The following is a 144179-nucleotide window of genomic DNA, read 5'->3' on the forward strand; positions in this document are numbered from 1 at the left end:
CATCGCATCACCTCAGAGGGAGCGGTTCCTTTACCTTCGAAAGTAGAGGCGGTGACATCCTTTCCACGCCCGCAGAACGTAAAAGCCCTGCAGGAATTCCTAGGCATGGTAAACTTTTACCACCGTTTTGTGCCTAAGGCGGCACTACTCATGCAGCCCTTGTAGGAGGCCCTCAAGGGCAAGACTGGCAAGAACCCGGTAGACTGGATGGATGACATGACCTGAGCGTTCGCCGACACCAAAGGCACCTTAGCCAACGCGACAATGCTGGTGCACCCGCTGCCAGGAGCCACCATTGCCCTCACCACCGACGCATTGGACTACGCAGTCGGTGCCGTGCAACAGCAGTGGGTGAACAGGACGTGGCAGCCGTTGGCATTCTTCAGCCGTCCACTACGGCAGAACGAGAGAGCATACAGCACGTTCGACGGGGAGTTGCTCTTTCTTTTTCTGGCCATCCGCCATTTTCGGTTCCTACTGGAAGGACGTCCTTTCACTGTCTTTGTGGACCATAAGCCACTAACTTTTGCAATGGCCAAGACCGCCGAACCGTGGTCAGCCCGACAGCAGCGTCAACTGACCTACATATCCGAATTCACCACGGATATACAGCACGTGGCCAGTAAGGACGACCTGGTGGCAGACTGCCTCTCCCGTGCGATCGTCAATACGGTTCATTTGGGCATCGACTACGCCCTCATGGCAGCAGACCAAGCCTCAGACCCGGAAGTCCAAGCTTACAGAACGGCCATCACGGGCCTCCAGTTGGTCGACGTCAAGTTCCATTCGGCAGGTACCATGCTGTTTTGTGACGTCTCCGTACAGGATCCTCGCCCTGTCGTGCCGGTCATCTGGCGCTGCAAAGTGTTCGACGCCATACATGGGTTGTCACACCCAGGAATGAAGGCCTCTCAGAAACTGATGTCAGCGAAATTTGTGTGGCATGGCATGCATAAAGATGTCCGCGACTGGGCCAAAACCTGCGTGGTCTGCCAAAAGGCCATGGTACAGCCCCACATCAAAGCTCCGTTGGCCACCTTCACAGTTCCAGAGCGACGTTTTGACCATGTCAACGTGGACCTGGTAGGACCACTCCCACCCTCCCATGGGTTTTCACACATCCTGACCATGGTTGATCGCGCCACCAGATGGCCGGAGGCGGTCCCCCTGTCATCCACTACTTCAGCGGACGTGGCCAGGGTGTTCATTTCCTCCTGGATCGCCTGTTTTGGAGTGCCCGCAGATATTTCGTCAGACAGGGGACCGCAGTTTTCCTCCGAACTCTGGAATGCAGTGGCCCAAGGACTCGGTGTCAAATTGCACTGCACCACAGCCTACCGCCCACAGGTGAATGCCCTTTGCGAATGCTTCCACCGGTCAATGAAAGCCACCCTGATGGCCAGCCTCCAGTACGCTGGATGGGCAGACAAGCTACCGTGGGTCTTGTTGGGCTTTCGCACGGCCCCCAAAGAAGACCTTCACTCGTCATCAGCGGAGCTTGTGTATGGTCAGCCGCTGCGAGTCCCGGGGGACTTCCTACCAACATCGACGGAGCCATGGTCCGCATCTGCCCAGCTTGCTAGTCACCAAGAGGCGGCCAGATGTTTTGCACCGGTGCCCACTTTGCACCATGGGCTGCAGAGGTCACACGTTCCCACGGAGTTTCACAAGGCTGAATACGTTTTTATTCGCCATGACGCACATAGGGATCCGCTCAAGGCCCCATATACCGGTCCCTTCCACGTGTTGGAAGCAGGGGACAAAACCTTCACGGTAGATGTCGGTGGTAAACAGGACCACATTTCGGTCGACCGCTTAAAGCCTGCACATTTAGACCTCGACCGCCCCGTCGAGACAGCACAACCGCCGAGACGGGGTCGGCCACCCATCGTCGTTACGGCAGACCAAGTGCGACCACCCGCCAGACCACCAGCCAACCAGCAGCCTCTGCTTCGAGAGTACAGGAGTCGTTCTGACAGGCTCATCAGACCCCCTCACCATTTGACTTTGTCCATTAAAGCGAATTCTGGCGGGGCGCATGTGGCAGAACCACTGAATGACCCTGGCTAACTGTATATAATTCTCTTAACGATGTTCTAACACCAGCCTAAACCTGTACCATTGTTTTAGGCATTACTGTGTTTTGTATATAGAGTTTGCATGTACAGGGCGTGGCCCCTTTAAGAGCGCGGGACAATGCGGGTAAACGTGATGACGTCATGTCGCAAACCACGGGGCTGCCCAGGCAGTCCTCGTGGCATCTCCGTTGAGTAAAGACCTGTTTAATTGTTCTCTTGCGTCGATCTCCGTTATTCGTAGGAATTCGTTAATTCCTACACCCTCCCCTTTAAGAACTGGATGGCGCCAGTCTGTCTGGCTTCCATGGTAACTGACATTGCCTGAGCTTCGGTAGCGTTCTGAGGTAGCACCTCGCTCCCCGACATTAGCGCTTTAAGAGAGGTGCGTAGCGCCTGATTTAGCTCTCAAATCACCTCCAGGGGCGATAGAGGCGAATTTTGCATTCGGAGGCGATAATTAGCGCCGGGCTCTAAACTTTGCGCCCGGCCGATATTAACGCCCCAAAATGGGCGATACCCAATTTTTCCCCCTATGATTCTATGATCTCTCTCATAACCGCATTGGGCCATGTTCTCTTTCACTCTCTTTCTACGTCTTCTCCCTGCTTCCAGCTCTTGTGGAGAGGAGACACCGCACGGCACTGAGTTTCCTGTCAGCCTCACTTTACTTTTAAATGCCAGCCTTTTCAGCGCCGCCCACATTCCGAGAATGAATAAAAAGCACTGCAGCTCGAGTTTCAAAGTGTTGTGGTGAGAACTGTGATCAGAGATCAGTCCGAGCTCAGCCTGCAACAGGAAGTTTCATGAGTTGAAGCAGGGAAGAGTGAACATGAAGCAAAGACTGCACGGTGAGTGTCAGCTTCAGTTCTGGGGCGCTGAGTTTAACGCTCATTCTGTTACATTCTGATGATATTCCAGGGATTGGAATGAAACAGTTGAGGTTACCCAGTGTAATATTTATCTCCAGGGCATTGGGAGCCTCTGTGTACTTTTGCGAGACTTGCTTGTTGAGCACAAGCAGTCATGGGGGATTGTCCAGCGACGGGCGGTGAGTTTGGCCAGGCTGATGAAGAGTCACTTTATTGCATCTTTCCCTTTGGAATCTCACTGCGCTGAGTGAGCTTTGACAGGTGGTTTGTCCCGTGTCAGGTAACACATCAAATTCCCAGTCACAAGATTATTAGGTGCTGTGTCTTCAGGAACGTTGCAGTAAGCGTGACTCTGTGTAAATTAAAACATTTTCCTGCTTTGTGTAGAAATACAAGGGGCCAGATCTGGCTGTAAAAATAACGTGTTTAACGACGCTCACCATTATTAATGTGCAAATCGGCCAGCAAGTTCAGGGGGTGAAGAGATGTGCCATGAATCTGAAATATGTCATACTCACAGAATCATACCTATCAGCCAAAATCCCACACTCCCTGGGTATGTCCCGTCCCACCGGCAGGACAGACCCACCAGGGGTGGCGGCACAGTGATACACAGAGTGCCCCTGGAAGTCCTCAACATTGACTCCGGACCCCATGAAGTCTCATGGCTTCAGGTCAAACATGGGCAAGGAAACCTTCTGCTGATTACCACTGACCGCCCTCCCTCAGCTGATGAATCAGTACTCCTCCATGTTGAACACCACTTGGAAGAAGCACTGAGAGTAGCAAGGGCACAGAATGCACTCTGGGTGGGGGACTTCAATGTTCATCACCAATGGTGGCTCGGTAGCACCACTACTGACCGAGCTGGCCGAGTCCTGAAGGATATAGCTGCCAGTCTGGGCCTGCGACAGGTGGTGAGTGAACCAACACGAGGGAAAAACCTACTTGACCTCATCCTCACCAATCTACCTGTTGCAGCTGCATCTGTCCATGACAGTATTGATAGTAGTGACCACCGCAGATTCAGAACAGATCTAGCAGCTCAGGACTGGACATCCATGAGACACTGTTTCTCTTCCTGTACTTGATTTGACTCTAATTCACCCTATTTCCTTCTCCGTCGTTCCTCTGTTTCTTTCTCAATCGTTAAATCTCATTGGTTAAAGATAGAGGCCTGGAAATTCAGTTGTTTGCGCCAGCCGTTAGCGCCAGAAAAGGGTATATTTCCGGCGCTAGCCACTTAGCGCCCGGGCGCCGCCGGATCTGCGCCTACGCCGAAATTCAGTTGGGATTTAGCGCCGGCGCAAAGTGTTAGCGCCCGCTCAGCTGCGCGCGCATCTTATGACGTCATTTGGGTGTGCAACGCCGTTTGTGCGCCCCAAACCGGAAATTCAGTGGCGCCCGCCCAATGTGGGCGTGGCGCTGTTAAGAACTGTGAAGTGGAACTCAACAGAGGCCCTGTGGGATTCGGGGAGCGCTAATTAAAGGGCACATCCACTCACCCATAAAGGCCAGCCATTTCGCTGCAATGACTTTACTGCTTTGGATTTCTGGACAGAGAGCAAGGCACAGAGATTTCTGATTTCGGACAACATAGGAGAGGTATTTTTGGCTTCTAGCCAGTGCTTTGACATTTGCATCCTTGTGATTTGGCTGTTTGGAACTTTATAATGGGGGCTGTATGGGGTGCCAAACCTCAGTTGCAGCATTTTGTGCGAAGGGCTCACAGACGCTGTGACAGAGGGCCAGCCATGCCTAGATGCAGAGGGGCCATCAGGCGTCGCCAACGTAGGCCTTACCCAGTCAGGCAATACCGGCATCAGGTGTCCTATCTCACCATGACTGCAGCGCATTGTGTGAAGAGGCTGCGCTTCAGGAGGGAGGTGGTTGCAGAGATCTGCCAGCTGCTTCACGCAGATTTGCAGCCACAGCTCATGTGCAGGACATCTCTCTCGGTGGAAGTGAAGGTCACGGTGGCTCTCAGCTTTTATGCAAGCGGCTCGTTCCAAGCCGCTGCTGCGGACATAGCGAACATCTCCCAGTTCGCCGCGCATCGCTGCATCCGGCAGGTCACCGATGCACTTTACGCGAGGAGACACCAATTCATCTCCTTCCCCATGACCCAACACAAGCAGGAGCAGCGTGCAGTCAGATTTGGCAGGATCGCGGGCTTCCCCATGGTGCAGAGCGCCATTGACTGCATGCATGTGGCTATGCGGACACCTATCCACAATGCCGAGCATTACCGCAACCGCAAGGGCTACCATTCCCTAAATGTGCAGCTGGTGTGTGACCACAGGCAGCGCATCCTAGCTGTCAATGCCCGCTTCCCAGGAAGCAGCCACGATGCATTTATCCTGCGCCAGACTACTGTGGCTGACATGTTCGAGGCACAGCCTCCACCAAGGGGATGGCTTATCGGGGACAAGGGCTACCCTTTGTGTACATGGCTCATGACCCCGCTCCGTGCGCCCACGACCCCAGCGGAGGTGGCATACAACGAAAGCCATCAAGCCACAAGGAACCTAATAGAGCAAATGATAGGCATCCTCAAGCAACGGTTCCGCTGCCTGGATCATTCCGGAGGAGCTCTTCAGTATTCACCGGATAGAGTCTCCCAGTTCGTCGTCGTGTGCTGCATGCTCCACAACCTGGTGATCCGCAGGACTCAGGCACTGCCACCTGACATTGCCCCACCACCTCAGGAGGATGAGCTGGAGGACCATGAGGAGGAGGAGGAGGAGGAGCAGCCTAGGAGGGAGCGACAAGGTCCAAGGGCCGTCCGCCGGTGGCTTATTGTTTGACACTTCTAGGCCCCCTGTCAGGGAATGGCCTGGGCCAATGAACGCTGCTGAAGGCAGCCGCTCCGCAAGCCCTCAGCCGCTTAAGTCAGCAACCAGTTGAAACATGACACCTGCACATGGTGAAAAAATAAAAATCTTTATTTCACAAACTCAGGGCCCTTCCCACATGGAACAGCAAAACAGAGAAGACCTCCAAAAAACAGTCGAAAACTTCTGTCACTCCCAAAACCTGGGGAGGACTAACAAAACTTCCACATGCAAATGGCCTTCCTCACCGGCCTAACAAAAAAACGCCCCCCCCCAACACAAACACCCCCATAAAAACAAACAAGATAATGCCACCCAGAACAGAAGCCCCCGCATGACCAAAACCCGTGCTCGCCACACTCTACTCGGCGTGCCGAGAGGGCGAGTCCTTAGAGAGCGTTCTCTTGCCCCGGCCCGACCTGCAGCTGCGCCTCAAGCTGGGCCCTGAGGCTGGGGCAAGGCTGGGGGAAGGCTCATCAGGGCGACAATGCATCTCGCCAGAGGCCCTTGGGGGTCGCCCTACACGAGGGCCGGCCCGGGAGGGGCCGGCTGGTGGCTGCTGCAGCTGTGGGTGGCCATCTTCAGTTCCTGCAGCAGCTCGTCGCACCCTGGCTGGGGGAGTGGCAGTGTCGCCTGCACCAATGGGGACAAGCTGGCTGATGGCAGGCGCGCGCTGCTCGCCAGAGACACTGGCACTCGGCCGGCCTGGCAGGGGAGCAAGCGCACCAATGTGTTGGCCGCCAGACCGCTGTGCTGCAGCAGGGTGGCGGCTCGCCTGGCGACGCCTCCGCGCCAGTGCGAGGGTGGCAGAAGTTAGTGCCCCAATTGCCCTGGCATGTGCCCGCAGCTGCTGTGCCAGTGTCTGCCCAGCACCTCTCATGTGGCGACTGGCGTGCTGCGCTGCGGCGAGTTGCTGCACCCCCCTGTCGTGCGCTGCCACAAGTAGGTCCACCCCCCTGTCGTGCGCTGCCACAAGTAGGTCCACCCCCCTGTCGTGCGCTGCCACAAGTAGGTCCACCCCCCTGGCGTGCGCTGCCGCGAATTGTTCCAGGCCCCTGGCCTGTGATTCGGCGAAAGCCACCACACTATGTGCCAGGCTCTCCATGGCGCGAGGCATCTGCTCCACCACCTGCATAAACTCCACGTGGCGCCGCTCCGACGCCGCCGACATGTCATGCAGGAGGCGCACCTCCTGGGCGATGTCCGACTCCGGACTGGAGGGCGGACTCGCCCTCTGGGCAGAAGGCTGGCGTGGCGCCGGACCCTTGCCGCGTTCGGCCACCCTACTGGGACCAGGTTCTCCCCTCCCCTCCACCACCTGCCCCCTCTGGGCAGAAGGGCGGCGTGGTGCCGGACCCTTCCCGCGTGCGTCGACGCCACTGGTACCAGGTTCTGGCCTCCCCTCCACCGCCTCCCCCCTCTGGCCAGAAGGCTGCCCTGCTGACGGGCCCTTGCCGCGTGCGTCCACGCCACTGGTACCAGGTTCTGACCTCCCCTCCACCGCCTCCCCCCAGCTCTCCTGCATGCCAGATGTCTCCCCTCCATTGCCATCTGCTGGCGCGGAGGAGGGTTCCCCGGAGGTGCCGCCTTCCTCCTGGTCCTCCACGTCCTCCTCCTCCGAGGGCCTGGCTCTCTGTGCTTCAGGGAGCACCTCCTCCTCAGCAGCTGAAAGCAGGAAGGCACAAGTGTAGCTTTAGAGTGAGGACAGGCCGACAGCCAGGGAGGCCGCAGTGGTGCATTATGCGCATTTTGCGGTCAGTGGGGAAGGATGTACATCTGATGCGCGAGGGCAAGGAGAGAGGTGCACCCGGTCATGTCCTTACCAGTGGGTTCCAGTACAGGGTCCGCATCGCCGATCGCGACAGGGCCTGTCACCCGGGCACGCAGGAGTCGTGCCACCCTCTCCTCCAGATCAGTCAGCTTCTGGTAGTCGGGACGCCCTCCACCAGTCGCTACCTGGCTCCTGGCATTCCTCGCCAGCTTGGCCTGCAAGAGAAAGGAGGGCCTCTAAGTACAGTGTGGTGCCCTGCTGCTGTGTGTGAGGCTTCCCATGGTTGAATAGCTTGGACAGTGTGCTGCCCTGTTGCTGTGTGGGAGCCCTCCCATGGCTGAATAGCTTGGACAGTGTGCTGCCCTGTTGCTGTGTGGGAGCCCTCCCATGGCTGAATAGCTTGGACAGTGTGATAAGTGCAGAAAGAGCTTTGATTAACATGCAAGTGCCATTGCAGCGGGAGGAGGGCTGGGCATTAGGCCTTTGATGTCCCTTTGGCCCTAATGGGAGGTGCACATGCAAGGATGAGGGGGACAGTGGAAAGGGTACTCACCTTCACCATCCGACTGAGGTCATTGAATTTCTTGCAGCACTGGTCCGCACTCCTGGGAACATCGCAGTTGGATGAGACCCTTCGGGCAATTCTGCTCCAGGCGTTCCTGAACTGGCTCCTGGGAGCCTTCCTGCCACTAGCCGGGCACACAATCCGCCTTTTCTTGTGTACCCCATGGATGAGCACACTCAGCGCATGCTCAGAGAAGCGCTGTGCTCTGTCACGGGCCCTCTCCATTCCTCCAGGCGCTGTTTTGGCACACCACCAGTGCTGAGGCCTAGTTGCAGCGCTACAGCATGCAGGGCATGGCAGCAGTCAAAGTTGACCCTTCCCCTTTTAAGAGCTGGCCGGCGTCAGGGTGTCTGCTGACACTCAACACATGACCGCACCTGCGCTGCGCCCGGAATCGGCGATATCAAGCCGCATCGCCGGATTAGCGCCTGAAGACAGCATTGCAGCGCCAGTTTCAGCGCTCGGCCAGAATCTGGTCCAACTTCACTGAATTTCGGCGAGTTGGCCTGCAGTTTCCGGCGGGCGCTAAATTTACCGAGCGCCCGACTTTAGCGCCCCAAAACTGTGCAAACTGAATTTCTAGGCCATAGACTGTTGGTCCCGTCATTTACAGAGGTCCCAGATGCCCTGTTGTGCCGTGGTCAGCTGGCACCTCCAGCAGTTTACGGGGCATAACAACTCTGAGTTGAAGGATGCAAGAAAAAGTGTAACAAACAGAGCACACGGTGAGATGCCCTGCTCCAGCAAGATCAGGCGCAGTGTGTGAAGGTTTGTCTGCCAGTGGAGGATGCGTGGTCCACACAGGGCCACAGCCCAAGCTTCTGAATCACCCCCCAAGGGCCCTGTGTGTAAAGGCCGTGTCGAACCATAAGCTCCCAGCACCGATTCTCAGTCTAGGCTGAGGCAGTTCATCTCTGGAGGCTACAGTTTCTGTGCTGCAATTAGGCGTCAGAGCCCCCTGTGTGTGGGGGGGGGGAAACACCAGCCAGGGGCCCTACTCCTGGTGGCTGCCCCAGTGACTTAAGACTAGAAGTACACGGAGGAAGGGAATCGGGCACGTCGTGATGACTCACATGCTAGAATGGCCTGTCGCCACGCACCGCCTAGGTTCCCAGGCGAAGAATGATGAAGTGAGTGTAGCTGGCACCTGCTGAACTGTATCCCAGCAAGCGATCTCAAGTCATGTAGCACTGCAACCTGGTGAGACAGCACTGCGTTGATACTGCCTGTTTTAGTTGCAACTTTCAGAGCAGGGACGGTGGGTGGCAGAACTGGACATATCCTGAGCTGACGTTATTCTCTCTCTCTACCCTGAGCTGCTGTTATTCTCTCTCTCTATCCTGAGCTGACATTATTCTCTCTCTCTACCCTGAGCTGCTGTTATTCTCTCTCTCTATCCTGAGATGCTGTTATTCTCTCTCTCTATCCTGAGCTGACGTTATTCTCTCTCTCTACCCTGAGCTGCTGTTATTCTCTCCCTATCCTGAGCTGACGTTATTCTCTCTCTCTATCCTGAGATAACGTTATTCTCTCTCTCTATCCTGAGCTGACATTATTCTCTCTCTCTCTCTCGAGCTGACGTTATTCTCTCTCTCTATCTCGAGCTGACGTTATTCTCTCTCTATCTCGAGCTGATGTTAATCTCTCTCTCTCTATCTCGAGCTGATGATATTTTCTATCTCTATCTCGAGCTGACGTTATTCTCTCTCTATCTCGAGCTGACGTTATTCTCTCTCTCTATCTCGAGCTGACGTTATTCTCTCTCTCTATCCAGAGCTGATGTTATTCTCTCTCTCTATCCTGAGCTGACGTTATTCTCTCTCTCTATCCTGAGCTGACGTTATTCTCTCTCTCTATCCTGAGCTGATGCTATTCTCTCTCTCTATCCTGAGCTGACGTTATTCTCTCTCTCTATCTCGCGCTGACGTTATTTTCTCTCTCAATCCTGAGCTGACGTTATTCTCTCTCTCTATGCTGCGCTGACGTTATTCTCTCTCTCTATCCTGAGCTGGCGTTATTCTCTCTCTCTATCCTGAGCTGAAGTTATTCTCTCTCTCTATCTCGAGCTGACGTTATTCCCTCTCTCTATCGTGAGCTGATGTTATTCACTCTCTCTATCTCGAGCTGACGTTATTCTCTCTCTCTATGCTGAGCTGACGTTATTTTCTCTCTCTATCCTGAGCTGACGTTATTCTCTCTCTCTATCCTGAGCTGACGTTATTCTCTCTCTCTATCCTGAGCTGAAAGTATTCTCTCTCTCTATACTGAGCTGACGTTATTCTCTCTCTCTATCCTGAGCTGACGTTATTCTCTCTCTCTATCCTGAACAGACATTATTCTCTCTCTCTATATTGAGCTGACGTTATTCTCTCTCTCTATCCTGAGCTGACATTATTCTCTCTCTATCCTGAGCTGATATTATTCTCTCTATCTACACTGAGATGACGTTATTCTCTCTCTCTATCTCGAGCTGACGTTATTCTCACTCTCTACCCTGAGCTGCTGTTATTCTCCCTCTCTATCTCAATCTGACGTTATTCTCTCTCTCTAGCTTGAGCTGGTGTTATTCTCTCTCTCTATCCTGAGCTGACGTTATTCTCTCTCTCTATCCTGAGCTGACGTTATTCTCTCTCTCTATCCTGAGCTGACGTTATTCTCTCTCTCTATCCTGAGCTGACGTTATTCTCTCTCTATATCCTGAGCTGACGTTATTATCTCTCTCTATCCCGAGCAGAAGTTATTCTCTCTCTCTATCTCGAGCAGATGTTATTCTGTCTCTCTATTCGGAGATGACTTTATTCTCTCTCTCTCTTCTGAGCTGACATTATTATCTCTCTCTATCTCGAGCTGACGTTATTTTCTCTCTCTATCCTGAGCTGACGTTATTCTCTCTCTCTATCTCGAGCTGACGTTATTCTCTCTCTCGTTCTCGAGCTGACGTTATTCCCTCTCTCTATCTCGAGCTGAGGTTATTCTCTCTCTCTATCCTGAGCTGACGTTATTCTCTCTCTCGATCCTGAACTGACGTTATTCTCTCTCAATATCCTGAGCTGACGTTATTCTCTCTCTCTATACCGAGCAGAAGTTATTCTCTCTCTCTATCTCGAGCTGACGTTATTCTCTCTCTCTATTCGGAGATGACGTTATTCTCTCTCTCTATCCTGAGCTGACGTTATTCTCTCTCTCTCTATCTCGAGCTGATGTTATTCTCTCTCTCTCTTCTGAGCTGACGTTAATCTCTCTCTCTATCCAGAGCTGACGTTATTCTCTCTCTCTATCTCGAGCTGATGTTATTCTCTCTCTCTATCCTGAGCTGGCGTTATTCTCTCTTGCTATCCTGAGCTGACGTTATTCTCTCTCTCTATCCTGAGCTGACGTTATTCATTCTCTGCATCCTGAGCTGAAGTTATTCTCTCTCTCTATCCCGAGCTGACATTATTTTCTCTCTCTATCCTGAGCTGATTTAATTGTCTCTCTCTCTAACCTGAGCTGATATTATTCTCTCTATCTCGAGCTGACGTTATTTTCTCTCTCTATCCTGAGCTGACTTTTTTCTCATTCTCTATCCAGAGCTGACGTTAATCTCTCTCTCTATCCTGAGCTGACGTTATTCTCTCTCTCTATCCCGAGCTGACGTTATTCTCCCTCTCTATCCTGAGCTGACGTTATTCTCTCTCTCTATCCTGAGTTGACGTTATTCTCTCTCTCTATCCTGAGCAGACGTTATTCTCTCTCTCTATCCTGAGCTGATGTTATTCTCTCTCTCTATCTGGAGCTGACGTTATTCGCCCTCTCTATCCTGAGCTGACGTTATTCTCTCTCTCTATCCCGAGCTGACGTTATTCTCTCTCTCTATCTTGAGATGACGTTATTCTCTCTCTCTATTTCAAGCTGACGTTATTCTCTCTCTCTATCTCGAGCTGACATTGTTCTCTCTCTCTATCCTGAGCTGAAGTTATTCTCTCTCCCTATCCTGAGCTGACGTTATTCTCTCTCTCTATCTCGAGCTGACATTGTTCTCTCTCTCTATCCTGAGCTGAAGTTATTCTCTCTCTCTATCCTGAGCTGACGTTAATCTCTCTCTCTATCTCGAGTTGACATTATTCTCTCTCTCTATCCTGAGCTGACGTTATTCTATCTCTCTATCCTGAGCTGACATTATTCTCTCTCTCTATCTCGAGCTGACGTTATTCCCTCTCTCTATCTCGAGCTGACATTGTTCTCTCTCTCTATCCTGAGCTGACGTTATTCTCTCTCTCTATCTTGAGCTGACCTTATTCTCTCTCTCTATTTCAAGCTGACGTTATTCTCTCTCTCTATCTCGAGCTGACGTTGTTCTCTCTCTCTTTCCTGAGCTGACGTTATTCTCTATCTCTATCTCGAGCTGACGTTATTCTCTCTTTCTATCCTGAGCTGATGTTATTCTATCTCTCTATCCTGAGCTGACGTTATTCTCTCTCTCTATCTCGATCTGACGTTATTCTCTCTCCCTATCTCGAGCTGACGTTATTCTCTCTCGCAATCCTGAGCTGACGTTATTCTCTCCCTCTATCCGGAGCTGACATTATTCTCTCTCTCTATCCTGAGCTGACGTTATTCTCTCTCTCTATCCAGAGCTGACGTTACTCTCTCTCTCTATCCTGAGCTGACGTTATTCTCTCTCTCTATCTTGAGCTGACGTTATTCTCTCTCTCTATCCTGAGCTGACATTGCTCTCTCTCTCTACCCTGAGCTGACATTATTCTATCTCTCTATCTCGAGGTGACGTTATTCTCTCTCTCTATCCTGAGCTGACGTTATTCTCTCTCTCTATCTAGAGCTGATGTTATTCTCCCTCTCTATCCTGAGCTGACGTTATTCTCTCTCTCTATCCGGAGCTGACGTTATTCTCTCTACCTATCTCGAGCTGACGTTATTCACTCTCTCTATCCGGAGCTGATGTTATTCTCTCTCTCTTTCCGGAGCTAACGTTATTCTCTCTCTCTGTCCTGAGCTGACGTTATTCTCTCACTCTATCTCGAGCTGACGTTATTCTCTCTCTCTATCCCGAGCTGACGTTATTCTCTCTCTCTATCTCGAGCTGATGTTATTCTCTCTCTCTATCCTGAGCTGAAGTTAATCTCTCTCTCTATCACAAGCTGACGTTATTCACAATCCCTATCTCGAGCTGACGATATTCTCTCTCTCTATCTCGAGCTAATGTTATTCACTCTCTCTATCCTGAGCTGACGTTATTCTCTCTCTCTATTCTGAGCTGACGTTATTCTCTCTCTCTATACTGAGCTGATATTATTCTCTCTCTCTATCTCGAGCTGATGTTATTCTCTCTCTCTATCTCGATGTGATGTTATTCTCTCTCTCTATCCTGAGCTGACCTTATTCTCTCTCTCTATCCTGAGCTGATGTTATTCTCTCTCTCTAGCCTGAGCTGACATTATTCTCTCTCTCTATCTCGAGCTGATGTTATTCTCTCTCTCCATCCCGAGCAGGCGTTATTCTCTCTCTCTATCCTGAGCTGGCGCTATTCTCTCTCTCTACCCGGAGCTGACGTTATTCTCTCTCTCTATCCTGAGCTGACGTTATTCTCTCTCTCGATTCTGAGCTGATGTTATTCTGTCTCTCTATTCTGAGCTGACATTATTCTCTCTCTCTATCTTGAGCTGACGTTATTCTCTCTCTCTATCCCGAGCTGACGTTATTCTCTCTCTCTGTCCTGAGCTGACGTTATTCTCTCTCTATCTCGAGCTGACGTTATTCTCTCTCTCTATCTCGAGCTGACGTTATTCTCTCTCTCTATCCCGAACTGATGTTATTCTCTCTCTATCCTGAGCTGATGTTATTCTCTCTCTATCCTGAGCTGACGTTATTCTCTCTCTCTATCCTGAGCTGACGTTATTCTCTCTCTGTATCCTGAGCTGACGTTATTCTCTCTCTCTATCCTGAGCTGACGTTAATCGCTCTCTCTATCTGGAGCTGACGTTATTCTCTCTCATTATCCTGAGCTGACGTTATTCTCTCTCTCTATCCAGGGCTGACGTTATTCTCTCTCTCTATCCTGAGCTGACGTTATTCTCTCTCTATCTTGAGCTGATGTTATTCCCTCTCTCTATCCTGAGCTGACGTTGTTCTCTCTCTCTATCCTGAGCTCACGTTATTCTCTCTCTCTATCCTGAGCTGACGTTATTCTCTCTCTCTATCTCGATCTGATGTTATTCTCTCTCTCTATCTCGAGCTGACGTTATTCTCTCCCTGTATCCTGAGCTGACGTTATTCTCCCTATCATGTGCTGATGTTATTCTCTCTCGTTATCCTGAGCTGACGTTATTCTCTCTCTCTATCCAGAGCTGACGTTATTCTCTCACTCTATCCTGAGCTGACGTTATTCTCTATCTCTATCTCGAGCTGACGTTATTCTCTCTCCCTATCTCGAGCTGACGTTATTCTCTCTCGCTATCCTGAGCTGACGTTATTCTCTCCCTCTATCCGGAGCTGACATTATTCTCTCTCTCTATCCTGAGCTGATGTTATTCTCTCTCTCTATCCAGAGCTGACGTTATTCTCTCTCTCTATCCTGAGCTGACGTTATTCTCTCTCTCTATCTTGAGCTGACGTTATTCTCTCTCTCTATCCTGAGCTGACATTGCTCTCTCTCTCTACCCTGAGCTGACATTATTCTATCTCTCTATCTCGAGGTGACGTTATTCTCTCTCTCTATCCTGAGCTGACGTTATTCTCTCTCTCTATCTAGAGCAGATGTTATTCTCCCTCTCTATCCTGAGCTGACGTTATTCTCTCTCTCTATCCGGAGCTGACGTTATTCTCTCTACGTATCTCGAGCTGACGTTATTCACTCTCTCTATCCGGAGCTGATGTTATTCTCTCTCTCTTTCCGGAGCTAACGTTATTCTCTCTCTCTGTCCTGAGCTGACGTTATTCTCTCACTCTATCTCGAGCTGACGTTATTCTCTCTCTCTATCCCGAGCTGACGTTATTCTCTCTCTCGATCTCGAGCTGATGTTATTCTCTCTCTCTATCCTGAGCTGAAGTTAATCTCTCTCTCTATCACAAGCTGACGTTATTCACAATCCCTATCTCGAGCTGACGATATTCTCTCTCTCTATCTCGAACTGATGTTATTCACTCTCTCTATCCTGAGCTGACGTTATTCTCTCTCTCTATACTGAGCTGACATTATTCTCTCTCTCTATCTCGAGCTGATGTTATTCTCTCTCTCTATCTCGAGGTGACGTTGTTCTCTCTCTCTATCCTGAGCTGACGTTATTCTCTCTCTCTATCTAGAGCTGATGTTATTCTCCCTCTCTATCCTGAGCTGACGTTATTCACTCTCTCTATCCGGAGCTGATGTTATTCTCTCTCTCTTTCCGGAGCTAACGTTATTCTCTCTCTCTATTCTGAGCTGACATTATTCTCTCTCTCTATCTCGAGCTGACGTTATTCTCTCACTCTATCTCGAGCTGACGTTATTCTCTCTCTCTATCCCGAGCTGACGTTATTCTCTCTCTCGATCTCGAGCTGATGTTATTCTCTCTCTCTATCCTGAGCTGAAGTTAATCTCTCTCTCTATCACAAGCTGACGTTATTCACAATCCCTATCTCGAGCTGACGATATTCTCTCTCTCTATCTCGAACTGATGTTATTCACTCTCTCTATCCTGAGCTGATGTTATTCTCTCTCTATCCTGAGCTGACGTTATTCTCTCTCTCTATCCTGAGCTGACGTTATTCTCTCTCTCTATCCAGAGCTGGTGTTATTCTCTCTCTCTATCCAGAGCTAACGTTATTCTCTCTCTCTATCTCGAGCTGACATTATACTCTCTCTCCATCCTGAGCTGACGTTATTCTCTCTATCCTGAGCTGATGTTATTTTCTCTCTCTATTCTGAGCTGACGTTATTCGCTCTCTCTATCCGGAGCTGACGTTATTCTCTCTCTCTATCCTGAGCTGGCGTTATTCTCTCTCTCTATCCTGAGCTGACGTTATTCTCTCTCTCTATCTCGAGCTGACGTTATTCTCTCCCTGTAGCCTGAGCTGACGTTATTCTCTCTATCATGTGCTGATGTTATTCTCTCTCGCTATCCTGAGCTGGCGTTATTCCCTCTCTCTATCCTGAGCTGACGTTATTCTCTCTCTCTATCCAGAGCTGACGTTATTCTCTCTCTCTATCCTGAGCTGACGTTATTCTCTCTCTCTATCCTGAGCTGACGTTATTCTCTCTCTCTATCTTGAGCTGACGTTATTCTCTCTCTCTATCCTGAGCTGACGTTGCTCTCTCTCTCTATCCTGAGCTGAATTTATTCTCTCTCTCTATCCTGAGCTGACGTTATTCTATCTCTCTATCCTGAGCTGACGTTATTCTATCTCTCTATCTTGAGGTGATGTTATTCTCTCTCTATCCTGAGCTGACGTTATTCTCTCTATCTTTCCTGAGCTGACGTTATTCTATCTCTCTATCCTGAGCTGACGTTATTCTCTCTCTCTATCTCGAGCTGACGTTATTCTCTCTCTCTATCCTGAGCTGACGTTATTCTCTCTCTCTATTGTGAGCTGATGTTATTCTCCCTCTCTATCCTGAGCTGACGTTATTCTCTCTCTCTATCCGGAGCTGATGTTTTCTCTCTCTCTATCTCGAGCGGACGTTATTCTCTCTCTCTATCCGGAGCTGACGTTATTCTCTCTCTCTATCCGGAGCTGACGTTATTCTCTCTCTCTGACCTGAGCTGACGTTATTCTCTCTCTCTATCTCGAGCTGACGTTATTCTCTCTCTCTATCCCGAGCTGACGTTATTCTCTCTCTCTATCTCGAGCTGATGTTATTCTCTCTCTCTATCATGAGCTGACGTTAATCTCTCTCTCTATCCTGAGCTGACGTTATTCTCAATCTCTATCTCGAGCGGACGATATTCTCTCTCTCTATCTCGAGCTGACGTTATTCTCGCTCTCTATCCTGAGCTGACATTATTCTCTCTCTCTATCCTGAGCTGATGTTATTCTCTCTCTCTATCCTGAGCTGACGTTATTCTCTCTCTCTATCCTGAGCTGACGTGCTTCTCACTGTCTATCCTGAACTGTCGTTATTCTCTCTCTCTATCCTGAGCTGACGTTATTCTCTCTCTCTATCTCGTGCTGAGGTTATTCTCTCTCTCTATCCTGAGCTGACGTTATTCTCTCTCTCAATCTCGAGCTGATGTAATTCTCTCTCTCTATCTCGATGTGATGTTATTTTCTCTCTCTCTATCCTGAGCTGACGTGATTCTCTCTCTCTATCCTGAGCTGACGTTATTCTCTCTCTCTATCCTGAGCTGACGTTATTCTCTCTCTCTATCCTGAGCTGACGTTAATCGTTCTCTCTATCTGGAGCTGACGTTATTCTCTCTCTGTATCCTGAGCTGACGTTATTCTCTCTCCCTATCCTGAGCTGACGTTATTCTCTCTCTCTATCCTGAGCTGACGTTAATCGCTCTCTCTATCTGGAGCTGACGTTATTCTATCTCTCTATCCTGAGCTGACGTTATTCTATCTCTCTATCTTGAGGTGACGTTATTCTCTCTCTATCCTGAGCTGACGTTATTCTCTCTATCTTTCCTGAGCTGACATTATTCTATCTCTCTATCCTGAGCTGACGTTATTCTCTCTCTCTATCTCGAGCTGTCGTTATTCTCTCTCTCTATCCTGAGCTGACGTTATTCTCTCTCTCTATTGTGAGCTGATGTTATTCTCCCTCTCTATCCTGAGCTGACGTTATTCTCTCTCTCTATCCGGAGCTGATGTTATTCTCTCTCTCTATCTCGAGCTAACGTTATTCTCTCTCTCTATCTCGAGCTGACGTTATTCTCTCTCTCTATCCCGAGCTGACGTTATTCTCTCTCTCTATCTCGAGCTGATGTTATTCTCTCTCTCTATCATGAGCTGACGTTAATCTCTCTCTCTATCCTGAGCTGACGTTATTCTCAATCTCTATCTCGAGCGGACGATATTCTCTCTCTCTATCTCGAGCTGACGTTATTCTCTCTCTCTATCCTGAGCTGACATTATTCTCTCTCTCTATCCTGAGCTGATGTTATTCTCTCTCTCTATCCTGAGCTGACGTTATTCTCTCTCTCTATCCTGAGCTGACGTGATTCTCACTCTCTATCCTGAACTGTCGTTATTCTCTCTCTCTATCCTGAGCTGACGTTATTCTCTCTCTCTATCTCGTGCTGAGGTTATTCTCTCTCTCTATCCTGAGCTGACGTTATTCTCTCTCTCTATCCTGAGCTGACGTTATTCTCTCTCTCTATCCTGAGCTGACGTTATTCTCTCTCTCAATCTCGAGCTGATGTAATTCTCTCTCTCTATCTCGATGTGATGTTATTTTCTCTCTCTCTATCCTGAGCTGACGTTATTCTCTCTCTCTATCCTGAGCTGACGTTATTCTCTCTCTCTATCCTGAGCTGACGTTATTCTCTCTCTCTATCCTGAGCTGACGTTAACCGCTCTCTCTATCTGGAGCTGACGTTATTCTCTCTCTGTATCCTGAGCTGACGTTATTCTCTCTCTCTATCCAGGGCTGACGTTATTCTCTCTCTCTATCCTGAGCTGACGTTATTCTCTCTCTCTATCCTGAGCTGATGTTATTCTCTCTCTATCTTGAGCTGATGTTATTCCCTCTCTCTATCCTGAGCTGACGTTGTTCTCTCTCTCTATCCTGAGCTCACGTTATTCTCTCTCTCTATCCTGAGCTGACGTTATTCTCTCTCTCTATCTCGATCTGATGTTATTCTCTCTCTCTATCTCGAGCTGACGTTATTCTCTCTCTGTATCCTGAGCTGACGTTATTCTCCCTATCATGTGCTGATGTTATTCTCTCTCTTTATCCTGAGCTGACGTTATTCTCTCTCTCTATCCAGAGCTGACGTTATTCTCTCTCTCTATCCTGAGCTGACGTAATTCTCTCTCTCTATCCTGAGCTGATGTTATTCTCTCTCTCTATCTTGAGCTGAGGTTATTCTCTCTCTCTATCCTGAGCTGACGTTGCTCTCTCTCTCTCTCCTGAGCTGACGTTATTCTCTCTCTCTATCCTGAGCTGACGTTATTCTATCTCTCTATCCTGAGCTGACGTTATTCTATCTCTCTATCTTGAGGTGATGTTATTCTCTCTCTATCCTAAGCTGACGTTATTCTCTCTATCTTTCCTGAGCTGACGTTATTCTATCTCTCTATCCTGAGCTGATGTTATTCTATCTCTCTATCTTGAGGTGACGTTATTCTCTCTCTCTATCCTGAGCTGACGTTTTTCTCTCTCTGTATCTCGAGCTGACGTTATTCTCTCTCTCTATCCGGAGCTGACGTTATTCTCTCTCTCTGTCCTGAGCTGACGTTATTCTCTCTCTCTATCTCGAGCTGACGTTATTCTCTCTCTCTATCCCGAGCTGACGTTATTCTCTCTCTCTATCTCGAGCTGATGTTATTCTCTCTCTCTATCCTAAGCTGACGTTATTCTCTCTCTCTATCCTGAGCTGACGTTAATCTCTCTCCCTATCCTGAGCTGACGTTCTTCTCTCTCTCTATCCTGAGCTGACGTTAATCTCTCTCCCTATCCTGAGCTGACGTTATTCTCTCTCTCTATCCTGAGCTGACATTATTCTCTCTCTTTATCTCGAGCTGACGTTATTCTCTCTCTATCCTCAGCTGACGTTATTCTCTCTCTCTATCCTGAGCTGACGTTATTCTCTCTCTCTATCTCGAGCTGATTTTATTCTCTCTCTCTATCCTGAGCTGACGTTTTTCTCTTTCTCTATCCTGAGCTGACGTTATTCTCTCTCTCTATCCTGAGCTGACGTTATTCTCTCTCTCTATCTCAAGCTGACGTTATTCTCTCTCTCTATCCTGAGCTGATGTTTTTCTCTCCCTCTATCCTGAGCTGACGTTATTCTCTCTCTCTATCCTGAGCTGATGTTATTCTCTCTCTCTATCTCGAGCTGACGTTATTCTCTCTCTCTATCTCGAGCTGACGATATTCTCTCTCTCTATTCTGAGCTGACGTTATACTCTCTCTCTATCCTGAGCTGATTTTATTCTCTCTCTCTATCTCGAGCTGACGTTATTCGCTCGCTCTATCCTGAGCTGACGTTATTCTCTCCCTCTATCCCGAGCTAACGTTATTCTCTCTCTCTATCCCGAGCTGACGTTATTCTCTCTATCTATCTCGAGCTGACGTTATTCTCTCTCTCTATCCTGAGCTGACGTTATTCGCCCTCTCTATCCTGAGCTGATGTTATTCTCTCTCTCTATCCCGAGCTGATGTTATTCTCTCTCTCTATCGCGAGCTGACGTTATTCTCTCTATCTATCTCAAGCTGATGTTATTCTCTCGCTCTATCCTGAGCTGACGTTATTCTCTGTCTCTATCCTGAGCTGATGTTATTCTCTCTCTCTATCTTGAGCTGACGTTATTCTCTCTCTCTATCCTGAGCTGGCATTTTTCTCTCTCTCTGTCCTGAGCTGACGTTATTCTCTCTCTCTATCCTGAGCCGACGTTATTCTATCTCTCTATCCTGAGCTGACGTTATTCTCTCTCTCTATCCTGAGCTGACGTTATTCTCTCTCTCTGTCCTGAGCTGACGTTATTCTCTCTCTCTATCTCGAGCTGACGTTAATCTCTCTCTCTATCTCGAGCTGACGTTATTCTCTCTCTCTATCCTGAGCTGACTTTATTCTCTCTCTCTATCTTGAGCTGACGTTATTCTCTCTCTCTATCCTTAGCTGACGTTGTTCTCTCTCTCTATCCTGAGCTGACGTTATTCTCTCTCTCTATCCTGAGCTGACGTCATTCTATCTCTCTATCCTGAGCTGACATTGTTCTCTCTCTCTATCTCGAGTTGACGTTATTCTCACTCTCTATCCTGAGCTGACGTTATTCTCTCTCTCTATCTTGAGCTGACATTATTCTCTCTCTCTATCCTGCGCTGATGTTGTTCTCTCTCTCTATCCTGAGCTGACGTTATTCTCTCTCTCTATCCTGAGCTGACGTTATTCTATCTCTCTATCCTGAGCTGACGTTATTCTCTCTCTCTATTTCGAGGTGACGTTATTCTCTCTCTCTATCCTGGGCTGACGTTATTCTCTCTATCCTGAGCTGACGTTATTCTCTCTCTCTATCCTGAGCTGATGTTATTCTCTCTCTCTATCTCGAGCTGACGTTATTCTCTCTCTCTATCCTGAGCTGACGTTTTTCTCTCCCTCTATCCTGAGCTGACGTTATTCTCTCTATCCTGAGCTGATGTTATTCTCTCTCTCTATCTCGAGCTGATGTTATTCTCTCTCTCTATCCTGAGCTGATGTTATTCTCTCTCTCTATCTCGAGCTGACGTTATTCTCTCTCTCTATCTCGAGCTGACGATATTCTCTCTCTCTTTTCTGAGCTGACGTTATTCTCTCTCTCTATCCTGAGCTGATTTTATTCTCTCTCTCTATCTCGAGCTGACGTTATTCGCTCGCTCTATCCTGAGCTGACGTTTTTCTCTCCCTCTATCCTGAGCTGACATTATTCTCTCTCTCTGTCCTGAGCTGACGTTATTCTCTCTCTCTATCCTGAGCTGACGTTATTCTCTCTCTCTATCCTGAGCTGACGTTATTCTCTCTCTCTATCCTGAGCTGACGTTATTCTCTCTCTCTATCCTGAGCTGTCGTTATCCTCTCTCTCTATCTCGAGCTGACGTTAATCTCTCTCTCTATCTCGAGCTGACGTTATTCTCTCTCTCTATCCTGAGCTGATGTTATTCTCTCTCTCTATCCTGAGCTGACGCTATTCTCTCTCTCTATCTTGAGCTGACGTTATTCTCTCTCTCTTTCCTGAGCTGACATTATTCTCTCTCTCTCTCCTGTGCTGACGGTATTCTCTCTCTCTATCCTGAGCTGACGTTATTCTCTCTCTCTATCTCGAGCTGACGTTATTCTCTCTCTCTATCCTGAGCTGACGTTATTCTCTCTCTCTATCCTGAGCTGACGTTATTCTCTCTCTCTATCCTGAGCTGACGTTATTCTCTCTCTCTATACTGAGCTGACATTGTTCTCTCTCTCTATCTCGAGTTGACGTTATTCTCACTCTCTATCCTGAGCTGACGTTATTCTCTCTCTCTATCCTGAGCTGACGTTATTCTCTCTCTCTATCCTGAGCTGAAGTTACTCTGTCTCTCTATCTTGAGCTGACATTGTTCTCTCTCTCTATCTCGAGTTGACGTTATTCTCACTCTCTATCCTGAGCTGACGTTATTCTCTCTCTCTATCTTGAGCTGACGTTATTCTCCAATTCCAATTATCCAATTCCAATTCCAATTAAAATGCTTTATTGGCATGAAAGTTTACAGAGAACCATATTGCCAAAGCTTACATAGCAAAAAGGTACAGTTTTCCAACATTCTGTAGGTGTCAATCGATTTGACATTTGTTGGGTACATACAATATTACTTTTAAACAATATTAATTTTAAACAGTCTTTGTACTTCATTTGGTACGTTCAATATTAATTTTAAACAGTCTTAATTTTAAACAGTCCTCAGGTTGTGACATGTTGTTACATATTTGGCCCCAAGGTATGGTCTGTCTCCTTCTCCTAGGACTAATCTCAATTTTGACAGATCATCCAATTCCTTGAAATCTGGGGTTGTTTGGCTTAGCTTGTTGAATAATATGTTTCTTGATGTGTTGAATTTTTCGCATTTTAGGAGGAAATGCATTTCTGTTTCAACCTCGCCAGCCAGACATTGATCGCATATTCTATTCTCTCTAGGCTGCCAGGATTTCTTGTATCTGCCTTTTTCAATTTCCAGTTGGTGGTCGCTTAGTCTGTACCTGGTGAGGGTCTGTCTCTGTTTTGTGTCTCTGATGGTCGTGAGGTAGTCTGCCAGTTTATATTCTCTTTTTAGGGCCCGGTAACATTCTAATCTGCTTTGGCTTTCGGTTATTTTGTTCCAATGTTCCAGGTAGGTTTCTTTGCATTTTTTAATGATTTGGTTCACTCGGATTGGTGTTTGGGCGGCTGTGTTGGTCTGGGGCTGGTCAGGGTCCGGCTGAGTACTTAGTTTCCGTAGCAGCTGACTCAGGGGACTCTTTTCTGGGTTTAGCTCTTGGGTCTGAAAGGCTTTGAAATGAAGGGTGTCTGGGGAGCTAGATTTGAGGTGATTTAGGAAGTTTAGTGCTCGTTTTTGGATGTTTATTATCAGTGGGTATCTGCCTAGTTCGGCTCTGCATGCATTTGTTGGCGTTTTCCTTTGGGTGCGAAGGATGCTTCGGCAGAATTCTGCATGTAGGGCTTCTATTGTATGTTTTTCCCATTTAGTGTAGCTTTGGTGATTTAGCGGGCCCCATACTTCACTACCGTACAGTGCAATGGGCAGGATTATGCTGTCAAATATTTTGAGCCAGATTTTGATTGGGATTTGGATGTTGTAGAATTTTCTTTTTATTGCATATAGGGCTCTTCGGGCTTTTTCTTTTAGTGCATTCACTGCTATGCTGAAGCTCCCTGATGCTGTAATAGTTAGACCAAGGTAGGTGTAGCTCATAGTGTGTCCTATAGTGGTATCACTGAGGGTAAACTGGTATTTGTTTTCCTGACATCTGGGCCTTTTTTGAAAAATCATGATGTTGGTTTTCTTTAGATTTACTGTTAGAGCCCAATTTTGGCAGTATTTGTCGAGTAGGTCTAGTTGTTGCTGTAATCCCTGTTCTGTGGGAGACAGCAGAACCAGGTCGTCCGCATAGAACAGGGATTTCACTTCTCCATCTAGGAGACGGAGACCTGGTGACTCGCTTTGCTCCAGCATGTCTGCTAATTCATTTATGTATATGTTGAACAGGGTCGGGCTCAAATTGCAGCCCTGCCGGACGCCTCTTCTCTGGGTGAAGAAATCGGTGCGTTTGTCTCCAATTTTGACCCCGCATTTGTTTTTCAGATACATTGATTTAATAAGGTCATAGACTTTGCCCCCTATTCCACATTGAAGAAGTTTATAATAGAGCCCTTCGTGCCATATAGAGTCAAAGGCTTTCTTGAAGTCGATGAAACAGGCGAATATTTTCCCATTTTTTGTTTGGTGTATATGTTTTTCAATGAGGGTGTGAAGGGTATAGATATGGTCGGCGGTGCGGTGTTTTGGAAGAAAGCCTATTTGGTTTTTTCTGAGGATATTATGTTTGTTAAGAAAATCAAGTAATCTACTATTTAGAATACTGCAGAATAACTTCCCTAGACAACTGTTGACACAGATGCCGCGGTAGTTATTTGGGTCTGATTTGTTTCCGCTTTTATATATGGGGGAGATTAGTCCTTGGCACCAGATATCGGGAAAACAGCCTGAACGTAATATGATGTTGAATAATTTGAGTACCGCACCCTGCATCTCCATATTGCTGAACTTGAGCATTTCATTTTTGATGTTGTCTGGGCCACAGGCTTTCTTTAGGTGGAGAGATTTTGTTTTTGTGGCCATTTCTTTCCATGTGATTGGGGAGTCTAGAGGGTTTTGGTTGTCTTTGATTGTTGCTTCTAATGTGTGGAGTTTTTCTGTGACCTGATGTTGACTTGGGTTTGTTTCGTTTATTGGGATGTCTTTGTAGAGGTTTTCAAAATGTGTTCTCCAGATGTCGCCATCTTGGATTGGTAATGCTTGCAATTGTGTTGTACTCAGGTTATTCCACATTTCCCAGAATTGTTTTGGGTTGGTGGAGTTTTCAATTTCTTCTAGTATTTTGTGGGTATAGTTTTGTGTTTTGTTCCTAATGGTGTGTTTATATCTTTTGAGGGTTTCATTGTATCTAGTACGTAGGTCCGGATTGTTTGGTTGGCGATGCTTTTGGTTTGATATTTTTCTCAGGTCTTTTCTGGCATTTTTGCATTCGTGGTCAAACCATTTCTTATTTTTATTTTGTCTTTTGTGACTCTTCCTCTTCTGTTTCACGAGGTCGGCTTTTACAGCTGCCTCATGAAAGATCATATTTATATCCTCTATGGCCATGTTTACCCCATCTCTGGTGATCTCATATAGATTTTCTTTAAATTTTGAAATTTTACTTGTGAGATCAGGTGAATTTAGTGCTGTGATGAATTTATCTCCACTGTCTGGGGCCCATCTGTATGTCTGGTTTATTTTATGTAGCTTACTGGGTTCCTTTTTTGTGTCTGTAGTTTGGGCAGAAAGTTTAAGGTACACATTTATTTGGTTATGGTCTGAGAGGGGGGATTGCTGCCTGACAGTGAATGCGTTGATATCGCAGGGGTCCAGGTCAGTGATTGTATAATCCACCACACTAGACCCAAGAGTTGAGGAATATGTGAGTCTCCCTAAGGAGTCCCCTCTGAACCTACCGTTAACTATGTACAGGCCTAAGGCTCGGCAGAGTTGCACTACCTCCCTACCGCTTTTATTTATTTCACAATCGAGGTTGTTTCGGTTTGCGATGGCTGGTGTGACATATAGAGGGGTCTGGCCAAACACATGGTTGTTGCCCTGTGGGTCTATGAAGTCAGGTTCACATCCTGTCCTTGCATTTAGGTCCCCACATAGTAGCACCTTTCCTTGGGCCTGGAAATGGCTGATTTCCATGTGGAGAGTGTCAAATATCTCCTCTTCAAAATATGGCGATTCTATTGGAGGTATGTAGATCGCACATAAGTAAACATCGTTTTTTTCTATTCCTATATTTTTATCTAATTTTAGCCATACGTGTGATTTTCCCTGTTTTATCGGTGAGATGTGTTTGTTCAGTTCTCCTTTATACCACACCAGGATTCCCCCGGAGGTTCTGCCCTTGCGTGTCTTAATGTTCTTTACTGAAGGCACAATAATTTCATGGTACATTGGGGGACAGTGGGTCGGCATGTCCTTTTGGCACCATGTTTCTGTTAACACAATTATATCAATGTCTTTTATAGCTTTTAGGAATTCAGGGTCTGTACTCTTCATCCCAAAAGTTGAGGAGCGGAGGCCCTGGATATTCCAGCAGCTTATGTGGAAAGAACGCATTTATATAGTTCAATAAAACGAAATAAAATGGACCTATTTTGTGGGATGAGTGTGGAAACACTATTTTCTATAATGCTAAATGATGATTTAGTATAAATTTCATGAGGCATGCACATATATCTATCTAATAGTAGTAATAATACTGATAAGATAACAATAATGATAATGATAAATAACAATATTAATAATTTCTCCGGCTTTCTATCAGGCTGTTCAGCATCGTCATTCTCTCTCTCTATCCTGAGCTGATGTTTTTCTCTCTCTCTATCCTGAGCTGACGTTATTCTCTCTCTCTATCCTGAGCTGATGTTATTCTCTCTCTCTATTCTGAGCTGGTTGTTATTCTATCTCTCTATCCTGAGCTGACGTTATTGTCTCTCTCTATTTCGAGGTGACGTTATTCTCTCTCTCTATCCTGGGCTGACGTTATTCTCTCTCTCTATCCTGAGCTCATGTTATTCTCTCTCTCTATCATGAGCTGACGTTATTCTCCCCCTCTATCCTGAGCTGACGTTATTCTCTCTCTCTATCCTGAGCTGACGTTATTCTCTCTCTCTATCCTGAGCTGATGTTATTCTCTCTCTCTATCCTGAGCCGACGTTATTCTCTCTCTCTATCCCGAGCTGACGTTATTCTCTCTCTCTATCCTGAGCTGACGTTATTCTCTCTCTCTATCTCGAGCTGACATTATTCTCTCTCTCTATCCTGAGCTGACGTTTTTCTCTCCCTCTATCCTGAGCTGACGTTATTCTCTCTCTCTATCCTGAGCTGATGTTATTCTCTCTCTCTATCTCGAGCTGACGTTATTCTCTCTCTCTATCCTGAGCTGATGTTATTCTCTCTCTCTATCTCGAGCTGACGTTATTCTCTCTCTCTATCTCGAGCTGACGATATTCTCTCTCTCTATTCTGAGCTGACGTTATTCTCTCTCTCTATCCTGAGCTGATTTTATTCTCTCTCTCTATCTCGAGCTGACGTTATTCGCTCGCTCTATCCTGAGCTGACGTTATTCTCTCCCTTTATCCCGAGCTAACGTTATTCTCTCTCTCTATCCTGAGCTGACGTTATTCTCTCTCTCTATCCTGAGCTGATGTTATTCTCTCTCTCTATCCTGAGCTGACGCTATTCTCTCTCTCTATCTTGAGCTGATGTTATTCTCTCTCTCTTTCCTGAGCTGACATTATTCTCTCTCTCTATCCTGAGCTGACGTTATTCTCTCTCTCTATCCTGAGCTGACGTTATTCTCTCTCTCTATCTCGAGCTGACGTTATTCTCTCTCTCTATCCTGAGCTGACGTTGCTCTCTCTCTATATCCTGAGCTGATGTTATTTTCTCTCTCTATCCGAGCTGACGTTATTCTCACTCTCTATCCTGAGCTGACGTTACTCTCTCTCTATATCCTGAGCTGACGTTATTTTCTCTCTCCATCCTGAGCTGACGTTATTCTATCTCTCTATCCTGAGCTGACATTGTTCTCTCTCTCTATCTCGAGTTGACGTTATTCTCACTCTCTATCCTGAGCTGACGTTATTCTCTCTCTCTATCTTGAGCTGACGTTATTCTCTCTCTCTATCCTGAGCTGACGTTTTTCTCTCTCTCTATCCTGAGCTGACGTTTTTCTCTCTCTCTATCCTGAGCTGACGTTATTCTATCTCTCTATCCTGAGCTGACGTTATTGTCTCTCTCTATTTCGAGGTGACGTTATTCTCTCTCTCTATCCTGGGCTGACGTTATTCTCTCTCTCTATCCTGAGCTCATGTTATTCTCTCTCTCTATCATGAGCTGACGTTATTCTCCCCCTTTATCCTGAGCTGACGTTATTTTCTCTCTCTATCCTGAGCTGAAGTTATTCTCTCTCTCTATCTCGAGCTGACGTTATTCTCTCTCTCTATCCTGAGCTGACGTTATTCTCTCTCTCTATCCTGAGCTGATGTTATTCTCTCTCTCTATCCTGAGCTGACGTTATTCTCTCTCTCTATCCCGAGCTGACATTATTCTCTCTCTCTATCCTGAGCTGACGTTATTCTCTCTCTATCTCGAGCTGACGTTATTCTCTCTCTCTATCCTGAGCTGACGTTATTCTCTCTCTCTATCTCGAGCTGACGTTATTCTCTCTATCTAGCTCAAGCTGATGTTATTCTCTCTCTCTATGCTGTGCTGACGTTATTCTCTCTCTCTATCCTGAGGTGACTTTATTCTCTCTCTCTGTCCTGAGCAGACGTTATTCTCTCTCTCTATCCTGAGCTGATGTTATTCTCTCTCTCTATCTCGAGCTGACGTTATTCTCTCTCTCTATCCTGAGCTGATGTTATTCTCTCTCTCTATCTCGAGCTGACGTTATTCTCTCTCTCTATCTCGAGCTGACGTTATCCTCTCTCTCAACCTCGAGCTGACGTTATTCTCTCTCTCTATCCTGAGCTGATGTTATTCTCTCTCTCTATCTCGAGCTGACGTTATTCTCTCTCTCTATCTCGAGCTGACGTTATCCTCTCTCTCTACCTCGAGCTGACGTTATTCTCTCACTCTATCCTGAGCTGATTTTATTCTCTCTCTCTATCTCGAGCTGACGTTATTCGCTCGCTCTATCCTGAGCTGACGTTATTCTCTCCCTCTATCCCGAGCTAACGTTATTCTCTCTCTCTATCTCGAGCTGACGTTATTCTCTCTATCTATCTCGAGCTGACGTTATTCTCTCTCTCTATCCTGAGCTGACGTTATTCGCCCTCTCTATCCTGAGCTGATGTTATTCTCTCTCTCTATCCCGAGCTGATGTTATTCTCTCTCTCTATCGCGAGCTGACGTTATTCTCCCTATCTAACTCAAGCTGACGTTATTCTCTCTCTCTGTCCTGAGCTGACGTTATTCTCTCTCTCTATCCTGAGCTGACGTTATTCTCTCTCTCTATCCTGAGCTGACGTTATTCTCTCTCTCTATCCTGAGCTGACGTTTTTCTCTCTCTCTATCCTGAGCTGACGTTATTCTCTCTCTCTATCTCGAGCTGACGTTATTCTCTCTCTCTATCCTGAGCTGATGTTATTCTCTCTATCTCGAGCTGACGTTATTCTCTCTCTCTATCTCGAGCTGACGATATTGTCTCTCTCTAATCTGAGCTGACGTTATTCTCTCTCTCTATCCTGAGCTGATTTTATTCTCTCTCTCTATCTCGAGCTGACGTTATTCGCTCGCTCTATCCTGAGCTGATGTTATTCTCTCCCTCTATCCCGAGCTAACGTTATTCTCTCTCTCTATCTCGTGCTGACGTTATTCTCTCTATCTATCTCGAGCTGACGTTATTCTCTCTCTCTATCCTGAGCTGACGTTATTCTCTCTCTCTATCCCGAGCTGATGTTATTCTCTCTCTCTATCGCGAGCTGACGTTATTCTCTCTATCTATCTCAAGCTGCTGTTATTCTCTCTCTCTATGCTGAGCTGATGTTATTCTCTCTCTCTATCCTGAGATGACGCTATTCTCTCTCTCTATCTTGAGCTGACGTTATTCTCTGTCTCTTTCCTGAGCTGACGTTAATCTCTCTCTCTATCCTGAGCTGACGTTATTCTCTCTCTCTATCCTGAGCTGACGTTATTCTCTCTCTCTATCTCGAGCTGACGTTATTCTCTCTCTCTATCCTGAGCTGACGTTATTCTCTCTATCCTGAGCAGATGTTATTTTCTCTCTCTATCCGAGCTGACGTTATTCTCTCTCTCTATCCGGAGCTGATGTTATTCTCTCTCTCTATCCTGAGCTGACGTTATTCTCTCTCTCTATCTCGAGCTGACGTTATTCTCTCTCTCTATCCTGAGCTGACGTTATTCTCTCTATCCTGAGCAGATGTTATTTTCTCTCTCTATCCGAGCTGACGTTATTCTCTCTCTCTATCCGGAGCTGATGTTATTCTCTCTCTCTATCCTGAGCTGACGTTATTCTCTCTCTCTATACTGAGCTGACATTATTCTCTCTCTTTATCTCGAGCTGACGTTATTCTCTCTCTATCCTCAGCTGACGTTATTCTCTCTCTCTATCCTGAGCTGACGTTATTCTCTCTCTCTATCTTGAGCTGACATTATTCTCTCTCTCTATCCTGCGCTGACGTTGTTCTCTCTCTCTATCCTCAGCTGACGTTATTCTCTCTCTCTATCCTGAGCTGACGTTATTCTATCGCTCTATTTCGAGGTGACGTTATTCTCTCTCTCTATCCTGGGCTGACGTTATTCTCTCTCTCTATCCTGAGCTCATGTTATTCTCTCTCTCTATCCTGAGCTGACGTTATTCTCTCTCTCTATCTCGAGCTGACGTTAATCTCTCTCTCGATCTTGAGCTGACGTTATTCTCTCTCTCTATCCTGAGCTGATGTTATTCACTCTCTCTATCTCGAGCTGATGATATTCGCTCTCTCTATCCTGAGCTGACGTTATTCTCTCTCTCTATCCTGAGCTGACGTTTTTCTCTCTCTCTATCCTGAGCTGATGTTATTCTCTCTCTCGATCTCGAGCTGACGTTATTCTCTCTCTCTATCCTGAGCTGATGTTATAACATATCCCAGAAACCCAGCCAACAACCAGCCATCAGTCGAGTCCTGCCCAGACTACTGCTACCCAGTCTGAAAAACCAGCCCCTCAGGCGGTCCTGCTGACCGACTCCAACGGAAAGTTTCTGGACCCCCAGAGGCTGTTCCCAGGTCATCAAGTCCTGAAAAAATGGTGCAGCAACACAGAACATGCAATGAAGATCCTGAACAAAGAATCCCTTGGAAGCCCCAAATGGCTTGTGATCCACACAGGCACAAACGACCTACGCACCCTACGGGAAGGCACTGCTAGGGCAGTGAGCAGGATGGCGGAAAAGGCCAGCAAGGAATTCCCCGAGGCGCGGATCGTGATCTCCACACTACTGCCCAGAAAGGACACCCCAGCCTATATAATCCACAACACCAACAGGGAGATCGACACGAGATGTTCTGTCTTCCCCAACGTCTACCTGGCCCATCATCCAAACATCAACACAAGGGACCTCTATGACAAAATACATCTACTCAAACAGCGGATGTGGGTCTTTGCAAAAAACCTCATAAACACTGCCAAAAGACGCAGCCCTCCCACCCCCTCTACCATTGGGAGCCGTAACCCAAACAGGACCACCAATGTCCCCCACCCCCCTTTACAAAACCAACAACAGAACCGTGCTTTTATACCTGACCCAAGACCACCCTCTAGACCACAGACTGTAGACCAAGAACTGAGAAAGATCATGACGATGCTGAACAGCCTGATAGAAAGCCGGAGAAATTATTAATATTGTTATTTATCATTATCATTATTGTTATCTTATCAGTATTATTACTACTATTAGATAGATATATGTGCATGCCTCATGAAATTTATACTAAATCATCATTTAGCAGTATAGAAAATAGTGTTTCCACACTCATCCCACAAAATAGGTCCATTTTATTTCGTTTTATTGAACTATATAAATGCGTTCTTTCCACATAAGCTGCTGGAATATCCAGGGCCTCCGCTCCTCAACTTTTGGGATGAAGAGTACAGACCCTGAATTCCTAAAAGCTATAAAAGACATTGATATAATTGTGTTAACAGAAACATGGTGCCAAAAGGACATGCCGACCCACTGTCCCCCAATGTACCATGAAATTATTGTGCCTTCAGTAAAGAACATTAAGACACGCAAGGGCAGAACCTCCGGGGGAATCCTGGTGTGGTATAAAGGAGAACTGAACAAACACATCTCACCGATAAAACAGGGAAAATCACACGTATGGCTAAAATTAGATAAAAATATAGGAATAGCAAAAAACGATGTTTACTTATGTGCGATCTACATACCTCCAATAGAATCGCCATATTTTGAAGAGGAGATATTTGACACTCTCCACATGGAAATCAGCCATTTCCAGGCCCAAGGAAAGGTGCTACTATGTGGGGACCTAAATGCAAGGACAGGATGTGAACCTGACTTCATAGACCCACAGGGCAACAACCATGTGTTTGGCCAGACCCCTCTATATGTCACACCAGCCATCGCAAACCGAAACAACCTCGATTGTGAAATAAATAAAAGCGGTAGGGAGGTAGTGCAACTCTGCCGAGCCTTAGGCCTGTACATAGTTAACGGTAGGTTCAGAGGGGACTCCTTAGGGAGACTCACATATTCCTCAACTCTTGGGTCTAGTGTGGTGGATTATACAATCACTGACCTGGACCCCTGCGATATCAACGCATTCACTGTCAGGCAGCAATCCCCCCTCTCAGACCATAACCAAATAAATGTGTACCTTAAACTTTCTGCCCAAACTACAGACACAAAAAAGGAACCCAGTAAGCTACATAAAATAAACCAGACATACAGATGGGCCCCAGACAGTGGAGATAAATTCATCACAGCACTAAATTCACCTGATCTCACAAGTAAAATTTCAAAATTTAAAGAAAATCTATATGAGATCACCAGAGATGGGGTAAACATGGCCATAGAGGATATAAATATGATCTTTCATGAGGCAGCTGTAAAAGCCGACCTCGTGAAACAGAAGAGGAAGAGTCACAAAAGACAAAATAAAAATAAGAAATGGTTTGACCACGAATGCAAAAATGCCAGAAAAGACCTGAGAAAAATATCAAACCAAAAGCATCGCCAACCAAACAATCCGGACCTACGTACTAGATACAATGAAACCCTCAAAAGATATAAACACACCATTAGGAACAAAACACAAAACTATACCCACAAAATACTAGAAGAAATTGAAAACTCCACCAACCCAAAACAATTCTGGGAAATGTGGAATAACCTGAGTACAACACAATTGCAAGCATTACCAATCCAAGATGGCGACATCTGGAGAACACATTTTGAAAACCTCTACAAAGACATCCCAATAAACGAAACAAACCCAAGTCAACATCAGGTCACAGAAAAACTCCACACATTAGAAGCAACAATCAAAGACAACCAAAACCCTCTAGACTCCCCAATCACATGGAAAGAAATGGCCACAAAAACAAAATCTCTCCACCTAAAGAAAGCCTGTGGCCCAGACAACATCAAAAATGAAATGCTCAAGTTCAGCAATATGGAGATGCAGGGTGCGGTACTCAAATTATTCAACATCATATTACGTTCAGGCTGTTTTCCCGATATCTGGTGCCAAGGACTAATCTCCCCCATATATAAAAGCGGAAACAAATCAGACCCAAATAACTACCGCGGCATCTGTGTCAACAGTTGTCTAGGGAAGTTATTCTGCAGTATTCTAAATAGTAGATTACTTGATTTTCTTAACAAACATAATATCCTCAGAAAAAACCAAATAGGCTTTCTTCCAAAACACCGCACCGCCGACCATATCTATACCCTTCACACCCTCATTGAAAAACATAAACACCAAACAAAAAATGGGAAAATATTCGCCTGTTTCATCGACTTCAAGAAAGCCTTTGACTCTATATGGCACGAAGGGCTCTATTATAAACTTCTTCAGTGTGGAATAGGGGGCAAAGTCTATGACCTTATTAAATCAATGTATCTGAAAAACAAATGCGGGGTCAAAATTGGAGACAAACGCACCGATTTCTTCACCCAGAGAAGAGGCGTCCGGCAGGGCTGCAATTTGAGCCCGACCCTGTTCAACATATACATAAATGAATTAGCAGACATGCTGGAGCAAAGCGAGTCACCAGGTCTCCGTCTCCTGGATGGAGAAGTGAAGTCCCTGTTCTATGCGGACGACCTGGTTCTGCTGTCTCCCACAGAACAGGGATTACAGCAACAACTAGACCTACTCGACAAATACTGCCAAAATTGGGCTCTAACAGTAAATCTAAAGAAAACCAACATCATGATTTTTCAGAAAAGACCCAGATGTCAGGAAAACAAATACCAGTTTACCCTCAGTGATACCACTATAGGACACACTATGAGCTACACCTACCTTGGTCTAACTATTACAGCATCAGGGAGCTTCAGCATAGCAGTGAATGCACTAAAAGAAAAAGCCCGAAGAGCCCTATATGCAATAAAAAGAAAATTCTACAACATCCAAATCCCAATCAAAATCTGGCTCAAAATTTTTGACAGCATAATCCTGCCCATTGCACTGTACGGTAGTGAAGTATGGGGCCCGCTAAATCACCAAAGCTACACTAAATGGGAAAAACACACAATAGAAGCCCTACATGCAGAATTCTGCCGAAGCATCCTTCGCACCCAAAGAAAAACGCCAACAAATGCATGCAGAGCCGAACTAGGCAGATACCCACTGATAATAAACATCCAAAAACGAGCACTAAACTTCCTAAATCACCTCAAATCTAGCTCCCCAGACACCCTTCATTTCAAAGCCTTTCAGACCCAAGAGCTAAACCCAGAAAAGAGTCCCCTGAGTCAGCTGCTACTGAAACTAAGTACTCAGCCGGACCCTGACCAGCCCCAGACCAACACAGCCGTCCAAACACCAATCCGAGTGAACCAAATCATTAAAAAATGCAAAGAAACCTACCTGGAACATTGGAACAAAATAACCGAAAGCCAAAGCAGATTAGAATGTTACCGGGCCCTAAAAAGAGAATATAAACTGGCAGACTACCTCACGACCATCAGAGACACAAAACAGAGACAGACCCTCACCAGGTACAGACTAAGCGACCACCAACTGGAAATTGAAAAAGGCAGATACAAGAAATCCTGGCAGCCTAGAGAGAATAGAATATGCGATCAATGTCTGGCTGGCGAGGTTGAAACAGAAATGCATTTCCTCCTAAAATGCGAAAAATTCAACACATCAAGAAACATATTATTCAACAAGCTAAGCCAAACAACCCCAGATTTCAAGGAATTGGATGATCTGTCAAAATTGAGATTAGTCCTAGGAGAAGGAGACAGACCATACCTTGGGGCTAAATATGTAACAACATGTCACAACCTGAGGACTGTTTAAAAGTAAGACTGTTTAAAATTAATATTGAACGTACCAAATGAAGTAGAAAGACTGTTTAAAATTAATATTGTTTAAAAGTAATATTGTATATACCCAACAAATGTCAAATCGATTGACACCTACAGAATGTTGGAAAACTGTACCTTTTTGCTATGTAAGCTTTGGCAATATGGTTCTCTGTAAACTTTCATGCCAATAAAGCATTTGAACTGAACTGAAACTGAACTGTTATTCACTCTCTCTATCTCGAGCTGATGATATTCGCTCTCTCTATCCTGAGCTGACGTTATTCTCTCTCTCTATCCTGAGCTGACGTTATTCTCTCTCTCTATCCTGAGCTGATGTTATTCTCTCTCTCTATCTCGAGCTGACGATATTCTCTCTCTCTATTCTGAGCTGAGGTTATTCTCTCTCTCTATCCTGAGCTGACGTTATTCTCTCTCTCTATCTCGAGCTGACATTATTCTCTCTCTCTATCCTGAGCTGACGTTATTCTCTCTCTCTATCCTGAGCTGACGTTTTTCTCTCTCTCTATCCTGAGCTGACGTTATTCTCTCTCTCTATCTCGAGCTGACGTTATTCTCTCTCTCTATCTCGAGCTGACGATATTCTCTCTCTCTATTCTGAGCTGAGGTTATTCTCTCTCTCTATCCTGAGCTGACGTTATTCTCTCTCTCTATCTCGAGCTGACATTATTCTCTCTCTCTATCCTGAGCTGACGTTATTCCAATTCCAATTCCAATTCCAATTAAAATGCTTTATTGGCATGAAAGTTTACAGAGAACCATATTGCCAAAGCTTACATAGCAAAAAGGTACAGTTTTCCAACATTCTGTAGGTGTCAATCGATTTGACATTTGTTGGGTACATACAATATTACTTTTAAACAGTATTAATTTTAAACAGTCTTTGTACTTCATTTGGTACGTTCAATATTAATTTTAAACAGTCTTAATTTTAAACAGTCCTCAGGTTGTGACATTCTCTCTCTATCCTGAGCTGACGTTATTCTCTCTCTCTATCTCGAGCTGACGTTATTCTCTCTCTCTATCTCGAGTTGACATTATTCTCTCTCTCTATCTCGAGCTGACGTTATTCTCTCTCTCTATCTCGAGCTGACGTTATTCTCTCCCTCTATTCTGAGCTGACGTTATTCTGTCTCTCTATCCTGAGCTGAAGTTATTCTCTCTCACTATCCTGAGCTGACGTTATTCTCTCTCTCTATCCTGAGCTGACGTTATTCTCTCTCTCTATCTCGAGCTGACGTTATTCTCTCTCTCTATCTCAAGCTGAGGTTATTCTCTCTCTCTATCCTGAGCTGACGTTATTCTCTCTCTCTATCCTGAGCTGATGATATTCTCTCTCTCCATCCTGAGCTGATGTTATTCTCTATCTCTATCCTGAGCTGACGTTATTCTCTCTCTCTATCCTGAGCTGGCGTTATTCTCTCTCTCTATCCTGAGCTGACGTTATTCTCTCTCTCTATCCTGAGCTGACGTTATTCTCTCTCTCTATCCTGAGCTGACGGTATTCTCTCTCTCTATCCTGAGCTGACGTTATTCTCTCTCTCTATCCTGAGCTGACGTTATTCTCTCTCTCTATCCTGAGCTGACGTTAATCTCTCTCTCTATCTTGAGCTGACATTATTCTCTCTCTCTATCCTGAGCTGACGTTATTCTCTCTCTCTCTCCCCAGTACTCATTCAGCAGTGGACTGTGGTCTCCTTACTCTGGGTCACACCAGCCATCTACTCAGTAATGATCTCAATAAGAGCCCAGTGCACAGACGCATCCACACTGCCCTGCACAGCTGCCAGGAAGGAACTCGACACCTACCGTGCTGTCAGCTGGTACAAGGTATGCACTGCTGCTGTTGGTCTAGACGGAGGGGTTGGTGGGTGACAGTGGTCTAGACGGAGGGGTTGGTGGGTGACATTGGTCTAGACAGTGGGATTGGTGTGTGACAGTGGTTTAGACGGGATGTTTGTTCCGAACAGAAGTGATTTGAAGAACAGGTTTCCCATGACTGTGAGTGGATCCGTCATGATCGGGTGAAGTGGTGTCTGGGAGCTGGTGAGGGGGTATCAGGTCCGGGTGAGGGGGTCTCAGGGTTGGGTGAGGGGGTCTGGGATCGGGTGAGGGAGTCTCAGATTCGGGTGAGGGGTCTGGGATCGAGTGAGGGGGTTTCAGGGTCGGTTGAGGGGGTCTCAGGATCGGGTGAGGTTCTGGGGATCGGGTGAGGGAGTATATGGACCGGGTGAGGGGGGTCTGGGGATTGGGTGAGGGGGTCTGCCGATTGGGTGAGAGGGTCTCAGGGTCGCGTGAGGGGGTCTCAGGGTCGGGTGAGGGGGGTCGGGAGATTGGTAAGTGGTCTCTGGAGGATCGGGTGAGAGGGTCTCAAGGTTGGGTGAGTGTTGTCTGGGGATCGGGTGAGGGGGTCTGGGGATCGGGTGAGGAGTGTCTGGGGATGAAGTGAGGGGGTCTGGGGATTGGGTGAGGATGTCTGGGGATCGGGTGCGGGGGCCTGGTGATCAGGTGAGGGGGTCTGGGGATCGGGTGAGGGGATCTGGGGATTGGGTGAGGGGAGTCTGGGGATCGGGTGAGCGGGTCTCAGGGTCAGGTGAGGGGATCTGGGGATTGGGTGAGGGGAGTCTGGGGATCGGGTGAGGGGGTCTGGGGATTGGGTGAGGGGTCTTAGGGTCGGGTGAGGGGATCTGGGGATTGGGTGATGGGAGTCTGGGGATCGGGTGAGGGGGTCTCATGGTCGGTTGAGGGGTGTCTGGGGATCGGGTGAAGGGGTCTCAGGGTCGGGTGAGGGGGTCTGGGGATCGGGTGAGGGGGTCTCAGGGTCGGGTGAGGGGATCTGGGGATTGGGTGAGGGGAGTCTGGGGATTGGGTGAGGGGGTCTGGGAATTGGGTGAGGGGGGTCTCAGGGATTGGGTGAGGGGAGTCTGGGGATCGGGTGAAGGGGTCCCAGGGATCGGGTGAGGGGAGTCTGGGGATTGGGTGAGGGGGGTCTGGGGATCGGGTGAGGGGAGTCTGGGGATCGGGTGAGGGGGGTCTGGGGATCGGGTGAGGGGGTCTGGGGATCGGGTGAGGTGGGTCTGGGGATCGGGTGAGGGGAGTCTGGGGATCGGGTGAGGGGGGTCTGGGGATCGGGTGAGGGGGTCTGGGGATCGGGTGAGGGGAGTCTGGGGATCTGGTGAGGGGGTCTGGGGATCGGGTGAGGGGAGTCTGGGGATCGGGTGAGGGGGGTCTGGGGATCGGGTGAGGGGGGTCTGGGGATCGGGTGAGGGAAGTCTGGGGATCGGGTGAGGGGAGTCTGGGGATTGGGTGAGGGGGTCTGGGGATCGGGTGAGGGGAGTCTGGGGATCGGGTGAGGGGGGTCTGGGGATCGGGTGAGGGGATCACAGGGTCGGGTGAGGGGGTCTGGGGATCGGGTGAGGGGGTCTGGGGATCGGGTGAGGGGGCCTGGGGATCGGGTGAGGGGGGGTCTGGGGATCGGGTGAGGAGTGTCTGGGGATCAGGTGAGGGGAGTCTGGGGATCGGGTGAAGGGGTCTCAGGGATCGGGGGAGGGGAGTCTGGGGATCGGGTGAGGGGGTCCGGGGATCGGGCGAGGGGGTCTGGGGATCGGGTGAGGAGGGTCTCAGGGTCGGGTGAGGGGGTTTGGGGATCGGGTGAGGGGTCTGGGGATCGGGTGAGGGGGTCTGGAGATTGGGTGAGGGGGGTCTCAGGGTCGGGTGAGGGGATCTGGGGATTGGGTGAGTGTAGTCTGGGGATCGGGTGAGGGGGTCTGGTGACCAGGTGAAGGGAGTCTGGGGATTGGGTGAGGGGGTCTGGGGATCGGGTGAAGGGAGTCTGGGGATTGGGTGAGGGGGTCTGGGGATCGGGTGAGGGGAGTCTGGGGATCGGGTGAGGGGTTCTGGGGATCGGGTGAGGGGAGATTTTGGATCGGGTGAGGGGGTCTGGGGATTGGGTGAGGGGAGTCTGGGGATCGGGTGAGGGGAGTCTGGGGATCGGGTGAGGGGTTCTCAGGGTCAGGTGAGGGGGTCTGGGGATCGGGTGAGGGGAGTCTGCGGATCAGGTGTGGGGAGTCTGGGGGTCAGTTGAGGGGGTCTGGGGATCGGGTGAGGGGAGTCTGCGGATCAGGTGTGGGGAGTCTGGGGGTCAGGTGAGGGGGTCTGGGGATCGGGTGAGGGGAGTCTGCGGATCGGGTGAGGGGGTCTGGGGATCGGGTGAGGGGAGTCTGCGGATCGGGTGAGGGGGTCTGGGGATCGGGTGAGGGGAGTCTGCGGATCGGGTGAGGGGAGTCTGCGGATCAGGTGTGGGGAGTCTGGGGGTCAGGTGAGGGGGTCTGGGGATCGGGTGAGGGGGTCTGGGGATCGGGTGAGGGGAGTCTGGGGATCGGGTGAGGGGGTCTGGGGATCGGGTGAGGGGGTCTGGGGATCGGGTGAGGGGATCTGGGGATTGGGTGAGGGGGTTTCAGGGTCGGGTGAGGGGAGTCTGGGGATCGGGTGAGGGGGTCTCAGGGTCGGGTGAGGGGATCTGGGGATTGGGTGAGGGGGTCGCAGGGTCGGGTGAGGGGAGTCTGTGTATCGGGTGAGGGGCTCTTGGGATCGGGTGAGAGGAGGTCTGGGGATCGGGTGAGGAGGGTCTCAGGGTCGAGTGAGGGGGTCACAGGGTCGGGTGAGGGGAGTCTGGGGATCAGGTGAGGGGCATCTGGGGATCAGGTGAGGGGATCTGGGTATCAGCTGAGGGGGGCCTGGGGATCAGGTGAGGGGGTCTCAGGGTCGGGTGAGGGGTCTCGGGATCAATAAGGGGGTCTCAGGGTTAGGTGAGGGGTCTCGGGGGATCGGTAAGGGGGTCTCAGTGTTAGGTGAGGGGTCTCGGGGGATCTGTATGGGGGTCTCAGGTTTTGGTGAGGGGTCTCGGGGGATCGGTAAGGGGATGTCAAGGTTCGGTGAAGGGGACCCTGGGAACGGGTCAGGACAGATGAAGCTCACTTTCCACGTGAGAGCGAGGGTTCAGTAGAATCGGATTCGTTTCTGATTTCTGGTAAACAGGAAAGGAAACAGCAGGCCAGAGACCACAAACTGGAAACTACACCAACAGGAAGTCACCACTGACCTTTGAAGAATCGAAACTTAAATCAAATAGTTTCACTTCAGACAGGACCCATCACATTCAACTGAAACCGGGTCTCTGCTTCTTAACTAAACCAGGCCACGCACTCTGCAGTAGAGAGACTCTCAGCTAACTGATAATAGGTAGACTGAGAGATGTAAAGCCTGTGGGTTGTTTAGTTAATTAATACACAGACTACCAGAGTAACTTAAAACAGGACTTTACTATTCGAAGGTCAGGGCGAATCTGCACAATAAATCCTGACACAACACTTATATACTGGTGTGGTCACCGTCGGTATTACAGTATACAGAAGCCAAACAAAGTAGTGCCACACCTAAAATAGTTCTCTTAAAGGTGAACGGTTACATACAATAGTTCTCTTAAAGGTAGACGGGTACATACACTACAATCCTCCCTTTTTAGCTTACAACATACTTATTCCCCATTAAACATAACATATAATCAACTTCATGTAAAACAATTCACAGATATAGTCTCTGCGGGAAACAGTTCACAGATTCAGTCTCTGCGGGAACAGTTCACAGATTCAGTCTCTGGTCTTGACTCGGTCCGAACAATATCTCTGTGGTGTAGCCGGTTCACATTTCTAGCGTGACTCATCCAATAATCTTTCCCTTGGCTTAACAGCTTGAACTTCCGTCCTGCTGAACCAGCAGTGCTGACTTTTACAAACAGCTGGACTGCCTTGGTAATTTTTCCTACTTTCCAACTGATTTGGCCCCCTTCGTAGGGCCCACGTGCATGATCTGATAGAAGTGATAATGATTTAGATGGTTATCGTCTTCTGCTTCGTCTTTTTCTTTTCTGCTTCTTGGAGACTCTCGGGGCTCCCTTATCCGCTGCCAGCTGTAGCGCCACCATCTCCCTATGTTCCTTAGACTTTAAGTGCTTCATCCTGATTTCTGCACTTTGGGAGTTTTCATCACAAGCTGGGCAGACCAAGTCATCGTAATATTCCGTGTCACTCAACAGGTCATGGTAATATTCGCTGTCGTCCTGAGCTAGTCTAGCGAGAGGGCCTGCTACTTCTTCCTTACCCAACTGGACATTAGCCGACTGTTGTTCCCTCCCTAGACATCTTTCCTGAAGAGACTTCTTCATGCGTTCATATTCATCCCGCTCTTCCTGGGTTTCCTGCCAATCCTTCACTAATGACCTCATTTGTGATTCCAATACTTCCCCTTCCATCGGGGATTGATTGATCGGGCTATTCAATCCTTCTACTGGAGCAGCTGTTTCAACATTCTGTAGTTCACATTGACGTGATTCAGCGTACTTTCGGCAGCCCCGTAAAACCTGTGTTGCAACCTCAACTATTCCCCAAACTTTTGAGAGCTCCGAACCCCTTCCCTTTGAAGATTGAAGCTCGTGTTCAAATGGTTCCCATTGCAGAGTCTTGTCTCTCAGCACATGAAGGAGTTGGCTGACCGTTAACTCTTCCACGGGGACCCTGTGGATCAGAGTCTTCTCCATTTCATCCACCTTTTCCTCCAATGCTTTCACCTTTTTTTCCTCTTGTACTTTGGCTTTAAGCGCTCGGAGAAGTTGCGCCTTGATGCTCTCTAGCTCATGTTCAGGGGCCATTCTTACAGTCTCTGTGTTTCTTACAGTTGCCTTTTCTTTCGCTGAAAGAATTCCCAGTTGAATCTGTTCTTCACGTTGTTGAACCTCGGTCATTGCCGCCTCATATTTGTCTTGGGTTTCCTTCAATATTTTTATGAGTTCTTGGACATCTTGACTTTCATGTTCTGCCATGTCTTTCACCTCTAATTTCTCATCTATGGATGGAACTTCTACCGATGAGTCTGTCTTGGCCTTGAGCTCATCAAGAATTTCCTGCAGCCTTTGGACTTCTTGCTCATGTTCAACCTTTAGTTGCTCATATGCTTCCACTGAAACTAGCTTTTCGGAGGTTGCCGTGTTAACCCCCTCCAGGATTGTAGCCTGGGCCTGTTCATACTGTTCCTTCAACTTCTCAAACTCTGCTTGTAAGGAGTCGTAGAGAAGAACTGGAATAAAATCCTGGCTTCCTGAAGATTCCTCTTCATTTGCTTCTTTCTGCAAATATTCTAACTCCTGAACATCATAAGGGAGATGTGATCGGTGATTGGTCACGATGGCTCTATGGTCGCTCTCTGCTTGAGCTAGCTGCTTCTGTTGTCTTTCCAGATTCCCCCATTCGGTGTCATAGAACTTTTTCATTGTTTTCATCTCTTGTACGAGACGGTAACTCAATTGTTCTAATTGTTGTCGTAATTTGAAATAAAGTTGAGTCCGAGCTCAGTGTTCTTCCGTCATGGATATGTCCTTAAACTGAACAGACTCAGAATTCTCTGTCAAACTATGTTGTCGTTGTTCGGTGGAGATCTGTTCTGAAACTTTGTTCTTCTCTGGAGCATAAGCCTTTCTGCATGCCTTCATTTTTCCAACCTTAGTCGGCAAGTCCATTTTAGCCTTGTCTTTCACATTTGGGCTGGTCTTATCGTCATCCGATTCAGAATCTGAGCTGATTGTCTGCATCGAGTCCTCACTCGTTATGGCTTTTAGATAGTGCCATTCCATGTCTATTTTCTTGATCCACTCCCGTCCTAGAAGTGGTGGTCCTCCCTCAGGTAGTACGTATAAGTTCATTCTTGGGTGTTCTTTACCCCTATCTCTCACCTTGACTCTTATCTTTCCCATGGGGTATACTTTATGCCCCGTGTATGTCTGCAATACGAACTTGGTATCTCTTAAGGGTATATGTGAGAATAGCTGGTGGTAATCCCTTCGATTTATGACTAATAGAGCTGATCCAGTGTCCAACTCCATTTTCACTTGGACTCCAGCTATTTTTAGCATGACCCAGACAGTTTGTAGGTCAGCTTCCTTACTCACATTGTGAATTCTCAGACTACCCAGCTCCTGGCCGTTTGGGTCTGAGTCCGAATTCTGTTCGTCTGAACTCTTCTCAGCCACCTTGTGTACCTTGTTGTACTTTTCCTGTGATGGCTTCCTTTGGTTGTTGGTCCTTTGGTTGTTGGTCTTCTTCCCTGACCGGCATACCTTAGCTATGTGACCCAGTTTGCCACATTTCCTACATTCCTGGTTCTTAAACCAGCATTGGTTCTGGTCGTGTGTTGTCTTCTCACAACGATAACATTTTGTTGTTGTCGAGGTAATTTGATCCACACTGAGTGCCGCTGTCTTTAGCTGCATTTCCGCAGTTCCCTTCGCTGCGGCTTCGTGCGATGCTGCAATAAGGACAGCCCTGTCAAGTGTAAGGTCGTTCTCTTCGAGTAGTTGCTTTTGCGTTCCTTCCTTTGCCAATCCGCACACGAACTTGTCTCGCAATGCCTCTGTCAGATTCCCTCCAAACTGGCAGTATTTCGCTAGTCTACGCAGTTCGACCAAGTATTCTGCGTTGCTTTCTCGCAAAGAATTTGAATCGTCCCGCCAACATCAACGGTGTGGGGTTCAAGTGATCCTTCAGAACAGCCACAATATCATCGAAAGTCTGATCCGCCGGTTTAGCTGGTGATAGTAGATGCTTCAAGAGCCCGTATGTCTTCGTGCCCATCGAGTTTAGCAAGGTTATAGCTTTGTCATCTTCTTCTATTTTATTGGCCTCACAATTGATCTCAATGCGTTCCACATACGTGGCCCAGTCTTCTACCTCGGAATTAAAATCGTTGATGTTACCACGCTTAGGCATCTTCCTCTCTTCCTGATAAACACCACGAATTATTTCTTTAAAATTTTTTATTTTTTTTTCCAAGATGACGGTTCCCGCGAAAATGGCGGTTTCCCGCGCTTATCTTCTCTCCCGCCCACTTCAATGGCGGTTTCCCGCTTCTGTCTTCTTCCCCGCCTAATGGCGGCTTCCCGTGTTTCTTCCCTGGCGGGAGGGGTACACTTTCCCCACGGGCGACGGCCGCTGGCTTTCAGGTTCACAGCCTGCGCGTCGGCTTCAGTGCTTTCCCTTTTCTTGGCAGGGCAACCGGCGCTGGGTACACCCCATTGACGATGAACAGTTTCAGCCGCTGGGCTGGCTCTTGCTCAGTTCCCCTTGCTCGGGCTCTGTCTCTCTCCCGCTCGCTCGGCTCTACCGGCGCTGGGTACACCCCGTTGACGGAGAACAGTTTCAGCCGCTGGACTGGCTCTCGCTCAGTCTCCCTTGCTCGGGCTCTGTCTCTCTCCCGCTCGCTCGGCTCTACCGGCGCTGGGTACACCCCGTTGACGGAGAACAGTTTCAGCCGCTGGACTGGCTCTCGCTCAGTCTCCCTTGGTCGGCTCTGCCTCTCCCGCTCGCTCGGCTCCCAATCGCGCCTCCCAGCCCTCTCGCAGTCCGGTGCTTCCCTCCCCGGCTGCGGCTGAGTTTATCTCTTCCCGCGCCTACGTTCCCGGTTGCAGCACTTCGTGGCTTCGGTCGCTGCCCGGCCCTTTTCGCCGGTCGCGGTCTAGCTGTCTCACGACGCCGTTGCGTCCCCCAGCCTGTCTGTACCGCGGCTTCCTTGCTCCACGCTGCCCCAGTCTCAGCGCCTCTGGACCCGACTTCTGTCCGGCTCCTTTCCCCCTCGACCGTGGTCGAGTGCACTGCCCTTATCCTCCGGTTATTCTTTTTACTTTCCCTTACTCACAGTCACCGTGGCCGCCTTGCTTCTCGTGCTGATCGGCTCACTCCTCACCGTGGCAGAAGGGACAGTCAGTGCCTGTTGCTGATGGAAGTCTTTGTCTCTAAATTCTTCCTTCTTTCTAGTTCTGCAGCCTCGAGTTTTCTCCCAGCATAACGACGAGGGCGGTTGCCTCTTCTCGACGCTCGTTAACTGCTTCGGAAGTATTGTTGCCGCAGGGTACGATCAGACTCATCGCCACTGTAAAGTCTGTGGGTTGTTTAGTTAATTAATACACAAACTACCAGAGTAACTTAAAACAGGACTTTACCATTCGAAGGTCAGGGCGAATCTGCACAATAAATCCTGACACAACACTTATATACTGGTGTGGTCACCGTCGGTATTACAGTATACAGAAGCCAAACAAAGTAGTGCCACACCTAAAATAGTTCTCTTAAAGGTGAACGGTTACATACAATAGTTCTTTTAAAGGTAGACGGGTACATACACTACAAGAGACACTGCAGGAAACTCCCACTCCAGGGCGGTGAGGCCTAGTTCCTCAGCAGGAGCACTGGATGGCCTGAACAACAGAATGTTTAAACTTAGAGACTCTTCCATAATATACACCGGGGCGGAGCTGTCCTCAGAGGCCCTTCTGTAAAATACACCAGGGGCAGACCTGCCCTCAGAGGCCCTTCCATAATATACACCAGGGGCGGACGTGTCCTCAGAGGCCCCTCCATAATATACACCAGGGGCAGACCTGCCCTCAGAGGCCCTTCCATAATATACACCAGGGGCGGACCTGTCCTCAGAGGCCCTTCCATAATATACACCAGGGGCAGACCTGCCCTCAGAGGCCCTTCCAAAATATACACCAGGGGCAGACCTGCCCTCAGAGACCCTTCCTTAATATACACCAGGGGCAGACCTGCCCTCAGAGGCCCTTCCATAATATACAACAGGGGCATACCGGCCCTCAGATGCCCTTCCATAATATACACCAGGGGCGGACCTGCGCTCAGAGGCCCTTCCATAATATACACCAGGGGCGGACCTGTCCTCAGAGGCCCTTCCATAATATACACCAGGGGCATACCGGCCCTCAGAGGCCCATCTGTAAAATACACCAGGGGCAGACCTGTCCTCAGAGGCCCTTCCATATTATACACCAGGGGTGGACCGCCCTCAGAGGCCTTTCTGTAAAATACACCAGGGGCAGACCTGTCCTCAGAGGCCCTTCCATATTATACACCAGGGGCGGACCTGTCCTCAGAGGCCTTCCATAATATACACCAGGGGCGGACCGGCCCTCAGAGACCCTTCCTTAATATACACCAGGGGCGGATCTGCCCTCAGAGGCCCTTCCATAATACACACCCGGGGCATACCGACCCTCAGATGCCCTTCCATAATATACACCAGGGGGGGACCTGTCCTCAGAGGCCCTTCCATAATATACACCAGGGACGGACCTGCCCTCAGAGGCCCTTCCATAACATACACCAGGGGCGGACCTGTCCTCAGAGGCCTTCCATAATATACACCAGGGGCGGACCTGTCCTCAGAGGCCCTTCCATATTATACACCAGGGGTGGACCGCCCTCAGAGGCCCTTCTGTAATATACACCAAGGGCATACCGGTCCTCAGAGGCCATCCATAATATACACCAGGGGCGGACCTGCCCTCAGAGGCCTTCCATAATATACACCAGGGGCGGACCTCCCCTCAGAGGCCCTTCCATAATATACAACAGGGGCATACCAGCCCTCAGATGCCCTTCCATAATATACACCAGGGGTGGACCTGCCCTCGGAGACCCTTCCTTAATATACACCAGGGGCGGACCTGCCCTCAGAGGCCCTTCCATAATATACAACAGGGGCATACCGGCCCTCAGAGGCCCTTCCGTAATATACACCAGGGGCATACCGGCCCTCAGATGCCCTTCCATAATATACACCAGGGGCGGACCTGCCCTCAGAGGCCCTTCCATAATATACACCAGGGGCGGACCTGCCATCAGAGGCCCTTCCATATTATACACCAGGGATGGACCGCCCTCAGAGGCCCTTCTGTAATATACATCAAGGGCATACCGGTCCTCAGAGGCCCTTCCATAATATATACCAGGGGCGGACCTGCCCTCAGAGACCCTTCCATAATATACACCAGGGGCGGACCTGTCCTCAGAGACCCTTCCTTAATATACACCAGGGGCGGACCTGTCCTCAGAGACCCTTCCTTAATATACACCAGGGGCATACCGGCCCTCAGAGGCCCTTCCATAATATACACCAGGGGCATACCTGCCCTCAGAGACCCTTCCTTAATATACACCAGGGGCGGACCTGTCCTCAGAGGCCCTTCCATAATATACACCAGGGGCATTCCGGCCCTCAGAGGCCCTTCCATAATATACACCAGGTGCATACCGGCCCTCAGAGGCCCTTCCATAATATACACCAGGGGCAGACCTGTCCTCAGAGGCCCTTCCATAATATACATCAGATGCGGACCTGTCCTCAGAGGCCCTTCCATAATATACACCAGGGGCATACCTGCCCTCAGAGACCCTTCCTTAATATACACCAGGGGCGGACCTGTCCTCAGAGGCCCTTCCATAATATACACCAGGGGCGGACCTGTCCTCAGAGGCCCTTCCATAATATACACCAGGGGCGGACCTGCCCTCAGAGGCCCTTCCATAATATACACTAGGGGCGTACCTGCCCTCGGAAGCTATTCTTTGAGAGACACAAGGGTTTAACCAACCCTCAGAGTCATCAAGCAACACTGTGTCTCTGGAGGTAGATGGTCACTATCGATGGTGCTACCATTGTAGTTGGGCTGAGGGGTTAGCCCCCCATCGGGGCCAGTGCTGTGTATGTGAGGTTGTTACTCTCATTCCCATGTTCTCTGTGTGCATGTGCTTTTTGAGTACATGGGATGTTGAATGTGAATTCACAGAATCCACATCTTGGAGCCTCATGTTGGCTGCACAGTGTCAGGCCAGAGTCTTGAAGGCGAAGGGGAGAAAATGACAGAGCCTGGGGGTGTGGGGGGTGGCGCGGTGGGGGGGAGGTTTACCTGTATCAACACCAAGGACAGTAGCGTGACGGGGTCTGGTCCCTGATTCTTGCTGCTGAAGTCTCGGAATACTGAGCAGAGACTGGCACACCTGGTGTGGACCAGAGCTGATATTTGGAGAAAGGTTCTCTCCCTTTCATTGGTTATGGAGCCGAGCAGTGGGCCTTGGGTGTGATTGTTTGAAAAAGACAGCAGGCAGAGATTGCGGTCTTGACAGGTGACTAACCTCAAACCTTCACTCCATTCCCAGGTGGTAAATCAGACAAAGCTGATGGGAATTATTCGGAAAATGGAAGGCAGAGTTCTGCTGTACAAGGGCTTCAACGGGGATGTGTCGATGGGCGATGGCGACTCACTCACTTTTGCGCACGTGTCAGAAGATGATACTGGGATATATCAGTGCTCTCTCTCTGCCTCTCTGGGAGGCACCAATCAGAATGGAGATGTGTCCCTGCAGGTTTCAGGTGGGACTCTATCAGCATCTTATTCACTGCAGGTATCAGCAATTGTAATCGAGGAAGGGTTCAGCGAGTTGAGGTTCTTTTCTTTGGGAACGAGGAGGCTTCCCTGAGGAGAAGTGTTCAAATCCCAGGGCAGACTGGGTAAAAATGAGCATCCTGGGAGCAAGTAGGGGAATCTGCAGTGCATGGTAACCCAAAGGGTCAATGAGTTGTGGAATAAGCAACCAGCAATTCACACCGAAGAACTAGAAGTGGTTTCAAGAGATGGTTAGAAGTCTTTCTTCCTCTGGAGAGAGGGGATAGAGGGGATGGTGAGAAGGAGTCCCCGGTGTGCACCTGCCTCTCAAACTGTGGCCTGAAACTCAGGGCCACTTTGTTTCCTATGTGTAGCACAATGAATACTCAAACAGCCTCATGTTACCATTTGTGATATTTATTGACTGGCTTTTAGTCAGATTATCCATCATTAATGGTTTCCATGGTTACATACGGTCCCAAAAGGCCAAAGTTGGCCACAAAACATAGAATGTTAAATCATAGAATCAAAGAATGGTTACAGCACAGGAGGCCACCATTCGGCTTGTCGAGCCCGTGCCGGCTCTCTACAAGAACACTTCAGCTAGTCCCACTCCCCCGCCCTTTCCCCGTAGCCCTGCAAATTTTTTTCCTTTAGGTACTTATCCAATTCCCTTTTGAAAGCCACGATTGAATCTGCCTCCAGCACCCTTTCAGGCAGTGCATTCCAGATCATAACCACTCGCTGCGTAAAAAGGTTTTCCTCACGTCGCCTTTGGTTCTTCTGCCAATCACCTTAAATCTGTCTCCACTGGTTCGCGACCCTTCTGCCAATAGGAACAGTGTCTCTCTATCTACTCTGTCCAGATCCCCCATGATTTTGAACACCTCTATTGAATCTCCTCTCAACCTTCTCTGCTCCAAGGAGAACAACCCCAGCTTCTCCAGTCTATCCACGCAACTGACGTCCCTCATCACTGGAACCATTCTTGTAAATCTTTTCTGCACCCTCTCTAAGGCCTTCACATCCTTCCTAAAATGCGGTGCCCAGAATTGGACACAATAGTTCAGTTGAGGCTGAACCAGTGTTTTATAAAGGTTCATCATAACTTCCTTGCTTTTGTACTCGATTCCTCTATTTATGAAGCCCAGAATCCCGTATGCTTTATTAACCGTTTTCTCAACCTGCCCTGCCACCTTCAATAATTTGTGCTCACATACCCCCAGGTCTCTCTGTTCATGCACCCACTTTAGGATTGTACCCTTTAGTTTATATTGCCTCTCCTCGTTCTACCTACTAAAATGTATCACTTCGAACGTTCCTGTTAAATTTCATCTGCTTCATGCCCGCCCATTTCACAAGACTGTCTATGTCTTCCTGAAGTCTACCACTCTCCTTCTTACTGTTCACTATACTTCCAAGTTTTGTGCCATCTGCAAATTTTGAAATTGTGCCCTGTACACACAAGTCCAAGTCATTCATATGTATCAAGAAAAGCAGTGGTCCTAGTACCGACCCCTGGGGAACCCCACTGTATACCTTCCTCCAGTCCGAAAAACAACCGTTCACCACTACTCTCTGTTTCCTGTCACTTAGCCAATTTCGTATCCATGCTGCCACTGTCCCTTTTATTCCATGGGCTTCTACTTTGCTGGTAAGCATATTATGTGGCACTTTATCAAACACCTTTTGGAAATCCTTGTACACCACGTCAACTGCATTGCCCTCATCAACCCTCTGTGTCAACTCATCAAAAGAGAAGTGTAGTGTATGTACCCGTCTACCTTTAAGGGAACTATTGAATGTAACCGTTCACCTTTAAGAGAACTACTTTAGGTGTGGCACTATTTGTTTGGCTTCTGTATACTGTAATACCGATAGTGACCACACCAGTATATAAGTGTTGTAGCAGGATTTCTGGGGCAGATTCGCCCGGACCTTCGAATAGTAAAGATCTGTTTGTTTGTTACTTCTGAAGTCTGTGTATTTATTAACTGCACAACCCACAGACTTTACAGTGGCGACGAGTCCGATCGTACCCTGCGGCAAGACTACCAAAAGCAACGAAGAGCGTCGAAGAGAGACAACCGCCCTCGTCGTGCTACCAAAAGAAAACACGAGGCTGCAACAACAGAAAGCAGAAAGACTAACAACAAAAGCTGTATCAGCAACAGGCACTGACTACCCTTCTGCCACGATGCGGAGTGAGCCAACCAGCAAGAAACAAGGCGGCCGAAGAGACTGTGAGTAGGGGAAGGTGTAGAAGTATCCGGAGGATAAGGGCAGAGCACTTGACCTCGGTCGAGGGGGAGCTGTGCCGGCCAAAAGTCGGGCCCAACGGCGTCGGGTGACAGCCGGACCGCGATCGGGGGAAAACTCCGGGCAGCGACCGCAGCCACGAAGCGCTGAGCCTGCGAGTAGGCGCGGGAAGAAAAACCCAGCCGCAGCCGGGGAGGGAAACACCGGTCTGCGAGAGGGCTGGGGAGGCGAACGGGAACCGTGCGGGTGAGAGCTGGGTGCGGAGAGAGAGACTGCGAGGAGCCAGTCCAGCGGCTGAGCTGTTCTCCACCAAGGGGGTACTCAGAGCCGGCAAAACCGAACGTGCGGGAGTGGGTGAGAGACACAGCCGAAAACGGGGTGAGAGACTGCGCGAGAGCCAGTCCAGCGGCTGAGCTGTTCTCCACCAACGGGGTACCCAGGGCCGGTAGCACCGAACGTGCGGGTGAGAGAGCGACAGAGCCGGGTACGGAGAGAGAGACTGCGCGAGAGCCAGTCCAGCGGCTGAACTGTCCTCCGTTAACGGGGTGTACCCAGCGCCGGTAGAGCCGTGTGGGCGGGAGGAAAAGACATAGCTGAGTAAGGGGAACTGTGCGGTAGCCAGCCAGCGGCTGAACCTGTCCGCTGTGGGGGAAGCGTACCCCTTCCACCGGGAAGAAACGCGGGAAGCCGCCATTAGGCGGAGAAGACGCCAGAAGCGGGAAACCGCCATTGAAGTGGGCGGGGCGAGAAAGGAAGAGCGGGAAACCGCCATTTTCACGGGAAAACCGCCATCTTGATTGACATACCGCCATTGAAGTGGGCGGGGAGAGAAGGAAAGAGCGGGAAACCGCCGATTTTGCGGGAAAACCGCCATCTTAGAAACAAACAAATAAATAAGAATACTTAAAGAAATACTGGTGCTGCTCCCAAGGGAAGAAAGATGCCTAAGCGAGGGAATATTAATGATTTTAATTCTGAGATAGAAGACTGGGCCACGTACGTGGAACGCATCGAGATCTATTGTGAAGCCAACAAAATAGAGGAAGACGACAAGGCGACAACATTGTTAAACTCGATGGGCGCAAAGACATACGGGCTCTTGAAGGATTTACTAGCACCAGCTAAACCGGCGGATCAGTCTTTCGAAGAGATTGTGGTTGTTCTGAAGGACCACTTGAACCCCACACCGTTGATGTTGGCTGAACGATTCAAATTCTATGCAAGAACGCAACGGAAAGACGAAAACAATGCAGAATACTTGGTCGAACTGCGTAGGCTAGCGAAATACTGCCAGTTCGGAGGGAATCTGACAGAGGCACTGCGAGACAAGTTCGTAGGCGGATTGTCCAAGGAAGGGACGCAAAAGCGCCTACTCGAAGAGAACGACCTTACACTTGACAGGGCTGTCCTTATAGCCGCATCACACGAAGCCGCCGCGAAAGGAACGGCAGAAATGCAACTAAAGGCGGCGGCGCTCGGGGTGGACCAAATTACCTCGAGTACAACAAAATGCTATCGTTGTGGGAAGACAACACACGACCAGAATCAATGCTGGTTTAAGAACCAAGAATGTAGGAAATGTGGCAAGCTGGGTCACATCGCTAAGGTATGCCGGTCAGGGAAGAAGACCAACAACCAAAGGAAGCCATCACAAGAAAAGTACAACAAGGTATACAAAGGGGCTGAGCAGAGTTCAGACGAACAGAATCCAGACTCAGATCCAAACGGCCAGGAGCTGGGTAGTCTGAGTATCCACCATGTGAGTAAGGAAGCTGACCTACAAACTATCTGGGTCATGCTAAAAATAGCTGGAGTCCAAGTGAAAATGGAGTTGGACACTGGATCAGCTGTATCAGTCATAAATCGAGGGGATTACCACCGGCTATTCTCACACATACCCTTAAGATATACCAAGTTCGTATTGCAGACATACACGGGGCATAAAGTATACCCCATGGGAAAAATAAGAGTCAAGGTGAGAGATAGGGGTAAAGAACACCCAAGAATGAACTTGTATGTACTACATGAGGGAGGACCACCACTTCTAGGACAGGAGTGGATCAAGAAAATAGACATGGAATGGCATTACCTACAAGCAATGACGAGTGAGGACTTGGTGCAGACAAGCAGCTCAGACTCTGAGCCGGAAGATGATAAGTCCAGCCCACGTATGAAAAACAAGGTTAACATGAACTCACTGACTAAGGTTGGAAAAACGATGGCGTGCATAAAGACAGAGAATTCTGAGTCTGTTCAAGTCACAGACATATGCATTACGGAGGAACACCGAGCTCGGACTCAACGTTATTTCAAAGTACGACAACAATTCGAACAATTAAGTTACCGTCTCGTACAAGAGATGAAAACAATGAAAAAGTTCTATGACACCGAATGGGAGAGTCTGGAAAGACAACAGAACCTGCTGGCTCAAGCAGAGAGCGACCATAGAGCCATCGTGACCAATTACCGATCACACCTCCCTTATGATGTTCAGGAGTTAGAATATTTGCATGATCTAGAGATACAGCATAAAGGCAAACCACGCTACACTGAGGATTTTGTTCTGCAATTGGAGACGGAGCTAGTGCAGGCAAGGTTAAGAGAAGCTGAATCGCAGTGTGCACTTAAAGAGATGCAGAAAAAAATCTTGGACATGGAAAAGAGAAACACTTCTTTACCTGATGTGAATAATGTGGCCATGTTGCAAGAGGAGCTTATCACTCAGTTAAATGAAAATAAACGGAAAATGACTGAGATAGACTGCAAGAATAAAGAAGATTTGATGGCAGTGAGACTTCAAGAGGCAGATAGCATAGCAGCCTTGGCTGAACTCCAACAGGAAATTGCAAAAGAAGCAAATGAAGAGGAATCTTCAGGAAGCCGGGATTTTATTCCAGTTCTTCTCTACGACTCCTTACAAGCAGAGTGTGAGAAGTGGAAAGAACAGTATGAACAGGCCCAGGCTACAATTCTGGAGGGGATTAACTCGGCAACCTCCGAAAAGCTAGTTTCAGTAGAAGCATATGAACAACTAAAGGTTGAACATGAGCAAGAAGTCCAAAGGCTGCAGGAAATTCTTGATGAGCTCAAGGCCAAGACAGACTCATCGGTAGAAGTTCCATCCATAGATGAGAATTTAGAGGTGAAAGACATGGCAGAACATGAAAGACAAGATGTCCAAGAACTCATAAAAATATTGAAGGAAACCCAAGACAAATATGAGGCGGCAATGACCGAGGTTCAACGACTTGAAGAGCAGAGTCAACTGGGAATCCTTTCAGTGGAAGGGAAGGAAACTGTAAGAAACACAGAGACTGTAAGAATGGGCTCTGAACATGAGCTTCGGAGCATCAAGGCGCAACTTCTTCGAGCGCTTGAAACCAAAGTACAAGAGGAAAGGAAGGTGAAAGCATTGGAGGGTAAGGTGGATGAAATGGTGAAGACTCTGATCCACAGAGTCCCCGTGGAAGAGTTAACGGTCAACCAACTCCTTCACATGCTGAGAGACAAGACTCCACAATGGGAACACGAGCTTCAATCTGCAAAGGGAAGGAATTCGGAGCTCCCAAAAGTTACGGAAATAACTGAGGTGGCAACACAGATTTTGTGTTACAGTTTACTCTATGAAGAGTTCGTTGAATCACGTCAATGTGAACAGAAGAATGTTGAAACAGCTGCTTCAGTAGAAGGATTAAATAGCCTGATACCGCAATCCCCGGTGGAAGGGAAGGTATTGAACTCACAAATGAGGTCAGTAGTGAAGGAATGGCAGACAACCCAGGAAGAGCGGGATGAATATGAATGCATGAAGAAGTCTTTTCAAGAAAGGTGTCTAGGGAAGGAACCACCGTCAGCTAACGTCCAGACGGGTGAGGAGGAAGAAGAAGGCTCTCTCGCTGGCCTAACTCAGGACGAACCCGAATATTACCATGACCTGTTGAGTGACACTGAATATTACGAGGATGTGGTCTGCCCAGCTTGTGATGAAAACTCCCAAAGTGCTGAAATCCGGAGGAAGCACTTAAGGTCTAAGGAACATAGAGAGTTGGTGGCGCTACAGCTGGCAGCCGAGAAAGGAGCTCCGAGAGTTTCAAAAAGGCAGAAAAGAAAAAGAAGAAGCAGAAGATAATAACTGTCTAAAATATTAGCACTTCTACCATCTCAGGCGGGACACTACGAAAGGAGCTAAATTAGTTGAAAAACTGGAAAATGTCAAGACAGCCAGTTGGTTGTAAAAGTCCGCACCGCTGGTTCAACAGGACGAAAGTTCAAGCTGTTACGTCAAGAAAAAGGCTATGGAGGAGTCACGCTAGCCAGGTGAACCGGCTACACCAAAGAAATGTTGTTCGGAACGAGTCAAGATCAGAGACTGAATCTATGAACTGTTTCCGCAGAGACTGAACCTGTGAACTGTTCCCACCGAGATTATATCTGTAAATTGTTTTATATGACATTGACTCCACCGAGATTATATCTGTAATTTGTTTATAGGAAGTTGAAGATATGTATGTTTAACGGAGACTCTGTAAGTAATAAGCTAAAAAGGGAGGATTGTAGTGTATGTACCCGTCTACCTTTAAGGGAACTATTGAATGTAACCGTTCACCTTTAAGAGAACTACTTTAGGTGTGGCACTATTTGTTTGGCTTCTGTATACTGTAATACCGATAGTGACCACACCAGTATATAAGTGTTGTAGCAGGATTTCTGGGGCAGATTCGCCCGGACCTTCGAATAGTAAAGACCTGTTTGTTTGTTACTTCTGAAGTCTGTGTATTTATTAACTGCACAACCCACAGACTTTACAAGAAGTAACCAATTGCAATATCAATTAAAAGGGAAATTCCCCAAATATAAAAGCCACGAACCCTTTAAACAGTTCCAGTTCAGGAGGCAAAACAAAGAAAAAGTTAAATCGAGGATGTTTGACTTGGAATGTGTTTTTGTTCTCACTTGTCAACCAGAAGGGTTAACTGAAGGGTTAACTATTTATTGGGGGTGAATTTCTCGGGGTTGGTCCCACTCCACCACTGGAACTGTGGTGTAAACCCCAGTTACACAGGTGTTCGACAGCAGAGCGGGAATTAACATCCCCAGTACTTTAATGGTGCTGTCTTAAACTTGAAATCCTTTCTTTGTTAACTGGTCTGATGGAGAAACGAGAAAAAACAAAATAAGCACATGGCTGTCTTTCCCACTAACTGCTCCTGACAGTAAAGGGGAGGGGAGATTCTGTCTGGATTAAAGCCTCAAACTACTTAAAGGGGAGGGGAGATTCTGCCTGTATTAAAGCCTCAAACTATTAAAGGGGAGGGGAGATTCTGCCTGGATTAAAGCCTCAAACTACTTAAAGGGGAGGGGAGATTCTGTCTGGATTAAAGCCTCACCCTATTTAAAGGGGAGGGGAGATTCAGCCTGGATTAAAGCTTCAAACTATTAAAGGGGAGGGGAGATTCTGTCTGGATTAAAGCCTCACCCTATTTAAAGGGGAGGGGAGATTCTGCCTGGATTAAAGCCTCACCCTATTTAAAGGGGAGGGGAGATTCTGCCTGGATTAAAGCCTGACTCTATTTAAAGAGGGGAGATTCTGCCTGGATTAAAGCCTCACCTTATTTAAAGGAGAGGGGAGATTCTGTCTGGATTAAAGCCTCACCTTATTTAAAGGGGAGGGGAGATTCTATTCATAGAATCATAGAATGCTACAGCACAGAAGGAAGCCATTCGGCCCATCCTGCCTGTGCCGGCTCTTTGAAAGAGCTATCAAATTAGTCTCACTCTGCGGCTCTTTCCCCACAGCACTGCAGATTGTTCCCCTTCAAGTATTTATCCAATTCCCTTTTGAAAGTTACTGTTGAACCCGCTTCCACCGCCTTTTCAGATATTGCATTCCAGATCACAACAACTCACTGCGCAAAAATGTCTCCTCATCTCCCCTCTGATTCTTTCGCCAATGATCTTAACTCTGTGTCCTCTGGTTACCGACCCTCCTGCCAGTGGAAACAGTTTCTCTTTATTGACTCTATCAAAACCCTCCATGATTTTGAACACCTCTATAAAATCTCTATCATCTCTTAACCTTCTCTGATCGAAGGAGAACAACTAGTTCTCCAGTCTCTCCACATAACTGAAGTTCCTCATCCCTGGTACCATTCTATTCAATCTCCTCTGCAACCTCACAAAGGCCTTGACATCCTTCCTAAACTGCGGTGCCCAGAATTGGACATATTAGCTGAGGCCAAACCAGCGTTTTATAAAGGTTTAGCATTTGTACTCTATTCCTCTATTTATAATCACATATGTGTTTTTTAACAGCCTTTTCAACTTGCCCTGCCACCTTCAAAGACTTGTGGCAGTGAGGGCCTGCCCTATTTAAAGGGGAGGGGAACTTTTACTGGCAGTGAGGCTCTGCCCCTTTAAGACACTTTAAGTTCTGACTGTGATTTTTTTGCCTCCACAGTGTGTTTGCCCCCAGATCCAGTCACAAGTCCTGCAGCAGCCTCTATGGGAGCGTCTCCCAGTGCCTCACAGCTCGCCAGTGCCTCACAGGTCGTCAGTCCCCTGGCAATCTGCCTCTGTGTCCCGCCCGCAGTGTCAACCATCGCTTGGCTGAGCTTTCTGGCTATTTTAAATATCGTCAAAGGCCTGGCATGTTACTGCAGCATCTGGGTGAGATTATTCTCCTTGACTGCGTCTTGTATTCTAGCGATGGTGGGGAAGGGGCGGAATGTGCAATGTGATTGGTTTGGATAAACCGCGAAAACCCAGTAAACATCCCATGAAAGCCTCAAATCCCACAAAATCAAAATGGAGTTTGACTTCTTTAAAGACCATAAACCAATGGGCCTAATTCTAAAGGTGATATACAGTGATGTTGCAACCCTCGGTCGACCTGCCACACCCCTAACCAAGCTGCCGCACCCCCTGGTGAATCTGCCGCAAACCCTGGTCGATCTGCCGCAACCCCGGGTTGATCTGCCGCACCCCTGGTCGATCTGCCGCACCCCCTGGTCGATCTGCCGCACCCCCTGGTCGATCTGCCGCAACCCCTGGTCAATCTGCCACATCCGCTGGTCGATCTGCCTAACCTCATGGTTGATCTGCCGCACCCCCTGCTCGATCTGCCGCACCCCCTGATCGATCTGCCACACGCCTGGTTGATCTGCCACACCCCGGGTTGATCTGCCACACCCCTGGTTGATCTGCCACACCCCGGGTTGATCTGCGGCACCCCTCGTCGATCTGCCGCACCCCTCGTCGATCTGCTGCAACCCCTGGTCGATCTGCCGCATCCCCTGGTCGATCTGCCGCACCCCCTGGTCGATCTGCCACACCCCCTGGTCGAACTGCCGCACCCCTGGTCGATCTGCCGCAACCCCTGATCAATCTGCCGCATCCCCTGGCCGATCTGCCGCACCTCATGGCCGATCTGCCGCACCTCATGGCCGATCTGCCGCACCCCCTGCTGGGTCTGCCGCACCCCCTGATCGATCTGCCGCACCCCTGGTTGATCTGCCACACCCTGGGTTGATCTGCCGCACCCCCTGGTTGATCTGCCGCTCCCCTGGTTGATCTGCCGCACCCCATGGTCGATCTGCCGTAACCCCTGGTCAATCTGCCGCATCCCTGTGGGTTTACACACAGACACATCGTACAGGCTGGTACACACAGAATGCGGGATTACACACAGACACAGCGGACAGACTGGTACACACAGATTGTGGGATTACACCCAAACACAGCACACAGACTGGTACACACAGCGTGTGGGGTTACAGCCAGACACAGCGTACAGACTGGTACACGCTGAGTGTGGGACTACACACAGAAACAGAGTACAGACAGGTACACAGAGAGTGTGGGATTACACCCAGACAGAGTTCAGACTGGTACACACAGAGTGTGGGATTACACCAAGACACAGCATACAGACTGGTAAACACAGAGTGTGGGATTACACCAAGACACAGCAGACAGATTGGTACACAAAAATGTGGTTTTACACCCAGACACAGAATACAGACTGGTACACACAGAGCATGGGATTACACCAAGACACAGCATACAGAATGGTATACAAAAAGTGTGGTTTTACACCCAGACACAGCGTACAGACTGGTACACACAGAGTGCAGGATTTCACCCAGAAACAGAGTACAGACTGGTACACACAGAGTGTGGTTTTACACCCAGACACAGCATACAGACTGGTACACACAGAGTTTGGGATTATACCCAGACACAAAATACAGACTGGTTCACAGAGACTGTGGGTTTACACCCAGACATTGCGCACAGACTTGTACACAAAGAGTGTGGGATTACACCCAGACACAGAATATCGACTGGTACACATAGTGTGGGATTACAACTAGACATAGCGTACAGGCTGGTACACACAGTGTGTGGGATTACACCAAGACCCAGAATACAGACGGGTACACATAGTGTGGGAATACACTCAGACACAGATACAGGCTGGTGCACACAGTGTGTGGGATTACACCCAGACACAGTGTACAGACTGGTAAACAAAGAGCGTAGGATTACAAAAAGACACAGAATACAGACAGGTACACACATAGTGTGAGATTACACCCAGACACAGCGTACAGACTGGTACACACAGATTGTGGGATTACACCAAGTCACTGAATACAGACTTGTACACACAGAATATTGGATTACACCAATTCACAGTGTAGTGTCCGAGTATAAATAATACACGGACTGCAGGAGAACAATAATAACAGGTATTTACTGAACAGAGGGTAACTTAAGACTGAAATACAGAAGCCTGCTATGGCTTTATATACAGGGGTGGTCGCTGCCGGTACTGCAGTATAGAATCAGTTCTTCTCTTAAAGGTACATACACAACAATTCCTCCCCTTTTAGATAAACAGTACATAACATTCATTTAACAACTAAATAATAACTAATTACAATTACAATTTTCTCTGTACTGTATACATCAACTGAAATAATCATTTATAAGCTCAGTCTTTGAGGAGGCTTCCTGATCCTGACTGGATAGCGCCTTTCTCGAGTATCCTGTTCTTGCGGCGGAGTTGATTCTGGCTCATTGTCATTGGTTGGTTCGTCAGCTTCCAATACCACTGCTTCTGAGGTAGATGCAATCTGTACTTCGGGTTGATTACCAGGTGCACCTGCTCGTGGTATGGGTTTGGCTTGTTCCTGTGACTCTAGAATCTGGTCAGCATGGCGTCTCACGATGCTCTCTCCAACGTCCACTGTGTACATTAGTGGTCCCTGCTGTGTGCATATCGTTCCTGGCTGCCATTTTTCTGTTCGGTAGTCGCGGGCCAAGACTGGTTGCCCTATCTTGAAGCTCCTGGTTGGCTTCTCATTTATGTGCTGGAATTGCTTATCCTCAACATCTCGTCTTATGTTTGGTTTGAGCAAATCCAGGCGACATCTTAGCCTTTGGTTGAAGAACATTATGGCTGGAGCTTGGTTGGTGACTGCATGTGTCGCATTCCGGTAAGCAAACAAGAAATTATCCACCTTGTGTTGTAGTGGTATGTCATCATTATGCATTGCCTTTATGGCCTTTTTAAAGGTCTGAACAAACCTCTCAGCCAATCCATTTGTGGCTGGATGATATGGGGCAGATGTGTAATGCTTCACCCCCTTATTCCTCAGAAACCTCCGGAAATCCTCTGACACAAACTGTGGCCCATTGTCGGAGCAAATCAGTTCTGGCAAGCCATTCCTGGCGAAGATGGTCCGTAGGACTGCAATAGTTTTCTCCGTGGTGGTGGAGGAAATTTTGATGACCTCTGGCCATTTCGAATGGGCGTCCACAGCGATTAGGAACATTGAGTCCATAAATGGACCAGCAAAATCAATGTGTACCCGTTGCCATGGAGATGAGGGCCACTCCCATGGATGTAGCGGGGCCTGTGGTGGAGCGTTTTGGACCTTCTGGCATCCTGTGCATCTCTTGGTCATATCCTCGATTTCTTTATCGATTCCCGGCCACCACTCAAACGCCCTGGCTAGGCTCTTCATTTTTACCCCTCCCAGATGACCCTCATGAAGCTCATTGAGCACTGTATCTCTCAACTTGGGTGGAATTACCACTCGGGATCCACACATCAAGGTCCCCCGGCACACTGACAGCTGTTCTCTCCTTGGCGAGAATGCTGGCACAGTGAGTCGCCATGTGCTGGCCATCCCTTCACCGTCAAATCATAGGCCCGAGAGAGTGTCAGGTCATTTTGGGTTTCCTTCTCTATACTTGAGTTTGTAACAGGTAGACATTCGACTATGGTCGCATGGAATATCTCAACAGTGTCCACTGCAGGTGCTTCCTCTACCGTAGGCAACGGTAGGCGTGACAGCCCATCAGCATTTCCATGCTGTTTCATACCCTTGTACTCTATGTCGTACTGATGTGCCCCTAGAAAAAGTGACCATCTTTGCAGCCGTTGCACCGTCATCACCGGAACGCCCTTCTTTGGGTTAAAAATGGAGACCAGGGGCTGATGATCAGTCAGTAGGGTGAATTTCTGCCCATGCAGATAGTGATTGAACTTCTTCGCCCCCCACACCAGGCTGAGGGCCTCCCTGTCAATCTGGGCGTAGTTACGCTCGGCTGAGGTTAACGAGCGCGACCCAAATGCTATTGGCCTCTCTGAACCGTCAGGGAATTTGTGTGACAGCACCGCTCCGATGCCGTAGGGAGACGCATCACATGCTAACCGAATCGGTAGTGTTGGATTGTAGTGGGCCAATACTTCTTTTGAAGTGATTAGGCATTTACATTTCTGAAAGGCACGCTTACACTCATCACTCGATTTCCATGTTACACCAGTTTGCAGTAGGGCGTTCAGTGGGTGCAGAATTGTAGATACATTCGGCAAGAACTTATAACTTATGGTAGTAGTTCACCAACCCGAGGAACGACCTCAGTTGCAACACATTTTCCGGTGCTGGAGCCTTGACTACAGCCTCAATCTTGTCCGGCGACTTATGCAACCCTTCCTCATCAATCATGTGGCCATAATATGAGATTTGTCTCCTGAAGAACTCGCATTTGGGGTGGTTGGCTCGTAGCCCATATTCCTGTAATCTCGTAAGCACCTGCTCCAGGTTGGCAAGGTGTTCACTGTCATTTTCGCCCGTAACCAGGATGTCGTCCAAATAACACTGGGTCCCCGGGATCCCTTGCAGGACTTGTTCCATCGCCCTCTGCCAAATAGCCGGGGCTGATGCTACCCCGAATACCAGTCGATTGTACTGGTAAAGGCCTTTGTGAGTGTTTATCGTGAGGTATTTCCTAGGCGCTTCTTCCACCTCCATTTGTAGATACGCTTGGGCCAGATCAATCTTTGTAAAGAGTTTCCCTCCAGATAGTGAGGCGAAAATATCTTCTATCCGTGGAAGTGGATATTGTACTGTGTGCAGGACTGGGTTCACAGTTACCTTGAAGTCCCCACAGATGCGAACCTTCTTCGCATCCCCAGGCGTGCTGCTCAATGATTTCTTCATTACAGGAACGATGGGTGTGGCCCACTCGCCCCAGTCCATCTTGGACAGCACACCCGAATGCTCCAGACTCTCCAGCTCTGCTTCAACGGCTGGGCGGATCACGTAAGGTACTGGCCTGGCCTTAAAAAATTTTGGGCTTGCGTTATCTTCGATTTTTATCGTTGCCGTTACTCCTTTTAGAGTCCCAAGTCCTTGTTGGAACACCTCCTTCGTGTCAGTTAGAATTTTTGACAGTCGTCCAGGTGTGACGTCATCATCCTTTTTATCAGTCACAGTTAGCGCCTGAATGGAATGCCAATCCAATTGTATTTTTCGGATCCATTCACATCCCAATAATGGTGGTCCTCCATCTGGTAGCATATATAGATACAGTTTCTGTGTTTCCTTGCCGTTGTATTCAACTGGCACCCTTATTTTTCCTCTGGGGTAGACTTTTTGCCCCGTGTATGTCTTCAATACAATGGACGTGTCCTTCAAGGGTATGTGTGAGAATAGCTGCTCATAGTCTCGTCGATTCATGACAGTTAGGGCTGATCCTGTGTCCAATTCCATCTTTACTGGGGACCCTGCTATCATGAGGGTGACCCAAATGGTTCGGTGATCCTCCTTTGCGATCACGTTGTGTAACTTTAGACAACTTAGTCTCCTGCTCCCGGAGTCCTTATCACTCTCCTGATCTTCCGAAATACTGTCTGTCAATTTCTTTACTTTCTTGTACTTTTCCTTAGTAGTTCTTGTAGTGTTGGTTTTCTTTCCCGACCTGCAAACTCTTGCTATGTGTCCCATTTTCCCACATTGCCTGCATACTTTGTCCTTAAACCAGCAGTCCTTCTGATCATGCGTTGTTCTGCCGCAGCGATAGCACTTTTCTGCTCCATACACCATTTCGTTAGTGCTGTATTCTTGTGGTTTCTGTTGTATTTCTGCAGCTCCCCGTGCTGCTGCTTCGTAGGATACTGCCACGCTGAAAGCCTGTTCTAGCGTCAGGTCCTTTTCCAAAAGTAGTTGTTTCTGGGTTCCTTCACTCTGGAGCCCGCAGACAAACTTATCCCGTAAGGTGTCTGCCAGTCCTGCTCTGAACTGGCAGTGCTTTGATAACTTGCGTAGTTCCGTAAGATAGTCAGCATTGCTCTCATCTTTGTGCTGGTTTCTTTTATGGAACTTGAATCTTTCTGCTATCAGCAGCGGTGTAGGGTTTAGGTGTTCCTGTAAGGTATTAACAATCTCTTCAAAACTTTTCTCCATTGGTTTAGCTGGGGTAATTAAATTCTGCAATAGGCCGTACGTTCTCGCGCCAATCAAATTTAATAATACCGACGCCTTCTTTCCATCGGCCACCTCATTTGCCTTGCAGCACACTTCAATTCTTTCCACATACATGGTCCGGTCTTCTACCTCGTTGTCGAAAGCAGTGATACTGCCACTTTTTGGCATCTTGGGTGATTTAAAATGGCGCCTCCCGCGCTTTTTCTTCTTCACCAATGGATTAAAATGGCACCTCCTGCGCTTTTCCTTCTTCCCCAATGGAATAAAATGGCGCCTCCCGCGCTTTTCCTTCTTCCCCTTGCTGCCACGCTGCTCCTAGCGTTCTGCAGGGCAATGGCGGTGACCCGCGGCTTCGGCGCGTCTCACTTTTCCTTACCCTTGTTTTATTTTCGCTACGCTGCCCGGTTCTTGAGCACCGACCACGCCCTGTGCGCTCCACCCTCTCTCTCTCTCTCTTTTCCTCCCGACGACGCTGCACAGCCCCTTTGCAGAGCCGCTTGATCGAGCTCGAGCCCGCCGCAGTCCGGAAGGGTCAGCGCACTACCTGCTACCAGCACGATTTGCTGGAACACCTAGCCCAGCGCTCCACAGCCTCTCCTGCAACTCTCCGAACTCCGATGAATCCTTGGGCGGTTGCCCGCGCTCGACGCCCGTTGTTCTGACTTCGACCTCCAAGAAGCTTCTTCGCAGTGAAAGATCCCCGTGAGGTGATGCAGTACTGCAGGTGAGTTCGAACCTGTTCGTCGCCAATGTAGTGTCCGAGTATAACTAATACACGGACTGCAGGAGAACAATAATAACAGGTATTTACTGAACAGAGGGTAACTTAAGACTGAAATACAGAAGCCTGCTGTGGCTTTATATACAGGGGTGGTTGCTGCCGGTACTGCAGTATAGAATCAGTTCTTCTCTTAAAGGTACATACACAACACACAGAGTACAGTCTGGTGCATACAGAGTGTGGGATTGCACCCAGGCACAGATACAGACTGGTACACACAGAGTGTGGGATTACACACAGACACAGGATACAGACTGGTACACACAGGGTGTGGGATTACACACATACACAGCATACAGACTGGTACACCCAGAGTGTGGGATTAAACCCAGACAAAGCGTACAGATTGGTACACCCAGAGTGTGGGATTATAGCCAGTCGCATTGCACAGACTGGTACACACAGAGTGTGGGAATACACGCAGACACAGAGTGCAGACTGGTACACCCAGAGTGTGGGTTTACGTCCAGACACAGTGTACAGTTTGGTACACACAGAGTGTGGGATTACACCAAGACACACATTATAGTCTGGTGCACACAGAGTGTGGGATTACACTGAGAAACAGAGTACAGACTGGTACACAAAGTGTTTGAGATTACACCAAGTCACACTGTACAGACTGGTACGCAGAGCTTGCGGGATTTCACCCTGACACAGTTTACAGACTGGAACACACAGAGTTTGGGATTACAGCCAGACACAATGTACAGACTGGTACACACAGATTGTGGGTTTACAAAAAGACAAATCATTCTGACTGGTATGCACATAGTGTGGGATTACAACCAGACACAGAGTACAGACTGGTACACACAGTGTTTGGGATTACAGCCAGACACAGAGTACAGACTGGTACACACAGAGTGTAGGAAAACATCCAGTCAGAGTGTACAGGCTGGTACACTCAGAATGTGGGATTACACCCAGACACAAAGAACAGACTGGTACACCCAGAGTGCGGGATAATGCCCAGACAAAGCGTACAGATTGGCACACACAGAGTGTGGGATTACACAGTGACAGATTACTGACTGGTATACAGAGAGTGTGTGATTACACCAAGACACTGAGTACAGACTTGGACACACAGAGTGCAGGATTACACCCAGATTCAGAATACAGACTAGTACACACAGGTGTGGGATTACACCCAGACACATCGTTCAGACTGGTACACACAGAGTGTGGGATTACACTCAGATACAGATTACAGACTGGTACACAGAGAGTGTGGGATTACACCCAGACACAGCATACAGACTGGTACACTCAGATTGTGGGATTACACCTAGGCACAGAGTACAGACTTGTACGCCCAGAGTGTGGGTTTACACCCAGACACAGTGTACAGATTGGTACACACAGAGTGTGGGATAACACTGAGAAACAGAGTACAGGGTGGTACACACACTGTGTGGTATTACACCCAGACACAGATACAGAGTGGTACACACAGATTGTGGGTTTACACAAAGACAAATCATTGAGACTGGTATGCACATAGTGTGGGATTACAGCCAGACACAGAGTACAGACTGGTACACACAGAGTGTAGGAAAACATCCAGTCAGAGTGTACAGGCTGGTACAATCAGAATGTGGGATTACACCCAGACACAAAGAACAGACTGGTACACCCAGAGTGTGGGTTAACACCCAGGCACAGCGTACAGACTGGTACACACAGAGTGCGGGATTACACCCAGACACATAGTACAGACTGGTAAACAATGAGCGTATAATTACACCTAGACATAGCGTACAGACTGGACCAGACAGAGTGCGGGATTACACCCAGATACAGATTACAGACTGGTACACAGAGAGTGTGGGATTACATCCAGACCCAGCGCACAGACTGGTAGGCACAGAGTGTGGGATTACACACAGACACAGCGTACAGGTTGGTACACACAGAGTGCGGGATTACACCCAGTGACAGAGTACTGACTGGTACACAGAGAGTGTGTGATTACACCAAGACACTGAGTACAGACTGGTACACACAGATTGTGGGATTATGCCCAGAGAAAGCGTACAGACTTGGACACACAGAGTGTGGGATTACACCCAGAGTCAGAATACTGACTGGTATACAGAGAGTGTGGGATTACAGCCAGACACTGAGTACAGACTGGTACACACAGAGTGTGGGATTACACCCAGACTTAGCGTACAGACTGGTACACACAGAGTGCAGGGTTACTCCCAGACACACATTACAGTCTGGTACACACAGAGTTTGGGATTACACCGAGACACAGAGTACAGACTGGTGCACCCAGTGTGTGGGTTTACACCCAGACACAGCATACAGACTGGTACACGCAGAGTGCGGCATTACGCCCAGACACAGCCGACAGATTGGTACACACAGAGTGTGGGATTACTCCCAGACACACATTAAAGTCTGGTACACACAGAGTGTGGGATTACACCGAGAAGCAGGTTACAGACTGGTACACACAGAGTGTGGGAATACACCCAGACACAGCATACAGACTGGTAAACAGGGAGTGTGAGATTACTCCCAGACACAGCGCACAGACTAGTAGGCACAGAGTGTGGGATTACACACAGACACAGAATAAAGACTGGTACACACAGGGTGTGGGATTACACCCAGACACAGCATACAGACTGGTACACACAGAGTGTGGGATTACACACAGACACAGAATACAGACTGGTACACACAGAGTGCGGGATTACGCCCAGACACAGCGTACAGACTGGTACACACAAAGTGTGGTATTACACCCAGACACAGCATACAGACTGGTACACACAGCATTTGGGATTACAGCCAGACACAGTGTACAGACTGGTACACACAGATTGTGGGTTTACACAAAGACAAATCATTCTGACTGGTATGCACAGAGTTTGGGATTACAGTCAGACAGAGAGTACAGACTGGAACACACAGATTTGGGATTACAGCCAGACACAATGTACAGACTGGTACACACAGATTGTGGGTTTACACAAAGACAAATCATTCTGACTGGTATGCACATAGTGTGGGATTACAGCCAGACACAGCATACAGACTGGTACACACAGCGTTTGGGATTACAGCCAGACACAATGTACAGACTGGTACACAAAGTGTGTGGGTTTACACCCAGACACAGCATACAGACTGGTAAACAGGGAGTGTGAGTTTACTCCCAGACACAGCGCACCGACTGGTACACACAGAGTGTGGGATTACTCCCAGACACACATTAAAGTCTGGTACACACAGAGTGAGGGATTACACCGAGAAGCAGATTACAGACTGGAACACACAAAGTGCGGGATTACACACAAACACAGCATACAGATTGGTACACACAGAGTGTGGGATTACACACAGATACAGAATACAGACTGGTACACACAGGGTGTGGGATTACACCCAGACAAAGCTTACTGACTGGTACACACAGAGTGTGGGATTACACCCAGACACAGCATACAGACTGGTACACACAGAGTGCAGGATTACGCCCAGACACAGCGTACAGACTGGTACACAAAGAGTGTGGTATTACACCCAGACACAGCATACAGACTGGTACACAGAGCATTTGGGATTACAGCCAGACACAGAATACAGACTGGTACACACAGAGTGCAGGATTACGCCCAGACACAGCGTACAGACTGGTACACACAGATTGTGGGTTTACACAAAGACAAATCATTCTGACTGGTATGCACATAGTGTGGGATTTCAGCCAGACACAGTGTACAGACTGGAACACACAGCGTTTGGGATTACAGCCAGACACAGAATACAGACTGGTACACACAGAGTGTAGGAAAACATCCAGTCAGAGTGTACAGGCTGGTACAATCAGAATGTGGGATTACACCCAGACACAAAGAACAGACTGGTACACCCAGAGTGTGGGTTAACACCCAGGCACAGCATACAGACTGGTACACACAGAGTGCGGGATTATGCCCAGACAAAGCGTACAGACTGGTACACACAGAGTGCGGGATTACACCCAGTGACAGAGTACTGACTGGTACACACAGAGTGTGCGATTACACCAAGACACTGAGTACAGACTGGTACACACAGAGTGTGGGATTATGCCCAGAGAAAGTGTACAGACTGGTACACACAGTGTGTGGGATTACACCCAGAGTCAGAATACTGACTGGTATACAGAGAGTGTGGGATTACAGCCAGACACTGAGTACAGACTGGTACACACAGAGTGTGGGATTACACCCAGACTTAGCGTACAGACTGGTAGACACAGAGTGCAGGGTTACTCCCAGACACACATTACAGTCTGGTACACACAGAGTTTGGGATTACACCGAGACACAGAGTACAGACTGGTGCACCCAGTGTGTGGGTTTACACCCAGACACAGCATACAGACTGGTACACGCAGAGTGCGGCATTACGCCCAGACACAGCCGACAGATTGGTGCACACAGAGTGTGGGATTACTCCCAGACACACATTAAAGTCTGGTACACACAGAGTGTGGGATTACACCGAGAAGCAGGTTACAGACTGGTACACACAGAGTGCGGGATTACACCCAGGCACAGCATACAGATTGGTACACACAGAGTGTGAGATTACTCCCAGACACAGCGCACAGACTAGTAGGCACAGAGTGTGGGATTACACACAGACACAAAATACAGACTGGTACACACAGAGTGCGGGATTACGCCCAGACACAGCGTACAGACTGCTACATACAGTGTTTGGGATTACAGCCAGACACAGTGTACAGACTGGTACACACAGATTGTGGGTTTACACAAAGACAAATCATTCTGACTGGTATGCACAGAGTTTGGGATTACAGTCAGACAGAGAGTACAGACTGGAACACACAGATTTGGGATTACAGCCAGACACAATGTACAGACTGGTACACACAGATTGTGGGTTTAGACAAAGACAAATCATTCTGACTGGTATGCACATAGTGTGGGATTACAGCCAGACACAGCATACAGACTGGTACACACAGCGTTTGGGATTACACTCAGATACAGATTACAGACTGGTACACAGAGAGTGTGGGATTACACACAGACACAGCATACAGACTGGTACACTCAGATTGTGGGATTACACCTAGACACACAGTACAGACTTGTACACCCAGAGTGTGGGTTTACGCCCAGACACAGTGTGATAAAAATAATAACTTCCGGGAAGTTATGTCATCACTTCCTGTGAACTGTGAACTGTGAACTATGAACTGTGTACATACCTCACTTCCTGTCATGTGTCACTTCCTGTTGGACTGGTATAAATACTGGTCTGTTCAGTATTGTAAGAGGCTTCTACCAGAGGCATGGTAAAGACCTCTCTTGTATATAGTGTGTTTATAAGTTACTTAAAGCTTACTTTAAAGTTACTTGATGGTAAGCCTCCTTTTTCTTACATCAATTTAAGTAACTTAGTATTTACACTCACGAATACTAGACCTTCGGACAAACTCGGAATTAAGGATCCAGGGAACCACCCATCATGGAGAAAATCCTTAGACCTATTCGTCTGGACTTGGACCCGAATGCACCAGCAGCTGGCAGGGTATGGAAGCATTGGTACCGTACTTTTGAGAATTTTCTGGATGAATGTGAAGCGGATGCTCCTGCTAGATTGAAGATACTTATCAATTATGTGACCCCAAAAGTGTTCGAATATGTTGATGAATGGGATAATTACGATGAGGTGATTCGGGCACTTAAGAAACTGTATGCCAAGACCCCAAATGAGGTCTATGCTAGACATCTACTGGCCACAGCCCGACAAGGGCCAGGGGAATCAATTGACGAATTCCTGCAAGAACTTCGCAGGCTCAGCGTAGATTGTAACTTTCAGGCAGCCTCAGCTGAGCTGTACCGCCAAGAAATGATTCGTGATGCTTTCATCTGCGGGATTGCCTCTCCATTTATACGCCAGCGTCTACTAGAAAGGAAAACACTTGAGCTACAAAAAGCTTTTGACCTAGCTTGTTCACTGGATTTGGCAAAGAGAAATGCAGACCTCTATCAGCTGCCCAGATCTCGATCTGCTGCTGTAGCTGCAACCAGACAATTCAAGCGGTCTCAGGTGAACCCTATCATGGGGGAATCTAATTCTGATAATTCTGATGAAGAAGAGGAGGACGACCCCACTTTAGCAGCCTCTTGGCAATCTAGGAAGGAATGCTTCTTTTGTGGAGATGCTTTTCACCCTAGGAACACCTGCCCTGCTCGCAATGCAATCTGCAGTTATTGCGGGAAAAAAGGACACTTTGCTAAAGTTTGCCTATCAAGGGCCTCTACGAGGGCCAATCCAGCTAAGGCCTACTGAACTGCCCCAATTAGGGCCTATCAAGATGCTCCAGCTAGGACCTATCAAGCTTCCTCTCGAGCTCTCTCCCGAAGAAGCACACCGAGAGTTTTAGCCACTCTCTGTGCAACGACACCAATTACAGCTGCTTGCCCACAGAACCTGTCTCATGCTGCCACAAAAATTTCAATTAAAGGGCATACCTTAGATGCCTTAATTGACTCAGGAAGTACTGATAGTTTCATTAAGGAACAGATTGTTGCGAAATTGAAACTACATGTCTTCCCATCGGACCAGGCAATTGCGATGGCCCAGTCATCACTTAATACCAGAATCTCCGGCTTTTGTGTTGTTGATATGACACTTCATGGTCGTATGTATCCCTCCACCCGACTTTCGGTGCTCAAGGACTTATGTAGTGATCTCCTCTTAGGACTGGACTTCCAAAAACAGCATAAGAAACTCACCATTGTGTTTGGTGGATCCAAACCCGGACTTACTATTTCTAATATACCGTCTAAATTACCATTTTGTGCATTATCAGCAGCTTCACTTGATGAACCCTCATTATTTGCCAGTATTCCGCCTCAATGCCAACCGATAATAACGAAATCGCGGCGCTTTAATCAGGAAGACCAATCTTTTATTGCGGCTGAAATCTCTCGACTTCTAGCAGAGGATATCATTGAACCATGTTCGTCGCCCTGGCGGGCTCAAGTCGTCATTGTCAAGAACCCTCTAAAACCTCACAAACAGCGACTATGCATCGATTATTCGCAAACCATCAATCAATATACCGACTTGGACGCCTACCCATTGCCACGCATTGATGATATGGTTAATAAACTGGCCGAATACAAAGTGTTCTCAACTTACGATTTAAAAAGTGCCTATCATCAGGTACCCTTGAAGGTCTCAGATAAGCAGTACACAGCCTTTGAGGCTAATGGACGGCTGTACCAATTTCGTCGCCTCCCATTCGGGGTTACTAATGGAGTGGCTGTCTTTCAACGGGCAATGGATGGCCTGGTTAAGCAGGAAAACCTAAGGGACACTTTTCCCTATCTTGATAACATTACCATTGCAGGTCACGATCAACAGGAACACGACTCCAACCTCCAAAAATTTCGGGATGCCCTCCATCGCCGTAATTTGACCCTGAATGAATCCAAATCTGTTGAGTCGCAACCGACCATCAACATCCTTGGCTACTGCGTAGGCAATGGTATCATTAAGCCAGACCCAGAAAGACTTTGCCCGCTCCAAGAGCTCCCGTCACCTAAGAATCCGGCTTCTTTACGTCGGGCTCTCGGTCTGTTTGCACACTACGCTAAATGGATTCCTCATTTTTCGGACAAAATCCAACCCTTGCTGCATGCTAGATCATTTCCACTGGGAACAGCGGCTGTTGCAGCCTTTAACCTTCTCAAAAAACAGTTGGAGAAAGCGGCTCTTCACTCCATTGATGAGAATCTCCCTTTCGTGGTTGAATGTGATGCCTCGGAGGTGGCGATTTCGGCTACTCTGAATCAGGAAGGTCGTCCTGTAGCATTTATGTCCAGGACCTTACAAGGTGCCGAGCTACATTATCCTCCGGTTGAGAAAGAAGCCACAGCCATCATAGAGGCAGTACGGAAGTGGAACCATTTTCTAGCTCGCCAGCACTTTACATTGATCACGGACCAACGATCAGTCGCCTTCATGCTCGATAATCGAAAACGAACCAAAATTAAGAATAATAAAATACAACTTTGGAGGATGGAACTGGCCTCTTTTGGTTATACCATTCTCTATCGGCCTGGCAAGGAGAATGTGGCCCCGGACACCCTCACACGGGCATTCTGCTCCACTGTGTCATCCTCCACCCTCATGGATGTCCACAATGGTTTGTGCCATCCTGGCGTTACGCGCATGCTACATTTCGTACGATCACGGAATCTCCCATTTTCCACTGGAGATGTAAAGAAAATATGCTCAGAATGCCGGCTTTGTGCGGAATTAAAACCTCAGTTCTTCCGCCCCTCAGATGGTATACTCATACATGCAACCCAACCGATGCAACGACTTAGCATCGATTTTAAGGGCCCAGTGCCCTCTTCAACTCAGAACACATATTTGCTCGCCATGATCGACGAATATTCACGTTTTCCGTTTGCCTTCCCCTGCTCCAATATGCTGGCGTCCACCGTAATCTGCTGCCTTGAGCAGGTATTTTCTCTCTGTGGCATGCCGGCTTATATTCACTCAGATCGGGGTCCATCCTTTATGTCGAGGGAACTCAAGGACTACCTCTCAGAACGGGGAATTGCTACAAGCAAAACAACACCATACCATCCCATCGGAAATGGGCAGGTAGAGAGGTATAACGGTATCATCTGGAATTCCGTACGTCTCGCTTTAAGATCTCGGGGTCTACCAGACCAGCAATGGGAAACAGTGCTTCCGGATGCATTGCACTCTATACGGTCCCTGCTTTCTACAGCCACAAATACTACACCTCATGAGCGTTTCTTTGGATTCCAGCGTCGCTCATCTCATGGGACATCACTCCCGTCATGGCTAACTACTCCTGGACCTGTATTACTCCGAAGATACGTTCGGACGTCTAAAAATGACCCTCTTGTAGACGAGGTCGAACTAACCGATGCCAACCCCACCTATGCAAACATACGATATTCCGACGGCCGAGAATCTACCGTATCATTACGGGATCTGGCTCCCTGCCCACCAGGACCTAGTGGGACATCGGGTGATGGCATTTCACCAGGAAACTCTTGGGACCTATCGGGTACCCCTCTCCAGGATCCTGATCGGACACCAACTAGCTTGGTGCCGGTAGAACCCCGTGCTCAAGGTTGCGACCCTCCCAGTACCACGCATGAAAGTACTGGTCTGCCACAGACCAGCTCTGCACCTCCCTCTGAACAGAGGCAGTCTGACTTTGAACCTATTGGGGCTCGTACTCGAAGCCATGATCTCCCCGACCCTTCACAGGGCAATCCAGGCCACACGGACTCTGGCCAATGGCCAACCGCATGTAAGCGGACCAGCGATCCTCTACGACGGGAATCCAAACGGGTGCGACTCTTCCTTGTTCGGCGGCTGCGGACCAAAAGGTAGACCACAGCCTCCTAAACCTGCAGGAGGGAAGAATGTGATAAAAATAATAACTTCCGGGAAGTTATGTCATCACTTCCTGTGAACTGTGAACTGTGAACTATGAACTATGAACTGTGTACATACCTCACTTCCTGTCATGTGTCACTTCCTGTTGGACTGGTATAAATACTGGTCTGTTCAGTATTGTAAGAGGCTTCTACCAGAGGCATGGTAAAGACCTCTCTTGTATATAGTGTGTTTATAAGTTACTTAAAGCTTACTTTAAAGTTACTTGATGGTAAGCCTCCTTTTTCTTACATCACACAGCGTACAGATTGGTACACACAGAGTGTGGGATAACACTGAGAAACAGAGTACAGACTGGTACACACACTGTGTGGTATTACACCCAGACACAGATACAGACTGGTACACACAGATTGTGGGTTTACACAAAGACAAATCATTGAGACTGGTATGCACATAGTGTGGGATTACAGCCAGACAATGAGTACAGACTGGTACACACAGAGTTTAGGAAAACATCCAGTCAGAGTGTACAGGCTGGTACAATCAGAATGTGGGATTACACCCAAACACAAAGAACAGACTGGTACACCCAGAGTGTGGGTTAACACCCAGGCACAGCGTACAGACTGGTACACCCAAAGTTTGGGTTAACACCCAGGCACAGCGTACAGACTGGTACACACAGAGTGCGGGATTACACCCAGTGACAGAGTACTGACTGGTACACAATGAGTGTGTGATTACACCCAGACACATAGTACAGACTGGTAAACAATGAGCGTATAATTACACCTAGACATAGTGTACAGACTGGACCAGACAGAGTGCGGGATTACACCCAGATACAGATTACGGACTGGTACACAGAGAGTGTGGGATTACATCCAGACCCAGCGCACAGACTGGTAGGCACAGAGTGTGGGATTACACACAGACACAGCGTACAGATTGGTACACACAGAGTGTGGGATTACACCCAGTGACAGAGTACTGACTGGTACACAGAGAGTGTGGGATTACACCCAGACTTAGCGTACAGACTGGTACACACAGAGTGCAGGGTTACTCCCAGACACACATTACAGTCTGGTACACACAGAGTTTGGGATTACACCGAGACACAGAGTACAGACTGGTAGGCACAGAGTGTGGGATTACACACAGACACAGTGTACAGACTGGTACACACAGATTGTGGGTTTACGCAAAGACAAATCATTCTGACTGGTATGCACAGAGTTTGGGATTACAGTCAGACACAGCATATAGTCTGGTACACACAGCGTTTGGGATTACAGCCAGACACAGTGTACAGACTGGTACACACAGATTGTGGGCTTACACAAAGACAAATCATTCTGACTGGTATGCACATAGTGTGGGATTACAGCCAGACACAGCATACAGACTGGTACACACAGCGTTTGGGATTACTCCCAGACACTCATTAAAGTCTGGTACACACAGAGTGAGGGATTACACCGAGAAGCAGATTACAGACTGGTACACACAAAGTGCGGGATTACACACAGACACAGCATACAGATTGGTACACACAGAGTGCGGGATTACACACAGACACAGCATACAGATTGGTACACACAGAGTGTGGGATTACACCCAGTCAAAGCTTACTGACTGGTACACACAGCATTTGGGATTACAGCCAGACACAGAATACAGACTGGTACACACAGAGTGCAGGATTACGCCCAGACACAGCGTACAGACTGGTACACACAGATTGTGGTATTACACCCAGACACAGCATACAGACTGGTACACACAGCATTTGGGATTACAGCCAGACACAGAATACAGACTGGTACACACAGAGTGCAGGATTACACCCAGACACAGCATACAGACTGGTACACACAGATTGTGCGTTTACACAAAGACAAATCATTCTGACTGGTATGCACATAGTGTGGGATTACAGCCAGACACAGTGGACAGACTGGTACACACAGAGTGTAGGAAAACATCCAGGCAGAGTGTACAGGCTGGTACAATCAGAATGTGGGATTACACCCAGACACAAAGAACAGACTGGTACACCCAGAGTGTGGGTTAACACCCAGGCACAGCGTATAGACTGGTACACACAGAGTGCGGGATTATGCCCAGACAAAGTGTACAGATTGGTAAACACAGAGTGCGGGATCACACCCAGTGACAGAGTACTGACTGGTACACACAGAGTGTGCGATTACACCCAGACACTGAGTACAGACTGGTACACACAGAGTGCGGGATTACACCCAGTGACAGAGTACTGACTGGTACACACAGAGTGTGCGATTACACCCAGACACTGAGTACAGACTGGTACACACAGAGTGTGGGATTATGCCCAGAGAAAGCGTACAGACTTGGACACACAGAGTGTGGGATTACACCCAGAGTCAGAATACTGACTGGTATACAGAGAGTGTGGGATTACAGCCAGACACAGAATACAGACTGGTACACACAGAGTGTAGGAAAACATCCAGTCAGAGTGTACAGGCTGGTACAATCAGAATGTGGGATTACACCCAGACACAATGAACAGACTGGTACACCAAGAGTGTGGGTTAACACCCAGGCACAGCGTACAGACTGGTACACACAGAGTGCGGGATTATGCCCAGACAAAGCGTACAGATTGGTACACACAGAGTGATGGATTACACCCAGTGACAGAGTACTGACTGGTACACACAGAGTGTGCGATTACACCCAGACACATAGTACAGACTGGTAAACAATGAGCGTATAATTACACCTAGACATAGCGTACAGACTGGTCCAGACAGAGTGCGGGATTACACCCAGATACAGATTACAGACTGGTAACACAGAGAGTGTGGGATTACATCCAGACCCAGCGCACAGACTGGTCGGCAGAGAGTGTGGGATTACACACAGACACAGCGTACAGATTGGTACACACAGAGTGTGGGATTACACCCAGTGACAGAGTACTGACTGGTACACAGAGAGTGTGTGATTACACCAAGACACTGAGTACAGACTGGTACACACAGAGTATGGGATTATGCCCAGAGAAAGCGTACAGACTTGCACACACAGAGTGTGGGATTACACCCAGAGTCAGAATACTGACTGGTATACAGAGAGTGTGGGATTACAGCCAGACACTGAGTACAGACTGGTACACACAGAGTGTGGGATTACACCCAGACTTAGCGTACAGACTGGTACACACAGAGTGCAGGGTTACTCCCAGACACACATTACAGTCTGGTACACACAGAGTTTGGGATTACACCGAGACACAGAGTACAGACTGGTGCACCCAGTGTGTGGGTTTACACCCAGACACAGCATACAGACTGGTACACGCAGAGTGCGGCATTACGCCCAGACACAGCCGACAGATTGGTACACACAGAGTGTGGGATTACTCCCAGACACACATTAAAGTCTGGTACACACAGAGTGTGGGATTACACCGAGAAGCAGGTTACAGACTGGTACACACAGAGTGTGGGAATACACCCAGACACAGCATACAGACTGGTAAACAGGGAGTGTGAGATTACTCCCAGACACAGCGCACAGACTAGTAGGCACAGAGTGTGGGATTACACACAGACACAGAATACAGACTGGTACACACAGAGTGTGGGATTACACCCAGACTTAGCATACAGATTGGTACACACAGAGTGTGGGATTACTCCCAGACACACATTAAAGTCTGGTACACACAGAGTGTGGGATTACACCGAGAAGCAGGTTACAGACTGGTACACACAGAGTGTGGGAATACACCCAGACACAGCATACAGACTGGTAAACAGGGAGTGTGAGATTACTCCCAGACACAGCGCACAGACTAGTAGGCACAGAGTGTGGGATTACACACAGACACAGAATACAGACTGGTACACACAGGGTGTGGGATTACACCCAGACTTCGCATACAGACTGGTACACACAGAGTGCAGGGTTACTCCCAGACACACATTACAGTCTGGTACACACAGAGTTTGGGATTACACCGAGACACAGAGTACAGACTGGTGCACCCAGTGTGTAGGTTTACACCCAGACACAGCATACAGACTGGTACACACAGAGTGCGGCATTACACCCAGACACAGCCTACAGATTGGTACACACAGAATGTGGGATTACTCCCAGACACACATTAAAGTCTGGTACACACAGAGTGTGGGATTACACCGAGAAGCAGATTACAGACTGGTACACACAGAGTGCGGGAATACGCCCAGACACAGCATACAGATTGGTACACACAGAGTGTGGGAATACGCCCAGACACAGCATACAGACTGGTACACACAGGGTGTGGGATTACACCCAGTCACAGCTTACTGACTGGTACACACAGAGTGTGGGATTACACCCAGACACAGCTTACTGACTGGTACACACAGAGTGTGGGATTACGCCCAGACGCAGCATACAGACTGGTACACACAGAGTGTGGGTTTACACAAAGACAAATCATTGAGACTGGTATGCACAGAGTGTGGGATTACAGCCAGACACAGAGTACAGACTGGTACACACAGAGTGTAGGAAAACATCCAGGCAGAGTGTACAGGCTGGTACACTCAGAATGTGGGATTACACCCAGACACAAAGAACAGACTGGTACACCCAGAGTGTGGGTTAACACCCAGGCACTGCGTACAGACTGGTACACACAGAGTGCGGGATTATGCCCAGACAAAGCGTTCAGATTGGTACACACAGTGTGCGGGATTACACCCAGTGACAGAGTACTGACTGGTACACACAGAGCGTGAGATTACACCCAGACATAGCGTACATACTGGTACAGACTGTGTGCGCGATTACAACCAGACACAGCATACAGACTGGTAGGAAAAGAGTGTGGGATTACACCCAGTCAGATCGTACAGACTGGTACACTCAGGGTGTGGGATTGCAGCCAGAAACATTGTACAGACTGGCACACACAGAGGTTTGGATTACAACCAGTCAGAGCGTACAGACTGGTACACACAGATTTTGGGTTAACACCCAGGCACAGCGTACAGACTGGTACACACAGAGTGTGGGATTACACCCAGACACATCGTACAGACCGGTAGGCACAAAGTGTAGGATTACACACAGACACAGCGTACAGACTGGTACAACCAGAGTGTGGGTTAACACCCAGGCACAGCATACAGACTGGTACACACAGAGTGCGGGATTACGCCCGGACAAAGCATACAGATTGGTACACACAGAGTGCGGGATGACACGCAGTCACAGAGTACTGACTGGTACACAGAGAGTGTGGGATTACACCAAGACACTGAGTACAGACTTGGACACACAGTGGGCGGGATTACACCCAGATTCAGAATACAGACTAGTACACACAGAGTGCAGGATTGCACCCAGACACAGATACAGACTGCTACACACTGTGTGTGGGATTACACCCAGACACAGATTACAGACTGGTACACAGAGAGTGCGGGATTACACCCAGTCACAGAGTACTGACTGGTACACAGAGAGTGCGGGATTACACCCAGTCACAGAGTACTGACTGGTACAAAGATAGTGTGGGATTACACCAAGACACAGTACAGACTGGTACACACAGAGTGTGGGATTACACCCAGACACAGCGTACAGGCTGGTACACACAGTGTGTGGGATTACACCCACATAAAGAGTGCAGACTGGTACACACAGTATGCGGGATTGCGCCCAGACATAGCGTACAGACTGGTACAGACAGAGTGCGGGATTACACCCAGACACATATTACAGACTGGTACACACAATGTGTGAGATTACACTCAGAAACAGAATACAGACTGGTACACACAATGTGTGCGATTACACTCAGAAACAGAATACAGACTGGTGCACACAGTGTGTGGCATTACACTCAGAAACAGAGTACAAACTGGTACACACAGTGTGTGGGATAACGCACAGACACAGCGTACAGATTGGTACACACAGAGTGTCGGATTACGCTCAGAAAAATAGTGCAGACTGGTACACCCAGACAGAGCCTACAGACTGGTACACACAGAGTGTGGGTTTACACCCAGACACAGCGTACAGACTGGTACACACAGTTTGCGGGATTACGCCCAGACACCGCGTACAGATTGGTACACACAGAGAGTGGTATTACACCCAGACACAGATTACAGACTGGTACAAACAGTGTGTGAGATTACAACCAGACACAATTTACAGACTGGTACACACAGAGAGTGGGATTACACCCAGTCAGAGACTACAGACTGGTACACGCAGCGTGTGGGATTACACCCAGTCAGATCCTACAGACTGGTACACAAAGAGTGTGGGTTTACAACCAGACACAGCATACAGACTGGTACACACAGAGTGTAGGATTACACTCAGAAACAGAGTACAGACTGGTACACACAGAGTGTGGGATTACACTCAGAAACAGAGTACAGATTGGTAGACACAGAGTGTGGGTTTACACCCAGACACAGCATACAGACTGGTAAACAAAGATTGCGGGATTACGCCCAGACACCGCGTACAGATTGGTACACACAGAGTGCAGGATTACACCCAGATACATTGTACAGACTGGCACACACAGAGTGTGGTAGTACACCCAGACACAGCATACAGACTGGTACACACAGAGAGTGGGATTACACCCAGTCATAGCCTACAGACTGGTACACACAGAGTATGGGTTTACACCCAGACACAGCATACAGACTGGTACACAGAGAGTGCGGGATTACGCCCAGACACCGCGTACAGATTGGTACACACAGAGTGTGCGATCACGCTCAGAAAAAGAGTACAGACTGGTACACACAGAGAGTGGGATTACACCCAGTCAGAGCCTACAGACTGGTACAGACAGAGTATGGGTTTACACCCAGACATAAATTACAGACGGGTACACACAGAGTTTGGGATTAAACCCACATACAGAGTACAGACTGATACACAGGGTGTGGGATTTCGCTCAGAAAAAGAGTACAGACTGGTACACACAGAGAGTGGGATTACACCCAGTCAGAGCATACAGGCTGGTACACTCAGAGTGTGGGGATTACACCCAGAAACAGAGTACAGATTGGTAGACATTGTGTGTGGGTTTACACCCAGACACAGCATACAGACTGGTACACACAGAGTGTGGGATTACAGCCAGTCACAGAGTACAGACTGGTACACAAAGTGTGTGGGATTACACCCAGACATATTGTACAGACTGGTACACAGGAAGTGTGGGATTACACTCAGGAACAGAGTACAGATTGGTAGATACAGAGTGTGGGTTTACACCCAGACACAGCATACAGACTGGTAAACACAGAGGCCTAGAAATTCAGTTGGTTGCGCCAGCCGGTAGCGCCTTAGGAGGAGTAGATGTCGGGCGCTAGGCGGCTAGCGGCCGGGCGCAGCACGATCTGCGCCTCTCCCCAACTTCACTCACGATTTAGCGGCGGCGCAAAGTCTTTGCGCACGCTCAGCTGCGCGCGCAGATCCTGACGTCATTTCCTCGTGCAACGCCCTTTGTGCGCCCCAAACCGGAAATTCAGTCGCGACGCCCCATTGTGCGCCTGGCGCCCCTAGCGACTGGTAGAGTGGAACGGTGCTGAGTCGATGCGGGGCACGGGGGGCGCAAATTAAAGGGCACTCCTCCTGCACTATAAAAGGCTGCCATTTCGCAGCACTCCTTCTTGAGAGACGGATCTTTGCAGAGAGACCAAGGTAGAGAGCTTTCTGCTTTGGCTCAACACTCGGACAGGTACTTGTGGCTTCAGGCCACAGCTTTCCACTTGTCTTTGCCTTCATTGACATATCATTGTTTGCTAACATATTATGGGGGCTGCAATGGGTGCAAACGCTGGCTTTCTCCATTGCATCCAAAGGGCTCACAGACGCTGTGAGAGAGTGGCAGCCCTGGCCAGACGGAGAGGGGGCAACAGGCGTCGGGAAAGGAGGCCTTACCCACCCAGGGTATACCGCCAGCAGTTCTCCTATCTCAACATGTCTGAGGAGCAGTGTGTTCGGAGGCTGCGATTCAGAAGGGAGGTGGTCACAGAGATCTGCCACCTGCTTGGCGGTGATCTGCAGCCACAGCTGAGGAGCAGGACGTCTCTGTCGGTGGCAGTGAAGGTGACGGTGGCTCTCAACTTCTATGCCACCGGCTCCTTCCAATCCGCTACTGGGGACATTGCCAACATCTCCCAGTTCGCCGTGCATTGCTGCATCCGCCAGGTGACCAATGCCCTTTTCAAAAGGAGACGTCAGTTCATCTCCTTCTCCATGGCCCTTGCCAAGCAGCAACAGCGTGCAAGGGGCTTTGCAGCATTCGCGGGCTTCCCCATGGTGCAGGGCGCCATTGACTGCACGCATGTGGCTTTGCGGGCACCTCTGGAGAATTCCGAGGATTACCGCAACCGGAAGGGCTACCATTCGCTCAACGTCCAGCTGGTGTGTGACCACAGGCAGCTCATCCTAGCTGTCAATGCCCGCTTTCCAGGCAGCAGCCACGATGCCTTCATCCTGCGCCAGACTTCTGTGGCAGACATGTTCCAGGCCCAGCCTCACCCACGAGGATGGCTTATCGGGGACAAAGGCTATCCTTTGTGTACCTGGCTGATGACCCCGCTCCATGCGCCCAGCACCCCTGCTGAAGAGGGATACAACGATAGCCATCAAGCGACCAGGAACATCATAGAGCAAACAATCGGCGTCCTGAAGTAACGGTTCCGCTGTCTGGATCGTTCCGGTGGAGCCCTACAATATTCGCCAGAGCGAGTCTCCCATTTCGTGGTCGTTTGCTGCATGTTGCACAACCTGGCTATCCGCAGGACTCAGCCACTGCCACCAGAGATTGGAGGACCACCTGAGGAGGAGGAGGAGGAGGAGGAGGAGGAGGACCAGCACAGGAGGGAGGCAGAAAGTGCAAGGGCCGCCCGTCGCCGGCTTATTGAACGTCGGTTCTAGGCCCCCTCTCAGGGAATGGCTTGTGCCAATGTCAGCAGATGAATGTAGCAGCTCCACAAGCCCTCAGCCGAGCAGGGCAACCAGGACTTGACAAAAAAACCATGCACAGTGCAATTTAAGAACATTAATTTAGTGCAAACCTCTGCCCTTCCCACATTACAACCTCATGTGGAGAAGCCCCCTCCAAAAACACAAAACTAACAGTCTCGGCCTTACAAAAACTAAAAAAGACACCAGTCTCGGCCTTACAAAAACAAAGAAAGACACCAGTCTCGGCCTTACAAAAACAAAGAAAGACACCAGTCTCGGCCTTTCAACAACCACAAACCATTTGTGCAGACCTTCTGCTTTTTGTCCTGCGAGGGCAATGCCTTTTGCATCCTTGCCTGGCCCCTGCCCGCCCTGCAGCTCCTCCTCAATGGGAGCCCAGTGGCTGCAGCAAGGCTGGGGGAAGGCTGCTGAGGGTCAGATGGCGAGACGGCAGATGCCCTTGGGGGTCGGCCTGCACCAGCTCTGGCCCTCGAGGGGCCGGCTGCTGACTGCTGCAACTCTGCTTGGGCGGCAGCAGCCTGTCCAGCGGCTCGTGGCAGCTGCAATGGCAGAGTGGCAGTGTCGGCTGCAGGAATGGTGCCAACCTGACAGACCGCAGGTGCTCGCTGGTCGCCTGATACAGTGGCACTCGCACGGGCCAGCACTGCAGCATGCGCAGCAAACAGCTGAAGAACAGACTGCTGGGCTGCTGCTGCGCGGCGAGTGCCCTGGCGAGGCCTGGCTGATCCAGCGAGGGTGGCAGCAGTTAGTGCCCATGTGGCCCTGGTCTGTGTCCGCATTACAACAGCCAGTGAATGGACGGCACGACTGAGCACTTGGCTCGAAGCCGCCTGTGCTGCCGCGAAGTCCTGTAGACTCCTGGCCTGTGCTGCACTGAATTGATCCAGACTCCTGGCCTGTGCTGCTCCAAATTGCTGCACACTCCTTGACAAAGACTCAATGGAGTCAGGCATCCTTGCCACTGCAGCCATGAGCTCATTGTGCCTGCTCTCAGCCTGGACGGCCATTTCCTCCAGGAGCCGCACCTCCTCTGCGCTGACCGTCGCAGGACTGGAGGCCGCACTCACCCTCTGGGGAGAAGTCCGCCGAGCTTCCCCACCCCTCCCGCATTGCTGCAGGCCGCTGGGCCCCGGAGCTTCACTCTCCTCCGACCCTTCCCCCCAGCTCCCCTCCAGGGAAGACGTGTCCCCTTCATCGCCATGGGCTGGGGCGGCTGAGGGTGGCACTGATGGGCCGGCTTCCTCTTCCTCCTCCTCTAATTCGGAAGCGCTGACAGTGGCAGCTTGAGGGCCCGCCTCCTCACCTGGCGATTCACCATCTGAAAGCAGGAAGGCACAAGAGTAGCATTAGAGTGAGGACAGGGCGGCAGCGAGGGAGGCATGAGTGCTGCCATTCACTGCATTGGTCGGACAGTGGCAAAGGATGCTGATGTGAGGCGCAAGTGGAATGAGAGAGGTCAAAAAGGTGATGCCCTTACCATTGGTGCCCAGAACAGGGTCGGCATCTCCACTGGTGACGGGGCCAATCAGCCGGCCTGCCATAATGCGTTCCACACGCTGGTCGAGGTCGGAGAGCTCTTTGACGTCAGGACGGCCTCCCCCGGTCTCAGTTCATTTCCGCCGGTTGTGTGCCACCTTGGCCTGCAAGAGAAAGGGTGGCCTCTAAGTACAGTGTCAAGCCCTGATCTTGTCTGCACTGCCTCCCATGGTCGAATAGCTTGTACAGTGTGAAGCCCTGATCTTGTCTGCACTGCCTCCCATGGTCGAATAGCTTGTACAGTGTGTAAAGTGCTGAATGTGCAAGTGATTTCCATGCCAGTCCCATAGCTGCTGGATGAGGGCTGGCCATTAGGGCTTTCAGGTCCCTTTGCCCATAAAGTGAGGTGCACATGCAGGGATGAGGAGGGCACTGGAAAGGGTACTGACCCTGACAACCCGAGTGAGGTCGTTGAACTTTTTCCGGCATTGCACAGGAGTCCTGGCAACCACGCTGTTGGAAGACACCCTGCTTGAGACCTCCCTCCAGGCTTTCCGGTAGGCGCTGGGCAGCGGCCTCTTGCCACCTTCTGGGAACAGAACATGGCGCCTGCGCTCCACTCCGCCAACCAGCACCCTCAGGTCACCGTCGCTGAAGCGCTGCGCTCTCTCCCTGGCCTTCTCCATAGCCCTGGGCGTTGTACAGATGAAGCTGAAGTGGCCAGGCCTAGGTTGAGGGCTGCAGTGTGCAGGGCGTGGCAGGCAAACAAATCCACCCTCCCCCTTTAAGAGCTGACCGGCGCCAGAGTGTCTGCCGTCAATCAACAACTCGCCGCACCGGCGCTGCGCCCGGCCTCGGGGGTATCGCTCTGCACCGCCGGCTTAGCGCCTAAAGATAGTCGTGCATCGCCTGTTTTAGCGCAGCAGCAACCTCTTGGGGTGATGCGACTGAATATCGGCGAAGGTGGCGCGACTTTGCGCCGGGCGCAAACTTTAGCGGCCGCCCGACTTTAGCGCCCCAAAAGTGGCTATACTGAATTTCTAGGCCAGAGTGCGGGATTACGCCCAGACACCGCGTACAGATTGGTACACACAGAGTGCAGGATTACAACCAGATACATTGTACAGACTGGCACACACAGAGTGTGGTAGTACACCCAGACACAGCATACAGACTGGTAGACACAGAGAGTGGGATTACACCCAGTCATAGCCTACAGACTGGTACACAGAGAGTGCGGGATTACGCCCAGACACATTGTACAGACTGGTACACACAGAGTGTGGGATGACACCCAGACACAGAGTGCAGACTGGTGCACACAATGTGTGAGATTACACCCAGACACAACCTACATACTCGTACACACAGAGTATGGGTTTACACCCAGACACAGCATACAGACTGGTACACAGAGAGTGCGGGATTACGCCCAGACACCGCATACAGATTGGTACACACAGAGTGTGGGATTTCGCTCAGAAAAAGAGTACAGACTGGTACACACAGAGAGTGGGATTACACCCAGTCAGAGCGTACAGGCTGGTACACACAGAGTGTGGGATTACAGCCAGAAACAGAGTACAGATTGGTAGACACAGAGTGTGGGTTTACACCCAGACACAGCATACAGACTGGTACACACAGAGTGCGGGATTACGCCCAGACACATTGTACAGACTGGCACACACAGAATGTGGGATTACGCTCAGAAAAAGTGTACAGATCGGTAAACACAGAGTGTGGGATTACACCCAGTCAGAGCCTACAGACTGGTACACACAGAGCGTGAGATTACACTCAGACATAGCATACAGACTGGTAGAGAGAGAGTGTGGGATTACACCCAGTCAGAACCTACAGACTGGTACACACAGAGTATGGGTTTACACCCAGACACAGCATACAGACTGGTACACAGAGTGCGGGATTACGCCCAGACACATTGTACAGACTGGTACACACAGAGTGTGGTATTAAACCCAGACACAAATTACAGACTGGTACACACAGAGCGTGAGATTACACCCAGACATAGCGTACAGACTGGTACAGACAGAGTGCGGGATTACACCCAGATACAGATTACAGACTGGTACACACAGAGTGCGGGATTACACCCAGATACAGCGTACAGACTGGTACACACAGTGTGCGGGATTACACCCAGACACAGCGTAGAGACTGGTACACACTGAGTGTGGGATTAGCCCCAGACACAAAGTACAGACTGGTACACACTGAGTGTTGGATTAGCCCCAGACACAGCGTACAGACCGATAGGCACAGAGTGTAGGATTACACCCAGATAGAGCGTACAGACTGGTACATGCAGTGTTTGGGATTACGCCCAGTCAGAACGTACACAACTGGTACACACAGAGTGTGGGATTACACCCAGACACAGCATACAGACTGGTACACACAGAGTATGGGATTACGCTCAGAAAAAGAGTACAGACTGGTACACGCAGAGAATGGGATTACACCCAATCAGAGCCTACAGATTGGTACACACAGAGTGCAGGATTACGCCCAGACACATTGTACAGACTAGTACACACAGAGAGTGGGATTACACCCAGTCAGAGCGTACAGGCTGGTACACTCAGAGTGTGGGGATTACACCCAGAAACAGAGTTCAGATTGGTAGACACAGAGTGTGGGTTTACACCCAGGCACAGCATACAGACTGGTACACACAGAGTGTAGGATTACACCCAGACACAGAGAACAGACTGGTACACACAGAGTGTGGGATTACACTCAGAAACAGAATACAGACTGGTACACACAGGGTGTGGGATGACACCCAGACACAGAATACAGACTGGTGCACAGAGAGTGCGGGATTACGCCCAGAAACCGCGTACAGATTGGTACACACAGAGTGTGGTATTACACCCAGTCAGAGCCTTAAGACTGGTACACACAGAGTATGCGTTTACACCCAGACACAGCATATAGACTGGTACACACAGAGTTTGGTATTAAACCCAGACACAAATTACAGACTTGTACACACAGAGCGTGAGATTACACCCAGACATAGCGTAAAGACTGGTACAGAGAGAGTGTGGGATTACACCCAGATACAGATTGCAGACTGGTACACACAGAGTGTGGGATTACTCTCAGAAATAGAATACAGACTGGTACACAGAGAGTGTGGGATTACACCAGTCTGAGCATACAGACTGGTACACTCAGAGTGTGGGGATTACACTCAGAAACAGAATACAGACTGGTACACACAGTGTGCGTAATTACGCCCAGACACAGCGTACATATTGGTACACACAGAGTGCGGGGTTACGCCCAGACACCGCGAACAGATTGGTACACACAGAGTGTGGGTTTACACCCAGACACAGCATACAGACTGGTCCACACAGAGTGCACGATTATGCCCAGACACCGCGGACATATTGGTACACACAGAGTGCAGGATTACACCCAGACCAGATTACAGACTGGTACACACAGAGAGTGGTATTACACCCAGACACAGATTACATACTGGTACACACAGAGAGTGGTATTACACCCAGGCACAGCATAGAGACTGCCACACAGAGTGCGCGATTACGCCCAGACACCGTGTACAGACTGGTACACACAGAGTGTGCAAATACGCTCAGAGAAAGAATACAGATCGGTACACACAGAGAGTGTGATTACACCCAGTCAGAGCCTACTGACTGGTACACTCAGAGTGTGGGTTTACACCCAGATACAGCGTACAGACTGGTACACACATTGTGCGGGATTACGCCCAGACACAGCATACAGACTGGTACACACAGAGTGTGGGATTAGCCCCAGACACAGAATACAGACTGGCACACACAGTGTGCGGGATTACGCCCAGACACAGCGTACATATTGGTACACACACAGTGCGGGATTACACCCAGACCAGAGTTGAGACTGGTACATGATGTGCCTCAATAATTCCGAGACTCGAAGTTAGCAGAACAAAAACAAGGCTTTTATTAACTTAGAAAGTAACACGTAAGAGAGAGAGATGTCTTCCTTCTGGAGACTGAGGCCAGACTGAAGCTAGCTTACAAACGGGGCCAGGTATGGGCGGAGCCCTACACACAGCACATTCCAGCACATTCCAGTATACAATACAGCACATTCCAGTACACAATACAATGAGGTCTGGGGGAAGGGAAATGACACTGAAACCGATCTCAGTCACAGGCAGTGGTGAATGGAATATTTCATCACATTCACCCCTTCTATAGATTTAGTCTGTTCGGGGGTTTGATAGTCCTCTGCGACCGACGTGGCTGTTGCGGTGCCGCGGGTGTCGGCTGTGTGTCCCCGGTAGCCTCCTGGGTCTCTGCTGGGGGTGCCGCCAGGGTTGTTGGATGGGTAGTTGGTGGGGGTGCCGTTGGTCGGTGTTCTTCCGGGTGTGATGAAAGAGTAGTGGGTGGGTAAGAGTTGCTGTGATCGTCGTTGCCGCTATTGCCGTGGTTGTTGTCGATGCCGGCTGGGGCGACGTCTTTTATGGACACGGTGTCCTCCCTTCCGTCAGCGTGCCGGACATATGCATATTGGGGGTTGGCGTGGAGTAGGTGTACTGGCTCCACGAGAGGGTCCGTCTTGTGGCCCCTCACATGCCTTCGCACGAGTACCGGACCTGGGGTGGAGAGCCATGATGGCATGGATACGCCTGAGGTGGATTTCCGGGGAAAGACAAACATTCGTTCATGAGGCGTGGTATTAGTGGCCGTACACAATAGCGACCGTATCGAATGGAGCACATCCGAGAGGACTTCCTGCCAGCGGGAGATAGGGAGGCCCTTGGCCCTTAGAGCTAGAGTGACTGCTTTCCATACTGTCCCGTTCTCTCGCTCCACTTGGCCGTTACCCCGGGGGTTGTAGCTGGTGGTATGGCTCGTGGCGATCCCCTTGGACAGCATGTACTGGCGTAGCTCTTCACTCATGAAGGACGCCCCCTTTTCCGTATGGATGTAGCTCTGCATACCGAACAGGCAGAACAGGCTGTTGAGGCATTTAATGACTGTGGCGCTGGTCATGTCTGGGCAGGGGAAGGCGAATGGAAACCGGGAGTATTCGTCCACAATGTTCAGGAAGTAAACATTGCGGTCGACGGACGGGAGGGGGCCCTTGAAATCTAAGCTGAGCTGCTCAAAGGGCCGTGTAGCTTTGATTAAGTGGGCTCTATCTGGGCGGTAGAACCGAGGCTTGCACTCAGCGCAAGTGCGGCAGTTCCTGGTCAGGGACCGAACTTCCTCAATCGAGTAGGGTAAGTTACGGGACTTTATGAAGTGGAACAGCCGCGTGACCCCTGGGTGGCAGAGGTCGTTGTGGAGGGTCTGTAGCCGATCCCCGGTGGCGCTGGCACACATCCCTCGTGAGAGGGCGTCAGGGGATTCGTTAAGGGCCCCTGGCCGGTAAATGATGTCGTACTCAAAGGTGGAGAGCTCGATCCGCCACCTAAGAATCTTATCATTTTTAATCTTCCCCCTCTGTTTATTATTGAACATAAACGCTACCGACCGCTGGTCGGTAAGTAGGGTGAAGCGTTTGTCGGCTAGGTAGTGGCGCCAGTGGCGCACTGCCTCCACGATGGCTTGGGCCTCCTTTTCCACGGAGGAGTGTCTGATCTCGGGCCCTTGGAGGGTCCTCGAGAAGAAAGCTACGTGCCGCCCCGCCTGGTTGAGGGTGGCCGCAAAGGCGAAGTCAGACGCATCACTTTCCACTTGAAATGGAGTGTTCTCGTCCACTGCCTGTAGCGTGGCCCGCTCAATATCCTGCTTAATGCTTTTGAAGGCGGCGTGGGCCTCAGCAGAGAACGGGAAAGAGGATGCTTTCAAGAGGGGGCGGGCTTTGTCGGAGTAGTTGGGGACCCATTGGGAATAATAAGAAAATAACCCCAGGCACCTTTTCAGGGCTTTGGGAGTGTTGGGCAGGGGCAGCTCCCATAGGGGGCGCAATCGGTCGGGGTCTGGCCCGATTTTCCCATTCTCCACCACGCTGCCTAGTATGCAGAGGCGCGTGGTGTTGTAAACGCACTTGTCCTCGTTGTAGGTGAGGTTGAGTTTTTGTGCGGTTTTCAGGAACCTCTCGAGGTTCGAGTCGTGATCCTGCTGGTTGTGACCGCAGATGGTGACGTTGTTGAGGTAGGGGAAGGTTGCCTGCAAGTGGTGGTCATCGACCATGCGGTCCATCTCCCTCTGGAAGACCGAGACCCCATTTGTCACCCCAAAGGGGACTCTGAGGAATTGGTAGAGGCGTCCGTTCGCCTCGAAGGCGGTGTACGGGCGGTCCTCTGGTCTGATAGGGAGCTGGTGGTACGCTGACTTGAGGTCGATGGTGGAGAACACCCGGTATTGGGCGATTTGGTTCACCATTTCTGATATGCGGGGTAGCGGGTAGGCATCTAGTAGGGTGTACCTGTTGATCGTTTGACTATAGTCGATCACCATCCGTTTCTTCTCGCTACCCCTTACCACTACCACTTGGGCGTGCCACGGGCTGTTGCTGCGTTCAATAATGCGCTCTTTCAGGAGCCTGTCTACCTCGGTCGCGATAAACCACCTGTCCTGCCAGCTGTACCTCCTGCTTTTGGTCGCTATTGGCCGGCAGTTAGGGGTAAGGTTCGCGAATAGCGAAGGCGGCTTTACCTTCAGGGTAGCCAGACCGCACACTGTGAGGGGCGGCTGGGACCCACCGTACTTGAGCATGATGCTTTGGTGGTTGCACTGGAAATCCAGGCCCAAGATCACGCTCGCACATAGGTTCTTCATGATTAATACTTTAAAATTATCATATACAGTTCCGTTAACGCACAATTGTACCGTGCAGTAACCCAGAATGGTCGATGTCTGGGTTTTATCAGCCATAGAGATGGTACCCTGAGTAGGAACCACCTTTAGGGAGAGTTGTTGTGCCAGTTCTGGGTGGATAAAGCTCTCCGTGCTTCCACTGTCAATTAAGCATTTAACCCGGCACCCGTTTACCTCGATGTCCACCATTGATCTGGATAGCGGGTGCGGCCTGGTCTGGTCCACTGTGACCGATGCCACTGTAGGGCCTTGATCAATACAAGATGGCGTCCACGCTGTCTGCTCACAAGATGGCGGACCCCACGAGGTCGGGCAAGATGGCGTCCAAGATGGCCGCTCCCACGGCGCACACGCGGCGGTGGCGGGTTTTCCGGCGGTTGGTTTTCCGGCGGGGTTCCCTCTGCACACCTTCCCGAAGTGCCCCTTCTTACCGCACTTAAAGCAGGTGGTGCCTTTCGCCGGGCACAGGTTTCTGGTGTGCTTTGGCTGCCCGCAGAAGTAGCAGTTGGGTCCCTGACGCGTCGCGGCTGTCGTAGGGCTTCTGGGGGGAGAGCGGGGCCCAGCCGGTGTCGGGCTGTCGGGCGGGGAAGATGCCTTCCAAGATGACGGCGCCCTCGGTGCACACGTGGCGGCGTGGACGGCGCGGGCTGAAGAGTAGGCGTCCGAGTTTCTCTGGGCCACATCCAGGGATCGCGCGGTGTCCGCAGCCTGTTTCAGGTCCAACCCCATCTTTTCCAGCAGTCTTTGCCGGATGTAAGTGGAGCTGAGGCCTGTGATGAAGGCATCGCGAACAAGCTCGTCAGTGTACACAGCGGCTTTTACATCTCGGCACTTGCAGTCTTTGCCAAGCATTTTCAGGGTGCTTAGGAACTCCTCCACCGATTCCCCAGGTCGCTGTGCGCGGGTAGCGAGCAGGTGCCTAGCATACACCTCATTCGTAGGCTGCTGGTAATGCGCCTTTAAGATGTCGCAGGCGGCCAGGTACGTCTCGGCGTCTTGGATGAGGGGGTAAACCCGGTGGCTTACCCAATTCCGCAGAATTCCGAGTCTCATCCTCGCAGCGTCCGTAGCGTCTTTGACGGCTGCGGAATTGTCCAGGAAGAATTCCATACACTCAAACCAATGTCCGAAGCGTGCTGATGCGTCCGGAGCATGTTGATCCAAATCCAAATGTTCGGGTTTCAGGAGTTGATCCATAGTGTTGAAAAATAAGTTAATAAAATTGATGTGCCTCAATAATTCCGAGACTCAAAGTTAGCAGAACAAAAACAAGGCTTTTATTAACTTAGAAAGTAACACGTAAGAGAGAGAGATGTCTTCCTTCTGGAGACTGAGGCCAGACTGAAGCTAGCTTACAAACAGGGCCAGGTATGGGCGGAGCCCTACACACAGCACATTCCAACACATTCCAGTATACAATACAGCACATTCCAGTACACAATACAATGAGGTCTGGGGGAAGGGAAATGACACTGAAACCGATCTCAGTCACAGGCAGTGGTGAATGGAATATTTCATCACAGTACACACAGAGAGTGGTATTACACCCAGACACAGATTACATACTGGTACACACAGAGAGTGGTATTACACCCAGACACAGCATACAGACTGGTACACACAGAGTGTGGGTTTACACCCAGACACAGCATAGAGGCTGGTCCACACAGAGTGCAGGATTATGCCCAGACACTGCGTACAGATTGGTCCACACAGAGTGCGGGTTTACACCCAGACACAGCATACAGACTGGTCCACACAGAGTGCAGGATTACGCCCAGACACTGCGTACAGATTGGTCCACACAGAGTGCGGGTTTACACCCAGCCACATCGTACAGACCAGTAGGCACAGAGTGTAGGATTACACACAGACACAGCATACAGACTGGTACACAAAAAGGGTGGGATTATACCCAGACACAGATTACAGACTGGTACACACAGTGTGTGGGATTACACCCAGACACAGCATACAGACTGGTACACACAGAGTTTAGGATTACTCCCAGACACAGAGTACAGACTGGTGCACACAGTGTGTGAGATTACACCCAGACACAGATTACAGACTGGTGCACAGAGTGTGTGGCATTACACTCAGAAACAGCGTACAAACTGGTACACACAATGTGCGGGATTGCTCCCAGACACAGTATACAGATTGGTACACAGAGTGCGGGATTACACCCAGACAGAGATTACAGACTGGTACACACAGAGTGTGGGATTACACTCAGAAACAGAATACAGACTGGTACACACAGAGTGCGGGATTACACACAGTCAGAGCATACAGACTGGTACACAGAATATGCGGGATTCTGCCCAGACACCGCGTACAGATTGGTATACACAGAGTGCAGGATTACACCCAGACACTGCGTACAGACTGGTACACACAGTGTGCGGGATTGCGCCCAGACACAGCGTACAGATTGGTACACACAGAGAGTGGTACTACACCCAGACACAGGTTACAGACTGGTACGCACAATGTGTGAGATTACACCCAGACACAGCGTACAGACTGGTACACACAGCGTGTGAGATTACACCCAGACACAATTTACTGAATGGTACACACAGAAAGTGGGATTACACCCAGTCAGAGCCAACAGACTGGTACAGACAGAGTGTGGGATTACACCCAGTCAGAGCCTACAGACTGGTACACAAACAGTGTGGGTTTACAACCAGACACAGCATACAGACTGGTACACACAGCGTTTAGGATTACTCCCAGACACAGAGTACAGACTGGTGCACACAGTGTGTGAGATTACACCCAGACACAGATTACAGACTGGTACACACAGTGTGTGGCATTACACTCAGAAACAGCGTACAAACTGGTACACACAATGTGCGGGATTGCGCCCAGACACAGTATACAGATTGGTACACAGAGTGCGGGATTACACCCAGACAGAGATTACAGACTGGTACACACAGAGTATGGGATTACACTCAGAAACAGAATACAGACTGGTACACACAGAGTGCGGGATTACACACAGTCAGAGCATACAGACTGGTACACACAGAGTGTGGGTTTACAACCAGACACAGCATACAGACTGGTACACACAGAGTGTAGGATTACACACAGACACATTGTACAGACTGGTACACACAGAGTGTGGGATTACAGCCAGTCACAGAGTACAGGCTGGTACACAAAGTGTGTGGGATTACACCCAGACATATAGTACAGACTGGTACACAGGAAGTTTGGGTTTACACCCAGAAACAGAGTACAGACTGGTACACAGAGAGTGTGGGATTACACTCAGAAACAGAATGCAGACTGGTACACACAGTGTGTGGGATTACACCCACATACAGAGTGCAGACTGGTACACACAGTTTGCGGGATTGCGCCCAGACATAGCATACAGACTGGTACAGACAGAGTGCGGGACTACACCCAGACACAGATTACAGACTGGTACAGTGTGGGATTACACCCAGACACAGATTACAGACTGGTACACACAGAGCGTGGGATTATACTCAGAAACAGAATACAGACTGGTACACACAGAGTGTGGGATTACACCCAGACACAGCGTACAGACTGGTACACACAGAGTGTGGGATTATACTCAGAAACAGAATACAGACTGGTACACACAGGGTGTGGGATTATACCCAGACACAGATTACAGACTGGTACACACAGAGTGTAGGATTACTCCCAGACACAGAGTACAGACTGGTACACACAGTGTGTGGCATTACACTCAGAAGCAGCGTACAAACTGGTGCACACAATGTGCGGGATTGCGCCCAGACACTGTATACAGGTTGGTACACAGAGTGCGGAATTACACCCAGACAGAGATTACAGACTGGTACACACAGAGTGTGGGTTTACAGCCAGGCACAGCATACAGACTGGTACACAGAATGTGCGGGATTACGCCCAGACACCGCGTACAGATTGGTTCACACAGAGTGCAGGATTATACCCAGACACTGCGTACAGATTGGTACACACAGTGTGCAGGATTACGCCCAGACACAGCGTACAGATTGGTACACACAGAGAGTGGTATTACACCCAGACACAGGTTACAGACTGGTACACACAGAGTGTGAGATTACACCCAGACACAGCGTACAGACTGGTACACAGAGTGTGCGGGATTACGCACAGACTCAGCGTATAGATTGGTTACCACAGAGTGTGGGATTATGCTCAGAAAAATAGTGCAGACTGGTACACAGAGTGGGATTACACCCAGTCAGAGCCTACGGACTGGTACACACAGAGTGTGGGCTTACACCCAGACACAGCGTACAGACTGGCACACACATTTTGCGGGATTTCGACCAGACACCGCGTACAGATTGGTACACACAGAGAGTGGTATTACACCCAGACACAGATTACAGACTGGTACACACAGTGTGTGAGATTACATTCGGACACAATTTACAGACTGGTACACACAGAGAGTGGGATTACACCCAGTCAGAGCCTACAGACTGGTACACAAAGAGTGTGGGTTTACAACCAGACACAGCATACAGACTGGTACACACAGAGTGTGGAATTACACTCAGAAACAGAATACAGACTGGTACACACAGAGTGTAGGATAACACACAGACACATTGTACAGACTGGTACACACAGAGTGTGGGATTACAGCCAGTCACAGAGTACAGACTGGTACACAAAGTGTGTGGGATTACACCCAGACATATAGTACAGAATGGTACACAGGAAGTGTGGGATTACACCCAGAAACAGAGTACAGACTGGTACACACAGAGTGTGGGATTATACTGAGAAACAGAATGCAGACTGGTACACACAGTGTGTGGGATTACACCCACATACAGAGTGCAGTCTGGTACACACAGTGTGCGGGATTGTGCCCAGACATAGCGTACAGACTGATACAGACAGAGTGCGGGATTACACCCAGACACAGATTACAGACTGGTATACACAGAGTGTGGGATTACACCCAGACACAGATTACAGACTGGTACACACAGAGCGTGGGATTACACCCAGACACAGAACAGACTGGTACACACAGAGTGTAGGATTACTCCCAGACACAGAGTACAGACTGGTGCACACAGTGTGTGAGATTACACCCAGACACAGATTACAGACTGGTGCACACAGTGTGTGGCATTACACACAGAAACAGCGTACAAACTGGTACACACAATGTGCGGGATTGCGCCCAGACACAGCATTCAGATTGGTACACAGAGTGCGGGATTACACCCAGACACAGATTACAGACTGGTACACAGAATGTGCGGGGTTACGCCCAGACACCGTGTACAGATTGGTACACACAGAGTGCAGGATTACACCCAGACACAGATTACAACTGGTACACACAGTGTGCGGGATTTCACTCAGAAATAGTGTACAGATCGGTAAACACAGAGTGTGGGATTACACCCAGTCAGAGCCTACAGACTGGTACACTCAGAGTGTGGGATTACACCCAGACACAGAATACAGACTGGTACATACAATGTGTGGGATTACGCCCAGACACAGCGTACATATTTGTACACACAGAGTGCGGGATTACACCCAGGCCAGAGTACAGACTGGTACATACAGAGTGTGGGTTTACACCCAGACACAGCGTACAGATAGGTACACACAGAGCATGAGATTACACTCAGACATAGCATACAGACTGGTAGAGACAGAGTGTGGGATTACACCCAGACGCAGCGTACAGACTGGTACACACAGAGTGTTGGTGTAGTGGCGCTTCTTAGTTTCCAAACAGGCAGCCACTGAGCTGTGGGGCTGTTAACAACGAGTAGACGCGTGTCGAAATAAAACGTTCCCAAACGTAGCTTTGTCTTTTAAACTGTTTACTATAACACTTCACAAACGGAATTACAAAGCAAACACGTATAAACGAACACGGTCAAAAACTGTATTGCTCCAAACCTCACAACTTCTGCCTCCTTCAGCCACGTGGAGTTTAAACTGTAAAATGGCTGCATACCATGTGTGGCTTAGGGACTGTACCATTGTGGCAAGAATGAAGGGGGTGTCTCGGACTATACTACTGGAGCAAGAAAATAGGGGGTTTCTTAATACAATAAGTCAATCAGGTAAATTAACTGTATTATGCTATTTAACCAATATTTTAGAGTATTTTCTTAAGCTTTTATGGCTCTTACATTCCGGCCCCTAATTGACTAGGCACATGAAGCGTATCAATTACTCAAACATTAAGAGTCACAAACTAATGAGTTCAACATATTTACAATATAAGTGTCTGCTTTTTTCGTTCAGGAACTTTTCACGCTGCTTCTTGTAGCAGGCAGAGCTTTGTGATCGGTCTTTCCAGGGTACTGGTCTTGGTTTGCAAACAAACGCGACGAACGACGCCTCTGGAGTCTGGCATGGTCTTAATTATTTTTCCCATCAACCAAGAATTTCTAGGGTCTGAATCATCCACGATTAAGACAATGTCTCCGACAATGAAGTTCCTCTTTATTTTGGACCATTTTTGACGCTCCTGTAGCAGAGGTAAGTATTCTCTTGTCCATCTGGTCCAGAAAAGGTCTGACATATACTGAACTTGCCTCCACTTCCGACGGGCATACAGATCTTCCTTTTTGAAGACTCCCGGTGGCATGGCTGGCTGTGTTTTCAACAACAACAGGTGGTTCGGAGTCAGGGCTTCGAGGTCATTGGGATCATCTGATGTCTTAGTTATCGGTCAGTCATTAATGATGGCTTCGACCTCGCACAGAATGGTTTGGAGTCCCTCGTCGTCGAGCGCTTGCTGCTTCAGTACAGAACTGAGTAGTTTTCTTACGGTGCGTATCCGTCTTTCCCAGACACCTCCATGGTGGGATGCAGCCGGAGGATTGAAGATCCACTTAATTCCTGTTTGTATCATGGCTTCCTGTATTTTAAGCCGATTCCAACCTTCAATAGCTTCCCGTAGTTCTCTCTCCGCCCCGACGAAATTAGTGCCATTATCAGAACGCATAATGGACACCTGACCTCTTCTACAGACAAAGCGCCACAAGGCGTTAATACAGGAATCAGTGTCAGGCGTGTGTGCCACCTCAATATGAACTGCTCTGATGGTCAAACAAGTGAAAAGCACACCATATCTCTTGACAAGGCTCCGTCCTCGCTTTACCTCGAAAGGCCCGAAATAGTCCACCCCTACGTTTGTAAATGGGGGCTTGTCTGGTAACAAACGGTCTTCAGGCAGGTCTGCCATTTTCTGCTCCCCAGCTCTAGCGTGTAACTGTCTGCAAACAATGCATTCAGAGAGTATTTTTCTTATTACAGAATTAGCTCCTGGAATCCAGTATCTTTGCCTTAGCTTTGCAAGCACGTGATTCCTCCCACTGTGTCCAATACTCTGGTGTATATGCTGAAGAATGAGAGTAGCAACCCGGAGGTCCTTAGAAAGGATAGCAGGATGCTTGGCCTCCTCTGGCATAGCAGATTTGTTTCGTCTCCCTCCCACCCTCAGTACTCCATCTTGCAGTGTAGGGTCCAGCTTGTAGATATGACTACCTTTCTTGATTGGAGTATTTCGCTGTAAAGCTTCGATTTCTTCTGGGTATCTTTGTCTTTGACTGAAGCAAACTATCTCCATCTCAGCCTTGGCCAAATCCTCCACGGTCAATGAATTCTTACCCAATGTGGTCTTGTGCTGATGCATATACTGCTGTAGAAGCATTCTCTGCTTATCGGGGTTACTTTCAGACTGACTGATAGTGGCTCGGTACTCTTTTCTCTTACCGCTCAGGTGTAGCAGCAACTCTTTCAACCTTAGAAACCATGCAACTGCTTTCCTCAACTGGTGCCATCCTGAGAAATGGTTAACAAGCTTGTTCACTGTGTCAAAGTTCTCTTTCGTAGTTATGAGATTTACTGTGACTGATCTCTTGACTTCGACGTCGTCTTCAGCAATCTGACTTGGCATATCTGGTCTTTCTGGCCATGATCTCTCTGTTTCCAGCAGATAACTTGGGCCTTGTATCCAAGTTTCACTCCTCATGAAGTTTTCAGCCTTCAATCCCCGTGTGGCTTGATCTGCTGGGTTTAATGAGGTGTTTACATACCTCCATTGAGATGGTTGTGTAGCTTCTCTAATGGATGAGATTCTGTTTGCTACGAAGGTCTTGAAGCGTATCTTCTCATTCTCTATATACTTCAGCACCGTCGTGCTATCCGTCCAGAAGACAGATTCTTCTAGTGGGAGCTGTAACTCTTTCCGCATCGCCTGGTCAACTTTAACTGCAACAACCGCTGCCGTCAACTCCAGTCTCGGGATGGTGACCTGCTTCAGCGGAGCCACCCTGGATTTCCCCATGAGGAAGGCACAATGTTTCTGGCCCTGTTGATTTGTCAGCAAGAGGTAAGTAGCCGTGCCATAGCCGTCCTCACTGGCATCCGAGAAATGATGTAGTTGAGCCGTCTTTCTAACTCCAAAACTCACGGGCTTGATGCATCTACTGACGTTGAAGCTAGAAAGTTGTTGCAAATCTGTCAACCATCTGTGCCATCTCTGAGCTTGACCTTCTGGGGTATCTTCGTCCCATCCTCTCTTGTCTCTACACAGCTCTCGTAGCATCAGCTTCACCGGCAGAATGAGTAGTGCCAGGAATCCAAGAGGGTCGTAGATGGAACTGACCACGGAGAGAATCCCTCGTCTTGTGGATGGTCTTTCGTTCACCATTATCCTGAAGTTGAACGTGTCTGACTCAATGCACCATTGTACACCAAGAGGTCTCTCGATAGGAAGGACATCGTGGCTCAGGTCCAGATCTTTGACTTCAGTGGCTCTTTCCTTTTCTGGGATAGAAGCTAGAACTGCTCTGCTGTTGCTTATCCACTTAGTCAGATGGAATCCTCCATTCGAACACAGAGTTCTAAGGTCTCTTGACAGTGCGATGGCATCGTCTTCTGTTGACACGGACTTCAGACAGTCATCGACATAAAAGTTTCTGAAGATTGTCTCCACAGCCTCTGATGGTGCTTCGCCTTTGCCATCTTCTGCAGTTTTTCTGAGAGCGTAGCTTGCACAGCTGGGAGATGATGTGGCTCCGAACAAGTGTACGGCCATTCTACATTCCACCATTGCTTGACTAACATCGCCATCTGGCCACCAAAGGAAACGCAGAAGATCAGCATCTTCATCAGGGATTCTGACTTGGTAGAACATTGATTCTATGTCTGCCATCATGGCAACGAGCTCTTGTCTAAACCTAGTCAAGACGCCAATGAGGGTATTAGTAAGATCAGGACCTTGAAGCAGCTGGTCATTCAGTGAAGTTCCTCTGAATGAGGTGGCGCAGTCAAACACTACACGGATCTTTTTCTTCTTTGGGTGATACACACCGTGATGAGGAATGTACCAGACCCTTCCATCGTCTCTGTTCAACTGTTCCTCGGGCACTTTTACAGCATAGCCTTTCGCTATGATGTTTCTCATGAAGCCTTTGTAGTCTTCGTGAAATTCGGGGTTCTTGTTCAGCTTTCTCTTTAGACTGATGGCGCATTGCTCTGCTATGCAGCGATTGTTCGGCATCTTCGCGGTCTGTCTTCTCAGTGGCAAACCAATGTGATAGTGGCCATCAATGAACTGTGTAGACCTTGTCATCAAATCCATGAACTGATGGTCTTCTTGTGACATCTCTGTCTTTTCCTCACAGCTGCGTTCACAGAATCATAGAATCACAGAAACCCCACAGTGCAGATAGAGGCCATTTCGGCCCATCGAGCCTGCACCGACACATATCCCATCCAATTCCCCGCAACCCCTACACCAACACATATCCCACCCTATCCCCGTAACCCCACGTATTTAACCCCCCTAACACTAAGGGTCAATTTATCATAGCCAATCAACCTAACCCGCACATCTTTGGGCTGTGGGAGGAAACTGGAGCACCCGGAGAAAACCCACGCAAACACGGGGAGAATGTACAAACTCCAGACAGACAGTCACCCGAGGCCGGATTCAAACCCGGGTCCCTGGCGCTGTGAGGCAACAGTGCTAACCACTATGCCACCGTTCTGAAAAGTCTGCGTTGAACTGCTGTATCAACAGCTCTTCAATGCTTGCGATAGAGATGCGATTAACTGTGACATTTTGTCGTTCCTCCTTGTTCGACTTGTTGCCATCATCTCTCCTTACCGGTCCATTGACTACCCATCCAAAGGCTGTCCTGACGGCGTAGGGTCCGTCATCCTTGCTGTTTATCACCTGCCATGGCTCCATAGTTTTGTAGGCATTGGTTCCAATTAATAGGCCAATTTCTGCTTCAATGTATGGGAGACGCACCTTTTCTAGGTAAGGCCATCTATCCACATCCTTCTGCAGGGCTAAGTTCCCTATTCTAACAGGAATCTCCCTCTGTGTGAAAACATTAAGCAGGCCTATGAAGTCCTTCTCTTCAAGTCCACACACTTCTAAGTCTGACAGGATATAACTTTGCATTGACTTCTCATGACCCATGGTGCGTAATAGGATTTCTGTTCTTCTGCCTCTAACGTTCAGCTGTCACATGAGTGATTCTGTGCAGAACGTTGCTGAACTACCTGGACCCATGAAGGCGTAAGTCTCCACAAGCTTCTCGCTCCTCTTAGACTTGATCTTTACTGGTACGATGGCAAGAATACAATCACTGTCACCGGCCCCAGTGAGTCCACAAGTCTCTGGTTCTAGCGACACCAGAGCACTTGAAACAACCTTCACGTCGGTATTGTTTTCTTCACTCTTCTTAGAGACTTGTTCTTCTTTATGGATATGCACCAGACTGGGATGTTTCCGAGTGCACTCTCTGCATGTTGTTCTTTGCTTACAGTTTCTACTCAGGTGCCCCTGAGAGAGACATCCAAAACATAGGCCGTTGTACTTCAGGAATTCGATTCTGTCCTTATGTGGCTGTGCTTTGATGTCGCTGCAGAAATCCAATGTATGCTTCTTCTGGCAGAATAAGCATGGCTTCTGAAAGGCATTAGCAGGCGTCACTGTGCTGCTCTTTTTGGGAGATGAGTTCTGGGGCCTTTCTTCCTCGGCCTGAGTGACGATAGTTGCAAAGCTGCTTCCCCTGGAACCACCTTTCCTGAGAGTCTTTGATTCAACAGGCTTGGCTTTCACTCTTCCATCGGTGGTCGGGCTGGCGTCCTGGATGTTTCCAAACAATGGGTCCCTAGCAATTTTAGCCTGTTTGTCTATGAAATTCACTAAGTCTGCAAACCTGGCTCTACTTTTCCGTCTCTCCATTATCTCAAAGGCTGTTCTTCTCCATTGTTCTCTCATCCTGTAAGGAAGCTTAGAGATGATGATTCTCATAGTCGTAGGATTGTCCATCTCTTCCATGAATTCAACATCCTCCATGGTGTTGCGACATCCTATGAGGAAAAGAACATATGCGTTCAATGCCTCTCCGTCCTCCGATCTGATCTGTGGCCACTTGGTAACCTTTTCAATATATGCAGTGGCTATCTTCAGCTCATTACCATAGTGCTCCTGCAGCAACTTCCTGGCTTCTATGTATCCCTGGTCCGGTCTCATGTGTTCACAGCTTCTGACCAGGTCTTGTGGTTTACCACTGGTGTACTGTCCCAGGTAGTACAACTTATCACTGCTGCTCTCTGTTTTGGAGTCAATGGCTTGTTCAAAGGATCTGATGAAGGGCTTATACTTGAGTGGGTCACCTTGGAACACTGGTATGTCTCTTTGAGGGAGTCGAGACAGATTCTGTTGTTTTACAAGCATCTCTGTAATTTCGTTCTGACGTTGCATCACTCGGTATAGGCTTCTCCCTGTGTCTTCAGGCCTCTGGTGGTCATCAGCAGGGTCTAGTCTAGACCATCTGACATCTGGGGTAGCATCACATGCTCCTGTTAGTGGAGAGGACACTCTTCCACGCTGTAATGCCAGGAGATTGCCTTCGGGCTCTCTTGTAACTCTTGAAGGTGCCCTGGATCCAACTCTATGTGACTACATTGACTGGCAGTATTCGCTCCCGCCGTCCCGTGAGCCTTCATAATCTTCATACACACTCAACCTGGTGTCTGAGACCATGATAGCTGTTTTTATCTCCAGCTGTTCTTTCTTTGCCTGCACCTGGGCCTGTTGGGCCTGCAGTTGGGCCTGCACTTGGGCCTGCAGTTGGGCCTGTTGGGCCTGCAGTTGGGCCTCTTGGACCTGCAGTTGGGCCTCTTCCCATTCAAGAGCTTGCTTCTCCGCTAAAGATGCTGCGCGCGCCATCAACGCCGCCCGTTCAACCTCCTCTCTCATGCGTCGCGATGAGCTTGTGGTAGAAGCGACTGACCTGCGTCCAGAAACAGAGCTACCTTCTTTTTGATTTTTGCTCGGTCTGGCGGAAGTCTCTGAAATGCTATCGTCTGGCCCGACTTCATCGTCAACTTTCTCTTTCTCTGCTGTATCAGCATCTTGATGAATCTTTAACATCCACTGTTCTGTGGCCTTGATATAGTCCTTAATGCTGGTTGATTTAAGATCAAACCAGTTGTGCTGATCAGCGTTTCCCTTTCTTCAGACAGAAGTGCTAATACATCTTCATTGAGTACATTAAATTCTTCATGCAGCTTGGAGAAATCGTAATACATTATGTCTTCAGCTTTCTTAATATTAGCATTATCTTCCATGAGATGATCAATTATCTTCATTTTTCCAGTTATCTGAGCTAATTTAGCCTTCCTTGCACCTATGCTTCTATGTAACTTCTCTTCCATTGCCTTTGGGGGGAGCTTTATTTCCCTCTTTTGGCCAGCAATCCTTCTGGCTGGGGGAAGCTCCTGGCTCCGTAAGGCCTCGGCCATTTTACCCGCAGCTCTTATTTAGCTTCTCAATAGAATGAACAAAGCAAGTAACAGTCACTGTACCTTCGCTTTCTTATATTGTCGTCTGGCTCTGTGACCATTCATGTATACGTTCGCCGACGATTCCGTCCTTTCCTTCTTAGGGAGCAAGTTTTTGACTAATGTAGTGGCGCTTCTTAGTTTCCAAACAGGCAGCCACTGAGCTGTGGGGCTGTTAACAATGAGTAGACGCGTGTCGAAATAAAACGTTCCCAAACATAGCTTTGTCTTTTAAACTGTTTACTATAACACTTCACAAACGGAATTACAAAGCAAACACGTATAAACGAACACGGTCAAAAACTGTATTGCTCCAAACCTCACAACTTCTGCCTTTTTCAGCCACGTGGAGTTTAAACTGTAAAATGGCTGCATACCATGTGTGGCTTAGGGACTGTACCATTGTGGCAAGAATGAAGGGGGTGTCTCGGACTATACTACTGGAGCAAGAAAATAGGGGGTTTCTTAATACAATAAGTCAATCAGGTAAATTAACTGTATTATGCTATTTAACCAATATTTAAAGTATTTTCTTACACTTTAATGGCTCTTACAGTTGGATTACACCCAGACACAAATTACAGACTGGTACACACAGAGTTTGGGATTACACCCAGTCAGAGCATACAGACTGGTACACAGAGAATGTGGGATTACACCCAGTCAGAACTTACAGACTGGTACACTCAGAGTGTGGGGATTACACCCAGTCAGATCCTACAGACTGGTACACACAGAGTATGGGTTTACACCCAGAAACAGCATACAGACTGGTACACAGAGAGTGCGGGATTACGCCCAGACACATTGTACAGACTGGTACACACAGAGTTTGGTATTACACCCAGACACAAATTACAGACTGGTACACACAGAGCATGAGATTACACCCAGACATAGCATACAGACTGGTACAGACAGAGTGCGGGATTACACCCAGATACAGATTACAGACTGTTACACACAGAGTGTGGGATTACGTTCAGAAATAGAATACAGACTGGTACACACAGAGTGCGGGATTACACCCAGATACAGATTACAGACTGGTACACAGAGAGTGCGGGATTACACCCAGACACAACGCACAGACTGGTAGACTCAGAGTGTGGGATTACACCCAGACACAGCGTACAGAATGGTACACACTGAGTGTGGGATTAGCCCCAGACACAGCATACAGACCGGTAGGCACAGAGTGTAGGATTACACCCAGATAGAGTGTACAGACTGGTACACACAGAGTTTGGGATTATGCCCAGTCAGAACGTACAGACTGGTACACACAGAGTTTGGGATTACGCCCAGTCAGAACATACAGACTGGTACACACAGAGTATGGGATTACACCCAGACACAGCATACAGACTGGTACACAAAGAGTATGTGATTACGCTCAGAAAAAGAGTACAGACTGGTACACACAGAGAATGGGATTACACCCAATCAGAGCCTACAGACTGGTACACACGGAGTGTGGGATTACACCCAGACACAGCGTATAGACCGGGAGGCACAGAGTTTAGTATGACACCCAGTCAGAGCGTACAGACTGGTACACAGGGAGTGCGGGATTACGCCCAGACTCCGCATACAGATTGGTACACACAGAGTGCAGGATTACGCCCAGACACATTGTACAGACTAGTACACACAGATTGTGGGATTACACCCATTCAGAGGGTACAGGCTGGTACACTCAGATTGTGGGGATTACACCCAGAAACTGAGTTCAGAATGGTACACACAGAGTGTGGAATTACACTCAGAAACAGAATACAGACTGGTACACACAGGGTGTGGGATGACACCCAGACATAGAATGCAGACTGGTGTACAGAGAGTGCGGGATTACGCCCAGAAACCGCGTACAGATTGGTACACACAGAGTGTGGTATTACACCCAGTCAGAGCCTTAAGACTGGTACACACAGAGAATGGGATTACACCCAATCAGAGCCTACAGACTGGTACACACGGAGTGTGGGATTACACCCAGACACAGCGTATAGACCGGGAGGCACAGAGTTTAGTATGACACCCAGTCAGAGCGTACAGACTGGTACACAGGGAGTGCGGGATTACGCCCAGACTCCGCATACAGATTGGTACACACAGAGTGCAGGATTACGCCCAGACACATTGTACAGACTAGTACACACAGATTGTGGGATTACACCCATTCAGAGGGTACAGGCTGGTACACTCAGATTGTGGGGATTACACCCAGAAACTGAGTTCAGAATGGTACACACAGAGTGTGGAATTACACTCAGAAACAGAATACAGACTGGTACACACAGGGTGTGGGATGACACCCAGACATAGAATGCAGACTGGTGTACAGAGAGTGCGGGATTACGCCCAGAAACCGCGTACAGATTGGTACACACAGAGTGTGGTATTACACCCAGTCAGAGCCTTAAGACTGGTACACACAGAGTATGGGTTTACACCCAGACACAGCCTACAGACTGGTACGCAGAGAGTGCGGGATTACGCCCAGACAAATTGTACAGACTGGTACACACAGAGTGTGGTATTACACCCAGACACATATTACAGACAGGTACACACAGAGCGTGAGATTACACCCAGACATAGCGTACAGACTGGTACAGACTGAGCGTGAGATTACACCCAGACATAGCATACAGGCTGGTACAGAGAGAGTGTGGGATTACACTCAGAAATAGAATACAGACTGGTACACACAGAGTGTGGGATTACACTCAGAAACAGAGTACAGACTGGTACACACAGAGAGTGGGATTACACCCAGTCAGAGCCTACAGACTGGAACACTCAGAGTGTGGGATTACACTCAGAAACAGAATACAGACTGGTACACACAGAGTGTGGGATTACATTCAGAAATAGAATGCAGACTGGTACACACAGAGTGTGGGATTACGCTCAGGATAAGAGTAAAGACTGGTACACACAGAGAGTGGGATTACACCCAGTCAGAGCCTACAGACTGGAACACTCAGAGTGTGGGGATTACATTCAGAATCAGAATACAGACTGGTACACACAGTGTGCGGGATTACGCCCAGACACAGCGTACATATTGGTACACACAGAGTGTGGGATTATGCCCAGACACCGCGAACAGATTGGTACACACAGAGTGTGGGTTTACACCCAGTCACAGCATACAGACTGGTCCACACAGAGTGCGCGATTATGCCCAGACACCGCGTACATTTTGGTACACACAGAGTGCGGGATTACACCCAGACCAGAGTACAGACTGGTACACAGAGAGAGTGGTATTACACCCAGACACAGATTACAGACTGGTACACACAGAGTGTGGGTTTACACCCAGACACAGCATACAGACTGCCACACAGAGTGCGCGATTATGCCCAGACACCGCGTACAGACTGGTACACACAGAGTGTGCGAATACGCTCAGGAAAAGAGTACAGATCGGTACACACAAAGAGTGCGATTACACCCAGTCAGAGCCTACTGACTGGTACACTCAGAGTGTGGGTTTACACCCAGACACAGCGTACAGACTGGTACACACAGTGTGCGGGATTACGCCCAGACACAGCGTACATATTGGTACACACAGAGTGCGGGATTACACCTAGACCAGAGTAGAGACTGGTACACACAGAGAGTGGTATTACACCCAGACAAAGATTGCATGCTGGTACACACAGAGAGTGGTATTACACCCAGACACAGCATACAGACTGGTACACACAGAGTGTGGGTTTACACCCAGACACAGCATACAGACTGGTCCACACAGAGTGCGCGATTACGCCCAGACACCGCGTACAGATTGGTGCACACAGAGTGTGGGTTTACACCCAGACACAGCATACAGACTGGTCCACACAGAGTGCGGGATTACGCCCAGACACCACATACAGATTGGTCCACACAGAGTGCGGGTCTCCACCCAGACACAGCATACAGACCGGTAGGCATAGAGTGTAGGATTACACCAAGATAGAGCGTTCAGACTGGTACACAGAGAGTGTGGGATTACACCCAGACACAGCGTACATATTGGTACACACAGAGTGTGGGATTACACCCAGACACAGCGTACATATTGGTACACACAGAGTGTGGGATTACACCCAGACCAGAGTACAGACTTGCACACACAGAGAGTGGTATAACACCCAGACACAGAATACAGACTGGTACACACAGAGTGTGGGTTTACACCCAGACACAGAATACAGACTGGTACACACAGTGTGCAGGATTACACCCAGACACAGCATACAGGCTGGTACACACATTGTGCGGGATTACGCCCAGACACAGCGTACATATTGGTACACACAGAGGGCGGGATTACACCCAGACCAGAGTACAGACTTGCACACAGAGAGAGTGGTATTACACCCAGACACAAATTACAGACTGGTACACACAGAGTGTGGGTTTACAACCAGACACAGCATACAGACTGGTACACACAGAGTGCGGGATTACGCCCAGACACCGCGTACATATTGGTACACACAGAGTGTGGGCTTGCACCCAGACACAGCATACAGACTGGTCCACACAGAGTGTGCAATTACGCCCAGACACAGCATACAGATTGGTACACACAGAGTGAGTGATTACACCCAGACACAGCATACAGACTGGTACACACAGAGTGCAGGATTACGCCCAGACACCGCGTACAGACTGGTACACACAGAGTGTGCGAATACGCTCAGAAAAAGAGTACAGATCGGTACACACAGAAAGTGCGATTACACCCAGTCAGAGCCTACTATCTGGTACACTCAGAGTGTGGGTTTACACCCAGACACAACGTACAGACTGGTAGACACAGTGTGCGGGATTACGCCCAGACACAGCGTACATATTGGTACACAGAGAGTGTGGGATTACACCCAGACCAGAGTACAGACTGGTATACATAGAGAGTGGTATTACACAAAGATACAGAGTACAGACTGGTACACACAGAGTGTGGGATTACACCCAGACACAGCATACAGACTGGTACACACAGAGCGTAGGATTATGCCCAGACACCGCGTACAGATTGGTACACACAGATTGTGGGTTTACACCCAGACATAGCATACAGACTGGTCCACACAGAGTGCGGGATTACGCCCAGACACCGCGTACAGATTGGTCCACACAGAGTGCAGCATTACACCCAGACACATATTACAGACAGGTACACACAGAGCGTGAGATTACACCCAGACATAGCGTACAGACTGGTACAGACTGAGCGTGAGATTACACCCAGACATAGCATACAGGCTGGTACAGAGAGAGTGTGGGATTACACTCAGAAATAGAATACAGACTGGTACACACAGAGTGTGGGATTACACTCAGAAACAGAGTACAGACTGGTACACACAGAGAGTGGGATTACACCCAGTCAGAGCCTACAGACTGGAACACTCAGAGTGTGGGATTACACTCAGAAACAGAATACAGACTGGTACACACAGAGTGTGGGATTACATTCAGAAATAGAATGCAGACTGGTACACACAGAGTGTGGGATTACGCTCAGGATAAGAGTAAAGACTGGTACACACAGAGAGTGGGATTACACCCAGTCAGAGCCTACAGACTGGAACACTCAGAGTGTGGGATTACACTCAGAAACAGAATACAGACTGGTACACACAGAGTGTGGGATTACATTCAGAAATAGAATGCAGACTGGTACACACAGAGTGTGGGATTACGCTCAGGATAAGAGTAAAGACTGGTACACACAGAGAGTGGGATTACACCCAGTCAGAGCCTACAGACTGGAACACTCAGAGTGTGGGGATTACATTCAGAATCAGAATACAGACTGGTACACACAGTGTGCGGGATTACGCCCAGACACAGCGTACATATTGGTACACACAGAGTGTGGGATTATGCCCAGACACCGCGAACAGATTGGTACACACAGAGTGTGGGTTTACACCCAGTCACAGCATACAGACTGGTCCACACAGAGTGCGGGATTATGCCCAGACACCGCGTACATTTTGGTACACACAGAGTGCGGGATTACACCCAGACCAGAGTACAGACTGGTACACAGAGAGAGTGGTATTACACCCAGACACAGATTACAGACTGGTACACACAGAGTGTGGGTTTACACCCAGACACAGCATACAGACTGCCACACAGAGTGCGCGATTATGCCCAGACACCGCGTACAGACTGGTACACACAGAGTGTGCGAATACGCTCAGGAAAAGAGTACAGATCGGTACACACAAAGAGTGCGATTACACCCAGTCAGAGCCTACTGACTGGTACACTCAGAGTGTGGGTTTACACCCAGACACAGCGTACAGACTGGTACACACAGTGTGCGGGATTACGCCCAGACACAGCGTACATATTGGTACACACAGAGTGCGGGATTACACCTAGACCAGAGTAGAGACTGGTACACACAGAGAGTGGTATTACACCCAGACAAAGATTGCATGCTGGTACACACAGAGAGTGGTATTACACCCAGACACAGCATACAGACTGGTACACACAGAGTGTGGGTTTACACCCAGACACAGCATACAGACTGGTCCACACAGAGTGCGCGATTACGCCCAGACACCGCGTACAGATTGGTGCACACAGAGTGTGGGTTTACACCCAGACACAGCATACAGACTGGTCCACACAGAGTGCGGGATTACGCCCAGACACCACATACAGATTGGTCCACACAGAGTGCGGGTCTCCACCCAGACACAGCATACAGACCGGTAGGCATAGAGTGTAGGATTACACCAAGATAGAGCGTTCAGACTGGTACACAGAGAGTGTGGGATTACACCCAGACACAGCGTACATATTGGTACACACAGAGTGTGGGATTACACCCAGACACAGCGTACATATTGGTACACACAGAGTGTGGGATTACACCCAGACCAGAGTACAGACTTGCACACACAGAGAGTGGTATAACACCCAGACACAGAATACAGACTGGTACACACAGAGTGTGGGTTTACACCCAGACACAGAATACAGACTGGTACACACAGTGTGCAGGATTACACCCAGACACAGCATACAGGCTGGTACACACATTGTGCGGGATTACGCCCAGACACAGCGTACATATTGGTACACACAGAGGGCGGGATTACACCCAGACCAGAGTACAGACTTGCACACAGAGAGAGTGGTATTACACCCAGACACAAATTACAGACTGGTACACACAGAGTGTGGGTTTACAACCAGACACAGCATACAGACTGGTACACACAGAGTGCGGGATTACGCCCAGACACCGCGTACATATTGGTACACACAGAGTGTGGGCTTGCACCCAGACACAGCATACAGACTGGTCCACACAGAGTGTGCAATTACGCCCAGACACAGCATACAGATTGGTACACACAGAGTGAGTGATTACACCCAGACACAGCATACAGACTGGTACACACAGAGTGCAGGATTACGCCCAGACACCGCGTACAGACTGGTACACACAGAGTGTGCGAATACGCTCAGAAAAAGAGTACAGATCGGTACACACAGAAAGTGCGATTACACCCAGTCAGAGCCTACTATCTGGTACACTCAGAGTGTGGGTTTACACCCAGACACAACGTACAGACTGGTAGACACAGTGTGCGGGATTACGCCCAGACACAGCGTACATATTGGTACACAGAGAGTGTGGGATTACACCCAGACCAGAGTACAGACTGGTATACATAGAGAGTGGTATTACACAAAGATACAGAGTACAGACTGGTACACACAGAGTGTGGGATTACACCCAGACACAGCATACAGACTGGTACACACAGAGCGTAGGATTATGCCCAGACACCGCGTACAGATTGGTACACACAGATTGTGGGTTTACACCCAGACATAGCATACAGACTGGTCCACACAGAGTGCGGGATTACGCCCAGACACCGCGTACAGATTGGTCCACACAGAGTGCAGCATTACACCCAGACACATTGTACAGACTGGTACACACAGAGTGCGGGATTACACCCAGACACAGCATACAGACTGGTCCACACAGAGTGCGGGATTACGCCCAGACACCGCGTACAGATTGGTCCACACAGAGTGCGGGATTACGCCCAGACACCGCATACAGATTGGTAGACACAGAGTGCAGCATTACACCCAGACACATTGTACAGACTGGTACACACAGAGTGTGGGTTTACACCCAGACAAAGCATACTGACTGGTATGCACAGAGTGTGGGATTACAGCCAGACACAGAGTACAGACTGGTACACACAGTGTGTGGGATTAGCCCCAGACACAGAGAAAAGACTGGTACACAGAGAGTGTGGGATTACACCCAGACATATAGTACAGACAGGTACACATGTAGTGTGGGATTACACCCAGACACAGCATACAGACTGGTACACACAGAGTGCGGGATTACACCCAGACACAGCGTACATATTGGTCCACACAGAGTGCGGGATTACGCCCAGACACCGCATACAGATTGGTAGACACAGAGTGCAGCATTACACCCAGACACATTGTACAGACTGGTACACACAGAGTGTGGGTTTACACCCAGACAAAGCATACTGACTGGTATGCACAGAGTGTGGGATTAGCCTCAAACACAGAGAAAAGACTGGTACACAGAGAGTGTGGGATTACACCCAGGCATATATTACAGACAGGTACACACGGAGTGTGGGATTAAACCCAGACACAGGTTATAGACTGGTACACACGGAGTGTAGGATTACACCCAGACACAGCATACAGACTGGTGCACACAGTGTGGGAATTACGCCCAGTCACAGCGTACATATTGGTACACACAGAGTGCGGGATTACACCAAGACACAGAGTACAGACTGGTACACACAGAGTGTGGGTTTACACCCAGACACAGCATACAGACTGGTACACACAGAGTGTGGGTTTACACCCAGACACAGCATACAGACTGGTACACACAGAGTGCGGGATTACACCCAGACCAGAGTACAGACTGGTACACACAGAGTGTGGGTTTACACCCAGACACAGCATACAGACTGGTACACACAGAGTGTGGGTTTACACCCAGACACAGCATACAGACTGGTCCACACAGAGTGCGCGATTACACCCAGACACTGCGTACAGATTGGTACACACAGAGTGAGTGAATACACCCAGACACAGCATACAGACTGGTCCACACAGAGTGCAGGATTACGCCCAGACACCGCGTACAGACTGGTACACACAGACTGTGCGAATACGCTCAGAAAATGAGTACAGATCGGTACACACAGAGAGTGCGATTACACCCAGTCAGAGCCTAATGTCTGGTACACTCAGAGTGTGGGTTTACACCCAGACACATCGTACAGACTGGTAGAAACAGTGTGTGGGATTACGCCAGACACAGTGTACAGATAGGTACACACAGCGTGTGGGATTACACCCAGACACAGAATACAGACTGGTACACACAGAGTGTAGGATTACTCCCAGCCACAGAATACAGACTGGTACACACAGAGTGTTGAATTGCACTCAGAAAAAGAGTACAGACTGGTACACACAGAGAGTGGGATTACACCCAGTCAGAGCCTACAGACTGGTACGCTCAGAGTGTGGGATTACACCCAGACACAGCGTACATATTGTTACACACAGTGTGCGGGATTACACCCAGACACAGATTACAAACTGGTACACACAGAGTGTGGGATTACACCCAGACACAGCATACAGACTGGTACACACAGAGTGTGGCATTATGCCCAGACACCGTGTACAGATTGGTACACACAGAGTGAGTGATTACACCCAGACACAGCATACAGACTGGTACACACAGAGTGCAGGATTACGCCCCGACACCGCATACAGATTGGTAGACACAGAGTGCAGCATTACACCCAGACACATTGTACAGACTGGTACACACAGAGTGTGGGTTTACACCCAGACAAAGCATACTGACTGGTATGCACAGAGTGTGGGATTACAGCCAGACACAGAGTACAGACTGGTACACACAGTGTGTGGGATTAGCCTCAAACACAGAGAAAAGACTGGTACACAGAGAGTGTGGGATTACACCCAGACATATAGTACAGACAGGTACACACATAGTGTGGGATTACGCCCGGACAAAGCATACTGACTGGTATGCACAGTGTGTGGGATTAGCCCCAGGCACAGAGAAAAGACTGGTACACAGAGAGTGTGGGATTACACCCAGACACAGATTATTGACTGGTACACACGGAGTGTAGGATTGCCCCCAGGTAGAGCATACAGACTGGTACACACAGTGTGGGAATTATGTCCAGTCACAGCGTACATATTGGTACACACAGTGTGCGGGATTACACCAAGACACAGAGTACAGACTGGTACACACAGTGTGCGGGATCGCGCCCAGACACCGCGTACAGATTGGAACAGACAGAATGTGGGATTTCAGCCAGACATAGCGAACAGACTGGTACAGATATAGTGTGGGATTACACCCAGATAGAGAATACAGACCAGTAGGCACAGAGTGTGGGTTTACACCCAGCAACAGAGTACAGATTGGTAGACACAGAGTGTGGGATTAGCCCCAGGCAAAGACTAAAGACTGGTACACACAGAGTGTGGGATTATGCCCAGAAACAGTGTACAGATTGGTAGACACAGAGTGTGGGATTAGCCCCAGACAAAGACTAAAGACTGGTACACACAGAGTGTGGGATTACACCCAGAAACAGAGTACAGATTGGTAGACACAGAGTGTGGGATTAGCCCCAGACAAGGAATAAAGACTGGTACACACAGTGTGTGGGATTATGCCCAGACACAGCGTACATATTTGTACACACAGAATGTGGGATTTCAGCCAGACATAGCGAACAGACTGGTACAGATATAGTGCGGGATTTCACCCAGATAGAGCGTACAGACTGGTACACACAGAGTGTGCGATTACACTCAGAAAAGGAATACAGACTCGTACACACAATGTGTGGGATTACACCCAGTCAGAGCCTACAGACTGGTACACACAGGGTTTGGGATTACACCCAGACACAGCGTACAGACTGGTACACACAGGGTTTGAGATTACAGCCAGACACAGTGTACAGACTGGTACACAGAGAGTGTGGGATTACAGCCAGACACAGCGTACAGACTGGTACACACAGGGTTTGGGATTACACCCAGACACAGATTACAGACTGATACACACAGGGTGTGGGATTACACCCAGACACAGCGTACAGACTGGTACACACAGGGTTTGGGATTACACCCAGACACAGATTACAGACTGATACACACAGAGTGTGGGATTACACCCAGACACAAGGAGATCTAGTGGGGTATTCTGGGGGATTTAGCGGAGGATTGTGGGAGACCTTTTCGGGGATTGTGGGGGATCTAGTGGGGGATTATGGGAGATCCATTAGCGGGATTGTGGGAGGGCGCTGCTCCTCTCCCAGTCCTACCAATGATGCTGCTCCATTCATGAATCCCATCTGATTATGGTGGCAACAGTACCCATATACCCTTACGCCCCTGACACTGTCCTATCCACCATGCGGTTTTTCCAGTGGGAATGTGCATAGCCCAGGGGCTCCGATCCTGGACATTGATCAGCATCTGGCTGGAGGGAACTAATGGCCAGTGAGAAAACTTTAGGTGTCAGCTGTAGCTCACTCTCTCTCGCCTCTGGATCAGAAGGTTGTGGGTTCAAGTCCCACTCCAGAAACTTGATCACAAAATCCAGGCAGACACTCCAGCGCAGTGCTGAGTGAGTGCTGCATTGTTGGCCCTTTCAGGTGGTCATAAAAGATCCCACAACACTGTTCAAGGAAGAGCAGGAGTTTTGCCTGGTGGCCAGTCCAATATTTATCCTTCAACCAACATCATTAAAGAAAAACAGATTATCTGGTCAATATCTAATTATTATTAATGTGGGATCTTGCTGTGCATAAATTGGCTGCTGCGTTTCCTACATTACAACAGTGACGACACTTTCAAATTACTTCATTATCTGTAAAGCGCTTTGGGGCATCTTGAGGATGTGAAAGGCACTATATAAATGCAAGTCTTTATTGGTTTTCAAGGGGCCCTCACCATCTCACTCCCTTCACTTTAACTGTCCTTCTTACAGGCTTTAAGAAGAGCGAGATGTCCAAAGCAGGAAACTATGCAACCAGATGTGGATGTGGAGGAGAAAATGGTGCAATCTCTGAGGGAGCACATGCAAAGATTTTCTGTGGAGAAACATCAGAGAGATTGTAGATCTCGGACACAAATGGATGATTCCTTCCATTCTATGTACACTGAATGAGATGTCTCTTAGATGGGCATCAGTTGGACTCGGCCCCACTTGCCTGACTCTCTGTCTCTCTCTAGTGGTTTCACTGAGGCCCACCGTACATCTCACTGCCTTGTCCATCATTTAAATAAAAAAAATCACAGGCCACAGTGACCTGCAGACCCGTGTCGAGCCTTCACATTGAGGCCAAATCCTGCCTGGTTCCAGTCCCAGTGTCAATGGACTAAGGAGCTGACGTGTCACTGAGCTGCTGATTGGTGGAAATGTTCATGGTCACTTCTGCAGTAAAAAAAGGTGGGAATGGAATTCAGGCCCACATTGGCGCTGAGCATGTTGCTGTTTCACCAGGGCAGCTGGTACAGGACACCCACTGGGTACAGAACACCCAGAGGGTACAGGACACCCACAGGGTACAGGGCACCACTGGGTACAGGACATCACTGGGCACAGGACACCCACAGGGGACAGGACACCCACAGGGTACAGGACACCCACTGGGTACAGGATATCCCACAGGGTACCGGACACCCACTGGGTATAGCACATCCACTGGGTACAGGACATCCCACAGGGTACAGGACATCCACTGGGTACAGGACACCCACTGGGTACAGGACATCCACAGGGTACAGGACATCCACTGGGTACAGGACATCCATTGGGTACAGGACACCCACTGGGTACAGGACATCACTGGGCACAGGACACCCACAGGGGACAGGATACCTACAGGATTCAGGACACCCACTGGGTGCAGGACACCCACAGGGTACAGGACACCCATTGGGTACAGGACACCCACAGGGTACAGGAAACCCACTGGGTACAGGACATCACTGGGCACAGGACACCCACAGGGTACAGGACATCCACAGGGGACAGGGCACCCACAAGGGACAGGGCACCTACAGGGTACAGGACACCCACTGGGTACAGGACACCCACAGGGGACAGGGCACCCACAGGGGACAGGACACCCACAGGGTACAGGACACCCACAGGGTACATGACATCCACTGGGTACAGGACACCCACTGGGTACAGGACATCCACAGGGTACCGGACATCCACTGGGTACAGGACATCCCACAGGGTACAGGACAACCACTGGGTACAGGACACCCACTGGGTACAGGACATCACTGGGCACAGGACACCCAAAGGGGACAGGATACCCACAGGATGCAGGACACCCACTGGGTACAGGACACCCACTGGGTGCAGGACACCCACAGCGTACAGGACACCCATTGGGTACAGGACACCCACAGGGTACAGGACACCCACTGGGTACAGGACATCACTGGGCACAGGACACCCACAGGTGACAGGACACCCACAGGGGACAGGACACCCACAGGGTACCGGACACACACAGGGTACCGGATACCCACTGGGTACAGGACACCCACAGGGGACAGGGCACCCACAGGGGACAGGACACCCACAGGGTACAGGACACCCACTGGGTACAGGACACCCACAGGGTACAGGACACCCACAGGGGACAAGGCACCCACAGGGGACAGGGCACCTACAGGGTACAGGACACCCACTGGGTACAGGACACCCACAAGGGACAGGGCACCCACAGGGGACAGGACACCCACAGGGTACAGGACACCCACTGGGTACAGGGCACCCACAGGGTACAGGACACCCACAGGGTACAGGGCACCACTGGGCTCAGGACACCCACAGGGTACAGGACACCCACAGGGTACAGGACCCCCACTGGGTACTGGACACCCACTGGGTACAGGACATCACTGGGCACAGGACATCACTGGGCACAGGGCACCCACTGGGTACAGGACACCCACAGGGTACAGGGCACCACTGGGTACCGGACACCCACTGGGTATCGGACACCCACCGGGTACAGGACATCACTGGGCACAGGACACCCACAGGGGACAGGACACCCGCTGGGTACAGGACACCCACTGGGTACAGGACACCCACAGGGTACAGGACATCACTGGGCACAGGACACCCACAGGGGACAGGACACCCACAGGATACAGGGCACCACTGGGTACCGGACACCCACTGGGTACAGGACATCACTGGGCACAGGACACCCACAGGGGACAGGACACCCATAGGGTACAGGACACCCACTGGGTACAGGACACCCACAGGGGACAGGACACCCACTGGGTACAGGACACCACTGGGTGCAGGCCACCCACAGGGTACAGGACACCCACTGGGTGCAGGACACCCACAGGAGACAGGAGACCCACTGGGTACAGGACATCACTGGGCACAGGACACCCACAGGGGACAGGACACCCACTGGGCGCAGGACACCCACAGGGTACAGGACACCCACAGGGGACAGGACATCCACTGGGTGCTGATTCACTATCACCCAGGAGGAACGTCTACCCAATTATTGTTCCTATGAAGCTCCTTGTAACGTCTTGCTGTTCAGTGGCATTCTTTTCAGTTTGTTCAGCTTGGCACTCCAGGCACATTCAGTCACAGGCTCTGTAACCAGAGGGCACAGCTTTAAGGTAATTGGCAAAGGAACCGGTGGGCAGATGTAGAAAAAACAATTCATGCAGCGAGTTGTTGTGATCAGGAATGCGCTGCCCAATGGCAGTGGGGGGAGATTCAAAAGTAACTTTCAAAAGGCAATCGGATAAATACTTGAAAAGGAGAAATTTGCAGAGCTATGTGTAAGTAGCAAGGGAGTGGGACTGATTGGATGGTTCTCCCAAAGAGCCAGCATGGGCACAATGGGCTGAATGGCCTCCTTCTGTGCTGTATCATTTTTTGATTCTAAGGTGACTCCACAATTTACTGGATGGGAGTGAACCAACATTCCAAGGAATCGATGTGAAGTAATTATGTTTCTGTAAGTCAGCACAAAAGTTTGGCATTTGAGGATGGGCCGAGCAGCAGAGAAGAAAGTAGCCTTTCGAAACTGCAACAGGTTTCACAGCGTCAGAACTGACCTTCCATTCATGTCTATGTATAGAGAGGGAGTGAGTGGCATCTGTAGTATTTGATGTAGTGAGGAAAGCAATGTGTATGGTTCACTGTTTTACATTGTACAGCATTCATTTACCGGTTTTAATTAAATAAATGGTTGGGTTAGAGCCTGCGCCTTGTTCTGATACGATACATATTCAGTCCACCATTCAAGCAGAGGCAACATGTCACTAATCATAGAAACGTAGAAACATAGAAGATAGGAGCAGGAGTAGGCCATTCGGCCCTTCGAGCCTGCTCCGCCATTCAATGAGATCATGGCTGATCATCCAAATTCAGTACCCTGTCCCTGCCTTCTCCCCATATCCCTTGAACCCTTTAGCCTTAAGAAATATTTCGAACTCCTTCTTGAATATATTTAATGAATTGGCCTCAACTGCCTTCTGTGGCAGAGAGTTCCACAGGTTCACCACTCTCTGAGTGAAGAAATTCCTCCTCATCTCTGTCCTAAATGGCTTACCCCTTATCTTTAGACTGTGACCCCTGGTTCTGGGCTCCCCGGCCATCAGGAACATCCTTCCTGCATCTAGTCTGTCTAGTCCTGTTAGAATTTTATAAGTTTCAATGAGATCCCCTCTCTTCTAAACTCCAGTGAGTATAAGCCCAATCGACCCAATCTCTCCTCATACGTCATTCCTGCCATCCCAGGTATCAGCCTGGTGAATCTTCGCTGCACTCCCTCCATGGCAAGAACATCCATCCTCAGATAAGGCGACCAAAACTACACACAATACTCAAGGTGTGGTATCACCAAGGCCCTGTACAACTGCAGCAAGACATCCTTGTTCCTGTACTCAAACCCTCTCGCTACGAAGACCAACATACCAGTTGCATTCTTAACCGCCTGCTGCATCTGCATGCTTACCTTCAGCGACTGGTGCACAAGCACACCCAGGTGTCGTTGCACGTCCCCTTCTCCCAATCTATTGCTGTTCAGCTAATAATCTGCCTTCCTGTTTTTGCCACCAAAGTGGATAACCTCACATTTATCCACATTATACTGCATCTGCCATGCATCTGCCAAATCACCCAACCTGTCCAAATCATACTGGAGTTTCTCAGCATCCTCCTCACAGCACACACGCCCGCCCAGCTTTGTGTCATCTGCAAATTTGGAGATATTACATCTAGTTCCCTCGTCTAGATCATTTATATATATTGTGAATAGCTGGGGTCCTAGGACCGACCCCTGCGGTACACCACTAGTCATTGCCTGCCACTCGGAAAAAGACCCATTTATTCCAACTCTTTGCTTCCTGTCTGCCAACCAGTTCTCTATCCAAGTCAGTACCTTGCCCCCAATCCCATGTGCCTTAACTTTACACGCTAATCTCTTATGCGGGACCTTATTGAAAGGCTTCTGAAAGTCTAAATACATCACATCCACTGGTTCTCCCGAATCTATTTACCAGTTACATCCTCACAAAATTCCAGTGGTTAGCACTGTGCCTCACAGCGCCAGGGACCCGGGTTCGAATCTGGCCTCGGGTGACTGTCTGTGTGGCGTTTGCACATTCTCCCCGTGTTTGCGTGGGTTTCCTCTGGGTGCTCCGGTTTCCTCCCACAGTCCAAAGATATGCGGGTTAGGTTGATTGGCTATGATTAATTGACCCTTAGTGTTAGGGGGATTAAATACGTGGGGTTACGGGGATAGGGTGGGATATGTGTTGGTGTAGGGGTTACGGGGATCAGGTGGGATATGTGTCGGTGCAGGCTCGATGGGCCGAAATGGCCTCTATCTGCACTGTGGGGTTTCTGTGATTCTGTGATTAGTCAAGCACGATTTACCTTTTGTAAATCCATGTTGACTTTGTCCGATCCTGTCACTGTTTTCCAAGTGCTCTGATATTACATCTTTAATAATGGACTCTAGCATTTTCCCCACTACCAATGCCAGGCTTACCGGTCTATACTTGCCCGTTATCTCTCTACCACCTTTTTTGAATCTCAATGCCCCGCTCTCACCCCATAGTCCTGTATCAATTCCAAACTAATCACACTGCCCGGCACTCTACCCATAGCCCTGTATCAATCCCAAACTAATCCCACTGCCCCGCTCTCTCCCCATAGCCCTGTTTCAATCCCAAGCTAATTCCACTGCACCGCTTTCTCCCCATAGCACTGTATGAATCCCAAACTAATCACACTGCCCCACTCTCTTCCCATAGCCCTGTATCAATCCCAAACTAAACACACTGCCCTGCTCTCTCCCCATAGCCTTGTATCAATCCCAAACTAATCACACTGCCCCGCTTTCTCCCCATAGCACTGTATCAATTCCAATCTAAACCCACTACCCTGCTCTTTCCCCATAGCCCTGTATCAATCCCAAACTCATCCCACACCCCCGCTCTCACCCCATAGTCCTGTATCAATCTCAAACAAATCCCACTGCCACGCTCTCTCCCCATAGCCCTGTATCAATCCCAAACTAATCCCACTGCCCCGCTTTCTCCCCATAGCACTGTATGAATCCCAAACAAAACCCACTGCCCTGCTCTCGAATCATAGCCCTGTATCAATGCCAAACTAATCACACTGCCCCGCTCTCTTCCCATAGCCCTGTATCAATCCCAAACTAAACACACGGCCCTGCTCTCTCCCCATAGCCTTGCATCAATCCCAAACTAATCCCACTGCCCCGCTTTCTCCCTATAGCACTGTATCAATTCCAATCTAATCCCACTACACTGCTCTGTCCCCATAGCCCTGTATCAACCCCAAACTCATCCCACAGCCCCGCTCTCACCCCATAGTCCTGTATCAATCTCAAACAAATCCCACTGCCACGCTCTCTCCCCATAGCCCTGTATCAATCACAAACTAATCTCAATGCCCCGTTCTCTCCCCAAAGTTCTGTATCAATCGCAAACTAATCCCACAGCCCCGCTTTCTCCCCATAGCCCTGTATCAATCCCAAACTAATCCCACTGCCCCGATTTCTCCCCAGAGCACTGTATGAATCCCAAACTAAACCCACTGCCCTGCTCTCGAATCATAGCCCTTTATCAATGCCAAACTAATCACACTGCCCGCTCTCTCCCCGTAGCCCTGTATCAATCCCAAACTAAACACACTGCCCAGCTCTCTCCCCATAGCCCTGTATCAATCCCAAACTAATCCCACTGCCCTGCTTTCTCCCCATAGCACTGAATCAGTCCCAATCTAAACCCACTGCCCTGCTCTCTCCCCATAGCCCTGTATCACTCCCACACTCATCCCACAGCTCTGCTCTCACCCCATAGTCCTGTATCAATCTCAAACAAATCCCACTGCCACGCTCTCTCCCCATAGCCCTGCATCAATCACAAAATAATCCCACTGCCCCGCTCTCTCCCCATAGCCCTGTATCAATCCGAAATTAATCCCACTGCCCCGCTTTCTCCCCATAGCACTGAATCAATCCCAATCTAAACCCACTGACCTGCTCTCTCCCCATAGCCCTGTATCAATCCCAAACTCATCCCACAGCTCCGCTCTCACCCCATAGTCCTGTATCAATCCCAAACTCATCCCACAGCTCTGCTCTCACCCCATAGTCCTGTATCAATCTCAAACAAATCCCACTGCCACGCTCTCTCCCCATAGCCCTGTATCAATCCCAAACTAATCCCATTACCCCGCTCTCTCCCCATAGCCCTGTATCAATCCCAAATTAATCTCACTGCCCCGCTCTCCCCATAGCCCTGTATCAATCCCAAACTAATTCCATGGCCCCGCTCTCTCCCCATAGCCCTGTATCAATCGCAAACTAATCTAAATGTCCCGCTCTCTCCCCAAAGCCCTTTATCAATCCCAAACTAATCCCACTGCCCCACTCTTGTTATGTTCATTAATAACTTGACATTCTTATTATGAACACAGCTAGCTTCTAGCTAGTCATTTATTCAGTACACGTTCTCTAGGTACAGTATCTGTAGAGATGCAGCATGTGTGCTCCTGTGTGCAGGCTGCCATCTTGACTGTTGCCTTGTGGGTAGCCTAGCCTCATGGGTAATGTAGTCTTAATATATACACAGCTGGGTAGTGTAGTCTTATACATACAGCTATATACAGCTCTACTGCTCCACCTAGTGTCCACCACAGAATGACATGTTATTGATCAATACATCCTCCTTTCTTTGAGGTTTAACCAAATCAATATCAATCAACTTTCAAGAAAACAATAAAGATAATATCAGTAACACTTTTGTTAGTGCTCTATAAACATAAACATTTTCAAAACAGTCAACACATTTTCAAAGCTTTACATTGTACTCAAAGATTAAGTCTATCAGGCTCTTTTACTTCATGTGTGGATCTTCTCAACACGGGTAAGTCTGATGTGTCTTCATGAGATTGTTCTGGCGGTGAATGACAAGATGCAGTTGCGGCATTGTCATCAATCTGCTCTTGTATAGATCGAGGTCTCCTTGCGATCTTTGCTTGGAGAGGGTTTCAGTGTTTCCTTCACTCTTCATGCCATAACTCTCAATGTACTCAATGCACTCTCGAAAAACTGCTGGCAGCTGGATCCCATCATACAGCATAGTCCTCTCAGCAGCCTCGGCTAATGGAACACCAAAGATTGGCCTGAGGGAAGAAGGAGTACCCACCGGAACTGCTTCCTGCTCTGGTGCAGGCTTCTTTTTTTCTTTTTCTCTTTCCACTGCTTAACAACATCTGCTGCGGTTATATCTTTAGACTTTTTCTCCTTGTGTTTTTCCTCTTTGTGCTTTTCTTCCTTTGGCTTCTCTTTGACCTTAAAGTCATTTTCTTTCTTCTTGGAGAAACTAGGCTTTTTGAAGACATGGATACCCTTTGGCCTTTTCATCCTTGATGGGCTCTCTGCTTCATCACCTGAGTCATCTGGTCTGCTTATGGCACAGTTTATATGGTAGACTCTCTTGACCAGTTCTAAGTCTTCACAAGCTTTGTCACCTAGTATCGAATCAAGTCTTTCAGCCACAACAGAAAACATGAGATGATGCACTTTGTCTTTGACTGTCACTTTAAGTCTGCATACACCTAAGCTATCTATTTTCTGTCCATTATAGCTCTTCAGTAGTACTGACTTTTTCTGTATTTTGGGCTTTACTTTCATATTTTTTCTGTCACTCATACTGATTAAGTTTGCTTTTGCCCCAGTGTCCAGTTTCAATGTAACTAATGCTCCATTTATCTGCAGTGGGATCATCCATTTGTCCACTTTTACTGCATTGACTTTATGTTCAGCATTGTCCATTTCTGAGGGCTGCACATTTTCTGTATCTTTTTTGATATCGTCACATGACACCATTCCTACAAAAAATGTCTCACTTAAATCAGTGTCCTCAATCACATTAACTTGTTGCCCTTTCGTTGTTTTTACTTTTGAAAAGCATTGTTTGGCAAAGTGATTCTTTCCATTACACTTTGTGCAATTTTTTCCAAATGCTGGGCATTATCTTAACTGGTGTTTGTAACCACAGCGTTTACAATTAAAAATTTCATCCTCCGATTGCTTTTCATTTCTGTTCTGTCCACGTTTCTTCCCCTTGTAGGACACAGCACTGGCAGCAGCATTTTCACCCATTACAATTGCATCATTATTGATTTCACTGAAAGTCTTCGCGTGCTTTCGAGCTAGCTCGCTGGCTTGGCATATTTTCACTGCATTTTCCAAAATTAGTTCGGTTTCGCTCAACAGACGTTCCCTGACTTTTTTATCATGAATACCTAACACAATCTGGTCACGAATCATGGATGATTTCAGCTCAGAGAAATTACATGTCTGTGCTTTCAGTTTCAGATCAGTTATAAAGCTATCAAAAGTCTCATTTTGTTGCTGTGTCCGAGAACGGAAGATGTATCTTTCATACGTCTCATTCTTTTTGGGAGAGCAATGTGCATCAATTTTTTTTAGCACATCTTCTCATTTTTCTCTGTTCTCCGCTGGATTAAATACAAATGTATTAAATACCTCCATCGCCTGTGGGCCTGCAACCATAAGCAGCAACGCTATCTTCCTTGCGTCTGGCTTCGTACCGAATCCGATGGCTGCAATGTAGAGTTCGAATTGCTGTTTAAAAGTCTGCCAGTTGCAGTCGATTTTTTCTGTGAGATTCAAACGCTCTGGTGGCTTCAAATTCTCCATGTCGCTTTTCACAATTTTCAGCAGATCTTCACCATCCTGGTACCATGTTATGTTCATTAATAGCTTGACATTCTTATGATGAACACAGCTAGCTTCTAGCTAGTCATTTATTCAGTACACGTTCTCTAGGTACAGTATCTGTAGAGGCTTCCATCTTGACTGTTGCCTTGTGGGTAGTCTAGCCTCATGGGTAATGTAGTCTTAATATATATACAGCTGGGTAGTGTAGTCTTATACATACAGCTATATACAGCTCTACTGCTCCACCTAGTGTCCACCACAGAATGACATGTTATTGATCACTACAACTCTCTCCCCAAAGCGCTGTATCAATAGCAAACTAATCTAAATGCCCCGCTCTCACCCCATAGCCGTATCAATCCCAAACTATTCGAACAACCACACACTCGCCCCATAGCCCTGTATCAATCCCAAACTAATCCCAATGCCCCGCTCTCTCCCCATAGCCATGTATCAATCCCAAACTAATCCAACTGCCCCGCTCTCTCCTCATAGCCCTGTATCAATCCCAAACTAATCTCACTGCCCCGCTCTCTCCCCATAGCCCTGTATCAATCACAAACTAGTCTAAATGCCCCGCTCTCTCCCAATAGCCCTGTATCAATCCCAAATGAATCACACTTCCGCATTCTCTCCTCATAGCCCTGTATCAATCCCAAACTAATCCCATTGCACTGCTCTCTCCCCATAGCCCAGTATCAATCCCAATCTAATCCCACTGTCCTGCTCTCTCCCTATAGCCCTGTACCAATCCCAAACTCATCCTACAGCCCCGCTCTCACCCCATAGCCCTATCTCAATCCCAAACTAATCCCACTTTCCCTCTTTCTCCCCATAGCCCTATATCATTCCGAAACAAATCCCACTGCCCCGCATTTTCCCCATAGCCCTGTATCAATCCCAAACTTATCCCACTGCCCGCTCTCTCCCCATAGCGCTGTATTAAACCCAAAACATTCCCACTGCCCCAAACTCTCCCCACAGCCCTGTATCAATAGAAAACTAATTCCACTGCCCCGCTCTCTCCCCATAGCCCTGTATCAATCACAAACTAATCCCACAATCACACTCTCTCCCCATAGCCCTGTATTAATCCCAAACTAATCCCACTGCTCTGCTTTCAACCCATAGCCCTGTATCAATCCCAAACTAATCCCACTGACCCGTTCTCTCCCCAAAGTTCTGTATCAATTGCAAACTAATCCCACAGCCCTGCTTTCTCCCCATAGCCCTGTATCAATCCCAAACTAATCCCAATGCCCCGCTCTCTCACTATAGCCCTGTATCAAATCCAAACTAATCCCACTGTCCCTCTCTCACTCCCCATCACCCAGTATCAATCCCAAACTGATCGCAGTGCCCCTCTCTCTCCTCAAAGCACTGTATCAATCCCAAACTAATCCCACTGCCCCGCTCTCTACCCATAGCCCTGTATCAAATCAAAACTAATCCCACAGCCCCGCTCTCACTCCCCATCGCCCAGTATCAAACCCAAACTAATCCCACTGGCCCTCTCTCTCTCACCATTACCCTATATCAAACCCAAACTAATCCCACTGCCCCACACACTCCCCATAGTCCTGTATCAATCCCAAACTAATCCCACTGCCCCAGTCTCCCACCATAGCCCTGTATCAGTCCCAAATAAATCCCATTGCCCCACTCTCTCCCCATAGCCCTGTATCAATCCCAAATTAATCTCACTGCCCTGCTCTCCCCATAGCCCTGTATCAATCCCAAGCTATTCCCACTGCCCCGCTCTCACACCATAGCTCTGTGTCAAACCCAAACTAATCCAACTGCCCCTCTCTCACTCCCCATCGCCAGTATCAAACCAAACTAATCCCACTGCTGCTCTCTCACTCCCCATCGCCCTGGATCAATCCCAAACTAATCCCATGGTCCCACTTCTCCCCATAGCCCCGTATCAATTCCAAAATTATCCCATTGCCACGATCTCGCCCAGAGCCCTGTAAAAATCCCAAACGAATCCCACTGCGCCGCTCTCTCCTCAAAGCCCTGAATCAATCCAAAACTAATCCCACAGCCCACTCTCCCCATAGCCCTGTATCAATCACAAACTAATCCCATAACCACACTCTCTCCACATAGCCCTGTATCAATCCGAAACTAAACCCACTGACCTGCTCTAACCCCATAGACCTGCATTAATCCAAAATTAATCCCACTACCCTGTTTATCCTCATAGACCTGTATCAATCCCAAGCTAATCCCACTGCCCCGCTCTCTCACCATAGATATGCAGTAAACCCAAACATATTCCACTGCCCCGTTCTCACCCTATAGCCCTGTCATTCCCAAACTAATCCACTGCCCCGCTCTCTCCCCATTGCCATGTATCAATCCCAAACTAATCCCACTGCCCCGCTCTCACCACATATCCCTGTTTCAACCCAAACTAATCCCACTGCTCTGCCTTCACCCCATAGCCCTGAATCAATCCCAAACTAATCCCACTGCACTGTGTTCAGCCCATAGACCTGCACCAATCCAAAATTATCCCACTGCCCCCTCTCTCCCCAAAGCCCTATATCAATCCCAAATTAATCCCACTGCACAATCACAACCACAGAGACCTGCATCAATCCCAAACAAACACCACTTCCCCGCTCTCTCCCCATAGCCCCGGATAAATCTCAAAATACTCCCACTGCCCGGCACTCTCCGCATAGCCCTGCATCAATCCCAAACTAATCCCACTGCCCTGCTCTCTCTCTGTAGCCCCGTATCAATCCCAAACTAATCCCACTGCCTGCTTTCTCCCCATAGCACTGTCTCAATCCCAAACTAAACACATTGCCCTGCTCTCTCCCCATAGCCGTGTATCAATCCCAAACGCATCCCACAGCCCCACTCTCACTCCATGGCCCTGTATCAATCCCAAACTAATCTCACTGCCCCGCTCTCTCCCCATAGCCCTATATCAATCTGAAACAAATCCCACTGCCCCGCTCTCTCCCCATAGCCCTGTATCAATACCAAACTAATCCCACTGCCTTGCTCTCTCCCCAAAGCCCTGTATCAATCACAAACTAATCCCACTCTCCCGCTCTCTCCCCATAGCATTGTATCAATCCCAAACTAACTGTGAGACCGCACCTTGAGTATTGTGTGCAGTTTTGGTCACCTTACCTGAGGAAGGATGTTCTTGCCATGGAGGGATTGCAGCGAAGACTCACCAGGCTGATACCTGGGATGGCAGGAATGACGTACGAGGAGAGATTGTGTCAATTGGGCTTATACTCACTGGAGTTTAGAAGATTGAGAGGGGATCTCATCGAAACGTATAAAATTCTGTCAGGTCTGGACAGACTAGATGCAGAAAGGATGTTTCTGATGGCCGGGGCGTCCAGAACCAGGGGTCATAGTCTAAGGGTAAGGGGTAAGCCATTTAGAACTGAAATGAGGAGGAATTTCTTCACCCAGAGAGTGGTGAACCTGTGGAATTCTCTGCCACAGAGGGCGGTGGAGGCCAGTTCATTAAATATATTCAAGAAAGAGTTGGATATATTTCTTGAGGCTAAAGGGATCAAGGGATATGGGGAGAAGGCAGGGACAGGGTACTGAATTTGGATGATCAGCCATGATGTCATTGAATGGCGGAGCAGGCTCGAAGGGCCGAATGGCCTACTCCTGCTCCTATCTTCTATGTTTCTATGTTTCTAAGTTTGCACTGCCCCACTTCTCCCCATAGCACTGTATCAATCCCAAACTAATCACATTGTCCCGCTCTCTCCCCATAGCCCTGTTTCAATCCCAAATTAATCCCACTGCCCCACTCTCTCCCGAAAGTGCTGTATCAATCACAAACTAATCTAACTGCCCCGCTCTCTCCCAATAGCCCTGTATCAATCCCAAACTAATCCAACAACCACATTCACTCCCCATAGCCCTGTAATAATCCCAAACGAATATCATTGCCCCGCTCTCTCCCTGTAGCCCTGTATTAATCCCAAACGAATCCCACTGCCCCACTCGCTCCCCATAAACCTGTATCAATCCCAAACTAATCCCATTACCCCGCTGTCTCCCCATAGCCCTGTATCAATCCCAATTAATCTCACTGCCCCGCTCTCCCCATAGCCCTGTATCAATCCCAAACTAATTCCATGGCCCCGTTCTCTCCCCAATGCCCTGTATCAATTGCAAACTAATCCCACTGCCCCACTCTCTCCCCAAAGCGCTGTATCAATAGCAAACTAATCTAAATGCCCCGCTCTCATCCCATAGCCCTGTATCAATCCCAAACTATTCGAACAACCACACACTCGACCCATATCCCTGTATTAATCCCAAACTAATAGCACTGCCCCGCTCTCTCCCCATAGCCCTGTATCAATCCCAAACTAATCCCAATGCCCCGCTCTCTCCCCATAGCCATGTATCAAACCCAAACTAATCCAACTGCCCCACTCTCTCCTCATAGTCCTGTACCAATCCCAAACTAATCCCATTGCACTGCTCTCTCCCCATAGCCATGTATCAATCCCAAACTAATCCCACTGCCCCGCTCTCTCCCCATAGCCCTGTATCAATTGCAAACTAGTCTAAATGCCCCGCTCTCTCCCCATAGCCCTGTGTCAATCCCAAACGAATCCCACTTCCGCATTCTCTCCTCATAGCCCTGTATCAATCCCAAACTAATCCCATTGCACCGCTCTCTCCCCATAGCCCTGTATCAATCCCAATCTAATCCCACTGCCCTGCTCTCTCCGGATAGCCCTGTACCAATCCCAAACTCATCCCACAGCACCGCTCTCACCCCATAGCCCTATCTCAATCCCAAACTAATCCCACTTTCCCTCTTCCTCCCCATAGCCTTATATCAAGCCGAAACAAATCCCACTGCCCCGCATTTTCCCATTGCCCTGTATCAATCCCAAACTTATCCCACTGCCCCGCTCTCTCCCCATAGCGCTGTATTAAACCCAAAACAATCCCACTGCCCCACACTCTCCCCACAGCCCTGTATCTATACAAAACTAATCCCACTGCCCCGCTCTCTCTCCCCATAGCCCTGTATCAATCACAAACTAATCCCACAACCACACTCTCTCCCCATAGCCCTGTATCAATCCCAAACTAATCCCACTGCTCTACTTTCACCCCATAGCCCTGTATCAATCCCAAACTAATCCCACTGCCCCGTTCTCTCCCCAAAGTTCTGTATGTAATGATATCATCAAATAGTGATGTTATTTGCCTGTTTGATTATGATGCCTTACCAGCATGTTTGCATATATTGATTACTTATGCCTGACCAGCAGAGGTCATGTGACAGAGACAAGCAGTTTGGTTTAGTTTCAGTTTCGTTCTAGATGCATCACTAACATGATGTCTCCTGTGATGCAGTTAATTTACTGAACAAACTTTAGATTAAAAGACATTCTCTTTCATAAATGTCTTGTCATTGAACCCACAAAGAAATCAATACATCAGCTCCTGAAGTGTATCACAAGACTATCCATATGATCTATGAGCACCTGGAGGGAGTTGATGCATCAATGGATGATATCATAGTGTGGGGAACCACGAGAACTGAGCATGACGAGAGACTGAAAAAAGTGCTGGAAGCAACAAGGAAAACAAACCTGAAGCTGAATAGAGAGAAATGCCAGCTCGGGGTGACAGAACTGACATTCGTGGGAGATATCCTTAGCAGTGAGGGCGTCAGACCCGAACCCAGAAAGGTGTCCGCCATTGAGAATATGCCAAAGCCACAATGCAAAAAGGACGTGCAGAGGTTTAATGGAATGATCAACTACATGGGTAAATTCATATCCAACCTCTCAGAAAAGATGGCGCCACTGAAAAGACTAACTGAAAAGAACATAGAATGGGAATGGAATCATGAGCATGAGAAGTCATGGAGCGATCTAAAGAAACTGCTCACAGAGGAACCAGTTCTGAGGTTTTATGACCCAGTGAGACCCATCAAGATATCATCAGATGCATCACAGAGTGGGCTCGGTGCCGTTCTTCTGCAAACATATGACTACTGGCAACCTATTGCATATGCATCGCGCTCAATGACAGACGCGGAGATGCGATATGCTCAAATAGAAAAGGAGTTGCTCAGCATCACATACGCCTGTGAAAGATTTCACCAGTTTGTGGCAGGACGAGCAATCAGTGTAGAGACTGACCATAAGCCCTTGATTGCATTGTTCCAAAAGCCACTAAATAGCTGTCTGCTTAGAATACAAAGAATGATGATCAGGCTGCAATGCTATACACTGAATGTTGCGTACACGCCGGGTAAGCTTATGTATACAGCAGACACGTTGTCCAGAGCTGTTGACCCAAATGAGCCCGCAAACACCACAATGGATGAAAAAGTGAACGCCTACGTGGACATGATCACAAGTGCACTGCCCATAGCAGATGCAAAAATGGAGCTCATAAAGACTGAGACGAACAAAGATGAAACAATGAGACGACTGAGAAAAAGCATCTTGGATGGATGGCCCAACATGAAGCAAGACTGCTCACCTGACATGGCAGAGTACTGGAACTGCAGGGCGGAACTATCAGTGGTCAAAGACATCATCTACAAAGGAAGTAAAATAGTGATCCCAAAGAGTCTGAGAAAAGAGATGCTAAAAAGGATCCATGGAGGACATCTGGGAATCGAAAAGTGTAAGAAAAGAGCACGAGAGGTGATGTACTGGCCACGAATCAACCAAGATGTGACAAATGAGGTGTCAAACTGCACAATATGCCTGAAATATCGAGCAAGCAATCCGGTAGAACCACTAAAGCCACATCCAGCACCAGACAGACCTTACCAGAAGGTAGGCGCTGACCTATTCGTATGTCAAGGGAAGGACTATCTTGTAGTCACAGACTATTACTCCCTGTATCCAGAGGTTTGTAGACTGCACACCACCACTGCACATGCTGTGATAACATGTATGAAAGCCATATTCTCCAGACATGGCATGGCAAGCGAGGTCTTCACAGACAACGGACCTCAGTTTTACAATGCAAGTTTCCGACACTTTGCCAAAGAGTGGGACTTTGTCCACACAACGTCAAGTCCTCACTTTCCACAGTCCAATGGTCTAGTGGAAAAATCGGTCCAGACAGTGAAAAGACTGATGTACAAGGCAAAAGACAGTGGAACTGACTTCTACCAGAGCATGCTTGTATACCGCACAATGCCGCTCGAGTGTGGTAAGTCACCAGCCCAACTCCTTATGGGCCGTCGGCTAAGGTCAAACCTACCCATCCCGGAGAACCTCCTGAAAACAAAAGAGGGGGAGAAAGTGAGGAAGTTCAAAGAGCAACAGAAAGAAAAGCAAAAGTACTACTATGACAGAGGAACACAAAACCTACCTGAACTCCACACTGGTGACCAAGTAAGGTTCAAAGACAAAACAAACACATGGACTCAGAAGGGAACTGTCCTGAGTGAAGTTCAACCAAGATCATACACCATTCAGACAGATGAGGGTGCTGTTCTGAGAAGAAATCATCGAGATCTTCTCATGGGACCAGCCACAGCAGGTCAAGAGACTGATACTGTTGAACAACCTGATCACACAGCTGAGAACACATCATCTGAGGCAACAACTCAGATTCAAGGACAATCAATCAGAAAATCCTCAAGACACGTGAAGCCTCCTGAGAGACTCATTGAGCAAATTTAAGGACTATTGTTATAGAAGGAAGTAATGTTATCTTATTTTTTCTTCAAGTTCTAGTGTAGTTACATATTTCATGTGAACACACAAAGCAAGGTTAAAAAACCTTGATCATGATAATGATAATGTAAGTTCATTAAGTGTTACAGTTAAAATGCAGATTAATACAAAGAAAACATGTTGTTAGTTAAAAGTAAAATACTTTTGTTTTAACAAAGGGAGATGTAATGATATCAGCAAATAGTGATGTTATTTGCCTGTTTGATTATGATGCCTTACCAGCATGTTTGCATGTATTGATTACTTGTGCCTGACCAGCAGAGGTCATGTGACAGAGACAAGCAGTTTGGTTTAGTTTCAGTTTCGTTCTAGATGCATCACTAACATGATGTCTCCTGTGATGCAGTTAATTTACTGAACAAACTTTAGATTAAAAGACATTGGGCTAGATTTTCAGTTGCTTGCGCCAGCAGTTAGCGCCTTAAGAGAAGTGATTTTCGGGCGCTATGCGTGTAGCGCCCGGGCGCAGCGCAGTTTGCGCCCGCCCCAAATTAAGTTGCCCGTTAGCGCCGGCGCAAAGTTTAGCGGCCGCCCGGATGCGCGCGCAGAAAATGACGTCACATCCTCGTGCAACGCCCTTTGGCCGCCCCGAATACAAACTTCAGTCGGACCGCCCCATTGTGCGGCTGGCGTCCAGAGCGTTTGTAAAATGGAACGCAACACACCCTGGGGAGTGCAAATTAAAGGGCACTCCTCCTGCACTATAAAAGGCAGTCTGCATGTGTTGTGTCGAAGGATCCAGTGTGTTGTTGTGAACGGTGTATCATCATCATCATCATCATCATCATCATCATCATCATCCTCCTCCTCCTCCTCCTCCTCCTCCCTCTGCCTTTGAAAAAAACACAAGCACCCTTCCCCTTTAAGAGCTCACTGGCACCAGAGTGTCTGCCGGTGTTGCGCTCTGCACCGCCAGCTTAGCGCCTAAAGATAGTAGTGGAACGCCTCTTTTAGCGCTCCACCCGCCTCTTTTAGTGCTCCACCAACCTCTTAGGGCGAAGCCACTGAATTTCCGGCAACGGGGCGCTACTTTGGGGCGGGCGCTAACTTCGGGCGGGCGCTAAGGTTAGCGCCCCAAAACTGTCTATACTGAAAATCTAGCCCATTCTCTTTCATAAATGTCTCGTCATTGAACCCACAAAGAAATCAATACACTGTATCAATTGCAAACTAATCCCACAGCCCCGCTTTCTCCCCATAGCCCTGTATCAATCCCAAACTTATCCCACTGCCCCGCTCTCTCCCCATAGCCCTGTATCAAATCCAAACTAATCCCACTGCCCCTCTCTCACTCCCCATCGCCCAGTATCAATCCCAAACTGATCGCACTGCCCCTCTCTCTCCTCAAAGCCCTGTATCAATCCCAAACTAATCCCACTGCCCCACTCTCTCCCCATAGCCCTGTATCAAATCCATACTAATCCCACAGCCCCGCTGTCACTCCCCAATGCCCAGTATCAAACCCAAACTAATCCCACTGTCCCTCTCTCTCTCATCATCACCCTATATCAAACCCAAACTAATCCCACTGCCCCACACACTCCCCATAGTCCTGTATCAATCCCAAACTAATCCAACTGCCCCGTCTCCCAATATAGCCCTGTATCAATCCCAAATAAATCCCATTGCCCCACTCTCTCCCCATAGCCCTGTATCAATCCCAAATTAATCTAACTGCCCGCTCTCCCCATAGCCCTGTATCAATCCCAAACTAATCCCACTGCCCCGCTCTCTCCCAATAGCCCTGTATCAATCGCAAACTAGTCTAAATGCCCCGTTCTCTACCGATAGCCCTGTATCAATCCCAAACTAATCCCACTTCTGCATTCTCTCCTCATAGCCCTGTATCAATCTCAAACTAATCCCATTGCACCACTCTCTCCCCATAGCCCTGTATCAATCCCAATCTAATCCCACTGCCCTGCTCTCTCCCTATAGCCCTGTACCAATCCCTAACTCATCCCACAGCCCCGCTCTCACCCCATAGTCCTATCTCAATCCCAAACTAATCCCACTTTCCCTCTTTCTCCCCATAGCCCTATATCAATCCGAAACAAATCCCACTGCCCCGCATTTTCCCCATAGCCCTGTATCAATCCCAAACATATCTCACTGCCCCGCTCTCTCCCCATAGCGCTGTCTTAAACCCAAAACAATCCCACTGCCCCACACTCTCCCCACAGCCCTGTATCAATACAAAATTAATCCCACTGCCCCGCTCTCTCCCCATAGCCCTGTATCAATCCCAAACTAATCCCACTGCTCTGCTTTCACCCCATAGCCCTGTATCAATCCCAAACTAATCCCACTGCCCTGTTCTCTCCCCAAAGTTCTGTATCAATTGCAAACTAATCCCACAGCCCCTCTTTCTCCCCATAGCCCTGTATCAATCCCAAACTAATCCCACTGCCCCGCTCTCTCCCCATAGCCCTGTATCAAATCCAAACTAATCCCACTGCCCCTCTCTCACTCCCCATCGCCCAGTGTCAATCCCAAACTAATCCCACTGTCCCTCTCTCTCTCATCATCACCCTATATCAAACCCAAACTAATCCCACTGCCCCACACACTCCCCATAGTCCTGTATCAATCCCAAACTAATCCCACTGCCCCAGTCTCCCAATATAGCCCTGTATCAATCCCAAATAAATCCCATTGCCCCACTCTCTCCCCATAGCCCTGTATCAATCCCAAATTAATCTAACTGCCCGCACTCCCCATAGCCCTGTATCAATCCCAAACTAATCCCACTGCCCCGCTCTCTCCCAATAGCCCTGTATCAATCGCAAACTAGTCTAAATGCCCCACCCTCTCCCCATAGCCCTGTATCAATCCCAAACTAATCCCGCTTCTGCATTCTCCCCTCACAGCCCTGTATCAATCTCAAACTAATCCCATTGCACCGCTCTCTCCCCATAGCCCTGTATCAATCCCAATCTAATCCCACTGCCCTGCTCTCTCCCAATAGCCCTGTACCAATCCCTAACTCATCCCACAGCCCCGCTCTCACCCCATAGCCCTATCTCAATCCCAAACTAATCCCACTTTCCCTCTTTCTCCCCATAGCCCTATATCAATCCGAAACAAATCCCACTGCCCCGCATTTTCCCCATAGCCCTGTATCAATCCCAAACATATCTCACTGCCCCGCTCTCTCCCCATAGCGCTGTCTTAAACCCAAAACAATCCCACTGCCCCACACTCTCCCCACAGCCCTGTATCAATACAAAATTAATCCCACTGCCCCGCTCTCTCCCCATAGCCCTGTATCAATCACAAACTAATCCCACAACCGCACTCTCTCCCCATAGCCCTGTATCAATCCCAAACTAATCCCACTGCACTGCTTTCACCCCATAGCCCTGTATCAATCCCAAACTAATCCCACTGCCCCGTTCTCTCCCCAAAGTTCTGTATCAATTGCAAACTAATCCCACAGCCCCGCTCTCTCCCCATAGCCCTGTATCAAATCCAAACTAATCCCACTGCCCCTCTCTCACTCCGCATCGCCCAGTATCAATCCCAAACTGATCGCACTGCCCCTCTCTCTCCTCAAAGCCCTGTATCAATCCCAAACTAATCCCACTGCCCCGCTCTCTCCCCATAGCCCTGTATCAAATTCAAACTAATCCCACAGCCCCGCTCTCACTCCCCATCGCCCAGTATCAAACCCAAACTAATCCCACTGGCCCTCCCTCTTTCACCGTCACCCTATATCAAACCCAAACTAATCCCACTGCCCCACACACTCCCCATAGTCCTGTATCAATCCCAAACTAATCCCACTGCCCCAGTCTCCCACCATAGCCCTGTATCAATCCCAAATAAATCCCATTGCCCCACTCTCTCCCCATAGCCCTGTATCAATCCCAAATTAATCTCACTGCCCTGCTCTCCCCATAGCCCTGTATCAATCCCAAACAATTCCCACTGCCCCGCTCTCACACCATAGCCCTGTGTCAAACACAAACTAATCCAACTGCCCCTCTCTCACTCCCCATTGCCAGTATTAAACCAAACTAATCCCACTGCCACTCTCTCACTCCCCATCGCCCTGGATCAATCCCAAACTAATCCCATGGCTCCACTTCTCCCCATAGCCCCGTATCAATTCCAAAATTATCCCATTGCCACGATCTCGCCCAGAGCCCTGTAAAAATCCCAAACGAATCCCACTGCGCCGCTCTCTCCTCAAAGCCCTGAATCAATCCAAAACTAATCCCACAGCCCTGCTCTCTCCCCATAGACCTGTATCAATCACAAACTAATCCCATAACCACACTCTCTCCACATAGCCCTGTATGAATCCAAAACTAAACCCACTGACCTGCTCTAACCCCATAGACCTGCATTAATCCCAAATTAATCCCACTACCCTGCTTTATCCTCATAGACCTGTATCAATCCCAAGCTAATCCCACTGCCCCGCTCTCTCACCATAGATATGCAGTTATCCTAAACATATTCCACTGCCCCGTTCTCACCCCATAGCCCTGTCAATCCCAAACTAGCACCACTAACCTGCACACTCCCCATAGACCTGCATTAATCCCAAACTAATCCACTGCCCCGCTCTCTCCCCATAGCCATGTATCAATCCCAAACTAATCCCACTGCCCAGCTTTAAGACCATAGACCTGTACCAATCCAAAACTATCCCACTGCCCCCTCTCTCCCCAAAGCCCTATATCAATCCCAAATTAATCCCACTGCACAATCACTACCACAGAGACCTGCATCAATCCCAAACAAACACCACTTCCCCGCTCTCTCCCCATAGCCCCGTATAAATCTCAAACTAATCCCACTGCCCGGCACTCTCCCCATAGCCAGCATCAATCCCAAACTAATCCCACTGCCCTGCTCTCTCTCCATGGCCCCGTATCAATCCCAAACTAATCCCACTGCCCGCTTTCTCCCCATAGCACTGTCTCAATCCCAAACTAAACACTTTGCCCTGCTCTCTCCCCATAGCCCTGTATCAATCCCAAACTCATCCCACAGCCCCACTCTCACTCCATGGCTCTTTATCAATCCCAAACTAATCTCACTGCCCCGCTCTCTCCCGATAGCCCTATATCAATCCGAAACAAATCCCACTGCCCCACTCTCTCCCCATAGCCCTGTATCAATCCCAAACTAATCCCACTGCCTTGCTCTCTCCCCAAAGCCCTGTATCAATCACAAACTAATCCCACTGCCCCGCTCTCTCCCCATAGTCCTGTATCAATCTCACTAACTGTGAGACCGCACCTTGAGTATTGTGTGCAGTTCTGGTCACCTTACCTGAGGAAGGACATTCTTGCCATGGAGGGAGTGCAGCGAAGACTCACCAGGCTGATACATGGGATGGCAGGAATGACGTACAAGGAGAGATTGTGTCAATTGGGCTTATATTCACTGGAGTTTAGAAGATTGAGAGGGGATCTCATCGAAACCTATAAAATTCTGTCAGGTCTGGACAGACTAGATGCAGAAAGGATGTTTCTGATGGCTGGGGAGTCCAGAACCAGGGGTCATAGTCTAAGGATAAGGGGTAAGCCATTTAGAACTGAAATGAGGAGGAATTTCTTCACCCAGAGAGTGGTGAACCTGTGGAATTCTCTGCCACAGAGGGCGGTGGAGGCCAGTTCATTAAATATATTCAAGAAAAATGTGGATATATTTCTTGAGGCTAAAGGGATCAAGGTATATGGGGAGAAGGCAGGGACAGGGTACTGAATTTGGATGATCAGCCATGATCTTATTGAATGGTGGAGCAGGATCGAAGTGCCGAATGGCCTACTCCTGCTCCTATCTTCTATATTTCTATGTTTCTATGTTTCCACTGCCCCACTTCTCCCCATAGCCCTGTATCAATCCCAAACTAATCCCATTGCCCCGCTCTCTCCCCATAGCCCTGTTTCAATCCCAAATTAATCTCACTGGCCAGCTCTCCCCATAGCCCTGTATCAATACAAAATTAATCCCACTGCCCCACTCTCTCCCGAAAGTGCTGTATCAATCGCAAGCTAATCTAACTGCCCCGCTCTCTCCCAATAGCCCTGTATCGATCCCAAACTAATCCAACAACCACATTCACTCCCCATAGCCCTGTAATAATCCCAAACGAATATCACTGCCTGCTCTCTCCCCGTAGCCCTGTATCAATCCCAAACTAATCCCAATGCCCCACTCGCTCCCCATAAACCTGTCTCAATCCCAAACTAATCCCACTGACACACACTCTCCATATAGCCCTGTATCAATCCTAAACTAACCCCACTGCCCCACTCTCTCCCCATAGCCCTGTGTCAATCCAAAACTAATCCCATTGCCCCGCTCTCTCCCCATAGCCCTGTATCAATCCCAAACAAATTCCACTGCCCCGCTCTCTCCCCATAGCCTGTAGGTGTTGGGGTGTGTGTCAGCTTCACCGCTGATTCCTTTGAGCAGTTCGAATTTTTCCCACTCCCTTGGTTCTAGACCTGGACTTATTTGGGGGTTGTAATGAAATTGCAACAGACACCTGAGTTGGTGAAAAGAACTTGGATTTTATTTGAGACTAGAAAATATACACAACACAATAAACCTTATCACTCTAAAAGGGGGGGACACTTCGGAATATGCGAGGGAGAATGACAATAGACAAAAAATACCTTACCTTCCCAATCCCACTATCTTAACTAGGTTGAAGTCCAGAGGACCAGGAAATGCTCACCAAATGCAGGAATAGTTTGTAGAGTGGGAAAAACTTGCAGATAAGAACATAAGAACATAAGAAATAGGAGCAGGAGTAGGCCAATCGGCCCCTCGAGCCTGCTCAGCCATTCAATAAGATCATGGCTGATCTGATCCTCACCGCCAATCTACTATCACAGAACCATCTCCTGAATCTAACAGAATTAGACACACGAAATAGGAGCAGGATCAGGCTACACGACCCCTGGGCCCGCTCCGCTACCCACAGGGCCATGTCCAATCCGAACCTAGACTCATGTCCAAATTCCTGTCCGCTCCCCGTAACCCTTAATTCCCTTTACTTCTAGGAAACTGTCTATTTCTGTTTTAAATTTATGTAATAATGTAGCTTCGACAGCTTTTTGGGGCAGCATATTCCATGGACCTACCACCCTCTGAGTGAAGTAGTTCCTCCTCATCTCAGTTTTGAAAGAGCAGCCTCTTATTCTAAGACTATGCCCCCTAGTTCTAGTTTCACCCATCATCGGGAACATCCTCCCCGCATCCACCCGATCCAACCCCTTCACAATCTTATATGTTTCAATAAGATTGCCTCTCATTCTTCTGAACTCCAATGAGTAGAGTCCCAATCTACTCAACCTCTCCTCATATGTCCATCCCCTCATCCCCGGGATTAACCGAGTGAACCTTCTTTGTACTGACTCGAGAGCAAGTATGTCTTTTCTTAAGTATGGACACCAAAACTGTATGCAATATTCCAGGTGCGGTCTCACCAATTCCTTGTACAACTGAAGCAATACCTCCCTATTTTTATATTCTATCCCCCTAGCAATGAAAGCCAACATTCCATTGGCCTTCTTAATCACTTGCTGCACCTGCATACTAACCTTTTGAGTTTCGTGCACCAGGACCCCCAGATCCCTTTGTACTTCAGTACTTTCCAGTTTCTTGCCATTAAGATAATAACTTGCTCTACGATTTTTCCTGCCAAAGTGCATAACCTCACACTTTCCAGTATTGTATTCCATCTGCCAAATCTCTGCCCACTTACTTAGCCTGTCTATGTCCCCTTGCAGGTTTTTTATGTCCTCCTCACTCACTACTTTCCCTCCCATCTTAGTATCATCTGCAAACTTTGATATGTTACACTCGGTCCCCTCCTCCAAATCGTTAATGTAGATTGTAACGAGTTGGGGACCCAGCACTGACCCCTGTGGAACACCACTAGTTACTGATTGCCAGTCTGAGAATGAACCATTTATCCCAACTCTCTGCCTTCTGTTAGATAGCCAATCCTCTAGCCATGCCAGAATATTACCCCCAATCCCGTGATTTTTTATCTTAAGCAATAATCTTTTGTGTGGCACCTTGTCAAATGCCTTTTGGAAGTCTAAATACACTGGCCTAGAAATTCACTATGGCCCCGCCAGCTGCCTAGCGCCCAAAAGTTAGCGCTGGGCGGGATGCCTATAGCGATCGTCAGATATTCATTGTTAGCGCCCCAATTCGGAAGCGGGCGCTATACCAGGGTGTGCCCGCCTCCGCTTGGTGCGCTGACACTGAATATCAGCGCTCTTGGCGCCGCTGCACCAGGCGCTGCGCAGCGGCAGGCTGCGGTACTGCAGGCCTCCTCCTTCTCTTAAGGGGGAGCTGCCTGCAACGGGGAGATCGCCGTTGGATAGTGCTGGCAAATGAGCCCGGCACCTCGGAGAAGTGCCGGCCTCGCGGAAACCAGCCGGCAATGCCGCGGGGGGGGTGGGTGGAGGAGGCCGGGGAAGGAGGTGCGGGCAGGCAGCTGCCGCAAAAGCGGCCGGCCGCACCTTCCGCTTTAAAGTGCCCCACTAAGGCAGCAGGATGGCCCCGTTTTCTGGTCGCTGTTTGCGGCCGCTTCGGAGGAGGCGGCCGCAACTAAGTATGGGGATCGGCGCGGTTTCAGGGCGGAACCGGGGCACTGCGCACACCGATGATGTCATCAGTGCCGGCGCAGCGCTAACGGCTACCGCCGCCAATACCGCTGCGCTGAATATCTGCGCAAACTCATTTTTGGCGCAAAATCACCCTTTAGGCGTTAACTGGGCGCAAAGCTGGCAGCGCCTTAATGAATTTCTAGGCCACTACGTCCACTGGTTCCCCTTTAACCACCCTATATGTTACTTCCTCAAAGAACTCCAGCAAATTTGTCAAACTTGACTTCCCCTTCATAAAACCATGCTGACTTTGTCCTATTAAATTGTGATTATCCAAATGTCCTGTTACTGTCTCCTTAATAATGGACTCCAAAATTTTACCTACCACAGATGTTAGGCTAACCGATCTATAGTTTCCAGCCTTCTGTCTACTGCCCTTTTTAAATAAGGGTGTTACATTAGCAGTTTTCCAGTCTACCGGGACCTTTGCTGAGGCCAGGGAGTTTTGGAAAATTATTACCAATGCATCCACAATCCCTACTGCCACTTCCCTCAAGTCCCTAGGATGTAAGCCATCAGGTCCAGGTGATTTATCCGCCTTGAGTCCCATTATTTTACTGAGTACCATTTCCTTAGTGATTTTGATCGTGTTTAGCTCCTCCCCCCCTATAGCCCCTTTTTGTCCAGTGTTGGGATATTCTTAGTGTCCTCTACTGTAAAGACTGATACAAAATATTCATTCAGTGTTTTTACCATCTCCATATTTCCCACCATTAATTTCCCGGTCTCATCTTCTAAGGGACCAACATTTACTTTAGCCACCCTTTTTCTTTTTATATAACTATAAAAACTCTTACAATCTGTTTTTATATTTTTTGCTAATTTACTTTCATAATCTATCTTCCCTATCTTAATCAATCTTTTTGTTATTTTTTGCTGTCTTTTAAAGTTTTCCCAATCCTCTATCCTCCCATTAGATTTGGCTACCTTATATGCCCTTGTTTTTAGTCGAATACTATCCTTAATTTCTTTACTTAGCCATGGATGGCTGTCTTTTCTTTTACACCCTTTTCTTCTCAGTGGAATATTTTTTTTTTGGAAGTTGTAAAAAAACTCCTTAAATGTACACCACTGATCATGTACCGTCTTACCCTTTAATCTATTTTCCCAATCCACTCTACTCAATTCCGCTCTTATACCTTCATAGTCTCCTTTATTCAAGCTTAGCACACTTGTTTGAGATCCAACCTTCTCACCCTCGAATTGAATATGGAATTCAACCATGTTATGGTCACTCATTCCAAGGGGATCCTTTACTAGGACATTTTTAATTAATCCTGTCTCGTTACACAGGACCAGATCTAAGGTTGCTTGCCCCCTGGTCGGTTCAGTTACATACTGCTCAAGAAACTCATCCCTAATACACTCAATGAATTCATCCTCAAGGCAGCCCTGCCCAATTTGATTTGTCCAATTAATATGATAGTTAAAATCCCCCATAATTATAGATGTTCCCTTATTACAAGCCTCAACTATTTCCTGATTAATACTCCGTCCAACAGAGTTGCAGCTGTTCGGAGGCCTATAGACTACGCCCACTCGTGTTTTTTTCCCCTTATTATTCCTTACCTCCACCCAAACTGTTTCATTATCCTGATCTTTTGACCCAATATCATTTCTCTGTATTACAGTGATTCCTTCCTTTATTAACATAGCCACCCCACCTCCCCTTCCTTCCTGCCTGTCCTTCCTGATCGTTAAATAACCTGGTATGTTTAATTCCCAGGCATTGTCACCCTGCAGCCATGTTTCTGTAATGGCCACAAGATCATACCAACATGTAGTTATTTGTGCCATTAACTCATCTATTTTGTTATGAATGCTACGTGCATTCAGATAGAGAACTTTCAAATATGTTTTGAGACACTTAGTTCCTGCTTTTGCCCTTTTTATTACTTTACCTTTTACTCCATACCTTCTGCCCCTTCCTGACATGCTCTGGTTTTTAATTTCCCCACTGCTACCTAAGTCTATGACCTTCTCTGTTGTAATTTTTATTATTTGCTCTCTAGGAACCCCCCCCCCCCCGCCTCACTAGTTAGTTTAAAGCCCTCTCTACAGCCCTAGTTATATGATCCACCAGGACTCTAGTCCCAGCACTGGCCAAGTGAAGCCCGTCCCAATGGAACAGCTCCCTCCTGCCCCAATACTGGTGCCAGTGTCCCAGGAAGCAAAACCCATTTCTCCCACACCAGTCTTTGAGCCACGCATTTAACTCTCTAATTTTATTTGTCCTAGCCAAATTCGCTCATGGCTCAGGTAATAATCCCTTGAGGTTCTGTTTTTTAATTTGACCCCTAGCTGCTCATACTCCTTTAACAGAACCGGCTTCCTAGTCCTATTTACATCATTTGTACCAACATGGACCATGACAACTGGATCCACCCCCTCCCACTGCAAGTTTCTTTCCAGCCCAGAGGAGATGTCCTTAACCCTGGCACCGGGTAGGCAACACAGCCTTCGGGACTCTCGCTCTCGGCTGCAGAGAACTCTATCTATCCCA

General features: G+C 48.7%; 1 protein-coding gene across 1 annotated transcript; it reads left to right on the forward strand.

The window, feature by feature from the left end:
- Positions 1 to 2832: 2832 nt before the first annotated feature.
- LOC147108475 (uncharacterized) lies at positions 2833 to 116177 on the forward strand. The gene is made up of 5 exons (XM_086005120.1): positions 2833 to 2926; positions 36786 to 36946; positions 48178 to 48391; positions 57121 to 57329; positions 115995 to 116177. The coding sequence occupies exons 1-5, from the start codon at positions 2908 to 2910 to the stop codon at positions 116172 to 116174; spliced, it is 783 nt and encodes a 260-aa protein (XP_085861246.1). The 5' UTR covers positions 2833 to 2907; the 3' UTR covers positions 116175 to 116177.
- Positions 116178 to 144179: the final 28002 nt, after the last annotated feature.

Source organism: Somniosus microcephalus, chromosome 13, assembly GCF_052327205.1.
Source record: "Somniosus microcephalus isolate GS21.2 chromosome 13, FLI_Smic_1.0, whole genome shotgun sequence".
Taxonomy (NCBI): Eukaryota; Metazoa; Chordata; class Chondrichthyes; order Squaliformes; family Somniosidae; genus Somniosus; species Somniosus microcephalus.

Excerpts from the sequence above, each read along its gene's own strand:
- LOC147108475 (XM_086005120.1), top strand. Across the intron at positions 48,392-57,120 it reads TGTGTCCCTGCAGGTTTCAG|TGTGTTTGCCCCCAGATCCA; the intron begins GTGGGACTCTAT and ends TTGCCTCCACAG. Across the intron at positions 57,330-115,994 it reads CATGTTACTGCAGCATCTGG|GCTTTAAGAAGAGCGAGATG; the intron begins GTGAGATTATTC and ends TCCTTCTTACAG.